Here is a 144,179-nt window from a genome sequence, read left to right on the forward strand (position 1 = left end):
TTCCAAGTATTCATTACTATGACAACTGCAGGAGCTTCAAATCGGCACTAGCAAACAGACTGAGAAAACAGAGTAAGTGTTTCTCCTGCAACCCGTTCTCTTTGTGCAATTTGAACGAACTTCTCTCCACTTACTCAGTTCTGAGGGCTATCTGTGTGTGAATCCGTCCTTCAGCAAACTTTTTGTGAAAGCAAAGTTTGTTTTCATTTGGAAACTACACTTCATACATATATATGGGGTGGTACTAGCTCCAACTCTGTTATAGAGGGAAAACTGCATGAACTTTAAACAAGCCCTAGGAAACAGGGTGATAGAACAGAGTAAATGTTTCCCCTGAAAACCGTTCCCTTTTTGCTAGATGAACGAACGTCTATCCACATGCTCATTTCGGAGTATTAAGTGTGTGTGAATGCCGTCCTGCAGCTAGCTTGATGGGAACACAAAGTTTCTTTTCAGTTGGAATCTACACTACAAACATATATATGAGGAGGTACTAGCTCCAACTCGATTTTACAGTGAAAACTGCAGGCACTTCAAACAGACACAAGGAAACAGACTGAGAAATCACAGTAATTGTTTCCCAGCAACCCGTTCCCTTTGTTCTAGATGAACGAAATTAGATCCACATGCTCATTTCTGAGAGATAATTGTGTATGGAATCAGTCCTTCAACAAACTTTCGGGAACACAAATTTCTTACCCTTTGGAAACTACCAAACATAAATATATACAGGGAGGCACAAGTTCCAACGCAGTTTGACAGGGAAAAGGGCAGGATATTGAAACCTACACTAGGAAACAGAGTGAGAAACGAGAGTAATTGTTTATCCTGCAAAAATTTCCCCTTGTGCTACATGAACGAATGTCTCTCCACATGCTCTGTTATGAGAGATTAGTGTGTGTGAAAGCCGTCCTTCAGATTGCATGTTGGGAACGCAAATATCTTTTCAGTTGGAATCTACTCTTCATACATATATATTGGTGGGTTCAAGCTCCAACTCGGTTTTACAGGGAAAACTGCAGCCATTTCAAACAGGCACTAGGAAACACTATGAGAAAACAGAGTAAGTGATTTCCCTGCAACCCGTTCCCTTTGTGCTAAATGAACGAACGTCTCTCCACGTGCTTTTTTCGGAGAGATAAGTATGTGTAAAAACCTTCCTTCACCTAGCTTGTTAGGAACATAAAGTTTCTTTACATTTGTATACTGCATTTCTTACATGTATTTGGGGAGATAATAGCTCCATTACGGTTTTAAAGTGAAAAATGCAGGAACTTCAAACCGGCACTAGGGAACAGACTGAGAACCGAGATTAAGTGTTTTCCCTGCGGCCGTTCCATTTGTGCTAGTTGAACGACCGTCTCTCCACAAGCTCAGTTCTGAGAGATAATTGTGTGTGAAAACCGAACTTCACAAGGTTTGTTGGGACCACAAATAATCTGTTCAGTTTGAAACTACAGTACATGCTTATATACAGGGAGGTACTATCTTCAACTCGGTTTTAGATTGAAAACTGCAGGCACTTCAAGCAGACACAAGGAAACAGAGTGTGAAAACTGAGTAAGTGATTTTCTTGTAAACGTTCCCTGTGTGCTAAATGAACGAACGTCTCTCCACATGCTCAGATCTGAGAGATAAGTGTGTGTGAAAGCCGTTCTTCACCTAGCTTGTCGGTAACACAAAGGTTCTTTTCAGTTGGAAACTACACTACATACCTCTATAAGGGTGTTTAATAGCTCAAACTCGGATTTACAGTGAAATCAGCAGGAACTTCAATCCGGCACTAGGAACAGTGTGAGAAACCAGAGTAGGTGTTTCTCCTGCAATTCGTCCCCTTTTTTCTAGATGAAAAACTTCTCTCCACATGCTCACTTCTCAGATAATGGTGTATGAAAGCAGTCCTTCCCCTAGCTTGTTGGAAACACAAAGATTGTTTTCAGTTGCAAACTATACTCGATACATATATATGGGGAGGTACTAGCCCGAACTAGATTTTACATTGAAAACCGCATGAACTTCAAACAGGCACTAGGAGACAGACTGAGAAACCAGAATATTTCTTTTACTAGAAACCACTCCCTTTAAGCTAAATGAACGAACGTCTGTCTATATGTTTAATCCTGAGTGTTAAGTGTGTGGGAATTCTTCTATCTTCTATCTTGTTTGGAACACATTTTCTTTTCAGTGGGTAACTACACTGCATACATATATATGTGGAATTACTAGCTCCAACTCGACTTTACAGAGTAAACTTCATGAATTTCTAAAGGGCACTGGCAAAGATTCTGAGAAACCAGTGAAATTTTTTCTACCCCAATCAGTTCCATTTTTGCTAGATGAAACATCGTCTCACCACATGCTCTATTCTGAGAGATAAATGATTTTGCAAGCCATCCTAAACCTTACTTGTTTGAAACACATTTTGTTTTCAGTGGGTAACTACACTACATGAATACATGTGTGGAGGTATAGCTTCAACTCCGTTTTACAGTGAAAACTGCATTAATTTCCAGGCGGCACTAGGAAACATACTGTGTGTCCAGGGTAAGTGTTTCTATTTCAACCCTTTACCTTTGTGTAGATGAACGAATGTCTCTCCACTTGCTCAATTCTGAGAGTTAAGTGTGTGGGAAACCTTCAATCACCTAGCTAGTTGGGATCACACAGTTTCGTTAGAGCCGGGAAATTCACTGCTTACATATATAATGGGAAGTACTATCTCCAATTCGGTGTTACAGTGAAAACTTCATGAACTTCAATCTGGCAAGAGGAAAACATACTGAAAACCCAGTAGAAGTCTTTCTAGTAGAAACCATTCCATTTAAGCTAGATGAACGAACTTCTCTCCACATGCTCATTTATGAGATTTAATTGTGAAGCCATCAATCTCCTTGCTTGTTGGGAACACACAGTTTCTTTTATGTGGGGACTACACTTCTTATATATGTATATGGATGTACTAGCTCAAACTCGGTTTTATCGTGAAAACATCATGAACATCAAACCGGCAGTAGAAAACATACTGAGAAACCCGAGTACGTGTTTCTACAAACCCATTCCCTTTATGCTAGATTATCGAACGTCTATTCACATTTTCAATTCTGACTTTTAAATGAGTATGAAAGCCGTCAATCACGTAGCTTGTTGGGAACACACAGTTTCTTTTGTGTGGAAAATTAAGCTAAATAAATATATTTTGGGAGGTACAAGCTCCAACTCGATTTTTAAGTGAGAACTGCATGAATCTCCAACCGGCACTAGGAAAACATACTGAGAAACCAGAGCAAGTGTTTCGACTGCAACCCATTATTTCATGCTAGATGAATGAACGTCTCTCCACTTGCACAATTCTGAGAGTTAAGTTGTGTGAAAGTCTTCAATCAGCTAGCTTGTTGGGAACACAGTTTCTTATGAGTGGGTAAATTCACTACATTTGTGTAAATGTGAAGGTACTAGTTCCAACTGGGATTTACAATGAAAACTGCATGAAATTCAAACCAGCACTAGGAAGCTTACTGAGAATCCAGTGTAGGTGTTTCTACTGCAAACCATTCCCTTTATTATAGACAAATGAATGTCTCTCCACATTCTCAATATTCAGAACTGAATGAGTGTTGAAGCCATCCTTCACCTACCTTGTTGGAAACCCAGAGTTTCAGTCCAATGGAAACTACCCTTCTTTCATATATATGGCGACTTTCTAGCACGGACTCGGTTTTACACTGCAAACCGCTTTTATTTGAAACCGGCTTTGAGAAACATGCTGACAACTCAGAAAATGTGTTTCTGTATATCACTTAACCTTCAATGCTGGATGAAAAAACGCCTCTCCACAGTCTTACTTCTGACATCTGAATTTGTTTTGGAGACGTCCTACACCTATCTTTTTGGAAAACCAGATTTTCTGGTATAGGGGAACTACGCAACTTACATATCTAAGGGGAGGCACTTGCTCCAACGTGGTTTTCCACACTAAATCGCTTTTACATTGAAAACGGTGTTAGGAAACATGCTGAAATTTTAGAGAATGTGTGTCTATAATACCTCTGCATTTTATGCTGCATGAAGGAACTCCTCTCAACATGCTCAATTTTCATAACTGTATGAGTGTGGAAACCGTATTTCACCCAGCTTGTTGGAAACCCAGAGTTCCAGTCCAAGGTAAACTACGCTCCTTCCATATATATCGGGACGTACTAGTACGAACTCGATTTTACAGTGCAAACCGCCTTTACTTGAAACCGGCTATGAGAAACATGCATAGAAATCAGAGTATTTCTTTCTGTAAGTCCCTTAACCTTCAATGCTGGATGAAGGAACGCCACTCCACAAGCTCACTTCGGATATCTGAATGTGTCTTGGAGCCATTCTTCAACTAACTTGTTGGAAACGCAGAGTTTGTGGTATAGAGGAATTAAGCTGCTTACATATCTAAGGGGAGGCACTTGCTCCAACTTGGTTTTCCACAGCAAACCGGTTTTACATTGAAAACGGCGGTAGGAAACCTGCTGAGATATCAGAGAGTGTGTGTGAAGAATACCTCTGCATTTTATGCTGCATGAAAGAACGTCTCTCCACATGCTCAATTTTCAGAGCTGTATGATTTTGGAAGCCGTACTTCACCTAGGTTGTTGGAAATCCTGAGTTACAGTTAAGGTAAACTAAGCTGCTTTCATATATATAGGGACGAACAAGCACGAACTCGGTTTTACACAGCAAACGGCTTTTAGTTGAAACCGGCCTTGAGAAGCATGCTGAGAAATCAGAGTAAATGTTTATGTATGTCACGTAACCTTTAATGCTGGATAAAAGAACGCCTCTTCACAAGATCACTTCTGACATCTGTATTTGTGTTGGAGCCGTCCTTCACCTAACTAGTTGGAAACCCAAAGTTTCTTGTATAGGGGTACTACGCTTCTTACATATGGAAGGGTATGCACTCGCTCTAAAGCGGTTTTCCACAGCAAACCGCTTTTACATTGAAAACGGTGTTAGGAAACATGGTGAGACATCACAGATTGTGTGTGTAGACTATCTCTGCCTTTTATGCTGCATGAAGGAACGCCTCTCAACATGCTCAGTTTTCAGAAATGTATGAGTATGGAAGCCGTACTTCAACTAGCTTGTTGGAAACCCAGAGTTTCAGTCCAAGGTAAACTACGCTGCTTTCATATATATGGGGACGTACTGGCACCAACAAGATTTTTCACTGTAAACCACTTTTATTTCAAACCGACTTTGAGAAATATGCTGAGAAATCAGAGTAATTATTTCTGTCACTTAACCTTCAATGCTGGATGAAAGAACGCCTCCCCACAAGCTCACTTCTGACATCTGAGTTTGTGTTGGAGCCGTCCTTCAGCTAACTTGTTGGAAACCCAGAGTTTCTGGTATAGGGGAACTACGCCACTTACATATCTAAGGGGAGGCACTCGCTCCTAAGTGGTTTTCCACAGCAAACTGGATTTACATTGAAAAAGGCGTTAGGAAACATGTTTAGAAATCAGAGAATTTGTGTCTCGAATACCTCTGCCTTTTATGCTGCATGAAGGAACGCGTCTCAACATAATCAATTATCAGATCTGTATGAGTGTGAAAGCCGTTCTTCACCTAGCTTTTTGGAAACCCAGTGTTTCAGTCCAAGGTAAACTACGCTGCTTTCCAATATATGGGGATGTACTAGCACGAACTAGATTTTTTCACTGCAAACCGCTTTTACTTGAAAACGGCTTTGAGAAACATGCTGAGAAATCAGAGTACTTGTTTCTGTATGTAACTTAACCTTCAAGGCTTGATGAAAGAAGCCTCTCCACAAGCTCACTTTTGACATCTGAATTTCTAGTGGAGCCGTCCTTCACCTAACTTGTTGGAACCCCTGAGTTTCTTGTATAGAGGAACTATGCTACTTACATATGTAAGGGGGGGCCCTCGCTCCAACTTCGTTTTCCAGATCAAACCACTTTTACATTGAAACCGGCGTAAAAACACGGTCAGAAATCAGAGAATGTGTGTCTAGAAGTCCCTCTGCCTTTTATGCTGAAGGAACGCCTCTCCACATGCTCAATTTTCAGGAATGTAGGATTGTGGAAGCGCATTTCACCTAGCTTGTTGGAAACCCAGATTTTCAGTCCAATGTAAACTTCGCTGCTTTCATATATATGGGGATGTACTAGCACGAACTCAGTTTTTCACTGCAAACCGCTTTTACTTGAAACCGGGTTTAAGAAACATACTGAGAAATCAGAGAACGTGTTTGTACATCTCACTCTGCCTTTTATGTTTACTGTGAAATGATGGTTTCAAAAAAAATTACTTTGCTTTGGTAAACTGTTTTGAATCGTGTTCCTCTGCTTTGATATGTAAATTGGGTAGTTCCCGCATTCCAGAAACTCTGGTTTTCCAACATGTTAGGAGAAGGACGTCTCCAACACAAATTCAAATGTCAGAAGTGATCTTGTGGAGAGGCGTTCTTTCATCCAGCATTGAAGGTTAAGTGGCATACAGAAATACTTATTCTGAATTCTCAACATGTTTCCTAATGCCAGTTTCTAAGGAAGAGTGGTTTGCTGTGGAAAACCGCTTTGGAGCGAGAGCCTCTGCTTAGATATGTAAGCAGCGTAGTTCCCCTAGACCAGAAACCCTTGTTCTCGAAGAAGTAATGTGAAGAATGGCTTCAACTCACATTTAGATGTCAGAAGTGAGCATGTTGGGAGGCGTTCCTTCTTCCACCATTGAAGGTTAAGTGACATACTGAAACACTCACTCTGATTTATTAGCATGTTTCTGAAATCCGTTTCAAGTAAAAACGTTTTGCAGTGGAAATGCGAGTTGGTGCTAGGACGTCCCCAAATATAAGAAAGCAGCGTAGTTCCCCTAGTCCTGAAACTATGGTTCCCAAAAAGTTAGGTGAAAGACGGCTTCCGTACATATACAGATTTGAAAATAGAGCATGTGGAGTGGCGTTCTTTCACCCATCATAAAAGGCAGAGTGACATGTAGAAACACATTCTCTGATTTCTCAGCGTGTTTACTAACGCTGGTTTCAAAGTAAAAGTGGTTTGCTTAGGAAAACCGCGTTGGAGCGAGTGCCTCCGGTTAGATATGTAAGTAGCGTAGTTCCCCTAGACCAGAAACTCTGGGTGTCCAACAAGTTAGGTGAAGGACAGCTCCAACACACATTCAAATGTCAGAAGTATTCATGTGGAGAGGCGTTCTTTCATCCAGCATTGAAGGTTAAGTGACATACAGAAACACTTACTCTGATTTCTCAGTATGTTTTTTCAGAGCCGGTTGCAAGTAAACGCGGTTTGCAGTGTAAAACCTTTTTGGTACTAGTGCATCCCAATAGATATGTATGTAGCGTAGTTTCCCTATCCCAAAAATTGTGGGTTCCCAATTAGCTAGTTGAAGGATGGCTTCCAAACTCATACATATCTAAAAATTGAGCATGTGGTGTGGAGTTCTTTCATACAGCATAAAAGATGGAGTGACATATAGAAACACTAACTCTGATTTCTCAGCATGATTCTGAAAGCCGGTTTCAAGTGAAAGCTCTTTGGAATGGAAAAGCCTCCTGGAGATTGTGCCTCACCTTATATATGAAAGTACCGTAATTCCCCGAGGCCAGAAACTCTGGGTTCTCAAAAACCTTGGTGAAGTTTGGCTTCTACTCACATATGTTTCCAAAATGGAACAAGTGTAGAAGCATTCCTTTATCTTACGTAAACAGCAAGGCTTCATCTCAAGCACTTACCATGATTTCTCTGCATGTTTACTTGAGTAGATTTAAAGCTAAAAGCATTTTTCGCTCAGAAACCTAGTTAGAGCTTATTCCTGCTGTTATATATATCGGTCGGGCAGTGCCCCAACACCACAGTTCTGTGCTTCCAGCAGTGTTGGTGAAGGATGGCTTCCACACAATTTCGGTTTCCTCTCCTCCTCACTCTTCTGCTTAGACATCAATGCAGGTTGTGTATTGTGGAAGCCAAGGATTTATTTTTCATTTAGGATCATCCTCGGAGAAAACTGAGACCGGTTTCTGCTTCTTTTCCCTGCTAGATTTCCCCTTGGTGCATTTCAAATCCTCAACAGTGAGTTCCTTTAACCAAGTAATTATTTCAGAAAAATGAGCAGGTTTCCATAGGGCCATTTCTTCTTTTATATTCTTGCTTTTTAATACCTCCCTTCCATCTCTTTATCTCCAGTTGTCTTATTTCTATGTCCTTTGGTTTGGGCTGATGGCTAATCAGCATTAGTGTAGAAATTGTTGCTTGATATTACTGATCTATATTCTTTCCATGGATATTTGATTTATCATTGGATTTTAGGGAAGATAGTTTCTTTAAAAAAATTCTGGTAAGTAACTTGTGAGGGATACTGATTCTCTTGGCCTAGAATTATAATGCTTAATTTCTGAATAAGTGATACTTTCATAGAGCTCAAAATTCCAAAGGTTTGAGTGTCACCACTGTCCTGAAGCCTTTTATACTTTTCTTTGGGGGCACTCAGAACTGAGTGTGTGTGTGTGTGTGAGTGTGGCCTTCTGAACTTAGTTTAGCCTGAAATGAGCAAAGACAAGTACCCCCCATTTTACACAGATGACTTTCACAAATTGATACCTTTTAAAAATATATGAACTGTAATGTAGAATTTTACAAGAGGCAGTGACCTTCAGGGCTGTCAGCAATGGAGGCAGAACAGTTGGAGGGACAGCAGGTGCTCGTGCTCAGTGGCTGAAGTCACACAACATCCACGGCCACCTCTGGTTAATCTTATAGAGTTGTTGCTGTCTGCAGGCATTCAGGGCTGTGCCCCCCTCCCCACCAAACATATATATTAGGAAAAGTGTTGAGACTCAGTATAAGAAACAATAAAGAATGAGTAAGGGGAATTGAGTTTATTGTTTTTAAAAAGAAAAATTAGCATCCAGGTAGTTTAATTTCAGCTCCTAATAGACTGATGTGTTGACATTCACAAGGATGCATAAACACCTGCAAGATCTTGGGTCAGCACCGGAGACTCTGAAGCAGCAATCACCACACACAAAGTTCACTGCTGCCCTTGACAGCCTTATAGAATTACTTGATTAAGAAAAGGCCATAGATGTTAAATATCATCATTTTGAGAAACCAGTTCTTTTGAAATCTTATATACAAATGTAACTGAATTGGATAAAGAAATGCTAAATGTGTAATAAAGTATCCAAAGAGGTAATGATTACTGAAAACACCACAAATTGAAGAGGACCACAGCATAATGTGCATATATATTTTAAAGATCTGGAAGAATCAGCTCAGCAGTATATTCAAGACATCTAGAGATGATGTCAAAAGGGGGTGTCTTTGGATAGCTTTTTGTGAATGTTAGAGTGAAGTCAGGGTCAGGTACAAAAATTAGGTTTAAAAGCAAAAGGTGAAACAGATTTCTTTTCAAAAATCTATTGTGTCTGTTTAGAAATCATCAAATCCATGGGTAAAGGTAAGAAAAGAAAAAAAAAAACTAGTGACCACGTGACTGTTTCAGGAGCTGGTAATAAAATGACAGTTGACAATTGTGTAAATTAGATATGTTCTTGGTGCCCAACTGACCCAAATATTTTTAGTCCATGTGCCAAAAATATATCAAGGAATAAATAGTGATCTATGTTTTGTCAGATCTTTTATCCCCCCTTCAAGCCTGCATTGTGATTGGGAAACTAAGAACTTCTACTGCAGGGAGGGGGATTTTCAGAAATGGAATGTCCCCCAACCGAGAAAATAAAGAAAATGTAGCCGTACACTGTAGAGACACAGGGAGATCTGTTGAGCCAGATGACACTTGCTTTACTGTCAACTAGTAGGAGGTGCAGATTTTGATGAATTGGGTACCATGTTGCTGCCTTTCTCAAGGTATTGCCCAAGGCTCTTGAGAAGCGATGAATTGGGGCCAAGGAATTAGCCTCCGATTGCCCTTTGCCATAGATGTTGTCTGTATTCTCCAATTTTAAGCTTTAGCTTAGACAAGTTGTAGCGTCTTGCCAAGTTAGCTACAGACAGGAAGTGAGTCTTGAAGCATACGGCTCTTTCTTCCTCACTGCAGCAGAAAACCACTGCATTGGAGCATCCTGAGATGTCATCGATGGTCATTTTTCATGTTAGGAATCAGTAAGAATGCTATGTCCACATGGATGAGGAGGGTAAGATTTCAGTCTCTAAAGTGGTAATGATGGGTTGACCTTTTCACTTAAAGAGTCTCACATCAACAAATGCGTGTCTGTTCTGGACCAAGAAGAAGCAAGTGTTTGAAAAAGAATAGCTTGAAAGGTCAGTGGGACATGTTAGGCATCTATTTCATGTCTTCAAGTTCGGGTATCAAAAATGCTTTTCCTATCCTGAGTGATACTGACAATTTGCCGTGTTCTGTGCCTCATGAATACCAAAGGCTTTCCTAAATAATATATCTAGAAATGGTAACATTCTTGATATGTGTTAAACCGGGGGAGATGAAGTAATTAAAATTAGTTCCAAATACTGATTTTTTTAAGGACATCAATTTTATAGAAACTTTTGAAGAATTAAAGTGACAGAAAATTTCAAAGCACTTTTCCTTCTGGTAAGAAAGGGTTCTGTATTCCTTTACTGATGAATGTAACATAGAATCAGTACTAATATTGTTTGTATTGTACTTAGTGTTTACAGAGTGATTCACAGATATTCTCCTATTTCATCTGTGCAATGACCTCTGGAAGGTAAGATTTCCTAGTTATGCTTTTTAATGTCTATTTTTAGCTCTGTCTAAAAGCAGATTGATTGAGCTCCATTTGCTCAGTTTAGAAGGCTGGACTGATTAATTGTGTCAGAACATTCCAGGAGGCAGAGGAAAGGAAGATACATGGGTTCTACATGATGGAAACTGCTCCTGAAATGATTTGACCAGCAGCCTTATCCATTTTTCCCAAGGCTGGAAACAGAACACAACCCAAGACATGGAAAACAGGGAGCCCATGTGATCACAGCCTTGGCATGTATAGTCACGGCTGTACTCCTGTGCCTTAGAGAGGAGGATGATTTGGTCTCTGTTCTACAAACTCTGTTTTGCTTCATCTCCACAGTGTCTTGTTTTATTGGCATATGCTGAAACTTGATTTACATTTCATAGCATTAAAACAAAAATCAAGATCTCTTTATCATTTATTAACTATTTGGTAAATAGTTTTTGGTGAATATTGAACTTTATTATTAGGTCTTACCATGGCAATGTACAACACCTAGTTCCCCAGATAACAGCAGTGGCTTAAACATGCTAAAATTGTATTTCCCTCTTACATAAAGAAGTCAAGCAATCGGTAGCCCAGGGCTGGTTTGCATGATGGCCCCTGGGTCAGAGAACAAGATGCCTGTTATCTTCAGCCCATCAACATGATGGCCCAAATTGGCTGCCTGAGTGTCAACCATCAGGTCCACATTCCAGGAGCAGAAAGGAGGGAAGAAATGCGCTTCAGTTCCCTTTTGGGATGGTTCTGTAAAGTCCCTTGTAGCTTTCCTGCTTTTATTTTGCTTTAGACAGAGGGCTGAGAGACAGCTTTCTATGAGGTAAGCTCAATTCAGGACCAGCCATCTCCCTGGAGGGGAGGGGAGGGAGTGGGCGGGAAGGAACCGATCATCCTGCACATGGTGTAAGACACCACGATGAGCCGCCGGGGGCATCTGCAGTCCGTCCATTGCTTCGGGCTGCACTGAGCAGTTGGTAACGCTTGAGATTTTCACGTAGAGGTGCGTGTATGCTGGACCAATTTCTCGGTTCATTTAAACAAGTGGCGACCAGAGCACGTTGGAAAACACATTTGTTCTCACCTTCTAGCCAGTGACCCTCCCGCCAGGTTTCTGTCCTGCTGTTCATTTCCACGTTATTTTCCAAGACTTCCAGAGGAAATGTAAGCAGCCTGATGCTCAAATGTTTTTCTGTGTGATTCCCCCCTTGTTCTTTGCAGGAACAATAAATTGCCTAGAGAAGAGTGGACGAAATTCCAACCCTCCATTTCTCTAAAGCTCTGAGATTTGGTGTTAGGAAATAGAAGAAAATTCCAGAAACACCCTTAAGAAACATTATTCTTTCAAATGTGATTTGGAACAGCAAAGGACAATATATTTTATAGAACAATTTTTAAGACAACTGAATTGGCAGTAAGTTCACATAATGAAACTTCCAAAAATTCTTTATATTTCTCCTGGAAATTCCTTGGTTCTTGGTGTAAATTATTAGTAATTAATATCAGCTTTCTATTCTTTCTCTTCCTGTAGTTGTAGAGTTAACATGAAAATAGCTACTTGTGTAACTGAGAAAGCCTCCTGGTCAGCCTTCTAGTTAAACAGCATGTGTGCATTTCGGTGGCAGGTGTGCTAAATAGTAGTTTTCAGGCCCTTGAGGGATGCCCATCACACCAGCACTGCGGGAGCCTATTTCTCACCCACGACCAGGTAAGACCCTCCTTCCTTCCGCTGCCTTGCCCAGGCCCCAGCATTCTGGTTCTTTCTCATGACCCATTTTCATAAAGTTCAGCCCTGCACCAGCCGAGCAAGCCTTGGTTTCTCAAAGACCAGGGTCTTAGTTCTAGGCTTTCTGTTAAAGGACAGTGTATAAAATCAGGAAACTTTATATGTCTTTTGAGGCCTCAGGATCTCTGCAATTAAAACAAGAACTTGAGTTACAATACTATTCTTTTCCACTTCTGAATTTCTAAAACTCCACACAATAGCTTTTTTATTAATTAGTTAAAAATTTTTCCAGAATATATTTTTCGAAGGTTCACAAATATCTGTTAATTTATATTTAAAGATGCTCTATTTAAGAAATGGAATAATTATTTACTTTTAAAAAGTAATTTAAGTCAAGAAATGTTTGATACTGAATGTTTACTATGAGTTCAAGTATGTAAGCTTAATTTTGTGGTACTGTCAATCAACCACACAATGTGAGAGTTCTGGGTTAAGTTTTATCTGGGGCAAAATGAGGACCAGAACCCAGGTGACAGCATCTCAGAGAGCTCGGAGGAACTGCTCTGACGATGAGGGGGAGCTCAGCATTATATGAGATTTCATTGAAGTGGGACGTGCCGTCAACTATACATTAGGTCAGAGGCTGCTGCTAGTCGAGGAACAGGTGTCTCTGTTAATGATTTTAGTGCTTTTCTAGATAGGAGGAGATACAAGAATTTGGGCTCATAAAATTTCCTGAAAATGTCTAAATATCTGAAAGATTTTCTGCCCATTTTCCCAGAGCACAGAGCGCCCCATTCCTGATCTCCACACAGAACTACTTTCAGAGGGTGTTGAAGGTCAGCAGCTGCAGTGGCTCATGACTTAATCAAATCAGAGGCAGATGACACGTGCCAATTTTTAGTTGACAATATGTATATATTGTAGGAAAAAATTTACTTTTCAACCCTACTCCTGTTTTACTTTTAGTTAGAGATCACCTGATAACTGTTAGATGACTTAAGTCAGACGAGGGGTTGAAGGAGTCGTCTCTTGAGCCAGCCAGTGCTCTATGTCAGCCTCCTTGATCACATTCAATTTTCTTTCCCTTCAAACAGCATGCATCTGATTTTATGAAGTTTGGAGCCTGTCCTGAGCACATGGGGTCTGGAAGTGGCCCTGTTCCTGTGGTCTTTGTTTATTCTGTGAATTATGGTGTGAATCTTTATGTGCCCAAGCTTCATCATAATTTCAAACTTAAAGGATTTAAATATGGGAGATGGATGCCAAGTTCTGGGAATAGATTTTCAGGATAACAGCCAGGATTGGTAAAAAGTAGGGAGAATGGATACAGCCTTTAAAAAGAAATGTTATTTTACAATTTCTGGCAGATAAATTAAAGTGCTTGTTGGGATTCTGTCAGGAATGTTTAATTGGGAGACCTATCTCCCATTTTTATGAAATAAAATAATTTTATTATTTGTTTAGTGCCTACTGCTTAACAAATAAGTATCCCCTATGCATATAGTTTTATCGTTTAATCTCTACAAAGATTCCCTGGAGAACACACGTGTCACAGGTGATTGAACCAAGATCATCCAGGGTATGTGGCTGGAAGGCAGATGGGCTGGATGGCTTACCCTCCTTCAGGCTGAGACAGAGACACCAAGGTTTATTGACAAGCTTGTTGTTGAAGTTGTTTATTTAATACTTTGCTTCCTTGATGAAGTGGATCTCTTGAAATTGTTTATGTCTGGACTATCTTCCCCTCTCTCCTCTGCCTCAGGACTTCTCCTCATAAGTAGTATGAATTCAGCCTGAACTGATTCAGGAAAATCAGAAAATAAAAAATTAGCCCACACAAATGTCTGATAAGTCTTTGTATTTCAGTACTTCCTAAAACTCTTAGAAACACAAGGAAGGTGTGTTACCTCGGGGACTGAGTGCATTTGAAGTGTGAGAAATGTAAGTGTGATCTGGTAAAGGCACAGGCTCTATAGACAGTGATCCGGGTTTGGATCCTGGCTCCCCTAAGTACTGGAAACATGACCACCCAGAGCCTCAGTTTCTTCATGTGTTAAGTGGGCTGATGGAGCTCACCTCCAAGTGGCCAGGTCAAAATGAGATGGTACGAGTGACTCTCAGGCAGAATGCTTGTCAAAATGCTAGTTGCTCTTGCTGCATTATAATGTCTCCTTAGGTAATTCCGTTGTCCATTGGCTTGCGAATACCTCCTCATTTGATTTAAAAAAAATAGCATGCCCTAAAAATTTTAAAAATAAGGAATGAAGATTTACTGATTAATGCTGGTTGTATTTTTATAGGTCATTTATTAAAAAAAAGTGTACGAGTTCTCTAAAGAGAATTTATTCTGTGTGCCTAGAATAAGATTCAGTTAAAAATGGTTTTCCTTTAAATGCTTTTCAGAAATTTTCTGTGATATTTCTCTTGAATAGTAGTTGAAGATTTCTGAGGAGGTTTTACATTTAGAAAAGTTTATTCTTGTAATAATTGACACGTTAAATAAATGATTCAAACCCTGGACAGCATAAAGCCCTGGCTTTTTTTTTTTTTAATATATATAATTTTGGTGGTTAGTGCTATGACATATTATTATTTATTAACGGTTTTGATTTTGCTTCTAGGTTGTCCTAGGTTTCGGCGCATGTGCCTTGGAAGGTTTCTCGGGCAAAGATGCTTATTTAAGAAGGTTGTCATTGTAAATGCTCTCAAGAGGCTTAAACAAATTCCACAGCAAATAAATGAACATGTTTGGAAGTTTTCCACCCTCATGTAATTTCCAGAAAACAGACATGAATCACTTGCTAAGCCAAATACACAGGTACAGTAATGAGCCTGGCTCACATGACTGGACAGCACGGAGGGAGCCTCATCTATTGGCGTGGGTTACGCTGCAGGAAGCGCAACTGAAATTTTAATTAGAATTTATTTCCAGCGAGTGCTGCTTCCGCGTTTTTCTCCCCAAATTAAGGAAGCGCCCTCTTTGCCTGGCCATCAGTCTGCAAAGCCACACGGCTTACACACTCCCCTGTTCATCAGAAGGCTGGTGGAGTCAGTTTGCTTGGACACACTTAGCTACACTCGCAGCGGGGATCATCAGTCTCTTCTGTGTGTTCACCTCCACGTGCAGGGGAGAAAATCGACTTTTGCTGCCGACAAACGCTAATTGACTACCAGTTGTTTCAGAGGGACTGTGATGTTGAAAACTGGTATCCCTTTCATTTTTATATGTTGGATGCTGACAAATTGCACGGCCACACCCCCACTGTAAGTACACCCACCAGGGAGGGTGTCGGAGTTTGAATCTGTGTGTTTTAGTATTCATATCCTGGCACTGGTCAGCTTTCAGTGTTCTCGTTAGGTTTGGGAGACTATTTCTCAAGCGATTTCTTTGGCTACCAATAAATTTGCAAAGCCGTCTCCTTCAGTGGAGTTCCGATGAGTTGAGTTGGGAGGGGCATGTGAAATTGAGGAGGGCAGAGATGTGCAATGAAAACTAGCCACCATCTGGTTACCTCTCATTTTTTATGGGCCAAAGATGCTTGTCTTCTTTTCTTTCCTCCTCCATCCATCCCTTCAGGTCAGGGAGTCGTCTTCAAGAATTTCATCCTAAAATGTAAAGTAATGATGAAGGCAGTGTGTTTCTTTGGTTGATTTCATTTGATTTGCGTTCATTGTTAAAGATTTTCTGGTGAGGTTCTTATGAGCTCTTAAAAGCTGGAAGAGCAGCACAACCAAGGAGAGAAAGTCAGAGGAACGAGTCAGCGGCCCATGTGAGGTCTGCGGGACGAAGGCAGGAGGTGGGGCAGAGGCAGCACCGTGGCCTCCACTGCAACCCTGAGGGCAACCTGCGCATGTGAAGCCAGCGTCTCTTGTCACCATGTGTTCTAACAGGACTCCCACTTAAGGAATGCGAGATTTGGGGAGGCCTTACCTTTTACCCTCTGGTCAAACATCTTTAATGCTGACTGTATTTATTCAAGATGACACAGAGGTCACCTGCAGAGAGTGAGGGAGTGGTGCTTGCTTCCTGTCTTGCCCGCCCTAGGCTCACTCATCAGATACCTGATTCTCGCAGGCACTGCAGTGCCCGTTGGGGGAGCTCTGCTCCTGGGGGTTTCTGCTCCTGTGGGGGAAGCTCTGCTCCTCGGGGAGCTGGGCACTGGAGTGCGCACATTGGAGGCGGTCACACCAGCGCTGATACCTCTCTACGTGTTGTGCCTTTTGTGTAAGTAGTAGAGGTGGGATCCAGAGTCTTCCTGTGTCTACGGAGCTCTCCAGCAAACCAACTTGGAGGAAAGAAAGAAAATGCCTACTGTTCCATGACTGTGTCCTAAGGGTTTAAAGCTCATGCGGAGCACACGTGAGATCTCATTCAGTAAATACTCTGGGGTCTTTTCTCTGACTTGTCATGAATTTGGCATTCTCTTAATGTTATTTCTCTTAAAACATGTCTAAGCAACCATTTTTGTGTGATGGTTATTGTGCGTAAGTGTCCTGAAGAAACTGTTGTGGATGGAAGTGTGGGCATCAGTGGTACAAGAATGTCTGGTGGCCCTGGGGGCTGCCCGAGCTCCACACCATTTGTTACCAGCAGTCTTTCAGATTGCATCTTATTCCAGAGCTCACTGGGGCTCCCATCTCTCACTACGTATCTTGAGAGAATATTTGTTCAGAGGGGAGGGGACAGGATGCTTCCAAGTCTGGGTTCTGGGGTTCCCTGTCTAAAGGTGGCACTGGCACAAATCCTTTATTCATGGAGTAATGAAGCCCCCCAGTCTCGTGGCTAATTGGGACTCCCTGTCCTTCTTCATGTTAGGAGCCAGAGGGCTTGGGTTAGGCCCCCAAACCTGTTTTGGTGAGCTTTCAGCCCTATCACACCACCTGTGTTGTCCCGTTTCAGTCACATGACTTTGATTTTTGCTGGTAGGTGTGACTCCTGGACAGTGCCTGGGACTTCCAGGTTCCCCCTACAGTAGGGACACTGAAGAAAGTTCACCCCATATGGTGTGTTCGGGGGCTTCGAGGACAAGTAGGGACCCACAGACACATATCTGGATGGGTGGTGATCAGGCCAGAGTCTTGGAAGAACAGAGATTCCATTACTGTTTTAACAGTGAAATTGAGGGAGTAATTCTGGAAGGTCTGATGCAACTGAGATTAAAATTATTATATGGTTTTTATTGTTAGCAGGAGTGGTTTTTAACTCTTAGACCCAGTCCCCCCTATTTATAATAAATATTTTGTAACCTTTCTTTTCTGGTGCCCGGAAGTGAACGTCATAGAAAATGTAACTTAACTATAAATATGATAAACAAATAGGTAGATGGAAAGATGTGGTGCCTAAATTCTTATATTATGGGGTATTTTATATTCTATGCTAATTAGTGACCTCTCAGGACAAAAGGCACATACAAAGAGAGTCACTTCTAATAAACTATTTTTTCAAGCCTTACCTAAATGGGAAACAAGTGGCTTCAGAATGTTAGAGCACCTCCATGTCCCCGGGGAAATCTCCTTGTCAGAGTTACAATTGCTGATGGTGTCCTGTGCCAAGTGCAAGCAAATGCGGTTCGGAAGCTGCCCGGAGGCTGACTCCGGGGATTCCTTCTCCGTCGCAGCAGTGAGGGAGCCTTGCCTTTCCTGACCTCAACCACAGAGGCGATTTTGAATCTCTGAAAACTGCCATACCAGTGTTTATCACAACCCTCACAAGATACATTGAATAAAGTAGAAAACTTTAAGTGTCTCCTTTAGGATAGAAATAGGGTATAAAAGAAATAAATTAAAAATTCTAGTGCCCGAATAAGTGCTACATTACACTGGCTGCATCGTAAGGTTAGAAAACTTCATTACCGCTTTACATACCACATCTTGCAGTTAGATTTTATTTATTTTTTTTTTCCCTAAAGAAAAAACAATCATTTGATGAGTTCTTGTGTCAGAGGTGACGAGCAGAAAGCAAGTGTAAAACCAGGAATCGTGGTGCTGGTTAGTCTAAGACCATCTCCGTCACTGTGCAGATCATCTTTACTCATTTTACTGCACTTTTTGGAATCACCTTCTCACTTGGAAATACCCCTGTGTCAGTTGGATTTGTTAGTAAAACAATTCTTTTTCTTACCTAGAACATCAGTGATGTTTTCAAGATGATAAAAAAAATTTGCCCATGGCATTTAAACAGTTGCTTGTTCTCGTAACTCATGGCTCACGGTCTAGTATTTGTCACAATTGGAGAACTGTGTTTTCTTTGTGCAAATTCTCATTGCTTTGGTGACGCAGGGATACTTGTCCTTACTGGATGGAGTATGATAGTAGTTTTTTGCATTCTCTCCCTAAATCTGGAGTCCTGTGTTATGTTTCCTGTTAACTTAAAAAATAGGAATATTGTTATTTACCTAAATATCTAACCTCACACCAGTGGTGCATATCAAATTGGTCCAAATAGGAATTCCAATATCAAATGAGAGAGTAATTTCACAACCCACTTTTCCAAAAATTTGGATTGATGGTTCAATTATACCAGGGACATTAGCTGTTTTAATTGAATCAATCATTGCTTTCTTCAATAAAATTTTCCATTCCATCTGCTCTTTTGGTTTATTGTTCTTCAGTGTTTCATTTGCTTTCTTTCCCCAAAATATATGATTTTGGCTTTTGTCATTGAAAATCCTTTCTGGTTTTGCTACCTCATGCTGGAGAGGAAGGCTTGTGACTGTTTTATAGTCACTGGTTTCATGGTTTTATGAGTGCTTAATGCCACGTTGCAGGGGTGTGGAGACCTAATGAATTGTGTACATAAAAGGCTTATTATACACTGAGTGCAGGGTTAGTGTTCGCAGCCCATGTCATCAGTATCATAATTAATCCATTACAATCATCCTCTATTAATCAGTGTTATCCTTCTAACGTCTCCAGGAGAGGAAATGTAGTAGTCTAAATGCAAATCTTTGCCAAAATTTGTCAATTCAAAACATTTAAAACTTTGCTGTCAATAGGACTGTGTGCTTTCTGTCCCTAATTCTGCTTCTCCTGACCCAGGACGCGGTCTCCACAGCTGATGATACGTGAGACACTGGATTCTTGAACCCATGGCTCTGTGTGTTCTGAGACATCTGGGGACTTCAACACTGTTTTAGGGGCTTTGGTTCCCACCTCTTCATAGCATTGCTGAGATGAGATCTGTGGGTTCACCCTCATTCTTGAGTGTATTGTGCATTTTTTCTAGAACCAACACACGCCACCGTGGCAGCACTGCTTTGACCACGTGCTGGGGCAGCGTGTGCTTCAGTTCTTGGGTTTAAATTTTCTGTTCAAATTTCTAAAATGGGGTATATTGACAGATACACTCCATGTAAACAGAAGCTCTGTGGGGTTTTCAGCAACTTCTAAGAGCATAAATATTCCTGAAGCAGCTAATCTTCCTCCCAACAAGTGAGGAGCTAGCCGGCAAGTCCTGGGTGCCTGTGGCGGCCAAGCTGTGCAGCCCAGGCTGCTCACTGAGGAACAAGGAGAAAATTTTAAAAACCTACTTCCATGCTGTCTTTCACAGAATCCCAGAAATGAACGTTTTAATATGTAAAGAGGGGTGATTTTTTAAAATAAATTTTTTATTTTTTTTCTTTTTCAATTTTATTAGGTAGAATTTTTACAGTTCAACTTCACATACACATATTGCATGCAAATACATATATAGAGCATACTGCATTTTTTGTTTAAATATATGTACTAATTATTGTTTCTAAGAACAGATTAGAGCTTTAGAATTTTAAAATTAATTACCAGAGGAATAAGGACATCTACAAAAGAATAAACAGAATATGGTAATCCAATCACAAAGGACAGTCAGATGTGCTTGCATATATTCAAAAAATCAAAACAATATTTAGTTCATTTGTGGTCTTATTATTATTGCTATTAATTTTAGATTCCCCATAAATTAAGTCATATGGCATTTTTCTTTCTCTTTCCACCCCACTTCACTTAGAATGACAGTCTTCAGGTCCATCCATATTGCTGCAAATGGCATCTTTTATGGCTGAGTAGTATTCCATTGTATATATGTATCACCTCGTCTTTATCCAGTCATGTGCTGATGGACATTTGTGTTGTTTACATGTTCCTTGTTCTATGTCCCTTCTGGCAACAATTACGGATTTTAAATATTTTCCACCTTAAAATCCTTCCTGAAGGAGATGTGGTAACTGGAATCAAAAACAGTTACAGCACAGGGTTGTGTGTGATGGGCCCTGGGGGCTTGGTAGAAAGGTTGGCAGAAAGGATTTCAGATTCTGATCAAATGAGTCCTCCTCTTGTAGCCCTGCTGACCGCCTCTCTCACGGCCTGCCCTACAAGTCTGACCAGTCCCTTCTGTGAATCCTACTGTATTGTGCACAAATTTTGTCCAATTGGTGTCATCCAGTAGGGACCTTAAGTGAGGCACCCAAGCTCCTGTGTTGATTTCTTCCATCAGCCCTTAAATTCCTTGGGAGCCAGGACTGTCTCATTGCCCCAAGGATCCCTAATTCCTAGTGAGATGCCTGATAAAGCTGATACTTAACAAGCACATGTGTCAAATGGAAAATCCTGATCAAAAATAGGCCCTCATTTTTCAGACATGCCTACTTGAACACATAGTGTAAAATGACATGTCTTCTTGGATTTGCTGTCAAATACTTCAACAAAGGACAAATAAAAGAACAAAGGTCTGAATAAAGGAAATATGGAAAAGTCTGTGAATTCCTTAATCTGGGTGATGGGCTGATTGTACTATACTTAGTGATGTATACATAAGTTAGTTTATAATTTTACTGTCATTAGCTGAATGGCAAGTATTAATACATATTAATTGAAATCCTTAGAACTGAATAAACTTACCCCACACAAAATCCTTAATATCCTAGTAGTTTGTCTTTCAGAAATCTTTTCCCACAAATACAGGAAAAAAGGGAAAGGCAGATCCGTGGAGTATTTCGACGTTGTCAAAAGACCAAAGGCCGATACAAAAGAAGAGATTGTAAAAAAGATAAAGAGGCTGAAATTAATGTCCGGAAAACCTAGCTAACAATCCTCAATGGCCCAACATAACTAACCTCAGCACTGCTGCATCAAGAAAGGGGCAAATAGCACCTAGTGGATTTTTTTTTTAATAAATAAATAATGATCCAGTTCCTACCACAGGCAATTATGATAAGACTGAGTATAAGTTCTAACAACAACTAGTGTACAAATCATAATTTCTACTTGATTCAAACTGCTTCTTCTATAAAATTTGAATCTTTTTATTCTTAAGACAGATTTGTGGCCTATGACCTAATAAAATTTTCAACTGGCTTGTATTAAAAAAGTTCACCATAGTGAGAGTTTATTACATCAAGTATTCCTTTTTGGGAAACCCATGTGCCTTGTTACCCTCTTTCATAAGATTTCCTGTGGAAAATTCAATGCTTCATTCAGGAAAAGGCTGAGCAATATATCTCATGGAAAACCTTCATAAACTGCAACACAAGAAAATGAAAATGAAAGTGAGCAGCCCGTGAAGCCGGCAGATACACAGCGGACGCCTGTGTTCCCGCCTCGAATTTCTGTAACCAGCAGGGAAAATGTGCATTTCAAGAAATAGACATAAACTCTTTTCAGGACCTGAGCACACAATTTCCCTTTCAGGGTTTAGTGGGCTTCCATTTAATTCTATGAGAAATGTTTAAAACAACAGAACAACACCTGAGATAGGGTTTAAAGTAACTTTTATGTCTTAGTGAAAATAAAGCCAACGGATAGTTATCATTTTTACTTTATTTAATCTCACTCTCTTACTTTACCTCCCCAACCTCCTCCACAAAATGATGGTGAACATCCCCTCCTGGGTCAGAAGGCTAAGTGAAAACTACCAATCAAATGGAGGTGTGCTTTGTTGTTTATTTTTCAAAACAAACAAGTTTCATTCATATGATTTAATAATTAAGATCAGAAACAAAGTCTACTCAATAAATGGAAGCCAACACATGTCATCATAGCTGCTCATCAGGTTTGGCCCCACGTTACACACTTTTACATGGACATGTGCCATGTGCTGTCATGGGAAACGGTGAGTGGGGACAGGGCCTCTGCTCTCACAGGGCACACAGCCTGGTGGGGGAGGTGGTGTTCAATCATTGCCCTTTTATTTAATGTACTTACAAATTATGGGAAATGCTATTTAAAAGGAACAAAATGAGTCAATGAAAGTGAAAAATACAAGGACAGTATTTAGGCTGAGGGAAGACAGGGAACCTCTTTGAAGAGCTGACACTCCACTGAGACCCAAAGGACAACTCCGGTGCTGCAGGTGAAGGGCAGGGACACATTGATAAAGGGCTGATATCCAGAATATACCAAAATCTCTTTAAACTCAACAAGAAGGATGAACAACCTGATTAAAAAATGAGCAAAATTCCTGACACAGATCTCATCAAAGAAAAAATCTAGATGCCAAACAAGTCTATGGAAAGATGCTCCACAGCATCTGTCATCAAGGGGATGCAGACTGAAACAGCGAGGTACCACCGCACACCTGTCAGAACTGCCAAAACGCAGAACACTGACAGCACCGAATGCTGGTGAGGATGTGGAGTGTCAGGAATTCTCATGCATTGCTTGTGGGAATGTAAAATGGCCCAGATATTTTGGAAGACGGTCTGGCAATTTTTTACAAAACTAAACGTACTCCTAACATATGATCCAGCAACTGTGCTCCTTGGTGTTTACTCGATGAAATGGAAACTTATGTCCACACAGAAATCTGCATACAGATGTTAATAGCAGCTTTATTCATAATCACCAGAACTCAGAAACAACTAAGCTGTTCTTCAGTAGGTGAATGGATAAACTGTGGTCCAGCCAGAAAATGGACTATTATTTGGTGCTAAAATGAAATGAGTTATCAAGGCATGGAAATACATGGAGGAACCTTAAATACATATTACTAATTTAAAGAAGCCAATCTGGGAATGTTCCGCAACTGTCTGATTCCAACTGTATGGTGTTCTGGGAAAGGGAAAACCACAGAGACTAAAAGATCAGTGGCTGTCAGAGGCTAGAGGGGAAGGAGCAATGAATGAGGTGCAGCACGGAACATTTTAAGGTCACTAAGACAGACTACTCTGTATGATGCTGTGACGGTGGATACATGTCATTGCACATCTGTCCAAACCCACAGAGTGCACACCACCAAGTGTAAATCCTAGTGTCAAGTCTGGGCTCTGGGTGATAATGACTTGTCAGTGCAGGTTCACCCATTGTCGCAAATGCACGCTCTGGTGCAGGCGTCAATAGTGAGGAGCTCTGGGGACAAACTGCAGTTCATACACCGAATCCAGCCCCAGCCAAAGCTGTTAATAAAACTCTGTGGGTGTGTGGAATGTCCAGCTGCTCTGGCGTCTGAACAGCAGAGCTGAGCAGCTGCACCAGAGATCAGGAGGTTTGCAGACCCTGAAATACTTACTCCCAAGCCCTTGAAAGAATAACTCTGCTGAGCCCTGTTCTAAACGAATCACAATTCACCCTGATGAGACAGGACAGCAGGGCCCAAACCAGGCATGGTTAATGGGACTGAAGCAATGTTTTAGTTCCAAAACCTTTGCTGAATTCCTGCAGATCCAGCGACAGACTGTAGCCAGGAAGCGTCTGCAGAAGGAGTCGGTAGCAGACCTTCCCGCCAAGCTCCGGGATGCCGGGGGCCGGGCGCTGCACGGGGGCCACCCGCTTGAAGAAGGCGGACTTGCAGTGGAAGCCGATCAACTCATAGAGCTCGGAGAGGATGCTGCACTGCTGAATTCTCTCCTAGGAATGCTGAAGCACAGGGAGAAAAGCAACTAGCATCTGAACGAAACATGTAAGTGAAAAAAGACCCTTAGAAAATTTTCCCTTAAAACAGAGACCCAATGACACAGGAAGGAAGAGGAAGGCTGACTTCGTGCACTGCTGGGACCGGATGCAGAAATGCAGGGAAGCAGCGCTGTGCAGACGCTCCAGACCTCCTCTGGGCCCCACCTTTCCACGTTCCGCCTCACCTTTTACTAGAAAGGCACGTATTCCCTGAAACAGAGGAATCTGCTACCTAAACATGGGACACAGAGAAGGGAAAGAGGAAAAGGACGGGAAAGTAAAGGAACAACAGTTCATCTACACCCTAGTGTTTGGGCGGGACTTTCACCAAACACACAACCTCTCAAAGCACAGAACACACAGTGAGAGGTTGACAGAGTGACTGCGACTTCTGCTCCTTAAACACAAGCTACCTGCCAGCACATGGTGTGCCCGTTACTGAATCATTACAATCATTTCAGAAACTATTACTACCCCGGCTAACAGGCAAGGAAATCGGAATCTCGGGGAGGATTTATTATCATCCTGGACAAATTCCCAAGGCCAAGAAGTGTCAGAGCCTCCGGCAGACCCTGGACTAAAATGCTCCTCATCACCACGGGCCCTGAGCCTCAGGCTGAGGCCACGTTAGGTCTGCACGGGCCCAGAGCATGAGTCAGTGGGACAGGGAGTGGTCCCACTTGAAGTGCTAGGCCAAGGCCCTCAGGAACCTATGTAATGAAACCAAATACCCAAACTGATTTCCAACGCACTTCCCAGTCCGGTAGGACTGCTCGGCACATCTGGCTTATCACCTGTGCACAGGCTGTGCAAGGGGCCCAGACAGTGACGTGACGTCCCAATGGAAGTGGCTCAGAGACCGCTTCATCACAGGACAGACTCTCCCGGCTTCCAACGTTAACTCTCCATTCCACTTCCAATTGGAAAGTAAGTTTAGACTTGTTTCCTCTCCAGAAACAAAGACAGTGGTAACATCAGCGGGAAACTCAAGACTGAGGAAGAGTCTCCTGGCCATTTGGAAGGATAGGCTGGGGAGGGAACAGAGATAGGGATCAGAAAGACCAGTGTTCCAGTCCAAAGTCTGCACATCACTCGCTTTGACAGTTTCCTTATTAATACTGGTGATAAAATCTAATTATGATTGTTGGGAAAACTAAATGAAATAACGTATGCCACTAGCATAGGTGTAAAATCCTAAATGAATGTTCCAGAAATGGACGTGACCATGGTTAGATACTGTCTGCCAAATCTTGTGTGCTAAGCTCACATCAGCCAGCCAGAGATGTGCCAGAGAATGCCTCAACAGCCAGCAGCCTTCTCCAACTTGGAAACTCACAGTGTCCGAAGAACAGGCAGTGGTGGATGCTTTGGGACACTCTGGAGGTAGCACTCCAGTGATGACTTTAAAAAGCTGGGGAGAATTTAGGGGACCATACAGTTCAAATACAGTAAACTCATTCCATGTCTACAAATATTCATCTGTAGCCATGATGATTCAGAGAGGAAATACATATTCAAACGTACATCATTTTCCCACATAAGTGCATCAAAACAATTTGGAAAGAATGTAACTTTCTTCTCTAGATCACACAGTGGGGATTACGAGGTTTGTACTGAAAGCCCTACGTGTAAATCATCTGCAAACGTAACTGGGTCCATTATCAGTCATCATCATTTGAAGGGAAGGATGGAAAAGAACAAAGCCAAGCTAATACGCTCCGGTATTTTGTTGGGTTACGATGTCACAGAGGAGACGGACAGGTCATCAAGGAACCACTCTGCCGTGATCACGGAGCCGGAGAGCGGGATGGGCGGCAAGATGTATGGCACAGCCATAGCTGTGCCCGCGCTTCTAGGCAGGTACCCAGTCACTTCGACAAGGTGTCAAAAGTGTATGTCCACGTCCTCATCACCTGTCATGCATTAAAGAGAAATGGAAACCTATAAACGGCCAATAACCTCGGTGGGTACACCGTCCAAAGAGCAAAGTCACAGTTTGACAACTGGCCATCCCGGTTCCCTGGGATTCATTCTTGGAGAACATTAAAAACCACTCCTCTGTCTTCAAGAAGTGCTGCCTACTTGTCCTATCTTTGGCTCAGGGATACAGCACGTTCACTTGGACTTTAATATCTGCACAGATTTGACTGTCTTTCTCCAGGTTCACTTGTCCATTCTGAAGAGGTCTGAGTTAAGTCCAAATTCCATAAGATCAATTCCCTCCAGTGACAACTCAACGAGTCTGCAATTACAAACCAACTGAACAGGACTGTCCTCAGCTAAAAATGTCACCCACCCTTCACTGTTTTCTTAATCTCCTCTCCTGGCTAATTGCAACAGACTAACACCACCCTCCACCAAGTTCCCCAACTATGTCAAATAGAAAGTAAGGTCCATAAAAGATGAGACAACTCCATAGTCACCTCTGAATTCCAAGCATATATTAATGTCAATAAATAGAACTATGATTATGGCTTCTTTCCTTTAAAACCTTTTTGGTTATTTAAATGAGACCATGGAAGGGAGGTGTTTGGGTCAAGTATCTTGATCCAGAAGACTCTGGAGACATTTTTCGGAATGGCTGCCCACTGATTCATTCAAAACACAACTTCTCTTTCCAGGAGGAGCTGTGATTTTCTGCCAGGAGTTTGTTGTCACTCTCATGCCAGAACAGATTTAAACTAAATACTTACATTGGATATGTTATTTTCCCCCCCGCTTCCAAAAAAAATTGACTTTCCTTACTTCCTTGCCTTGAGGAATGCTTTTTTACTTGTCTTTCTAATTCACCCTTTTATACAGCAGGATTCAGGATGTTCTTGGCCTTACATAAGAACAGCCATACAACTCCCAGTGTGAGAGGCCTGGGGCTCACCCCCTGCCCTCCTGTAAATGCAATTGAAACTCAGTTCAGGAGCCAACTGTCCCCCCAGGGCTTCTAAGGCTCGCGTATCTCCCAGAATCCTTGCTTTCTGGTTTGACTTGGCTTCTGAGGTTTTCCCCTCACTTTCTTGACAATTAGCTGTGCAGCTTGAAAGATGAGGAAGGAAGGTCTTATTTCTTAATCAGCATTTTAAGGAACTTATGTAATGAAGGTTTTCAAGAGTTTCTAGAACCCTGCATTGCCGAGACAGAAAACACACTAGATATTTTCTAAATCTAGCTATCATGTGCATTTTTTTCGTTGCTTTTGTTTTCTTAACTGCTAACAGACATTTTTAATTAAAAAATAAAATAAGGCCCCAAATAGGATAGAACATTGAAGAGGAAACAAAATTAAAGGGCAAAGACAGAAAAATTATAATTACTCTACAAAGTTAATAGAAAACATACACTATGGATCAGATCAGCAATTCTCAATAACAGCTAATTGAAACCTGACCATGAGGTAAAATGTCTCTCCTGTCAGGAGACGGCCAACAGAAAAGAGAATTAAATCAACAAACTAAAATTCTAAGTCTGGCGAGGTAGAGAAGTCTACCAGCTAAATGTGTTTTCTTCTGGAAAAGAGGGAGACACACAAGATCTTTTCTGTGGAGCCTGAGCCCAGGTGAGGACGGTGAAGTGAGCTCTGTAAGTACCCAATTAGCAAAGTGAGTGATGAATAAAGAGACGTGAGCTTTGATGACAGAGATGATACTACTATTCACTTGTCCTGTAAGTATGTCTTCACGTTCAATGATCTATACCTCGGCATCCTCAGGGATTGAGATTATAGGAAAATGCACAGCCCGGGCCAAGACCTCCTCTATGATTGTGGCACTGCACTTAGATGATTCAAGGGCACCTACAACTCCACCTGCAAATAGCTGATTTCACGGTGCTCCTCCCATAGCCGTCCTGCCCAGGGCCCCTTGTCGGGGGGCAAGGTCTCTCTGCCTCTCCCAGCTCAGTCCCATCACTCATAGATGTGACTGGGCCCCTCCTTCAGGGCCCAATTTCCTCAGTCAACGAGTCCCACCACCAGCACCTCACCTACCAGATTCTCACTGGCACTCCCTCAGCACTGACTCTGTGCTGGGGACCACGCTGCACATTGAGCACACGTTATCTCACTGGATCTCCACAGAAGTCCTGGGAAGTCGGTATATCACTGCTTCAATTAATAAGATAAATTGTTTCACTTCCTTGAGTGTGTCATCCAAAGTGACACGGCTACTGAGACACAAACATGGGACTGAAAATCACTTGAAAATTGAACACTGCTACACCTCACAGCCACCCTACTCTGACTTATCACATCACCTCCTGCCGAGCCTTCTAAATGTTTCTAAGCATTCTACAAGACAAAAGTGATCTACAAGAGCACCCTTCTCCCCTACTTAAAATCTGACAATGACGTTCCACTTCCTTAGGAGAAAGCCCCACCGGGCCTGAGCAAAGCCCAACAGCCCGGCATCCGCGTTCCCTGCGCGGCCGCGCCGCCTCACCCACCACGCAGCGCTACACGTGCCGTGTCCAGGACAGGGATGCTGACTCCCTACACCCCGGTGATCGTCTCAATCGAACAATGATCACCCTCTTCAGTGGTCACCCTATTCATTGCTGACTCTCAAAAAAATATTTTCTCAGGGTGAATCAATATCTTTTTCCTTACAACTTCCCATCATTGATAATGAGCTCCCCCCAAAAGAGAGAAGACCTAATCCTCAGTCTCCTTATCTGCAATGTATGAATAACAAGGAAATATGAGAGGTTTTAAGCGAAATAATATTGATATGAATCTGAGGGACAATTCCCAACATACAGTAAGCACTCAATATGTGCTTACTTAATATTAATAAAATAGATTCCATTCCAGCAACCTTAAATCAATGTTTTATGGCTTTGTCCAAAAGACTACTGACAAACTATTGGACGAAACCCTTTGAGCAGATCCGCCCAAGCGTACTGGGATAGGTAAGCCTTGACTCCAGTTACAGATGCAGCCAACCAGCACTACGGGGTAGGGGCAGTTTGCTCAAACTCTTACATGCTGTTTGAGCATTTAGTTGTAGTTATTGAATAAAGACAGGTATTATATAGTCAAAGCTCCTGAAACATAAATCTTCAAAGATTGATTCAAATTAGGTTTCAAGTACAACACTCTCACTAGAAATTATTTGAAAATTATAGTCTTAGCTCCTCTGCACATCAAAAGTTCATGTTCTTAATGTATCGGACTATATACACTGAGAGGATTGTTTAAAAGAAATTAAGATGAAGCCATAATGAATAAGCTTTCAGTATAATCTGCACAAAGCCCCACCCAAGGGTCTCACTTCTCACTTCCACATAGGTGTTCAGGTAGCTTAACCTGGGTCTTGGTTTCTTATGACACGGGGGTGGGAAGAATTGTGGATAGATTTATGTAGCAAATATAAATCTAGGGTATTTGCTGTGTAGGAATGCTAGAAATAAATAAATTGATATATAGTCCCACCCTTAGGAAGCTCAGCCTTTCCAATTACAACATCATTAAAAATAAAATGAGAGATACATTTAACAAAATTTTACAAGATTTGCACATTGAACATTTTGAAGTATCACCAAAAAAAATTAAAAGATCTACATATATGGAAGGCATCCCATGTTCATGGAATGGTAGACAATATTGTTAAAAATGTTAAGACTCCCCAAAGTGATCTACAAATTTAATGGAATCCCTATCAAAATTCCAGCTGACTTCTTTGCAAAAATTGAAAAACTGATGCCAAATTTCATATGGAAGTACAAGGAAACCAGGTCAGCCAAAACAATCTTGAAAAAGAAGAGCAAAGTTGGAGGACTCACTCAAATGTTACTACAAATCTATAGTACTCAAGTCATTATGTTACTGGCATAAGTTTGGATGCATAAATCTATGAGACACAATAAAAAATCCAGGGGGGAAAGTTACATTTACAGTCATTTTTCCAGAAATGTGCCAACAACACTCCATTGAAAGAATAGTCTATTCAACAAATGGTGCAGAGACACCTGGGTATCTGAAGGCAAAAGAATGAATCTGGACCCCCGTATTTTATTTAACAAATAAAATATTAATTCCAAATGGATCACAGACGGAAATGTAAAAACTAAATGTATAAACTTTCTAAAAGAAGACACAGTTTAAATCTTTGTGGCCCTAGGATAGGCTATGGCTTCCTAGATACAATACCAAGAGCACAAGTGAAAAAAAAGAAAGATGAAATGGACTTCATCAAAATTAAAACCATTTGTTACAAAGGACATCATCAAGAAAGTTAAATGAAAGGGGAAGGGGGTAGCTCAAGTGATAGAGTGCGTCCTTAGCAAGAAAAATAAAATGAATAAATCTAATTACCTCCCCTAGAAAGAAATTGTTTTAATGTTTAAAAAAACTAAAGTGAAACGACAATCTGCAGAATAGGAGAAAAACTTTGCAAAGCATATATCTAATAAGAGACTAGTATCCAGGATATAAAACAAATGCTTACAACTGACCAATACAAAGAAAATCGACCCAATTTTTAAATATGCCAAGTATTTAAATAGATACACAATTGGCCAATAAGGATATGAAAAGATGCTCAGCATCACTAGCGAAATCAACATCAAAATGAGATCTGATTTTACACTCATTAGGATGGTTATAATCAAAACGTGGACAATAACAAGTGTCGGTCAGGAGGCAGGGAAATGGGAACCCTCAATACGCAGCCGTTGGAAAGGGGCAATGGTACAGCTTCTTTGGAAAAGCCTGGTGTTTCCTCAAAAGTTTAGAATTATATGGCACAGCAATTCCACTCCTACATATAGAGTCATCCCTCAGTATCCTCGGGATTTCGTTTCAGGAAACCCCCACCCTGGATACCATAATCCAAGGATGTTCGAGTCCCTTTACAATCAGCCATCTGGATCCATGAAGCGGAAACTACAGATATGGCGGGCCAACTCTACAGCCAACAGAATGAAAATATATTCTCACAAAACTTGCACATCAATATTCATGGCAGTATCATTCAAAGTAGCCAAAGGTTACAAACAATATCCATCCATCAATGAACGGATAAACAAAATTACCAAGAATAGTCCCACAAACTTTTGGTCATTGAATCTTTGACAAAGGAGGTGAGAACATACAATGGAATAAAGACAGCCTCTTCAGAAAATGGTGTAGGGAAAACTGAACAGCTGCATGTAAATCAATGAAGTTAGGCTACTCCCTCACAGCATACACAAAAATAAATTCAAAATGGCTTAAAGACTTAAACATGTAGACAAGACACTATAAACCTCTTAGAAGAAAACATAGGCAAAACATCTGACATACATGTCAACAATGTTTTCCTAGAGCAGTCTACTCAAGCAATAGAAATACAAGCAAAATAATATAAGTAGGATCTAATTAAACTTACAAGCATTTGCACAGAAAAGGAAACAAAAAGACAATCTATGGAATGAGAGAAAATAGTTGCAATAAATGAAACTGACAAGGGCTTAATTCCCAGAATATGTAAACAGCTTTTACACTTAATAAGGAAGAAAAACAAACAATTCAATTCAAAAATGGGCAGAAGTCCTAAAGAAACTTTTCTCCAATGAAGACATACAAATGGCCAATAGGCACATGAAAAAAATGCTCAATATCATTATCAGAGAAATGCAAATCAAAACTGCAATCAAGACTCACCTCTCACCAGTCCGAATAGCCATCATTCAGAAGTTCACAGACAGTAAATGCTGGAGAGGCTACGGAGAATTGGGAACCCTCCTGCACTGTGGTGGGAATGCAGTTTGGTGGAGCCATTGTGGAAAACTGTATAGAGGTTCCTCAAAAGACAAAAAATTGACTTCCCATATGACCCTGCAATCCCGCTCCTGGACATATATCCAGAAGGAACCCTAACTCAGAAATACACTTTCACCCCAATGTTCACAGCAGCACTATTTACAATAGCAAGATATGGAAACAACCTAAATGTCCACTGAAAGATGACTGGATAAAGAGACTGTAGTATATTTCTCCAATAGACTACTATTCAGCCATAAAATAACAATAGAGTAATGCCATTTGCAGCAACATGAATGGACCTGGAGAATGTCATTCAAAGAAAAGTAAGCCAGAAAGAGAAAGAAAAATACCATATGAGATCGCTCACATGTGGAATCTTAAAAAAAAAAAAAAATCAAAAAACAAAGACACAAAAAGATAAACTTATCTACAGACCAGAAACAGACACAGAGACATAGAAACCAAACTATGGTTACCAGAGGGGAGAGGGTGTGGGAAGGAATATATTGGGAGTTCAAGATTTGCAGATTCTATGTATAGAATAAACCACAAGTTTATACTGTATAGCACAGGAGAATATATTTAATATCTTATAGTAACTTATGTTTAAAAGAATATGAAAATGAATACAGGTATGTTCCTATTTAACTGAATTGTTGTGCTGTACACAAGAAACAGACACAACATTATAAACTGACTAGACTTCAATGAAAATATTTTTAAATAGACCAAAAACGAAAAAAAAGAAAAAGGATATTATGAAACCAAAAGAATAAAGTAGTGACTCAGGCTACAATATGGATGAACCTTGAAACTTTATGCGAAAATAAGCCAGACACAAAAGGACAAATAGTGCCCTTTAAGGTGAACTGTATCTAAGCGTTTACTGTACTACTTCTGTAAATTTTCCGGAGGTTTGAAGTCTATCAATATCAAAATAAAATGTATTATTCATTAAAATCATAAAACGCTTCCTCACAGGAGGGCTTTAATTATTAAATGCAGAAATGCATGTAAAGCCCCTGGAAAAACACTTTGCACGTCCACACACAGACACTGCTGTCACTGCCTCTCAGAGGGTGGCGCCAGCGCTGATGAGGGCTGCCTCCACTCGCTGCCCTGCAGACAGGAGTGAGGGCCTGGGCTCTGACAGGCAGGGTGAGCATGACCCTGGGTCAGACACAGCCATGCACCAGACTCTGTGTTACCCAACTTTCTTATACAAACTGCAACATGTAATGTAAAAACGCTACAGGGATGTATCTTACAACACAGGGAATACAGCCAATGTTTACAGTAACTATAAATGGAGCATCTATTGTACACCTGAAACATACCATTTTAAATCAGCTATATCTTTGTAAAAAATTAAAAAATAATTTAAAAATGTTATCACTTTAATATTCAATTCGGTTTTTAAGTAACTACTAAACAGCTTAGAATGTATAAAAGCATTTAAGTGTGCTGTTTGTTTACATATTTATTTACTTTCAGCCTCCTGCTAAAAGAGAAATTAAACAATTTTTTTAAACACACCTTAACAACCATAACAACAAAAAGGCAAAATTGAGAGTGAAGAGAAATTGGAGATTCAATACTTAAATGAAACCAGGGGGAGGTAAAGTCATAAAAATGGATTCCCTGGAGTCAGGGCAAGTGTTAAAGGCCGACTAGAAATTCAGCTGTAATATTCTTGGCAGCTAAAGCAAAAAGAAAAGATCATGGGGGGGTGGTAGAGGGTGTGCTTAGCGTGCACGGGGTCCCGGGTTCAAGCCCCAGGGCCTCCACTAACAGATAAATACACCTAATTACCTACTCCCCCAAAAGAGTCCCAAAGAAAAGAAAAAGAGAAATTTCTTTCCAAAAAAACCTGATATTAAATTTGGATTAAATACTTAAAAAAAAAATATATATATAGAAAAGATGAATGACACTGTGAAGGAAAAGCCCAGCTGGGCTAACGAGCTATGTCACAAATCTAAGTGTGATAAGTGTCGGTTTACCGATCTAAGTATTGCTGGGCTAACTCGTAAATCTGAAGTTTAGTGTCACTTTACTGGGCTAATAACCTAACTCGTAAATCCAAGGTCAACAATTGTCAGTAACGTGATCTGTTCCAAATTCATAAGCTTCAGTGTACTGATTCCTTGCTTTTTGTTGTTTGAGCCTTATTGGCTAATAGCCCCTTACTTGTAATTAACCCTATAGAACCTCATGTGCAGGTCTTGGAGGTGCTCAGAGCTTCGGAACAGGAGCCCCTCTGAGCCCGCCAGCATAATAAATCTCAGTGCTTGTTTCTTGGCTGGCCTGTTCTTTCCGTAACAACACAAGCGATAATGCCCTTGAGATAAATCTGTGATGGCTGCTGGCAGGTCCCCATGTCTCACGTGGCAAAATCTGAAACATCCTTCTCACCAATCAGAGTCATCATAAGCCCACTCCACACTTCCCGCTGTTAAAAGCAGGAGCACAGGCAGGGCCCGGCCTTTGCTCTCTCTGTGTCATCACAGTGAGACAGGATGGAAGGGGCAGAGCACAGCCATTCAAGGAAGGCCACAGCAATTAACATCAAAATGGTGAAGGATTCAACCCCCAGAAGGCCTTGAGGCTCAGGATGAAGAGATTTAACTTCTAGCAGAGCTTGAGCTTCATTATACACCCATTGTAATAGTAACATGGTGAATATCATGCCCCAAGTTACCATGGCAGTCCCAAGGCTAGCCACAAAATGTCAAAGGGTGGGAAATGGCCAACTCCCTGGGAATCCCAGCCCCTTGCCCTTAGGCTGGTTCTTCTACATATTAGCAAATGAAACCACCAAGCCCAAGAATACGAGCAACACAGCGCCACCTCGCGGTCACCCCTCTCTCTCCCTCTTCGGAGAAAGCCCACACTCTGTGGAGTGTGTACCTACTTTTAATCTGAGCACCCAAACCCCACACCTCGTGGCCTTTCTGTTGCCTTTCAATGTGTCTCTGTGAATAAATCTACCTTTTCTCAACACTGGCTTGCTCTTGAATACTTTACTGCACGAAGCCAAGGAACAAAATCTGGTGGGACACATCCCAGGGGCTCAACCAAAGCCTGGGACACAGCCCTTCTCATGCCTCACGTTTTTTTCCTTGTATCAACAGGACTGGGTTGTGAAGGGAGCTCTGAGGCCCCAGCTAAGGGACAGAAGCCGCCCCCAGGGCTCGAATTGGCGGGCAGCCTCTTCCCCAGCAGGGGCCTTGGGGTCTGCCCGGTTCTCTGTGTTTCTCTGTTGTGCTGACTCCACAGCCACAGAGCGTTCTCCCTAGGCCTGTCCCCAAAAAACCCTTCTCTCCAAAATACAAGCACATCATGTCACAATCCTCTTGTTCAACCAGGAAATGCTTAACCCACTTTTTCCCTCCACAGTAAAGTACCTAACTGTCCTCCCTCCCATCACAACAATTCTTTCTTTGTGAGAACTCTGCACTCCCCACACACCATCCTGAACGCAGGTGCCTTGCTGGCTGGGAACGAGATGTTTCAGTCTCACACAGCCTGCATCCTTTCACTTTCCCCTTGTTACCATAAAAAAGCCTTTCCTGAGTCATCCACAAATCTGATTCTGAACTTCATAAAGTGCTGAGGTTGCAGTCACTGTGTGCATACCTCCCAGGTTTTGACTAAGTTTCCTTCACGAGATCTTCATTAAGGAGCTGCATCAAGAAGTCGAAAGAGGATATTCTTACATCTGAGCGGAGGAGCCTGCAAGAAATTTAAATGGCTTTCAAGAGAGAGTTAACCAGGGACAGAGAGGGCGCAGGTCCTAGTCAACAATGTCATGAGGCAAAATGTTCTTCAAAGACTCAGAGTGGCTTCTGAAAGTGGAGTCGGCAGGGAGGAGGTGACACGCAGTGAGTGGGGTGAGTGAAACAGGGTACGCTCCCCCAGCTGGGGAAGAATTGGATTTTGTTCTAGTTTTCCAAACAATTTCTTAATACCTTTTTCTCCTATTGTCTCATACCATTTCCTATGAATTAAGAATATCAATGTCAGTCATTTGGGCCGCTTGGGAGAGGCAACATGATGCCATTCACAGGGCTGGGACATGACAGCCACACCAGTCTAGGTTGAAAGACCAGTGGGGGTATTTCCATGGTGATCACGGGCATGCAGCAAACTCCCCAGCTTCAATGACCTCATCTCAAAAGTGGGGCAATAAAACTACCAAGAAAAGTGCGTGATGATTATGGAAGACATCTGTTTACTAGGTAAGTGCCCATGACAGCTGCAGCTTAATGGGGAATGAGTATGATTAACAAGGCCCTGTCTACCTGGCCACACGCTCCCTGCCTTCCTGCCTTGGTGCAGCAGCAGAGTTTGTTTAGCTGAGATGAACGCCCCCAGAGCAGACCCGACGGGAAAGCTCGCAGCTCTGCATTGTGAGGCGTGTTCTTTCCTTCTCAGTGCTGATCACAGTTTGCTGTCATCTGTTTTTATGTTTATCCCTTTTGTAACTTCCTCTCCTCTGGAGTTTTTGCTCAAGCAGCGCAGGGCCAGGTGTGTCTTGCGGCCTGCCCGATATTCTGGGCTGGGAAACAGCCGATCCCACATCTGGCTCTGGTGCTGAATGGAGAGGGCAGAAGGCCCTGGGGCCCATGCTGAACCGAGGCCCATGCACCCAAAATTATGGTCTGACTTTGGGCAAATTACACAGTCTTCTTTACCCTGAGATTCCTCATCTGTCCATGAAAATAACTGCCCATGGCACACAGAGTTACCAAGATTAAAGGAAATCACCAAATTCACAACATATTCAAGGGGCTACCAGTGCATCCTCAACAGACAAATGCTGCCTTTACGGCTCTGACACACGCCAAGTGGGGCGGCCACACACAGTGAACACTGCTAAGTGCTTCATGTGTGCTACAATACTCTTTAGAACTTACAACATTCCCAGGAAGAAACGAATATAATTATGCCCATTTCACAGATTCACCAACAGGTTAAGAGAGGTTATATTCTAGTCCAAGGCCGTATGGTGAGGAAATGGTGATTTAAACCGGAATCTGGGCCCAGGCTTAGCCTCCATCTCTCTCCCATCCACCTGACCACTTGCCTATGAATTCCACCTGTCCAATACACAAGTTTGCAGCCGTCCAGCTCTTAAATGCAATGTGTGCCACCATTTGTCAATGTTGGTTAATTACCATAAACTGTTCTCAGAAACCACAACAGAAAAGAAACGTGGACTTAAGGAATTCTGCATTGCGTTCTCCTGTAATGTGCAGTCACCCTTCACTACACCACCAAATCCAAATGTATGCTTCCTCCATGTTTATTTTTGCACACGGCTTATTAAAGTAGAAGGTACCTGCAGTAATTCCATCTCAGTTGCTTTCCAAGGTTGCAGATTATCCATAATCAGTCCGTGAATGAAAATACTACAATGTGAATGAAAATACTGCAACCATGTCAGTAAACAAAGAATGCTGAAACCAAGTCATTAGCGGCTGCTGCCACCCCCCAGCGAGTGCATGCCTGCAGCCCAGCCTCTCAGCCACTCACAGTGGTGCCCTCTGAGTGGATTCAGTGTAAGAAAGGACAGGATACTGGCCCTAGATACCTAGATACCTAGGTACCTGCCAAAGGGATGAATTCTATGACACAAATGTTTGCTTCCTCCCATACATAGAAAAGCACTAAATACTTGATCTTGAGATATCTGGTTTTCTTTAGATAACAAGCAATATTTTATTGTTCCAACTACCTGGTCTTTCTTGTAAAACTTCTATATATCCTAGCTCTTCCCCTACCTCTTGGGAGCAGTCCCTCAGAGTGATCTGAGAGGTTGCCATCCCGGCTCGAGTCCTCCAGCCAAATAAACATAACTCTTAACATTTAGGCTGAACGTTTATTTCAATGAAGTCCCAGAATAGACAGAACTCATCAATTCTGTAATGGAACACACTGGAGCAGGAAACAAAAGCGTGTTTTAGTCTGGAAAAACTACGGTTTCCTCTTTCTTCCTATCATTATACAATCCCACCAGAACTCATTAATTTGCTGTCTGCTCATCTGGCAACCAAACTCAGAGAAGAGTCAACTCAGCAGAGTGCTCTACTCGGGAGAACACCCCGCAGCAGCACTGCAGGCTACCGGTCCTCCCGCACGCTCTGCTGACCCTTGGTGTCCTCCGTGACGACCAGGACAACAGAGCTGTTCCCAACAGCTGTGAAGTCCCACACGTTAAATAAATCATTTTATTTTATACGATATTTTACGTATATACCCATCTCTGAAAACAGCTTTGCTAGTAGCCCAAATCTTCAGCATCAATCTGCAAAGGCAAATCCGGTCCGCAAGGGAAAACAAGACTTAAGAGGAAGCTAAGGATTCCAAAGTACTCTCCACAACCTAAGGCCTCCAAAGTCCCCTGCAGGACCTTCAACCAAACTGCCTGCAGGCGGCAACATATCTGCTTTTAAAGCAACGCCTTCCTGCCCTCGTGCACTAAAACGTCCCTCTAGGCCCTCCCATCTCAGGGTAAGAGCAGCCGCTGCAGAACCTCACAGGGCAGCACTGACAGGACTGGACAAAGAGGATCAGAGCTAAACTAAGCCTTCTGATGACACGAGCTTGTCACTCTGTCACTTTACAGATGAAGATATATATAGAGAGAGGTGGGGTGATCTTGCTCAAAGTCACACAGCTAATAAGTGGCAAAGTCTATAACTCTGCTCCTCCCTCCGGCGTGACGCCCCAGCTGGGACGCCCACAGGGTTCTCTCCTGCCTGCCGGACCAGTCCTTTACTGTCACTCATAAAACACCACAGGGTGTGAACCTAGCCTACATTTTCACCATCTTTTCCCTGCAGTCTCGCAGGAACAAGGCGGTTCGGGCCATTGTATGACTTCTGGCTCCCAGAAGCCTCCGTGCTCAGGCTGGTCTTGCCTGTGCATCCAGCACCCTACTCAGAGGCTCTTCCTCCCCTACAGGAACACGTTCCCACTCTCCGCATGACACCCCCTCAGGAAAGCCCTCTTCTCGCCCTCACCTCAGCAGGTGTCCCAGGCCACATCCCGAGCTGCCCCATTAGGACTGCGGGTGCCCAGGTTTGCTAGTCAGACCAGCAGCCTCAGAGCCAGGGTTTATGCCCGGGTCACCCTGCAAACCTACTGCCCGCCATACAGACCCAGCCAGCAGGTCACCTGAAAGTCGCAGCAAGTGCCCCACTCAATCACGAAGTCTTTTCATTTGCCAGCACCGCTGATGACTGGTCTCCAAATTTTGGTCAGTTTTGCACAAAACAGCAGCTTCCACTGTGAAGCAGGGGGTTTTCTTTTCTGCTCCCCATCCTTACTGGAAACGTCTAGGGAAATGAAAAGGACTTTTCTCAACCCTTTTCTGATGACACCCACCCACCCACAATACTCAAATGCTCAAGAGCTTTGGCTCAACCTGATTTTGTTTCCCTTACGCTAAGGGGCTCAAAACACTGCGGGATTCTTTCTTTTTTGAGGGTATTTTTACTCAGTTTATCGGCTTTAATCTGTTTTTGTCTCTCTCTTCAATATCCCTAGAAGTTGCCGCTTCTTATTCCCTTCAGCAGCCTCCCTCCCAACATCTAGTCTAGGAAATCAGCTGTGATGAAGGGCCCGGGGGCAGTCACAGAAGATGCAACTAAGGCACAGAGAGGTGACATAATTTGCCCGAGAAGATCAGCTTCAAGCCCCAACACTGTGTGTCACTTCCCTCTGTTTAACTCTTATGCTAAGCAAGCGAACTTTTTGTAGATTATGGTTATAAACAGATGAGGTATGAAAATACATACAAGGACACACATCAACTCTAAGATGTTCATTAACTCCACTATTTTGTTTCTATTTATTTTATTTCTATTAAAAAAAATTAAGAACCTCTGCAGTCAATACAGCAAAATGTTACTGGGCTTTAAATACAGAATATAGAGGTTTTAAGTGTGTCATTACTCATCCTTATTTGTATGTTCACAAGACAAACTGATTTGACAGTCTCTCTCCCCTCCCCCTACTCACTACTGGCTCTCACATGAGCTCCCAAACCACACATCCAACAGCCTTTCAGTTTACCCACAGCTGAACTCATCAGTTATCCCCCAGAACTCCCTCTACAGATTTCCCTCCTCAGAGCACAGCAGGACCATCATTTACCTCATTAATCCACCCAGAAACCTGTTCCTTACTCCATCCTACCTTCTCAGAAATCATTCATCCTTTCCTTTTTACCATCTAAACCTGCCTTCAATCTGTTCGCTTTTACCCGCTGACCATCCCACCGCTCAAGTGGAAGCCACCAACACTGCCCACCTGGACTCACGACTCTCCCAAGTGGCCCCAAAGCCACTCTCCCCTACTTGAGACAAATGGGATTGTGTCACTCCCACGCTTTTAGGACTGTTTTCAAACCCACTCTTCTTAGAAGAATCTCCAAGTTCTTAACCTGATGAATGTCTTTGCCATCAAATTGTCAGCTCAGGGAGGGGAGGACACGCCCTCTCCCCTAGGACCTACCCTCTGCCAGAGCATCAGCCTGGGAGGACCTGCTGAGCTACACCAGCCTGTATTCTAACCCTGGTCTTGAGTTCTTAGCAAACTGCTTCACTTATCCATACAAATCCAAGGTAGATTAGAAAGATTTTAGATGTTGAGCTAGACTATTGATTTGGGGATTTTGCACTAGCAACCTGCAAGTACATGTTCTAATGATTCTGTCTTCTTAAAACCACACCCAGATTTAAGTAGTATTTGTGGAATGTCCTCGAAGTAAAAGGGACTGTACTTTTACAGACTTTATGTTTTATAACATGAACTACCTGGACAGGGTCACAAATGGAACCGCCTCACAAGTGACAGAAGACAGGTGACAGGCATATAGCAACAAGTCACAAAGATGGTAAGAGCAAATTTGTTTCTCCAACCCCCCAAAAAATTTTTGAAAGAACTGAAAACTCTGAATTTTGAAAGTAAAATACTATCATATAAAGAAATAAAATAATCCTCTTCATCAGTGTTTCAAGATCTGACTCCAGAATTTTTAGCATGCCATATTGAATCCTAGCACAGAAAAATCAGATGGACTAGTGGTGAGTTAGTTCCAGGAAAACTGCAGTAATTCCTCCACTTGTAAAAGGACATAAACTCACCTGTCGAAGATGAATGTAAACCCCATTCTGGAGAAATTAGGAAGCTCCCAGGCTCTGCTTCTGGATGGCAAGGACACGGACAGCTTTGAAGCATGCTTCTAACTCAGGCACCAGCATTCTTACACTGCAGGGGGAAACGGAGGCCCTCAGTCAAGAGCAGAGGTGTTCCTGTCGTGTCTCGCAGGCCGTGCCTCGGGGACTCAGTGCCCTGCAGCAGCCCGGCCCCAGGCGAGGACACGCAGCATGGCCCATCCAAGCAGCAGGTGCACTGGGCTTGAGAAAGCCCATCCCCGATGGGGGCAAGAGTGGCTGGTGGGTTTGAGTGAACATATAATTGCCCATAGAAATATGCCTGCATTCATTCGATACAAGCAACAGTAGCAGGCTATTTAACAAAATTTCAACTGTCAGTGGAAATTTACCATTCCTTTCTGCTTGTCCCCTGCACTCTGAGACAGGCTTAGGCTCTCTCACACCGGCAGCTCTGATGCAATAGTTGTGAAGTCGTTTTACTTTCATGCAAGTGTCCTCGCTCCCGGTGTGGCTATGACTGTCGTCTCTTAACACAGTCAGATGTCTTACTGGATCTCTCCCTGCGTTCCTTGCTCCTGCTTCTCAGATCCTAAGATAAAGGGCAAGTGAAGACACATGACCAGAAAAGGCACCGTGGACTTGAACTAAGTCCTCAGTGATCCCCTAGGTGAGTGCTGCCCACCCCTTACCTTCGATTCTCAAGGTTTTGCCCAGGGTGACATCCAGACAGGAGAGCGTCCTGGGTCACTTAAAAGCTGTGTGACTTGGGCCCTGGGACAGGGCCAGGAGCTGGTTCCAGAGCCGTGCCCCTCCCCACCTCTGCTCCCCTCTCTCCCAAGGACCCACTGCCAAGCCCCCAGGTTCCCTGATATTCTGTCCTTCTCTTGTAATCTAATCCAAGCCCTTTTCCTCTTCCTTTATTCCCTAATTATCACCAGCTGAAGTGGTTTTTCAGTCACAGTATCTGAAAAAATTTCCGGCAGCTGAAAAAGAGGTCTCCAGAGGTCAATGCCCATATGCTGGTTCCTGAAGAGAGCCCCTGGTTATGGGGTCCCTCACCAACACCCACGGGGCATCAGACATGTTGCAGAGTCGACCACCCCCAACAAGAGTTTGCTGTGACCCCAATGCCCGCACAGCATCCCTGCTCTCATAAATGTATTTGGCCCACTTATCCGTTACTAAGAAGCAAAAGTAAAAAAATTGCTCATGTTTCTTACTAAAATTATTTATGAGGTGGAAAAAGAAATTGTAATAGAAAAGAATAAATTTGACTGCATGTTAGATCTGTTCCTTTGGCTTTAAACCTTTGCTGTTTTCTAGGCTCAGACTTGGTAGCTCTGTACCTTTTGTAAAAGAAAGTTGCCTTTAGCCTGAAATATCCAGGAGAGCCTATTCTCCGGGCTCTGATCTTTCACGATGTTAACTCTTCTGCACTTATATAGAGATGGCAAGTCGCAAAATAGAGAATCAACTTTGATTATTTTTTGAAGGTTTTAGAGGGGCACCATGATTTGACCCACGTGGACAGCTGCAAGAACAAAGAATTCCAAGGAGAAACAATTCGTACCGCAAGAAGTTTGCAACAACCAACCACATCCCCGCCCCTTTTTAGTATAAAAGCGGACTGATTCCTGACTTGGGGGAGACGGTTCTCCAGCATGTCATTCTGCCATCTTCTGGGTCTGCCAGCTTTTCAAATAAAGTCACTATTCCTTGCTCCAACACCTCAATCTCCCAATTTATTGGCCTGTCATGCAGCAAGCAGTACGAGTTTCGACTTGCTAGCAAGATGACTGCATTGGAGGTATTATGTCTCCACTCTTTCCTCGTTTCCAATATGTAACATGCACATCATTTATGATCTAGTGCAAATAATTCATCAAAGACTACCACAAAAAGAAACTACACTCACCTAGCTATCAACACTGAAGACACAACCTATCAATTTTATGTGCTGTTTAACAACACAACTAAAAAACCTAACATAGGGAATTGATTCCACAGAAATAAAATTATTTCTACTCCTTCAAAACCTTTTTTCTTTTCTATTTTATTTTGTTTTGCATATTGAAAAGAAAATAAAAGACAAATCATTTTATTTCACGTATTTTGTTATAGCTACATAATTTAATTACTACAAAGAGATTTAAATTGCAATAAAAAATTGTTCATATATTGTACAAAGATATATACACAATCAATGTGGATAAGGAAAGGAATGGACATTTACTAAAAATCCACTGCACATCCAGTCTTTTACAAGCATATCCTGGAATATAAGCTCTATGATCCAGGGGTCCCCCACCTGCATTCTCACTGCTGAGTCCCTTAGTAATCTTCTACCAAGGCACCAGCATAGAACCAAGCGATCAGTATTTTCGGTATAAATGAGGAAATTAGCTCATTCAATTCTAAAACAAAAACCCTAAAGTAAATACTGAACTTATTTACAGATAAAGAAAATTGGGCACAAACAAGTACAGTTTCTTCCCCAAGTTCACAAAGCTAATAACTGGTAAAGGCAAGATTTGAACTCGTCTGTCTGATTCTAAAAACTAAGGTGGAAATCCCTTATGACTGGGGAGGGTCCAGCAGCACAGCCTATCACCCTATCTTTGTTCACATCTAGCCTTAGACAGCTTGAGACAGCACCCCATTTCTATGGAACTTGAGGGCAAATGATAACAATAAGGATTTTATATCCAGTAGTTTCTTAGGTATCATTTATATAAACTGTCAGCAGGACAGCAGAAAAACTCTGGGAAATATGAGTGGGTCCAGAACTTTTTGCTGATTAGAAACTCAGTCTATCAGGACAGAGTGACATTCCCATGAGAGGCCACACGGACCTAAACTAAAGGCAGCTGAGCAATGAAAACTAGCAAGACCCTGGAAATCAAGCAAGAAGGATCCCTGCCATATCCCGCCCTGTTGCCCCTTCATCCACGTGGACACGAAGACAGAAGACCTAGGTTCTTGTCCAAGTTACACTATCATGAATTCTCACCCATAAAAAGTTATGAATCTATGCTGTCCTAAGTCCTTTCCAACTCAAATATGTTGACACCAATATCTCAGCAGAATATCTATGTCTCCACATCCTCTCTTCTATAAGGAGAATAGTTCTATGGCCACAAAGCAGAAATCCAATTAAAAACACCATGCACTAAGCAAGGTGAAAATCTGCGTAAGAGACTTTGCTCTCAAGCTCAGTGAATGAAAACTCAGAAAAATTGGTCCTTCTCCCTCAGCAAATGGGAGGTAGGCTGATTGTGTGTGTGGGTGGGTGTTCGTGTGTGTGTGTGTAAATCAAATACAATGACGTCTGGGATCTGTACAGATTTTTTTTAAGTTACTGTCATTTCATGAGGATGAGACACCCTTTAAAGTAATTTGAATCTAGTGTTCTGAGAGAGTCTCAGGATCTTTTGGTGGAGGAGGGGAAAGGAAAGGAGGAAAGAAGTAAATGAAGCAAAGGAGTAATAATACTGCAAGGGAAAGGCAAGACATTAATTTTGTTCCTACTTGCATCACAAACAAATTACGGACTGGCATTCCCCCGATGTCCTGTCGAGCACTGAGTTGCAGATGAAGAGGTGACAGCCCATTTCTCACTGAGCTTGTGACTGTAAGTGGCATCTTATAGAAACAAATCATTTATCCTGATCAAACACTCTAGCAGCAGGCCGTAATTCTCCTATTTTGAGAGACAAGAAAATAGGAGTTCAAAGAGGGTAGATAACTTGACAAAAGTCAGAGGACCAGTAAACAAGAGAGGATGAATTCAAACTCAGATCTGAATGCAGAGTCTGATCTTCCCACTCCCAGGACTGGAAAATCCTTAACACACAGACTCCCCAGCTTCCCTGCAGTGTTCCTGGCACCAAGCATTTCCCATGGCGATGGACTCCAGTTCTCACAGACACAGTGCTCTGTGCAGCCAATGAACTTGATCAGACCTTGATCATCTACCTGCCACGCCCACCAGGCTTCACCATAAAGGTAGGAAAGCTGGCTTTCAAGTGCATACAAAGCCACCCCTGGTCTAATGTGGGCTCTTCTGCGGCTTCTCCAGCCTAAATGCAGCCATAAAAGTGCTCAGAGTTTGTACATGAGCCACACTACCTCTCTCCATCTGTCTCCACACCTATACTTCTTAGCTATGACCATTTTGATAATATTGGAAACAAATTTTTAAAAACACAAAAGAAAGGATCCTCGAACAATTACTTAATACTTACAATTTTAAATGATTTGTTACAAAGTGAGTATTTACAAACCGAATCTGCCTTCCTAGGTGTCAGTTTAAACAGTTAAAAAATATAATAGCAAAAAATTCTCCCTTACAAAATTAACAAAAACATCAACAATAATCTGGAATAAACTCACAATTAATGCCCATGTTGCACATGGAGAAAACTTCAGGACTGTACTGAGGGGTAAATAAGAGGTGTGAATGTAGAGACATCAACATATTGCATGGAGGAAAACAGTTTTATAAATATGGAAGTTCTCCTAAAAATAATTCAAAACTTAATAAAAATCCCATGAATACTCTTATCTGATTTTTTTTTAACTTGAACAATATATTTTAGAATTCTTCAGGAATAATAAAGTCATAATAATAGCCAAGAAAGTTTGGGATGGAAGAAAAGAACAAAAAAAAAATCGCACTGTCAGATAATAATTAATTTTTACAATATGTAACATATAGCGCTGGAGTAAGGAAGTAAGATTGACAGAAATAAAGCATGAGCTCAAAAAGAGACTCTAGTGTACATAAGTATTTTATACATGTGGGATTTCAAATCAAAGAGCAAAGTATGAATTCAATAATTGTCCTGGGACAATCAGAGAATCACCTGGAAAGAACAAATTCTATTCCTGTCATAATGACCAAAAAAATAATTACAGATAGTGATGTAAATATTAAAATACTAATAACAGCAAATACAACTCTTTGCTCACATTAATTCAACTTCTCCTCACTATAACAAGTACTATTATCATCTCCATCTTAGACATTAAATAAACCTACATAAGAGATTTATACCATTATAAGAAAGTATTTCTAAGAATAATAACAAAGATAAAACACAAAAGGAAGACATTTACTATCTTAAGAATATTTTGAGCCACAACAAAATAAACCTACTGAACAAAATGAAACGAAAGAAATGACAAGGAAAAACTCTGTGATAGATGTTGATGAAGACAAGGGATTAATGTTCATAACATACAAAGAGCTGTCACAAAGCAAAAAGAAGCTTCCTCACTTAAATTTGTGCAAAGGACAAAATGGATCATTCACTTTTCAAAAGTCAGATGGCTAATCAGTGAAAAATGCTCAATACCTCACCGGTCATCAAATGCAAACTAAAACAATGAAAAAGCACTTTTGCTCATCTTATTGGTAAATATTTTTAAAAGATATTGTAGCTAGTGTCCATCTGTGGGAGAAAAAACTGTGAGCGACCTTTTTGGAGGATGACATGTCAATGGATATGTAAACTCTGAAAAACGTGTGTACACACTGATACAACCCCACTTCTAGGAATCGTTTCGTTTAGAAAAAAAATCAGTTCAAATAGATATACTGTTTACACTGGTGGGAAGAAAACCTGAAGTGAAATCATATCCAGCGATAGAGAATTGGTTACATAAGTAATTCTACATTTCTCATTCCACACTGGAGAAGGAATTTCTAGTCACTTGAAAGTAGCCTGTGATGAAAGTAAATGTCACATCCAGGGACTAAATTTCCAGAAGACTTAACTAAAGGCATGCTCATACAAGATCACAGGAATGTCTGTTAAAGAAAGATGCCAGTCAAACATCCTTTCTGACAGTGGAAAATGGAGAAAAGTTAAGTGTCCACCATCAAGACAATGATGCGGTAAATCACGGCGAGTTGTGGGCACTGAGGGGGCCGGCGTTTCCCCGTGGCCCAGGGCCTTGTCCACAGCACTCTCCCACCAATGGTGTCCTTACACAAGAGACCACACCTGCACATCAGGAGACCCCTCCAGTCTATCTGAAAGGACCGGGTGAGTCTGGAGTGGGAGGACGTCTATGATATACCCCTGAGTGAATAAAGCGAGCTGCAGAAAACATATAGTATGGCCTTATTTTTCAAAAAAGCATATATACACACATATACATAGATTTCTCATATGTATGTATGTATGTATGTATGTATCTATGTATGGGTATATATATATGTCATAGGCATAAAGGTCATGAAATATATACACCACATTGTCAACAGCTTTTACACTCAGGAAATAAGGGGAAGGGATGTAGGGGCCTTTCGGTACCACCACAGTTCTCTTTTCAGTATTTCAGTTAAGTACACTTGGAATTTAAAAGTTTATTTAAGTCCGAAGTAAAATGGACAATGCCTCCACAAGACATAATGCTATACTGGTCATTAAAAATCATGCCAGGGGAGATAGAATATTGTAGAAAAACATGTAATAAGCCGAATGGAAAATGGAGGTCTCCACACAGTAAACAGGCACAGAGTGCTCACTGGTTTTTATGACAGAGCTGATACACACTGATGAAAAGAACAGAAAGTAGATGTTAAAGTGTTCATTATTATTTCTGAGTAGTGGGACATGGATAGCCTCTTTTGTCCCTTTTTTCAGACTTATTATATTAAATATACATTATTTTTCATCTGAAAAAAGCATTTTTAGATGTGTAGTACCACACATTGCAGAATAATACACAAGTACTTACAGAAACAAATAACTAGGAGACACTGCAGCATCACCACACAATGTAGAACGGGCGATCCTGATTAAAACCACGCAGTTACATAAGGACCCACAAAGTGAGAGCACCTGCTGTAACAGGGCGTGGCCCCCTTCTATTTGTCACCTGTGTCTTCAGGGCTGAGGCAGTTCTGAGAATGGCCAGTGTCAGTGTTGGTGTCTGGATGGATGCCACTGGATATGAGGGCACCTGCAAGCCGAGAGGAATAACAGAAATCATCCTCTGCCTTTTCTGTCTTGTTTCTTTGTTACTTTAAAAGAGAGGCATAAATAAGATAAACTGTGTATCTTCCCTACTGAAATTTCAGTAATGAAACCGTTTTCAAAGTGTTCACAACTTATATTCTGCCTATAACCGTCTTTTCATCAAAGCTTCATATTTATTAAATGTTAATTAACTCAGTTAATTAACTCCCTGTTGAAACATTCTACTATAGAACATGAAATGCACTATGTGAAAGGACCACTCCTGCAGTGACTAGCTTGGCTGTCTTGACGGCAGTGCAGTCAGCCCCCAACATCCCGTGGCTCTGAGCTCCTGATGCTGCTAAGAGAGCACGCTGCCGCCTCAGATGGAGAGAAAGTGTGAAAGCATTTCCTGAAATCTACAGCACTGACAAAACATAACTGACAAATCCCAGGCTCCTTTGAAGCTGTCATTTTCAGTTTCTGGCCAACCCCAGTCAATGAGCAGAACCACCTCATTCCTGAGCAATGGCACTACTTGGTAAGGAGTTCTGGAGAAATTTCCAGGTATAGAATGTAACCAACTATACGTAGAACTCTGACAAAAGAAACAATGCAATACCCTGATTTTGGAAGACACTCAAAATATTCTCCTAAGCCTTTGTAGCTGGAAAGGTTGGGCTTCTCCTGAGCCACTTATTTATTTCACAGCCAATGAGCATCTCCCACAAACCCTGTTAACCTGTGTCTGCTGGGAGCCTCAGGCACACTCTTGCTGTCGATCTTATAAGTCAGAGGGCAGAGGTGTGTGTCTCACGGCTGCAACCCTCACACAGGCTCGCCTCCTAGCCTCACAGTTTCAACTTGGCCCCATTTTCTAACCTGTTTATTTGGTATCTGTTCTTCTGTAAGCTGCCTGAAATGCTTTTTGAAACAAGTCAGAAGAATGAGTGGGTAGATAAATGGACAGATGGGCAGGTGAGAGATGGGCAGACCGAAAGAGAGACTCCAAGGAAAGGGGAACAAATAAAATTTCCTGTGCAAAACCCTCTTGTAGTCAGGGAAGAAAACCACCACGGAGAAGAGTGAAGAGGCAGGTAGGTTTGGACTGTTTCCTGGATTCCATGAAAAGTCACACCAAGAGATGAGAGAGTATAACTATAAATAATAAAAGGAAAAAAGCACACATGCTTGAAAAACATATCTACAATATGTACTTTCTAAAGAATAGATTCAAATCAGCAGGGCCCAATACCACAATCCTTGGGTATTTACAGAAATGAGAATCCCATCTCCAAACCACAAGGCATCCCTTTGGAACACTGAGAGTCTACACGGGGCAGTCATAAAGCCATCACCGCAAAATTTATGCTATCCTGCACTTACGAGGAACGAGCAGTTGTGCACGCGTGACAGTTACACCCCACAGCACCTCTAAGGGGGAGGGAAGCCTAGCGAGCCCCATCTCTGCAGGACAGAAAACCAGTCCTGGAGAGCCTAAGCCAACCTACCAGTTCTCCATCTCACAGGACTGGTCACTCCAGAGCAGGACTCGAACTCGGACACACGTCTGTAAGCACGATATTATCATGCTTTGTGTGATTTTTGTGTGTATAATACATTTGTTTCTGGCATGAAAGGATATTTAATAAATAATTGATTGTCTTGTCTATCTCATTAGCTCACAATCAATCTTTATACTGTTGAATTGTACTCTTTTCCTCTGGAGAACAGAACGGAAAGAGCGGGGGTCAGAATGAGGTGGAGCTCCATTCTTTATCTGGTATCTCATCTCATCCAAGTCCCCAACCAGGGAGAAGGAGCCAATGTTCTCTTCATCTTTTAAAGAGATGGCTCCACTGATGATGACTTACTCAACCCAAAAACCAAGGCTGGGGGAAGGGCACATGCAGCAACCAGAGCATTATCAGATGTAGGAAAGTGAAAAGAGCTCACGGGAGGGCTCAGGGGGTCAGCCTGATTTAATTTCAATCGATAAAAAATACCACACTGTAAAAATACTAGCATGCAATAGATTTGTTCTTTCTTGAAAAGTTTCCAAAGCCCACATGTAACATTATCGTGAACCAGTGAAAGGAAGAGTCTACAGATAGGGAAAATCAATGCCACAGGCAGGCTGAAACCCAGGCTGGAGTTTAGGAAGAGAAAGGGCATAGTTAAGAATTGGGGAAAGGCTGGAGGAAAAAATCACAAGGACTCTCAAGCATCATCCTACAATCATATAATCATTCATTCAAAAGAGAGTTACTGAGGTCCTATTTTGTGCAAGGTTGTACACAAGGCAAAGCAAGAGCGCAGCGACCATGTTGCCAGCAACGGGAGGGGCTAAAATACACTTCTGATCCCGGTACCTTGCACACTTGTCCTCAGTATAAAGGCAAAGAAAAAAAGTAAAATAATATTCTGTAAACTCAAAGCATTGCTGAAAAAAAATTAAAGAAGACCTAAATACCTGGACAGACACGCCACGTACATTCCTGGATCAGAAGACAGTGCTCTTGGAATGGCAGTGCTCCCCAGAGTGATCCGTATATTCTACGTGGTCTCGATCACAATCCCAGCGGGCTCCTCTGCAAAAACTGATTAGCTGCTGTTATAATTCATATGGGAATTCGAGGGTCTCAGTAACCAAAACGATCTTGAAAAAGAAGAACAACATGAGAGGACTTGTAATTCTCAATTTGAAATTTTACAACTGTATTTCTAGGTGAGATTAGAGGCCATTTTTAAGTTATTACTGTGTTTATCCTTATTTTCTAAATTCTCTAGAGTGAATATAATTGTTATAATAAGGAAAATAAAAAGTAAGGTATCTTTAAAACATGCACACCGATTCATTCATTGGATAAAATGTATTTTAACTATAAAGAGGTAAACAAATATCTAGTGAAAAAGGACTACTTAAAAACAAGAGTGCATTTACATTTTTAAGAAATTGAAAACTGAAAAGCACAAACACATCAAGTTTCTAGGGAGACAAATACAACATATTAACACTTATTTTCAAAAATTCTAATTGAACAATGAAAACTCAAGAAATGGAAAATCGCGATTGACAGCCAAATGCCAACACATGGAGAGCAAAGGCCTAGAAATCACAGTTCCTTTAACTCTGCTACTACCTCAGTAGGGGAGGAAATTCCTCACTGAGGAGACAGTGGAATCCCATGCATAAGACAGGATACACAGTACAAACTGCGCTAGAATTGGGGGTGACTTTCTTAGAAGAATTCTAAAGTTAGAACGTTGCTGAAAAACTATAAATACACTGACAGACACATTAAAACACACAGTCATATATATTATATAGAAACATATGAAGTCTGCTCCCATGTTACATAGAAATACAAACATATTTGTTCATTTATGGGCACTGATTACTTTTTCCCAGGTAGAATATTTCAACTAATACAAATAATCAATAATACACCCCTCTTGTCAAATCTAGTTGATAAGTTACTCTGCTATGTAATCATAATATGCCTAAGATAGATCTAAAATAAGTGAAAAAGAACTTTGTATGGTTTCTTGAACTCTTCTCAACATTCCAAACTTAATTTTAAAATAGATCTGAGCAGTATTTCTATATTATCTTTTCCCTCGTGAAATGACCAATACAGTATGTTGTCAAAATTCTGTCCTTACAATGATTCACGAACACCGTATCCTCACAAAACTGCTGGACAGCAAGTCACTATCCAGACACTGTGACCAAACAAACGAAACACAAGGAAGACAGTGACCCTATTCTGGAGGGCTTACCGTCTGCGTCAACACCGGGGTTTTTATTTGATTGGTTTGATTGGGTAGCAAAATAAAATCAATCAATTATTTTCTTCTCTGAGCATTCTGTAAGTCATGACTCTTTTCAGTGTCATGAGCAGGAAAGACTTAAACATGACTTGATTAGGTCAAATAGCAACAATCATCACCAGAGAGTGTGTAATAAAGAAGTTAACTGATAGCAATTCTTCTGCCTACATGAGACCTAAAATAAACCTACACTGATATCCGAAAGGAAAATGAGGAGATGAGGTTCCCAATGAGAAAACAAACAAACAAGAAACCAAAACAGGAAAGACTTTTTCATTAACGATTCCAGGCAGTAGTGGAGCATGGTGGTGAAGAGCACAGATGCTTGGGGACAATCATGAGGCTCTGAACTCCCACAGCACTGGGTAGCTTTGACACTCATAAGTCAGTGAAATTTTCTGCATCTCAGCCTCCTATCCATAGACTGGGGATAACAACAGCACCCGTCTCCTAGGACGGTCCTAAAAATTAAGATATTTTATATGTAAATTTTAAATAAAATACCTCAGATTTTAAATATTGCCCCAAAAGCACAAGGAAAAAAGAAAACAGAGATAAATTTGAGTTCATCAAATTTAAAACTTTGCTTCAAAGGACACCATCCAGAAAGTGAAAAAAACAACACTCAGGAGAAAATATTTTCAAATAATTTATCTGATTAGGAATTTGTATCTCCAAATAAAAAAGAGCTCCTACAATTCAACAAAAAAGACAACTAAATTAAAAAATGAATAAAGGATCCGAAACGGTATTTTTCAAGGAAAATATACAAATGGCCAATAAGCACAATGAAATGATGTTCAAAATCATTAGCTGTAAGAGAAATCATGTCAAAACTACTAGGAGAAACCGCTTCACACTCACTACATTAGGTTATAATTAAAAAAAAATAACAAGAACTAATGAGGACACACAGGAATCAGAGATAGCAGCCCTTGCTGGTGAGATGTAATGCTGCGTGGCTACTTTGGAAAACAGCCTGGCAGGACCTCAGAGAGTTGAACTGTTGGTTTCTGAATGACCCAGCAATTCTGCTCTGTGGGCACACACGTAAGAGAACTGAAAACAAATGTCCACATAAAAACTCCTACAGGAATGTTCACGGTGATATTATTCATCACAGCCAAAAGGAAGAAACAACCAAAATGCCTATCACCTGATGAATGGGTAAACAGAGGGGCCCAGCCATACAGTGGAATATTATTCAGCAATAGCAAAGCATGGAGTACTGACCCAGGCAACAACATGGACAAACATTGAAAACGTTACTCAGTGTGAAAGAAGTCAGTCACAATAGACGGTTCCATTTACATGAATTGACTCGATTTACATGAAATGTCCAGCACAGGCAAATCCACAGAGAGAGAAGAGTGGCTCCCTGGGGCTGGGGGACGATGGGGAAGATGGGAATGAGTGCTTATGCATATGGGGTTTCCTGTTAGGAGGATGAAAATATTCTAAGATTGACTGGGATGCACAATTCTTGGCATAGAGTAAAAACCGGTGTAAATATTAATGGGTGAATTGTATTAAAACTGTTAAGAACAAAAGCACCTCGGGCCAGTACCTTCCCACAGTAGATGCAAATTGCTAACTTTTATTACAGGAAGAAGAAACTGCCCTCAGCATGAAAGCAGGAGATCAGCAAATGTGAGTTAACCGAAATTGGACAAGAGCAGTTCACTTGAAACAGTTGCTGAGTGTATGCGAAATATTCAGAATGAAGAAAATCAGTTTGACATCAAGATGAAGCATTCTGCTTCAAACGCAGATCAAGGATTCGGCAAGCCCACCTGCTAGAAATAACCAGAGAAGAAACCTGGTTCTTAAAACAAGCACCACATCCAACAAGGAAATGGTGGTGAGGAAAGCAGTCAGCCAAAAAACTGGAACAGTTTGCTACAAATAATTTCTCCACTGAAATTTCAAAATTAAATGAAAGTGATGCAATGCTGCGCTGCCCTCACGTGAATGGGCTTCCTCCGGTGCTCGACAGTTCTGTAACCCCGAATGAGAGACTCAGGAGAATCAGCATGGCTCCTGGGAGTCCCCAGGTGACTGCCCACCAGCACGCTGACCAACATCACATCTGCCAGGGTTGAATTGCAGAGAAGAGACCAACTTCTGAAAGGCACAGGAAATTTTGGCAAGGGAAAAAATGGCTGCATTCAGTCCTGGGACAGAGGCCCTGACAGCAGAGGCCAGAAGGCTGCAGGTGAACTGGAGGGGCCCTGGGGAAGGAAGGGACCAAAAGGGAGCAGATCTCAATTCTCTTCTCTCTCTCCCTTCGGTAGGAGAGATAAAGCCTGCATCATTCTCACCTGGAACTGTGGGTTATGGCTGGCAGAAGTCGTACCGACACGGAATGATTATTCAAGTCTCTGTGGGAAAAGTCCAGAAAAAGAGAAGGAGTAGGGAGCCAACTCCACGAGCCTCTCAAATGCTCCTATATTTACTGTGTATAACGAAAGGAAAAAGTCATTAACAGTTGTGTGATAGTAAGTAGGATCTTGAGGAAAGACGGGAGGAGACAGAGATTGTAGAATCCACAAAGAGTACAAAGGCTTAGTGTATCTTTAGGGAAGTCATGGGGTGAGGGGAATAAGATACATTCTTTAGATATGTGAATTACAAAGCAGACCACGAGACCAGCCAGGTCCTTGTTTTGGGGATAATAGAATATCTAAAAGCACACAAGCCCAGCTTTTATAGCTGAGGGCCTGGGTCCTTGCTTTGAAATGAGCAGAGTGCTATCTAAAGCATCAATTATGCAAGCAAAGCATTGTCTCTGCTTTTTAAGGCAAGGAGACAGGAGTGAGGATGCACAAGCTCCTGCTTGCAAAGCAGTTACTAAGCACACATTTTTCTTCTGAACATTGACAGGAGGCTGGGGTCTGTTACAATTTGTTAACCTAATCTTGGGCTCCCACATGTAACCATTATGGAACCATTATGGAGGACACCCTAGGATAACAAATCCTAGCCCTGGGTCTTTTCCTGCCACCTTCAGACACTCTAGTAGGATCTAGACAAATCCCTGACTAACGATCCCACAGAACCACCCAGACTCTTAACTCCTGGCGCTTGAAACTCAATTTTAGCTCTACACAACTTAACAAAGAAAAGTTTCAGAAATAGAAGATATTACATTCTTTTATATCTCATCATATGAACTAATTTTTCTGATTGCTCTAAGCTGCTTCTAATTGGCAAAGCACCTAATTCTGCAGGTGAATTCAGTACTTTCCATTGGGCATAACTTGCCAGTTTGAGCTCGCTGAATTCTATTGGTCAAATACTGATACACTTAATTGATTCCATTGTTCATCAGTTTGAGCCGGGACGAGAGGGAGTGTCACTCTGTTCCTCAGCCCACACTCAACTCTTTTCTCATCAGCAACTCAGGCCTCCTGAAAATAAAACAAAGAATTTGTTTTCCTTCTACGCTTTCCACAAACCCAACAGGAAACATCAGCCTGGAGAAAGAATTCAACAAAAATCTTCAAACAAAAATCTATAAAACCTGAAGCAACTCCATCTCCGAATCATGATACACAATGACATGAAAGTAAGTGTGTCAAGCACAAAGCATGCGTGAGCCTGACCACCTCATTTCTATTCTTCAAAGGAAGGAAGGTTTTCATATTTTTTATTATCACTCTTTCTCATTGCTTCTGATCAAGCCAAAAATTAGTTTATGAAATAATTAAGCACTACAATAACAGATTTTTGTTGTATCAATTATAGAAGGCATTCAGAGGGGATAGGAAAACCCACCTTTGTAAAAAATGTAAAATTTCTTCCCCTGTTAAAAACACGTATACAAAATGCAACAGAGAATTCAAATTCTTGCGGAGAGGAGCAAAAGCCACAGAATCAAAGCAAAGTCATTACTATGAGTCAATTCAAAATTCACTAGACAAGCATGCTCAAAGCATTCAAAGAATTTTAAAGGCACACTACAAACCATTCGCTTAATGATCTGCAGGCTAGAGGAAGAATTTCCCTCTTTAACAGACAACAGAAATCAAAAGGGTGCCCCTCCAAACAAAGACGAAAGATCAATCAGGTTTTTAACAGTTCTGATAAATCAGCATGTTCTAAAGAACAAAATTCAGAAATTTTAAACATTCATTCACACCACAATGAAACAAGCACTTAAAAAAAAAGAAAAAAACCCCAAAGAAACTAAGCACATTGATCATGCACTTGGATCAATGAGAACGTCTTTTAACCTTCGAAGAAAGAACAGGCTATAGCCTTTTACTTGAAAATTAACACTACTTTAAAGATAACTCCTAAAACGGATTTCATCATTCATGTTGCCTTGAAAACTCTGAGGCACTTGTATCTGATCAGAAAAGCAATTCTGAGTAATAGTATGTTACAATTCAGCGCCAGTTTCCTTTAGAAGAAAAAAGAAAGCTACTGTTCCTCAAATTCTGCACAGTGTGAAGTGCCTCCCGGCCTCTTTCTCCTCCCGTTTTCTAAGCTCATGCTCCCCAACCCTTCTGAAACAAGTATGACAACCTCTTATTTCCAATATGCCAAATAACAAAAGAATATCAATTTATTTGTGTAAATATATGCCTACATCTTGAACTGGAGGAGGAAGGTATCAGAGGGCTACATGGAACTTATTTCTACCTTCCTGAAATCACACACAAACACGTTCACACAGACACAAACACATACACACTGAATTACTGAGCACTTCACAAGCTTAGGAATTCCAACTTCTAGAAGATAACTTTGCAGTTAGTTTAAAATACAAAACTGTCAAGTTTTGAAAGACTTGATCATCTGCTAAATCATCCAAATATCAACGAGACCCAATTTGCCTTCTCTGTAGAATGTAATTTCCCATGATGTCAAAGCAGACCCTAAGAAGTACTGGATCCAAGACTCGTGTTTATGACTAGCTATTATCGTTTTTAAACAAGTAAACAGTTTCAGAAATGTATGTCCCAACATTTATTCTTATTGAAATAGCATATGTATTCAATTGTCTATACAGAAAATAGGTCCCATGATGGTGTTTAAGAGCTATTTTGTGTATTGCAATATTTATTTTTAAGTGAAGACAAGGAGGGTGGGTATTACTCAGGTGTAGAGCACTTGCTTACCATGCACAATGTGCTGGCTTCAATCCCCAGTAATCCCCCCCCCAAAAAGTGCTTATTTAAAAATAAGAAAAAAGTTATAAAAAAAGCAGACTAAAAACCACTGCAATGTAGAAGCCAGAACTATAAAAAAAACATGTGTTTCTATCAAATACTGACTATATGTCAAACATAGGGACAACCACAAATCACCCCTGACAACCATCACGTGTGGTTCTCAGCAACCCTTCTAAGTAGACACGGATGAGAATCCCAGCACTGCGGATGAGGAGACGGAGCTCGGAGGAGCCGGGGACGCTGGCCGTCCTGCTCCCCGTGACACCACGTCAGCCCAGGACAAGTGCTGACAGAGCTGCAGTGAGGGGACATGCAGCTGCGTGGAAACTTCGGGAGCTGGGAGTCCCAGAAAACACGGAAAATTGTTCAGTGAAAAACCAGCTCAAATATATTACACTGTGTCACATTCTTTAAACAGGGAACATGACTGAGACCTTTTTGATGCCTCCGTGTCCTTTATGCCATCATCAGTTATTTGCCCTCACAGCATGACCAGTGATGATCTGGACCCCTTATGAAGTGCACTCAGATGGCAGAGCTTTTAAAGCTGTTTTATGAAGTTTGTAAGACTCTGTCTATGCCTCACACAGGCGGTCATCCATCACTTCTCACCGGTGTGGACGTACCACCTGAAATCACTCCTTTCTCCTTTTTAAAATCCCTTCATCTAATCCAGACTTTTCAACAGCAAAGAATCAGCTCAACCACAGACAGTGAACAGCTTTTCACCAAATGGACTCGAACAGCACATCGGACTACCTGGAAGCACTTTTCTTTTATTAAACCCACTTCCGGGTACTTCATCATTTTCTGATTGGTGGACTTGGCCGCTGACTGGCCTACTCAGAGAGCTCCCAGCCTCACATCCGGGGATGGGAGAGGGCCCTGCTCTTGGGAGAAATCAGTGAGGAAGGCGGACATCCTCCAGTCAGGACTGCACGTGTAGAAGTTCCACAAAGTGCTCAGAAATTATACCATCAGCACACCTGGGCTCCCATGGCCTGGTTTCTCATTAACCAAACTCACGAGACACTGATGCAAGAAAACCAGAAACTTAACTTATTAATGTAACAGAATATGTGAAACTATGAACCAGACTGAAATATCATAGTTCAACCATGAGTACAATTTCTCCTCCACGGCCTAATCCCGGGCAGGCAGTAACATGGCAACCATGGAAAGAAGCAGAGCAGGAAGGGTTTCTAGATTAACTCAATGGACTAAATTTTTGTTATACCAACAGATCTACTGCCTGGAAAACAATTAACGCTAATCACGGTGCACTCTTCGTGGACAGTGGCTGAGACACGACTGTGAGCACCTGTGTAACTCTCCTTTCCCTGTCCTTATTGGGCAAACTGATGCACAGTGGTACAGAGATCCAGGGATGCAGATACCTCTAAACACCCAAAGCCCATCCCTGGGAGCCTCAAAACCAGACAGCCAGGGTTTAAATACCAGCTCTGCCACTTACTAGCTCTGTGACCTTGGCCAACTTACCCTCTGTGTGCCTCAGATTCCACACTGTAAAACTGGGATAAAAATCAAACATTCCTTACTCGATTGTTGAGAAGATTGAATGATTCATTTCTGTAAAATTCTCAGAAAAGAATGTAGCACATTATTGGTGCTCAACAAATGTCAACTTAATATTAAAGTGATTTACAAGTCTCTTTCTAATCATCTTCTGTGTTTCCTGGCTAGACTAAGTCCCAAAGAAAATCCTTATTTCTCCTTTTATAAACTCTTCGGGAGCACCCTTCTGTTCCATACCACCACCTGTTTAAACTGAGGAGGGGATGCCTCCTCCCCACTCCTCTTGGCCACGGAGAGTGCTTCTACACACCACAGACCCATGGCCCACAGCTAGCCTTTATCACACTAACAGAGTGAGGTGTGAGTCCGGAGAGACAAGCAGGGTATGTGAAAACGTTCCTTTCCTTCCAGTGCTGGCCACACTTGGGAAGCACCCGGGATGCTCAGCTCCATGGCAGGACAGCCCTGTGCATGATGGGGCAGGTCCTCTCAAGGGAAGGCTCGCTGTGGCCCAGAGTTACCTGGGACAGGGTGAGTCTCTACTTCTGGGACACAGTATAATGACACGCATTTTCCCACAGCCCTGAAGTTCATGGAGAACGTGGCTTCATCAGTAAAAATGAAGACATATATCGCCTGCTTACTCTTTTCTGTCATCTCTCAGTTGGCTGCTGGAGACAACATGTGTATAAATATTGGATCCCATTAAGCCCCAACATATTTGAAGTAACAAAAAATTCTGTGGCTTAACGTTGGTTCAGGGCGACTGTGTAACAGTTCTGACTTTGCTGATGCTAAATTATGAGTATAGGAACAATCGAACCTCCTCAAATATCTTTCATCATAAAACCAGCTTTCCTTATTTTCCTGTTTGTTTGTAATTACCAAAGACTATCAAATGATGGCTTCTCACAAAACAGTAGCTAAAGTTTATGAGCCCTCTTGACATACCCACTGTGGTAAACACTTTACATAATTTCTAATTCTCACAATTCTACAAAGCAGATATGAGCATCCCCATCTCACAGACGAGGGAAATCTCAGAACGAACTGACTTAGGCTCACGTGGCTCAGTGGCAGCGTGTGCACGCAAACCCAAGTCAAAAAACTACACCCCTTCCTATATGTACCAAATCTCCTACCACTAATTAACACACAGCGGCGGGGTCAATACTCAGGGAACCCAGTACACTTTTCAGCTTTAAGGTGCTCCAGAGGCCGCTTCTAGCTGTTTTATAAATTCCCGTCTCACTGGTTTCTAGCACTGGAAGAAAAGTCCGATTTTGCCATTGTTTGCACAGCAAGTCTGAGATGTTCACAGCGAGATGACAGAATAAAACTAAGTTATAAGCAGAACAATTTTTACAGGTAGACAGACATAATGTATACTGTGCTATTCTGAAGCATTAAGCAAAGAAATCAAAATAAAAGAACGTTGTTTAAGCTTTCTTTAACAAATAGGAAAATTAAGAAGGTAAGAAAGGGCAACAGCGCCACCTATGGCTAAAAAGACCTTCCAGGTTGCCGGGAAACATGCAACACAAAATTGCCTGTAGGATCAGAAACGAGAATCAGATAACTAAAAGCTCCTGTAGCACATACTGCACTTTGTTTCAGGGTAAGGGAGGGGTATTCAATATTTAATCTGATATTGCTAATACTCCTGAATATAAACAAAAGACATAGGCTTATGGAAACTCATCTTAGAGGAGGAAAGAAACCAGTCCAGCCTCTTCAGTTTACAGGAGGGGAGACTGAGACCTGGGATATGTCCTCCTGGCAATCGGCAGCAAAGCTCTCCTAGGCCTCATGTCTTGCACTGTAGCAAAAACCAACAGATCTTTACTAGGCCTATATTCATAAAAGTAACGTCTGTATTTTTCCAAAAGTAGGTAATCTAAGTATCTTGCAAAATACTTCTCAAAGAGCCAGGAAATCGTAAAAGTTTGTTGAAATACAAAAACATATATTTACATATTAAAACAGCATGAGATTTATTCTATTAAAAAAGTTACATGTCAAATCAATGTTTTGATATTTTAAACCTGTTAAAAGTGCAAGAAAAAAAATCAAAATTTCCTTTAATCACAAAAGAGAGAAGATTATTCCCTGAAAATGATAAATGTGGATTTTTTTAAACTTAATGGATCTGGTCAGAATCCACGAATTTAATTGTCTGAGTGGATGTTACACGGTAACATGAATTCTCAGTTGTAACAATACACATTCTGTGTAAATAATCTTCAAGGTCGTCTGCTTAAGGCAATTTAACTAATCCCTGTCTCAATAGAATGATACAGATTTCATTAAAACTTCATAGTGCACTAAAAAAAATAAATGAATCCTTGTTACTTTAAGCCATATTCATATATATCATATATATACATATTGAATATGCATCAGAAATAAGCCACCCCCTTTAGTATTCAGAGTTGATCCTTCTAAAATACCTGTCATTGTGACAGCACATTTTTATTAAGCACCTTTTGGGTGCTTTGTATACAAGGCGTCTAACTCTCACAGACAAGGAAAACGATATTACTCAAATTTCACAAATGAGGAAATGTACTTAAGCCATAAAAACAACTTACCTATTCATCATCAGGAAAGAAAGAGTAATGATTTTACTTACAATATTCACTGACAATCTTTTCTTCCATACTAAGGCTACATAAAAACAATTCAGTCTTTCTAAGTATTTCTGTCAATAAGGGCCACTAGAGAAAAGCAAGTAACATCACTAGCAATGGTTGGACTTTCAAAGCCCACTTCTCTTTTGCACTATAATCATTTTTAATGTTTTGTTTTTAGTGCTCACAGAGCATTAAATTAAAAAAAAATAACTTTTTAAGTCATTACATGAGAATAAAACTTTTGTAAAAATGTACAATATTAATTTATGCCACTCTGTCTCACATTCTCACTGGTGTCTCTCCTTTGAAGTCCTCATTAGGCTGAGATCACTAAAATTGGCCATTTATGGAGTCACAGGAGTTCGGGAATCCACTCAACGGGAGGCTGATTAGAGGAGCAATTAAAAGTGCATTCTGTGCAGCCAGGGTTCCAGCACTGAGCAAGCCACTGCCAGCTGTGTGTAATTTGGGACAAGGTGCTCCATCTCTCAATCCCTCAGCTGCAAAAAAGGAGACACTGATACCTACCCTCAAACACCTGCTATGAAGTGAAACATGAGGAAAGCATTTTAGCCTTAGGCAGGTGTCCATTCAGAGCGAGTTTGGTCATTATGATGATGAGGATGGGTGTTAATAAATTAAGCTAGACCAGAAAGTAGAAATCAATATAAAGGAGAAACATTTAAATCAATGAGCATTTTCTTTTGGATGGATTGCAGAATATTCTATTCATTTTTTTAATAAACCAAGATTTGTCCATTAATAATAAATTTACAGGTTCATGGACAAGTCTCCAGAAAAAGTATTAGAGGCCTCTAACTTCTGAATACTAAGAAAGTAAAGTTTAAAAAGAATTCTGGGGGAGATTATACCTCATTTGGGAGAGTATGTGCTTAGCATGTATGCGGCCCTCAGTTCAGTCCCCAGTAACTCCATTTAAAAACTTTTTTTAAGAAATGGAGAATTAAAGCAAACAGATGGAGGAATACAGAATTTTATTAGAGACTCAACTCAGACTTCTGATGGGGAATAAAACATCCATTTCTCAGAGGAAATCTTGAAAATTATGTAAACTGGATCTGAGATGTCTAGTCTTTTAACATTATTAAAGAATTCATATTACCAAGTCTTAAAACTACCTGATAACCCACAGTGGTGATAGTGATCATAACAGCTGCCAAGACGGATCGAGCTCTGTCTAGGAATGCTCTGTTCTGACATCTCTGCTCCTGAGGCCTCACCAGGCTGAGAGCACTAACTTAGGACATCCATGAGCATCTCGTGTAAGTCCTCAATTTGTGCTTCTCACTCCCCCCTCACCAGGCCCTCTGAGGGAAGCACTGTTATCATCTTCCCCACCCGCAGTTAAGGCCACTAAGGCACAGAGACTAAACCCGATCCAGGTCACACTGGCATTAAAGGACGTGTGTATTTCTGCTGTTTTACTTTTTACAAAGGAATCTGAGATATCAATTCAAGGGAGACTGTTAAATAATAAAGTCTGTCTGGTCTCCACCTCAAAGAGCACATAATATAGATTCCTGATGTAGGATGAGGCTGCCGCCACAAACTGACTCAGCTTGAAGTTAATATCCAAGATGAAGCAGCGAATACACGTAAATATTCACGATTGTCAACTCTACTCACGGGTCTGGGCCCTTCACTGCCTGAACGGCGGTGAAATCCCCACCCCTGTCAGGGAGGGAAGAGCGGCTCTTCCAGGTCGCACCCAGGATTCACGGGCTGTTTCCCCTCTCAGACTGTCGTCAACGATTAAAAAGCTCTGAAGATTTTTACACCATGCAAAACTGAAAGACATTTCTGCAGATGGAGCACTTTCTCAGGCTTAAACAATTTTTGCCTACACTCAGCAAGGGGGAGAAAAAAACATGACTCTGCAAAGTCTCTGAGCCTCACCACTCACAGGAGTAGAACCGCCTCAGCACAAGATGACAGTTCACATTGCAGGGTGAGAACAAAAAGCCGCCCCAACCACAGGCACTCCCAGAGACAGCGCTCAGCAGTCTTCTGCACACTCACGGTTGTGCAGCCCTCACCACCATCTATTTCCAGAACACTCCATCATCCCAGATGAAACCCCCTGTCACTATCAGTCATTCCCTAATTCCCCTCCACCCAGCCCCTTGCAACCATCACCTGCTCTCTCCCTCTGCATTTGCCTATTCTGCGCATTTCAGATTAATGAATTCAACAATATGTGGCCGTTTATGTCTGGTTCCTTTCACTTAACGTGCTATTATCAAGGCTTTTCCATGTTGAAGTGGTATCAGCATCTCTCTCTTTTTTTTTTGAAAACGTTAGTTTATTAAAAGGTGGTAAGTACTATCAAAAAGAGTAGAGTGGAGCATAAGGGGTGGTGATTCAAAGGGAAAAGGGTGGGTTGAGCAGTCAGGGTGGACTTCCCAGAACAGGTGGCCTTTTTCATCTTCCCCGTTATTTTTTTTTCCTTTTTATTCACCCTTACGTATAAATAATGTTCCACTACACGGAGATACTACATTCAGTTCATCCATTCAGCAGCTATGTATGGACGACATCCAGAAGAATGAGTGTAAGAGGTGACTAGCAGGGATGGCATTTAAGCAAAGGGCAAGATGTGCTTTAAAAAAAAAAAGCCAACAAACAGAGGCACAAGGAAATTCAGTCCGTTTCTGAGCAAAGTGCATGCTTGCTTCGGCAGGACTACCGTGCAGGGCTGGGGAGGATATTGGCAGGAATCACGGGGAGGGAGTCACCTAAGAAGACTCCCCACCGAAATCAGCTCAGCCCATTCTCCTCCCTCATGTTTCTATGCTTCTCTTATTTCATGTAATAGCACTTTAACTACACATCTGATCATGTGCATCAGACCAACTTACCTTGAATCCACAGAAAATAATTCACTGACCGGAGCAGATCCACGACAAAACTGTGATGGACCAGGGAGTACTGCAGCATCCCAGCCTGCAGGCACAAACCGCACATGTGCCTTGGTGATGTCCAGAAAGTAAAATGCACGGAAATATCTCACTGCTGGTGCACAACATCTGCCCCCAAATTGCCCCAAAATCATGCTGGTAAAGCACTACTCAACCCTCTCACTACAAAAAAAAAAAAAAAAAAAAAAAGCTAAGAAGGCAAATTTAGGCTCTGCCATTGAAAACCAGCAACCATCAATGCCAGTATCTGAGCTGGAATGCTCCTGACTTCAAAAACCACTGCGGACTTATTTTTCAAACGGGAAAGCATATATGTATTCCACGTAGATGATATTACAGTAGGATTTTTATTTTCGAAACTTCGAGTTGAAAATTAGCACAAGAAAGATTATGTTTCAGCTTTTAAAAAACTCAATTATCTTCCACTTTCTTAATTTTGAACCTATTATTATTTTATAAATGGAGCAATGCTTCATATTATAAACCAAGTGTTTGGCTTCTGCAAAAAAAACCTTTATGACCTCACTATTTCAGAGCAAACTTTAATGATGTTTTTAGAGGTGGGGCCTGGGGCGCTCACTAACAGCCCTTTAAATACTGACAAGGATGTGCTATTAAGTAATGCAAAGGTACTAAGTCCACATTAACTAGGAAACCAAAGAAACTACACCAAAGCCTTACTTTATCATTTTTAAATATTCCTATTGTTTGAATATTAAAGTTTTTAAAAGATATGATTTTTTTGAGAAAGACAACAGCTGTATTAAATTTCCTCTCACCAAGAAAGCAATCTTTATCAAGAGTAAAAACCCCTATGGAAATTCAAAAGACAGGACGTTTCTAGCTAAGTGAACATGCAGATCTGAACACAAACATAAATCCTAACAGATCTCACTCGAACCAGCTCAACAAAGTCCTGGGCTACCCTGGAACTTAGCTCTTCTCTTCCAAATGTTGGCTGAGCTAACATCATCACACAAGGCAGGGAAGAAGAGAAGAGGAAAGTCCACCTGGCGGCCTCCATCTGTTTTCTTCAAGCCAAAAGGCGCCGCAAGGGCGGCCCAGCTAACAAGCCCTCCCTATAAGGAAATCCGGCATCCACACTGCCCCTGCCGTCCCCAAGCAGCCCCGATGACCCTCTCCCACTTGTGGCCTCCCAGCCTGTGAATAGTCTTCTAATATCACTCCCCAGTTGGTGGCACCCTCCCCCTCTTCCCCGCTACACACAAACACACACACACACACAGACACACACACACACACACACAAACGCGCGGAGCCAAGGCAGCCTTCCCAAAGCATAAATTTGATTACATCACCCCACTTCAAACCCTTCAGAGGCTCCCTGGTAGAGTTCTAGCCCCACCCCCGACCCTGCTCGCCCATCCTCACCTCAGTACCCAGGTCCCCAGTGACCTCAGTGGCCCCCTGACCTGCTCCTACTTCCCACTTGCCTCCCGGGTCATTTTGACTGTTTCTCAAGGAAGCCTTCCCTCCCTCCAACCTCCGCAATTTGTTCCTCTGTTCCTAGAACATTCTAGGCTAAGTCAACTTCTGACACTGCTAAGCTCCCAAGGAGCATTTTGCTCAATAATGTGGGTCCAAACTCTCTCCCCTAGACACTCAGAAGTGTGTGTGTTATGAATAAATGAATGATGGGGTGGGTCTCAAAGGGACAGCCAGACCTGCTCTCGCCCGTCCCGACCTTTCTTACTGTAGAATATCAGAAGCAAAACCAGAAGTACCTTTCCTGAGGGTCACATCCTGCTGACACCCTTCACTGCCTCCTGTATCAGTTCTAGTAAAACCCAAGCTCTTCGAAAGCCCTCCACCCCAGGCCCTCTCCAGTGTCCTCCCCAGCAGGGGCACCCACAACCCTGGACCACACATGGCACTCTCCCCGATTCCCCACTGCACAAGCCTCCAGGCCTCTACCCGGGCTGCTCTGCCACATGAGCCACAGTCTTCATGCTTTCTACTGGCTGACCCTTACTCTGTCTTCACAACTGAATGTAGAGCCCATTTCTTCCAGGAAGTCCTCTCTGATGATATCCTTTAAGTCTTGGCAGGTCTCCCTCTGTAGCAGCACTGCATGGTGACCAACTGGGTGTTTGCTTGCTCCTTTGGAACCACGACCTATTGGGGGCCACGTGGGAAGGAGTGAGAGATTACAAGAGGGGTGGGAGAAGCAAAAAGCAAAAATCACAGCTGAAGTCCCAAATTCAAGGATTCTTTCTCAGAAAAAGAATAAAATATTTCACACGAGTGCAATTTGGTTACTATTTTTGTGGCTTGCGGAAAGCAAGGGCTTGGTGTTCTAGTCCAAAACCCGGGTTACATGCAAAGAAATGTATATATTCATATCCAAAGGAAACCAGAGCTGCTCAACAACAGTTTGCAGTCAGAATTGAAAGGAATTTTGATAAAGGCAATGTCTCTCCATCTCTCTTCTTTCTTTTCTGGCATCATATAATTTTAGAAGTATTTGCGTGACTAAGAGATGGCTACAGCCCGTGATTCTGCACTGGAGAGTTTGGGCTGAGGAAGCCCAGATTACATTCACTGTGTAAATGCAATCACACCAACAAACTGACAAGTTCCCTTGTGGAGGAGCTGATGTTCCAAAGCAGGCAAACTTATGCAGTAAGAAAACTCTAAATAAAAAGTAAGAAATTCAATGTTCTGTACTCAATTTCATTAGCTATATGGGCCATTACCTGATAGTATATCTTGTCTAATGAAACCCAAAAATAAATTGTGAACGTTGATTTTCTTCATCTGACTGTTTTATGCTAAATTTCGATATCAAACCCACAATCCATACGGACAGCTCAGGCCTATGCTGCAGCACAGCTACATCCCGTAGAAGAAAGTCTATCAAGGGAGAACTGGAGAGTTTCCCTTCAGAAGCTGCTAAGTCTGGTTTTGCACCTATACATCATTTGCAACCACTTCATCGTCAAAGGAGTAAGACCTTACCTCTGTGGGGGGTAAAGCACTGCGGTGCTTCAGAACAATCAAAGAAACCTGAGCTTTGTGAATCAGTCCTGAGGCACTTAAATCGTACTTTTTCTGAAAGGCCCCAAAACTGACCCACTTCACCATTTCAAGTACACCAGGGAGGTACCGGAATTAGTAGAGAAAACACGCCCTTGAAGTCTGACAAGACCCTGCTTGAATCCTGTTACAGTATTTACTACCCTCTAAACGGACCAATAACTTAACCCCTCTAAGAATGCTTGCCAATCCGCAAAAGGGGGCTGCCACCGCCCACCTGGGAGGCATGGATGTGAATGCAACACGCAAGTAGGGCGGCCGACTGGTACCTGACACGAGGCCTGGCTAGTTTCCCTCCGCTGCCCTTGTCCCCCTTTAAACTTGTGCTGTTTCCCCGGTACCAAACGCCCGGAATAGACTGCCCGAATATTCTGTGTATCCCTGGATACATGCCTTACCGTTAGGAGGCCAGAAAAACAACTGCCTTCTCCCCAGTCACTATCAATATTCTTAAGATTCTGGATTTTTTTAACTTCTATTTTGCAGGGAGACTATTCCAGAATTTTTCAAGCACCATTCTCCAGGTTGGCTGCCCTCCCAGCGCCCATCCCTTCTCACCTCAGATCCTCTGTCTGCTTTCTGTTCATTGGAAAGCGAGTCAGGAAGAGCGGGGACTCCCTAGGCCTCCTTCCCTCCCTGATATGTTAGTGTGACTACCTTCAACACACACCCCACTCCAACTCCAGCTTCTGAGGAGTCTACCCTCCCGGACCCTGCAGACCCTGCAACTTCCCAAGACACACACGTGGCCACAACCTTCCCTTCAGATTTCTTCCTGGCTGGCCCTGCCCACCCCCTGGCCCCGTAAGGATAAATGACATTGCCCTGAAAATCCTAAACGCCGCTGACTGACACACCAAAGCTGCATGGTCTGGGCTTTCCTCCAACCCAGGCTCAGACCTGCCCCCCCTCAGCCTCAGTCTGCAGCTCTCAAGATGATCTAATTCACATGCGCGGCTGTGAACACCAGCTAAGAATGATGACTCCCAACGTGTATCTCTAGTCCGGCTCCTTCAACTCAGCCCTAGGCTCATAGACCCGAATGCCTCTCTGAAGTCCTAACTTGGATGAAAAATGGCATCTTAAAAATGCCTCATGTCCACCATTTACTCTGGAATTCAATTTCTGGCAGGTACCTCCCATGTTCCCCATTTTAGTAACAGACCCAGAACTCACCAATGTGTTTGAGGTCACATTCAATTTCCCCTGTTCCCTCCCTCCAGCCCTGGCCTGGAATATTAGTCCTGTCATTTCCGTTGCTAAGCCCATCGCAAGTCTGGTTCTGCAGGGACCACGGCCGGATCCCCACAGGTTCACAGCAAGGTGCACTGAGTCACAGTCCTCCGAAGGGTGCTCCCTGGAGTGGGAGGCATCTCCTGCCGCCGGTCACCATAGAAGGCACTGGATTCTCACAAAGGAGACTCTGGAGAAGGGACTCAAGGTTCTCCCGTGATCTGAGCTTTGAAGGTGCCGAGGTCTGGCGGAGCTCCTATTAGCAGACACACTTGCCACTGAGCAGATGAGGATGGAGGAGCCCAAGCAAGGCTGTCCTCACTCCGACCCCTGGGCCCTCGGGAGCCACGGGAAAGGCCTGTGTCCAGGGCACAGCCCAACAATCACAGATCCCAGCCTGCATTTGCCAACCCGGACAGCCTAGACTCCTTCTACTTGCGAGACTTACTTCTGTTCTGTTCCCCCCGAGAATGTGATGGACTCTTTCAGAATATCTGGCCTGTCTCAAGCGAGACAAAGTCAGTGAAGGATGAAGTGTTCACATTTGGACTAGAGCATGAAAGGAGAAACAAGACCTCATGATCAGCATGATGGTGGTGGCCAAACTCTTCCCCTGGGTGAGATGAACAAGGGTGGGGGTGAGAATCCAAGGTCTTAGATTGGCCAAAGCATCTTCCTTCATGGCTGACTGGGGGTTGGAGACTCACTACCGCAAACTAACGACACGGCTGTCAGTGGGGGACGTCAGCAGCAACAAACACGGAGTCAGCTCTTTAATGCCAACATGGGTTAAAAGTAAAGGCCGGTGCAGGGAGGCCTGCACGGCTGCTGAGGCAAACCACAGACCCGGCTCTGAATGCCCACTGGCTGGAGCAGAGAGGAAGCTACGGTCCCTTTAACAGTCCCTGTGTCCACCAGATCCATGTAAGCCAGCTACTTAGGAGAAGTACATGTTGTCCTGATACTCAGAAAAACCAGCCTCGTAATGTGAACAAAAGAGTGGCATGGATTTTAGACCCACTTCTGCCCATTTATGAAGGCAAAATAAAGTAAATGGCACGGGGAAGTTGAATGCAAAAAAAGAAAAAATTAAATAACCAAATGGTGACTGATTCCTCCAACAGTGTCCCCTGCAGCTGCTCACCCCCAATCCTGCCACTTTCTCACCAGTGACCGCAGGTCAGGAAGCGCCTTCACGCACGTCACACAGAGACAGCCAGGAACCGCGTGCTGAGCACGTTTGTGTAAAAGCAGGAATCGAGCAAGATACTGCAGACTTTGACTTGACAAGTTTAAATACTCCATGAAAAGAATCCCTTAACAGCCGCCTAAATCAATTCGCATCTCACTTCTTCAAAACAATTAAACTAATTGAATAAGGGTGCATTTGTCACCAAATATAAGGAGGACCAAACAGGTTCCTCAAAGCAAAGATTTTAACAGATATCAAACACCAGTGGGTGATGTGCTAACAAAGCAAATATTCCAAAAAATTAGAAAATAACAAGATGACTAGGATAATGCATGGATCAAGGCACCTGAAAAGTTTCTGCTTTTTAAAGCAATGGAGACAGCACGGAGGGCGATCTAGCTATTTCCAATGCAGGATATGCACAGCCACCTTTTCAGACGCAACAGCGCGGTACAAGAGAAAAAGGAATAAAGAAAAAGGAAAGGAGGAACAAGCGAAAATTAGAAACACACAAGAACAAAAATGACTTTTACAGCATGTACAAGAATTTACGTGAGTGTGTGAGGCCAGGGACGCAGGGACGGTGAGACCCAACCTCACCTCCTGCTCCAGGGAAGGCAGGGGCCTGAGGGGAGCGACGCTGCTTGGGGACCCCAACGTGGTCAGCGCCCCTAACCAAAACTCCACATACATGCGTCTAGGCAGCTTTTAAGCCACAAAATGTGGTCGCATTACAGGCTGGACAGTTTTACTCACTCCCAACGAGAGTAGCAGGAGAGAATTAGTCTCTGCTCCTGCACCAAAGCATTGTTTTAAAAATTAAAGACTGTGGAATATTAAAAGCAACAATGGAGTAAAAGTGACTGGAGGAGAACGTGCTTGACCCGAGCTCACTGGCCGCGTTATCTCACTGACGTTCAGATGCTGGCTGAGCCCTTATGGTACCAAAACAGACAGACGCACCAGGAGGGAGGTTTAATGCACTGCTATATTTTGATGCCGGGAGCCATGCCTGGTACACGAGGTTCTGGGTAAACAATGGTGACTGTGTCAACCACTATGGGCTAAGCACATATCCAGCTACTCCTCCAAATCCCAAGGACACACTTCAAAAGGCAAAAACAAGCAGGAATTCTCTGGTGGGTCCGCAGACCCAGAGCCAAGCAGTTGCTGAGCAAAAATGTCACCAGTGCCTCCTGTGACAAAAGAGGAGGCACTGGCCTGGGGGCTGGGGCAGGGCTCCAGGCTTCCACTGCTCACCCACCAGTCTGTCCAAGGGGAGAAGGTGGTCCCTGCTTACGTTGCACCAATGCACCTACCTTGACTGACGCCTGGGGGATAAGCAGGAGGTGACATGTGAGGTGAACGGAGCCAGCCTCGGTGTAGCCCGGTGCTGGCAGCTGTGCCCACAGCAATGCCCAGACCCCTAAACCTGCCACCTCATCCCCAAGGAGCAGAAGGGCGTGCGGACGTGTAGGTCACAAGGCCCTGCGAGGACAAATAAAGATCATGGCCACTACATATCTCACCCCTTACTAAAGTCATAGAGGTATGTCCGGGAGGAACAGAAAATTCATCCAGAGCCCACCAGGCACCACACGCAGGTTGGACTCGGGCCCCCTGTGCCTCTCACTCACAGGGCTGGTCTGGACTTTCTTTTTATCAATTCTCTGGCATCTTCTCCTCCAACTTACCAACAACCAGAAAGTAGGATTTGATCTTATGTAAGTTCAAGAATCACATAGCACTGCCTCCACAGCGGGCCTGTGCCAGGTCCTCCGACCGTCACCTGTGGTACCGCCATAAGCGCCCTCCAGACTCAAGGCCCGAGGCCGTAGGCCGTGGGGGCACAGCTTCCCTCAATCTCCCCAGCAAAGGGGGACCACCTCTGGGCAAAGGCATCTCACCTCTTCTGCCCGAGGGAAATCATGATAGATACACGGGGAAACAGAGCATAAGGTGGGGAGGTAGTAAGCCCAAGAGAGCTCGTCTGCACTTCCAAGGCAAAAGTGGGGCCGTTGACTTAATCACAGGGACAAAGTGAGGATGAATCTTTCCCTGCTTTGTCTCTTACTCCGTGATACGCCTTTCCCTGCATAAGGAGTTCATCCGGAATTCCCTGGAGGTGTTTCTGATGTCCTAAATTGGCATGCTGGCTGTCGGGGAGGAAGAGAGGGCCTGAACCCAGCAGGTGCTGGGCCTGGGAGGCAGGAGACACCGGCTCCAGACACAGCTCAACCAGCATCTCGTTCTGCCTCTCTGGATTCAGCATCTCATTTATAAGCAAAGGGATGAGAATGTCCCAGGACAGGCTGCCTAACAAAATTGAAATGAGAGCCATGTAAAGAAAGCTTCCCACTTGCCACATTTAAAACGGTAAACAAAAAAACAATCAAACAAACAAAAAAACAGATACTAGAAACTAATTTAAAAACAGATCTTACTTAATCTGCTGTATGTAAAATACTATCATTTTGATATGTAATCTATATATGAAAGTAACAAGATAGTTTACATAATTTTTACTAGACAAGTCTCAGCGTCTGATGTGCATTTGACCTACAGCACATCTCAGCTCAGACCAGCCTCTTCCCCAGTGCTCATAGCATCAGTGGCTGTGGCTACTCTATAGGACAGCAACTCCAGGGGTCCCACCAGGGGTCTTGGCTGAAAAGCGGGAGGAAGTCTCCACACTGACCCTAAAAGGATCTCTCTGAAAAAAAGGCAGATTCAATTTCAAATGTCTGTAAACCGTCGGGCTGCACCTCCCTCCGCCCTTGGCTACAAGACAGCCCTCTTCCTTGCTGATCCCTTCCTGGATGTAGGGAAGGAACCCGGAACACAGCCAGGGTGGCCGGGCCTCCAGGTAGACTTACCTGCTGTCTGTGTCCAGTCCCATGAAGTTCTCCTTCTCAAACAAGGAGCAGAGGACGGGGATCCTTTCCCCAGACTTGTCAGGGTCCCATCCAGCCACTTGGACTTGAGCAAGATTAACAGTGACTCAGTGAAGTCCTCGATCCTCTTCTCCACCACCCGGCAGTCCTCGTAGTTTGAAGGCCACATTGGTGCGTGGCTGCTCGGCTACCTATCCATGCAGCACAATGACAAAGAGCTGAGAGTCATTAAGCGTGGTGCCATACAGCTCCTCTGTACATGGAGCTTCTCGAAGGCCTTGGCAGAGAGACAGTCGGTCATGGTGACAAGGTCGTGGGACCGTGCGGTGTGTCTGGAAGTCACTCCACGTATTCTCGAACGCATAGTGGTGCCTGTAGTGGATACAGAGTGCCCACTGGGAGCCGCAAGGGCTGATCTGGCTCACCAAGGAGATTCGTTTATAGATGCAAAAGAAATTGTCCTCTGAAATGATCCCCACGGGTTGGACGACCACGGGGAGAGTCTCGTATTCCTCAGCACACTGCACGTAGTCAGGGATGCTCATGTTGCAGGCCCTGCCGAGAGGGGAGAGGAGATCAAGGTAAATATTGTGCTGTGAGCTGCGGGCGCCTCTGGGATGCGGTGACCTGGTGTGTACCAGCCAGAAGGCAAGGGAAGCACAAGCAAAGCCGGGGGTACAGTTTCTCCTCAGAGTCTGTACATGGCTACCGTAGCTCGGATCACATTACCCAGCTTTTTGTCTAGGCTTCCTGCCCCTGCATAGAAGGGTCATTTCTTGTTTTCTGTTTCCAAGCACCTAGCAAGACCCTGATACAAAGTCAGTGCTCAACACTGCTGAATAAAAAATAAACAAAGGAACTGCTTTCCCCACCCCCCTTCAGCAGATTATAAAGAAAAGAACCGCAGTAGGATCAAAAGATCTGGATTTCAACACCAATTTATTTGAACTCCTAAACTGCAGAATAATGGATAAGAAAACTTGCCTTGGGGAAGAGGGTACAGCTCAGTGGTAGAGCACAGACATATCATGTACGAGGTCCTGGGTTCAATCCCCAGTACCTCATTTTAAAAAATGAAACAAATGAATAAACCTAAATACCCTTCTCAAAAAATATTTTTTAATTCAAAACTCAAAAAACACCTTGCAATTGACACAACATTGTAAACTTGACTATACTTCAATTTAAAAAAAAACCTTGCCTTACAAGAATATATCTGGATTATGGAAGTTTGCAAATGTAAAATGCCTAGGGTACCACCTGCATAAAGAGGGGGGACTGTACAAATTTACTATCCCTCCTTTATGAGCTATATTTCCTTTGGTGGGTGTTATAAACTCTCAGAGCTAATTTTCTCAGATTAAAAAAACAAAACAATACTTGATTCTCAGTACTGCTGAAGAATCAGATAAGCCTGTGAAAGCATCTGACACACAGAGGTTACTCAATAAATGTTTGTTGATTGAATGAATAAACAAGCAAAGTGAATGCTGCTCCCTGCCACAGAACATCATAATGGTACTTCCTGGAAATCCCAAGCCCACGTTACACCCGACTACACACTAAACATGTGGGTGACCTGGGCAGGCCTGTGTGTTTCTCTAAGCCCCAGTTTAATCATAGATAGAAATGAGGGCAATAACACAAACCTCAAAGGGTTAGTGAGTCAGTAATGAATTGTACCCCAACTATGCAAGATGGAACCATTAAGGAAAATTGGGAAACGGGTCCATAGGCCCTCCGTATATTATCTCTTCAAGTACAGGGGAACCTACATTACATCTCAAAATAAAATGTCTAATATTTTAAAGAGGCTATTGAGGTTAAATGAGCTCATTGTCTCAAATAAGGAACACACAGTACAAGTACAACAATGCCTAGCCCATGAGATACACTCAGTTAACATTCCCACTGAACCCACTAGTCCCTCCAACTTCAGAGCATGAGGAAGGGTCCTCGTGGCCAAAGGCCACTGCACCTGAAGCTAACAAAGCTAATGGTCCCCACTTCCAAGAGCCCCTGTCACCACCCTTGTTCTAATTTTCTATTTGTAATATTTTTTTATTTAATAGAAACCCCCAATTGCATAGCCTTCAGGTCACCAAAACCTGACCACAGAGATCATGATGGCAGCCCTCCTTGGTGAAACAATAAAATGAAAAGCCATTTCCACAAGACCTTTGTGTAAATCTACTAGGGAACTTCATCTTGGACTGAGGAAGAGGACTGGGGAGGAGGGGGCAATCTGGGGGCACAGAGAACTATGGGCCACCTGTCCCACGATGGACTTTAGACTCAACCCTCACCCTCCAGGTAATTCAAAATACACACCGACAGATTGCTATGGACAAGATTATTTTTAAAAAAATCCCTGAATCCCTAGCAGGTCTTGTTTCTACCGAGACACAGATGGCTTATGTGTATAATGTTTCACAAAAGCCTTAAAATATTATCACCCCAACTTGACACATTAAGAAACTGAGGTAGAGAAGTTTATCATATTGTACAAGATTAGAGAGAGGCCACGTCAGACACCGTATTTAAACCCAAGCCCCTGTTCCAGGGCTCACACTAGAAATTGTGACATGCTGCCCCTTTCCTGCCCTCTCCCTGCAATAAATTTCTGAAGAGTCTTTTCTGTGCCATTTGGAATCACAATAACTTCAATTTTCCACAAAGAGCTATGTCACTCCCTAGAGGACATATCAAAATCTAAAGGGTTGGGATGGGAGGAGAGATTTGCATTTTCTGTTTCTCAAAGGAAACATGGCTTTAAAAGAAACTGAAAAGCACTTATCTAGTCTAAGCCTTCACTGTGCAGAGAAAGAAACGGAAGTTCAGAAGAGATGAGGAAAGGGCCTTATTAACAAATATTGCTTCAGCGCAGCATCATGCCACCCTGGGCACTGCTGGGGGAGGATCTGGGAGGCCCAGGAGAATGAGTGTTAGAAAAAGGAAAGAGAAGAAGCATACAAGGCCCTGTCTCTACACCACCATACCATGAAATTCCACCAAATTACCCAGGATGGGGGCAGCCAATATTAAGGTGGGCTAAACAGTTTATAGAAACCTGGATGTCTCAACCATAGTGCAAATTCCAACATTTACTCTGCTTTTTTCCCCAGTTCAAGCATCAACTAAGTGGGCACTCTGTTCCAGGGACTACACGAGGCCTGGAGTTCTCCCAAGTACAAATCTCTTTTACGTGTGCAAACCACATAAAGGCCCACCAGAAAAAAAGTGCCCACAGATAAGATGGAATTCCTGAAGCTGAAAGCAGTCAACCAGCGTATGTTACTAGGAAAAATGGTGCTGCTACAAAAGGACTCATGGACTTAGAAACAAACTGTGGTTAGTAGGCAGGAAAAGGGGGATTAACAGATACACGTTAATAAATATAAAATAAATGACAAGGACCTACTATATAGCACAGGGAACTATATTCAATTTCTTGTAATGAGTTGTGCTAAAAACAATCTAAAACATATTTATATACATATGTATATGTTTATAACTGAATCTCTGCCGTACACCTGAAACTAACATTGTAAATAGACTACACTTCATTAAAAATAATTTTAAAAAATAAGTACAAATAAAATCAACGCCATTAAGATAAAATAAAAGAACACTCTTATCCCCTTAGCTGTAGGTGGTGGAGAATTCTGGTTACAAGCACCAAGTCCACTGGATCACTCCAGCACTGACTGTCACTCTTTCTGACCATCAGACAGTCACTTGGCTTCACTGAGGTTACTTTTCTCTTCTGTGAAAATCTACAGTGACAACTAATGATGTATAGAATCTCATCATTCACAAGCCCAACAATTAGTGAGGACATCCCATGGGCTAGGATCTGGAGAGATGAAAAGATAGGGTCCCAGATATATTCAAGGGTAGAAGAAGTTTATGCCATAAAGACAATTATTCTTCCTGTTTTGATAGACAGATTCAATGCAATTCTGATTAGAATTCCTACCAGACTTTTCATGGAATGTAACAAGTTAATTTATGGTCAGGAACAGCCAAGAAACTTCTTTAGAACCACCACTGGGGAGGGGTGGATAGGTCATTCATTTCCACTGTTCTTTCTGAAGTGATGAAAACGTTCTGGAATAATAATGGTTGCACCACTGTGAATATGCTAAAAGCTGCTGAATTGTACCATTTAAATGGGTGGAATTCATGGTGTGTGAACAATATCACAATAAAGCTGTTATATGAAAAATTATTCCTTGACAATTATTTTTCCCTCTATACAACTAGTCTACCCCACAATTTAAGAAAAACAAAAAACCAAAACAAACTAAACTGTGCCAGGAGCTTTTTAGGACTGCAATGTCCCTGGGTCTCCAACACCTCTGGTGGTGCTGTTCCTGTTAACACACACTAGATGGGCTGGGCTAGTTAGGGACTGTAACTATGTTTTTAAAATTGACGGTCACACGTTTCACCCTGGGAGAGGGAAGGAAGGAGCATGTCACAGCCTCATGCCTTCAACTCATTTTTAACTGAACCAAGCCCTGCTTTCAACACTGTAATCCCTGGCACTATAAAAACACGTGACATCAACAAGCACCTCCATCATAACACCTGAAAGTGTTCAAGGTACTTACCTGGGGCAGAAACACTGAGGGGGGAGACGGAAACTCCCTCAGCACTGGCGCTCACTTTTCAAGACTCCATCTGGAGAAACTGGGCTTTACAGCTTGAGGCTCTAAGCCCGGGAAGCAGCGCGCATGCCGCTGAGCTGGTCCTCAGGGAGCTGGAAAGGGAGAGGAGGGCAGCCCCGGGGTCGCAGGGCAGGGAAAGCGGGGGTGGGGACGCGGGCTGCAGACCCGCTCTGAGGCCAGACCCAGCCCCAGCCGCCCGCTCCCGATCGGGTCCGCAGAACCCGCCCACCCGGGACACAGCCCTCCCAGGGGCAGGGACGAGCCTTCGGCCAAGGAGAGGAAGCCCGGGAGGAGAGGACTCGTGGGCAGGAGAGGGGAAGGGGTCACCAGCCGCGGACTGAGGGGAGCCCGGCTGGGGCGAGAGGCGGCAGGTGCACACCTGGCCCTGGACAGCTGTGGCCAGGGCGCCGGGGTAGGTGGCGCGGGCAGAGGGGTCTGGCCCGAGAAATTCAGTTGAACACAGGCTGACTCGCGCCCTCGTGGGCTTTGACGCGAGGACCGCCCCCCCGCAGACGCCTGACCCCTTTCCCGGGAGCCCCCCACCTTGCATTTCCACAGCCAGAAGCCCCGGCCCCGGGCAGGAGCTAAAGGCCTACCGGTCGACAGAGCTGAGAAGACTTTGGGGCCGATTCCCAGCTCGGAGATGGGGCTTCCAACCCCCGGTCCAGCTGGCACCGACTGCGCATGCGCAGGAGGGCCAGAGATCCTCTCTTGGTTCTGTGATAGAGGCTGGGGCATCGAGGGAGGGAGAAGATGGGGGGAGGAGGAGAGGAGGGGAAAGTGGAGGGAGACAGATGGACAGGAGGAGCAGAGAGTAGGTAGGGATCTGGAGAGGGGAGGGGTGTAGCGGAGATGTAGAGAAAAAGCTTTACTTCTGGGGCACCCCGAAGGAGGCGGCAGACCTGACTCTGTACCTTTCTGTAACCCTTCAAGGACCGCAGCTCAAGTTTTACCTCCCTGGTCCAGCCCTCCAGGCGATGCCTCTGCTGAACCCCTACGGGGTTCACACCCGTTGTCCCCACGTGGAGCTGGGTTTCCTGTTGCTCTGGGAAACAAGCACCAGCAGGTGTTGTCTCTCAGAACTACCTTGGGATGTGTACATATTCCCCTTTTACAGGCTGGGAAAAAGGCAGGCACGATCTCTGCCTTAGCTCCACTGTCCCAGGTGTTGGCCTTGCGGGGAGCAGGAGGTACAAGATCAGAGCCCCAGTCAGAGCAGACTGCTTGAATGTTGGTGCATAGTCCCATCCCTCCTGGGTAAAACACACCTAACCCAAGTGGAACCATCAAGGGCTCACAGTAGTTTCCTGGGTGTGGGAGAGCTGTCCTCAGTTCCAGTGCCCAGCTTGCTAGGTAGATAGGAGTGTTACCGAGTCCAAATTCATTCTCCTCAGTGAAGAACAGGCCAATAAGTAGGGAGACCGGCTGATGGGGCATGGAAAAGCAAGTTTCTGTAGAGCTAGATGGCAAAATAATGTCCTGGAAAACCATCTCCCCAAGTCAGAATTCAGGCTCTTTCCTACGTGCTTGGTTGTTGCAATCTTCCTGGTGTAGGAATTCCTTGTTAGAATCCTTTGTTCTTGCAGCTATCTGCCTGGGTCAAATCTCTGTAAACCTCCAACAAAACAAACGTTATTTTCTGTTCTGTAATTTGTTATCTTTTTATGAATGAAAAACTGTTAAATATCCTTAAAGGTCAGAGCCTTCAGAATAGGCTCTTCTGTATATTTCAGGCTCTAGGCAACATTGTTTTACAAGCAAGATGAAGCCTAGGAGACAGAGCAAAGGGTTAAAGTCAAAGGAACAGATCTAATATGGAGTCAGTTTTGTTTTTTTCTATTACCGGAGCAGAAGCCACTTGAGGATTTAAATCCCTTTAAGTTAAAAATAACTAAAACTTTAAAGGAATTTACATACATAGGTGGGAATGTGCATAGCATATCTGGAAAAGCACACAAAGGATAGTAAACAGTGGCATCACCAGGGAAGGCTGGAAGAACAGGGGATGAGGGAAAACTTCTTTCACTTGTGTATTTTTGTGCGTTTGAATTGTTTTTAACCATATGCATGTATTTCTTTTTCAGTTTAAAAAAAGTGTAATGGAGCAAAGGAGTAACAAGCTCAGCAAATACAGCAGCCATGGAATCACTGAGCCATCAATTTGATTTCAGCCAGGAAGCATTTATTGACTCTCTCCTATGTGCCCAGTGCTGTTTTAAAGCTTCTTTTATTATTATTAATTTTATAATTATTAATAATATTATTATTGATTTTATTAATAATATTATTGATTTTATTTATTATTCTTATTCTTATTCTTATTCTTATTCTTATTCTTCTTATTTTTATTATTTTATAAAATAGCAACATGCTATCCCTCACCCCTGCCCATGGCTGGTGGAAAACCAACTGAGTTTTTATTGAGTTGTTTTCCAAGGAGTAGAGATGAGTTATAAACCGAACACATCTTCAGGGCAAAACAGTTGGAGTGGTTTTACAGCACGCCAGACAGCTATGAAGAGTTTTCAATAGAGGCACCCAGACGCTGAGAGAGAAATCCTCCAGGACCCTACAAAAAGCTGCCCAAACTTCCTTCTCCATGGCACTACTGAAATAGGAAAGAACAAATCTGACTCCATAGTAGATCTGTTCCTTTGACTTTAAGAAAGCCAAGTTAATACGCTCCGGTCTTTTCATGGGTTATGATGTCACAGAGGAGATGGACAGGTAAACAAGGGACGACTCTGCAGTGATCACGGAGCCGGGGAGCGGGATGGGCAGCAAGATGTTTGACGCAGCCACAGCTGGGACCGCGCTTCTAGGCAGGAACCCAAAGTCACCTCGAAAATGTGTCAAACACGTGTGTCCACATCCTCATCACCTGACATATATTAACGAGAAATGGAAACCCATAAAATGCCAATAACCTTAGTGGATAAACCGTCCAAATTGCAAAGTCACAGTTTGACAACTGGCCATCCCGGTTCCCTGGGATTCATTCTTGGAGAACCTTAAAAACCACTCCTCTGTCCTCAAGAAGTGCTTTCTAGTTGTCCGATCTTTGGCTCAGGGATACAGCACGTTCAAGTGAACTTCAATGTCTGCACAGATTTGACTGTCTTTCTCCAGTTTCACGTGTCCATTCTAAAGAGGCCTGAGCTATGTCCATCCTCCGTAAGATCTATTCCCTCCAGTGACTACTCATTGAGCCTGCAATTAAAAGTCAACTGAACAAGGCTGTCTGTCCTCAGCTAAAAAGTTCACCCACCCTTCACTGCTTTCTTAATCTCCTCTCCTGGCTAATTGCAACAGACTAACACCTCCCTCTACCAAGCTCCCCGACTATGTCAGTTTGTCTCCCCAAAGAGAAAGTAAGGTCCATAAAATAGGAGACAACTCCATAGTTGTTGCCGACGAAATGAATCACAGAGCTGCTGTGGTGCAAAATGTCTCCCGAGATTCTGGTTCCTTTATTTTTTATACCATCTACACAAAGGAGTAACTCTTGCCAAGCACAGAGAGTAAACATTTTTTACGTTGACGCATGTGCACTACATCTAAGGCTTCCTTATCTTAATTACACTGAGACTCTCCTGTTCCCAGGCCTGTTCCTTTTGAAGAACTAATAAACATTCTTGTCTGCAAGCAATGTTTCCCCTGGGAATGGGCAGAGTCCCTTGGCAGGAATTTCTGTTTGCAGATAAGTCCGGTCACTTCTGTGAAATGTCCCGCGTGCAGGCACATCCACAGCTTCTATGCTAAGTTTCCTTCACATAGTTACCTCTGAATTCCTAGCATATAGTAATGTCAATAAATAGAAATATGATTGTGGCTTCTTTCCTTTAAAACATTTCTGGTTATTTAAATGACCCTTGGAAGAGAGGGGTTTGCGGTCCAGTATCTTGATCCACAAGACTCTGGAGGCCTTTTTCGGAATGGCTGTTCACTGATCCATTCAAAACACAACTTCTCATTCCAGGAATAGCTGTGCTTCTCTGCCAGGAGTTTGTGGTCACTCTCATGCCAGAACAGCTTTAAACTATATCCTTACTTTGGATTTGTTATTTTTCCCCTCTTCCAAAAATATTGACATTCCTTACTTTCTTGCCTTGAGGATTTTTTTTCCTAGTTCAACCTTTAGTAAACCAGGCTTCTCGGGATGGGCTTGCCCTTACATATGATCAGCCATCCAACTCCCAGTGTGAGAGGAATCGGGCTCACCTCCTGCCCTCCTGTCAGGGCAACTAAAACTCAGTTCAGGAGCCAACAGGCACCCCAGGGCTTCTAAGGCTCGCTTATCTCCCAGAATCCCTGCTTTCTGGTTTGTCTTGGCTTCTGAGGATTTCCCCTCACTTTCTTGACAATTAGCTGTGCAGCTTGAAAGATGAGGAAGGAAGGTTTTATTTCTTAATCAGAATTTCAAGGAACTTGTGTAATAAAGGTTTTCACGAGATTCTAGAACACTCCATTGCCGAGACAGAAAACACACTAGATATTTTCTAAATTTAGATATCATGTGCATTTTTCTTTGTTTTTGTTTTCTTAACTGCTAACAGACATTTTTTAATTAAAAAAAATAACGCCCCAAATAGGATATAACATTGAAGGGGCATACAAAATTAAAGGACAAAGACAGAAAAATGATAAATACTGTACAAAGTTAATATAATACATACACTATGGATCAGATCAGCAATTCTCAATAACAGCTAATTGAAATATGATCATGAGGTAAAACGTCTCTCCTGTCAGGAGATGGCCAACAGAAAATAGAATTAATACAACAAACTAAAATTCTAAGTCTGGCGAGGTACAGAATGCTACCAGCTAAATGTGTCTTATTCTGGAAAAGAGGGAGGCTCACCAGCTCTTTACTGTGGAGCCTGAACCCAAGTGAGGGCGGTAAAGTGAGCTCTGTAAGTACCCAATAAACAAAGTGAGTGATGAATAAAGAGACGTGAGCTTTGATGACAGAGATGATACTACTATTCACTTGTCATGTAAAGTATGTCTTCACGTTCAGTGATCAAACCTCAGCATCCTCAGGGATTGAGATTATAGGAAAATGCAAGGCCGGGCCCAGACCTCCTCTTTGAGCTCGTGACATTGCACTTAGATGTCTCAAGGGCACCTCAAACTCCACCTGCAAAGAGCGGACTTCATGGTTCTCCTCCAATAGCAGTCCTGCCAAGGGCCCCTGGTCGGGGGATAAGGTCTCCGTCCCTATCCCAGCTCAGGCCCATCACTCACAGATGTGACTGGACCCCTCGTTCAGGGCCCAGATTTCCTCAGTCATGGAGTACCACCAACCACATCTGTCCTACCAGGTACTCAATGGCACTCACTCAGCACTGACTCTGTGCTGGGGACCACGCTGCACACTGCACACACGTAATCTCACTGGATCTCCACAGCAGTCTTGGGAAGTCGGTACATCACTGCTTTAGTTGATTAGAAAAATTGTTTCACTTCCTTGAGTGCGTCATCCAAAGTGCCACGGCTACTGAGCCACAAACCTGGGACTGAAAACCACTTGAAAAGTGAACACTGCTACACCTCGCAGCCACCCTACTCTGACTCATCACATCACCTCCTGCCGAGACTTCTAAATGTTTCTAAGCATTGTACAAGACAAAAGTGATCTACGAGAGCACCCCTCTCCCCTACTAAAAATCTGTCAATGACAGTCCACTGCCCTTAGGAGAAAGCCCCACCGGCCTGAGCACAGCCCAACGGCCCGGCATCCGCGTCCCCTGGGTGGCCTCACCGCCTCATCCACCACACAGCACTACACGTGCCGTGTCCAGGACAGGGATGCTGACTCCGTACAACCCGGGGCTCGTCTCAATCGAACAATGATCACCCTCTTCAGTGGTCACCCTCTTCATTGCTGACTCTCAGAAAAATATTTTCTCAGGATGAATCAATATCTTTTTCCTTACAACTTCCCGTCATTGATAATGAGCTCCCCCCAAAATAGAGAAGACATAATTCTCAGTCTCCTTATCTGTAGAGTGTGAATAACAAGGAAATATGTGAGGTTTTAAGAGACATAATATTCATGTGAGGCTGACGGACAATTCCCAACATACAGTAAGCACTCAATATGTGCTTACTTAATATTAATAAGAATATATTGCATTCCAGCAACCTTAAATCAATGTTTTATGGCTTTCTCCAACAGACTGACAAACTGTTGGACGAACCCCTTTGAGCAGATCAGCACAAGTGTACTAGGAGAGGTAAGTGCTGACTTCAGTTACAGCTGCAGCCAACCAACACTACGGGGAGGGGGCAGTTTGCTCAAACTCTTACATGTTGCTTGAGCATTTAGTTGTCGTTATTGAATAAAGACAGGTGTTCTTTAGTCAAAGCTCCTGAAACATAAATCTTCAAAGACTGATGCAAATTAGATTTAAAGAACAACACTCTCAATCGAAATTATTTGAAAAATATAGTCTTAGCTCCTCTGCACATCAAAAGGCCATGTTCTTAATGTATCTGACTAAATACACCAAAAGGTTTGTTTAAAAGAAATTAAGATGAAGCCATCCTGAATAAGCTCTCAGTATCAACTGCACAAAGCCTCAACCAAGGGTCTCATTTCTCACTTCCAGATAGGTGTTCAGGTAGATTAACGTGAGTCTTGGTTTCTTATAACATGGGGGTCAGAAGAGTTGTGGATAGATTTATGTAGCAAATATAAACCTAGAGTATTTGCTGTGTGGGAATCCTAGAAATAAACAAATTGATATATAGTCCCACCCTTAAGAAGCTCAGCCTTTCCATTTACAACAGCATTAAAAATTAAATGAGAGATACATTTAACAAAAATTTACAAGATTTGTACATTGAACATTTTCAAGTATCACCAAAATAAAATTTACAAGATCTACATATATGGAAGACATCTCATGTTCATGGAATGGTAGACAATATTGTTAAAAATGTTAAGACTCCCCAAAGTGATCTATAAATTCTGTGGAATCCCTATCAAAATTCCAGCTGACTTCTTTGCAAAAATTGAAAAAATTGATCCCAAAATTCATATGGAAGTGCAAGGGTCCCAGGACAGCCAAAACAATCTTGAAAAAGTAGAGCAAAGATGGAGGACTCACTTTAAAGGGTACTAAAAAGCTATAGTACTCAAGTCAGTATTGTACTGTCATAAGTTTGGATTAATAAATCTATGAGACACTATAAAAACCCAGGGGGAAAAAACTTACATTTACATTCAGTTTTCCACATGTGTGCCAACAACACTTCATTGAAAGTAGAGTCTATTCTACAAATGGTGAAGTGACACCTGGGTATCTGCAGGGAAAAGAATGAATCTGGAATCTGGACCCCCATATTTTATATAACAAATAAATTTAATTCAAAATGGATCACAGACAGAAACATAAAAACTAAATGTATAAACTATTTGAAGACACAGTATAAATCTTTGTGGACCTAGGATAGGCTTTGGTTTCCTAGATACAATACCAAGTGCACAAGTGATAGAAGAAAAAAGCAGATAAACTGGACTTAATCTAAATTAAAACATTTTCTTACAAAGGACATCATCAAGAAAGTGAAATGACATTGGAGGGGGTATCTCAAGTGATAGAGTGCGTGCTTAGCAAAAAAAATAAAATAAATCAATACATCTAATTACCTCCCCTATAAAGAATTTTTTTTTAATGTTTAAAAGTCTAAAGTGAAAGGACAATCTGCAGAATAGGAGAAAAAATTTGCAAAGCATGTATCTAATAAGAGAGTTGTATCCAGGATATATAACAAATGCTTACAACTGAACAATACAAGAAAATAGACCCAATTTTTAAATTTGCCAAGGATTTAAATAGATATACAAATGGCCAATAAGCATATGAAAAGATGCTCATCATCACTAGCCAAATCAAAATGAAAATGAGATCGCTTTTTACACCCACTAGGATGGTTATAATCAAAACATGGACAATAATAAGTGTCGTTCAGGAGGCAGAGAAACCTCATATGCAGCCAGTGGAAAGGGACAATGGTGTAGCTTCTTTGGAGAATTATGGTGTTTCCTCAAAAGGTTACCGTTATATGGTTCAGCAATTCCACTCCTACATATAGATTTATCCCTCAGTATCCTCGGGGGGTTGGATCAGGAACCCCCCACCCTGGATAACATAATCCAAGGATGTTCGAGTCCCTTTACAGCCATCTGGATCCATGAAGTGGAAACTACAGATATGGCGGACCAACTGTACAGCCAACAGAATGAAAACATATTCTCATAAAATCTTGCACATCAATATTCATGGCAGTATCATTCAGATTAGCCAAAGTTACAAACAATATCCATCCATAAATGAACGGATAAACAAAATTACCAAGAATAGGCCCACAAACTTTTGGTCATTGAATCTTTGACAAAGGATGTTAGAACATACAATGGAGTAAAGACAGCCTCTTCAGCAAATGGTGTAGGGAAAACTGGACAGCTGCATGTAAATCAATGAAGTTAGACTACTCCCTCACTGCATACACAAAAATAAATTCAAAATGGCTTAAAGACTTAAACATGTCGACAAGATAGTATAAAACCCTTAGAAGAAAACATAGGCAAAACATCTGACATACATCTCAGCAATGTTCTCCTAGAGCAGTCTACTCAAGCAATAGAAATACAAGCAAAAATATACAAGTGGGATGTAATTAAACTTACAAGCTTTTTCACAGCAAAGGAAACATTAAGCAAAACAAAAAGAAAACCTATGGAATGGGAGAATATATTTGCAATAAATGAGACTGACAAGGGCTTAATTCACAGAATATATAAACAGATTTACACGTAATAAGAAAGAAAAACAAACAATTCAATCCAAAAATGGGCAGAAGACCTAAAGAAACATTTCTCCAATGAAGACATACAATTGGCCAATAGGCACATGAAAAAGTGCTCAATATCATTATCAGAGAAATGCAAATCAAAACTGCAATCAAGTCTCACCTCTCACCAGTCAGAATAGCCACCATTCAGAAGTTCACAAACAATAAATGCTGGAGAGGCTGTGGAGAATAGGGAACCCTCCTACACTGTGGTGGGAATGCAGTTTGGTGGAGCCATTGTGGAAAACAGTATAGAAGTTCTTCAAAAGACAAAAAATTGACCTCCCATATGACCCAGCAATCCCACTCCTATGCACATATCCAGAAGGAACCCTAATTCAAAAAGACACCTACACCCCAATGTTCACAGCAGCACTATTTACAATAGCAAGACATGGAAACAACCTAAATATCCACTGACAGATGAATGGATAAAGAGGTTTTAGTATAATTGTAAAATAGACTACTATTCAGCCATAAAAATATAATAAAATAATGCCATTTGCAGCAACATGAATGGACCTGGAGAATGTCATTCTACGTGAAGTAAGCCAGAAAGAGAAAGAAACATATCATATGAGATAGCTCACATGTGGAATCAAAAAAAACCAAAAACCAAAAAACAAAAAAGAAAGAAACAAAAAGATGAAGTTATATACAGAACAGAAACAGACACAGAGACATAGAAAACAAACTATGGTTACCAGAGGGGAGAGGGTGTGGGAAGGAATAATTTGGGATTTCAAGATTTGCAGATACTGACTATGTATAGAATAAACAGCAAGTTTATACTGTATAGCACAGGAAAATATATTTAATATCTTATAGTAACTTATGTTTAAAAAGAATATGAAAATGAATACAGGTATGTTCCTATATAACTGAATTGTTCTGCTGTACCCAAGAAACTGACACAACATTATAAACTGACTAGACTTCAATGAAAATATTTTTAAATAGACCATTAAGGAAAAAAAAGAAAAAGGATATTATCAAACCAAAAGAATAAAGTACTGATTCAGGCTACAATATGGATGAACCTTGAAACTTTATGCGAAAATAAGCCAGACACAAAAGGACAAATAGTGCCCTTTTAGATGAACTGTATCTAAGCGTTTACTGTACTACTCCTGTAAATTTTCCCGAGGTTTGAAATCTATCAATATCAAAATAAAATGTATTATTCATTAAAAACATAAAATGATTCTTTAAAGGAGGGCTTTAATTATTAAATGCAGAAGTGCAAGTAAAGCTCCTGGAACAACACTTTGCACGTCCACAGACAGTCACTGCTTTCACTGCCACTCAGAGGGTGGTGCCAGCGCTGATGAAGGCTGCCTCCACTCGCTCCCCTGCAGAGAGGTGTGAGAGCCTCGGCTCTGACAGGCAGGGTGACGGTGACCCTGGGTCAGACACAGCCATGCCCCAGACTCTGCGATAACCAACTTTCTTATACAAACTGCTCCATGTAACATAAACACGCTACAGGGATGTAACTTACAACACAGGGAATATAGCCAATGTTTTACAATAACTATAAATGGAGCATAACATTAAAAATTGTGCATCTATTGTACACCAGAAACTTATATCATATTGTAAATCAGCTATACCTTTATAAAAAATTAAAAAATAATTTAAAATTGTTATCTCTTTAGTAGGCAATTTGGTTTTTAAGTAAATACTAAACAGCTTAGAATGTATAAAAGCATTAAAGTGTGATGTTTGTTTACATATTTATTTACTTTCAGCCTCCTGCTAAAAGAGAAACTAAACAATTTTTTTAAACACAGCTTAAAAACCATAACAACAAATAGACAAATTGAGAGTGAAGAGAAAATGGAGATTCAATAATTAAATGAAACCAGGGGGAGGTAAAGTCATAAAAATGGATGCCATTAAGCCAGGGTAAGTGTTAAAGGCCTACTAGAAATTCAGCTGTAAGATTCTTGGCAGCTGATGTGAAGGAAAAGCTCAGCTGGGCTAAGGAGCTAAGTCATAAATCTAAGTGTGATAAGTGTCGCTTTAGTGATCTAAGTTCTGGCGGGCTAACTCGTAAATCTGAAGTTTAGTGTTAGTTTACTGGGCTAACAAGCTAACTCGTAAATCCAGTCTCAACATGTGTCAGTAACGTGATCTGTTCCAAATTGATAAGCTCCAGTGTACTGATTACTTGCTTTTTGTTGTTTGAGTCTTATTAGCTAATAGCCCCATACTTGTAATTAAACCTATAAAACCTCATGTGCATATCTTGGAGGTGCTCAGAGCTTCGGAGCAGAAGCCCCTCTGAGCCCGCTGGCAAAATAAATCTGAGTACTCCAACCCTCCGAGTGGTGCTTTTTTCTTCGCTGGCCTGTGGTTTCTGTAACATTAAAGCAAAAAGAAAAAGATGATGGGGCGGGCGGGAGAGCTAAGTGGTAGAGCGTGTTCTTAGCGTGCACGGGGTCCCGGGTTAAAGCCCCAGGGCATCGACTAACAGATAAATATACCTAATTACCTAACCCCCCAAAAGAGACCCAAAGAAAAGAAAACGAGAAATTTCTTTCATAAAAAAACCTGGTATTAAATTTAGATTAAATATTTTAAGAAAAATAGAAAAAGATGAGTGACACAAGCGATAATGCCTGAGAGATAAATCCGCGGTGGCTGCTGGAAGGTCCCCATATCCCACGTGCAAAAATCTGAAACAACCTTCTCACCACTCAGAGTCATCCTCAGCCCACCCCACCCCTCCCCCTGTTAAATGCAGGAGCACAGGCAGGGCCTGGCCTTTGCTCTCTCTGTGTCATCACAGTGAGACAGGATGGAAGGGGGCAGAGCACAGCCATTCAAGGAAGGCCATAGCAATTAACATCAAAATGGTGAAGGATTCAACCTCCAATAGGCCTTGAGGCTCAGGGTGAAGAGATTTAACTTCTAGCAGAGCTTGAGCTTCATTATACACCCATTGTAATAGTAACATGGTTAATAACACGCCCCCAGGCACAATGGCAGTCCCAAGGATAGCCACAAAAAGTCACAGGGTGGGAAATGGCCAACTCCCTGGGAATCCCAGCCCCTTGCCCTTAGGCTGGTCCTTCTACTTATTAGCATATGAAACCACCAAGCCCAAGAAAACAAGCAACACAGCGCCGCCTCGCGGTCAACACTCTCTCTTCCTCTTCGGAGAAAGCCCACACTCTGTCTGTGGAGTGTGTACCTACTTTTAATCTGAGCACCCAACCCCCACACCTCGTGGCGATTCTCTTGGCTTTCAACGTATCTCTCTGAGTAAATCTACCTTTACTCAACAGTTGTTTGCTCTTGAATCATTTCCTACACGAAGCCAAAGACCAACATCTGGAGGGACAAATCCCAGGGGCTCAACTAATGCGTGGGACACAGCCCTTCTCATGCCCCACATCTGTTTTCTTGTATCAACAGGACTGGGCTGTGAAGGGAGTTCTTAGGCCCCAGCTAAGGGACAGAAGCAGCCCTGGCGTCGCCCTGGTTCTCTGTGGTTCTCTGTTGTGCTGACTCCCCAGCCACAGAGCGTTCTTCCTAGGCCTGTCCCCACAAAACCCTTCTCTCCAAAATACAAGAACATCATGTCACAGTCCTCTTGTTCAACCAGGAAATGTTCAGCCCACTTTTTCCTTCCCCAGTAAAAACCTAACTGTTCTCCTTCCCATCCCACCTCTTCTTTCTTTGTGAGAACCCTGCTCTTCACACAGACCATCCTGAACGCAGGTGCCTTGCTGGCTGGGACCGAGATGTTTCAGTCTCACAGCCTGCGTCCTTTCACTTTACCCTTGCTACCTTAAGCCTTTCCTGAGTCTCCCATCCCTCTGATTCTGAACTTCATAAAGTGCTGAGGTTACAGTCACTATGTTCATACCTCCCAGGTTTTAGCTAGTTTTCCTTCGCAATATCTTCACTAAGGAGCTGCATCAAGAAGTTTAAAGAGTCTATTATTACATTTGAACTGAGGAGCCTGCATAAAATTTAAATGGCATTGAAGAGAGGGTTAACCAGGGACAGAGTTGTCGCAGGTCCTAGTCAACAGTGTCACGAGGCAAAATGTTCTTCAAAGGCTCAGAGTGGCTTCTGAACAGGGAGTCGGCAGGGAGGAGATGCCAGGCAGTGAGTGGAGTGAGTGACACTGGGTACCCTTCCCCAGCTGGGGAAGAATTGGATTTTGTTCTAGTTTTCCAAACAATTTCTTACTACCATTTTCTCTTATTGTCACATACCATTTCCTACAAATTAAGAAAATCAATGTCAGTCATTTGGGTCACTTGGGAGAAGCTACGTGATGCCATTCACAGGGCTGGGACATGACAGCCACACCAGTCTAGGTTAAAAGACCAGTGGGGGTAATTTCCGAGGTATAGAAGGGCATGCAGCAAACTCCCCAGTTTCAATGACCTCATCTCAAAGGTGGGGCCAATACAACTACCAAGCAATGCGCGTGATGATTGTGGCCAACATCTGTCTACAAGGTTATGTGCCCGTGACAGCTGTCGCTTAATGGTGAATGAGCGACAGTCTACCTGGCCACACGCGCCCTGCCTTCCTGCCTTGGTGCAGCAGCAGAGCTTGTTTAGCTGAGATGAACGCCCCCAGAGCAGCCCAGACGGGAAAGCTCCCATCTCTGCACAGAGAGGTGTGTTCCTTTCCTTCTCAAAGCTGATCACAGTTTGCTGTCGTCTGTTTTTATGTTTATCCCTTTAGTACCTGCCTCCCCTCCTGGGTTTTGCTCAAAAAGCACAGGGCCAGGTATGTCTTGCTGCCTGCTGGATATTCTGGGCTGGGAGACAGGCGAGCCCACACCTGCTGAACGGAGAGGCCAGAAGGCCCAGGGGCCCATGCTGAACCGAGGACCCTGCACCCAAAATTATGGTCTGAGTTTGGGCAAATTACACAGTCTTATTTACCCTGTGATTCCTCATCTGTCCAAGAAAATAACTGCCCATGGCACATACAGTTACAAGGATTAAAGGAAATCACCAAATTCACAACATATTCAAGGGGCCACCAGTGCGTCCTCAACAGACACATGCTGCCTTTACGGCTCTGACACACGCTAAGTGGGGCGGACGGACGCAGTGAACACTGCTAAGTGCCAGTGTGTTAAGTGCTTCATGTGTGTTATAATATTGTTTACAACTTGCAACAAACTCAGGAAGAAATGAATATTATCATGCCCATTTCACAGATTCACCAACAGGTTAAGGGAAGTTACACTCTAGTCCAAGGCCCTTTGGTGAGGAAATGGCTATTTAAGACTGAATCTGAGCCCAGGCCTAGGCTACGTCTCTCTCCAATCCACCTGACCACTTGCCTATGAAAGCCACCTGTCCAAAACACAAGTTTGCACAGGCCAGCTCTTAAATGCAATGTGTGCCACTGTTTGTCAATGTTGGTTAATTACCATAAACTGCTCTCCGAAACCGCTACAGAAAAGACAGGTAGACCCACATCCCTGCCCACAAAGAAGAGGATTTCTGTCTTTCCTTCTCCTGTAGTGTGCATAACACCTTCCCTACACCACCAAATCTTTTTTATATGCTTCATCCGTGTTTATGTTTGCACACGGCATATTAAACTAGAAGGTAACTGCAGTAATTCCATCTCGGTTGCTTTCCAAGGTTGCAGATTATCCATAATCAGTCCGTGAACGAAAATACTACAATGTGTATGAAAATACTGCAACCATGTCAGTAAACAAAGAATGCTGAAACCAAGTCAACAGCGGCTGCCGCCACCCCCCAGCGAGGACAGGCCTGCAGCCCAGCCTCTGCAGCCGCTCACAATGGTGCCCTCTGAGGGGACTCAGTATAAGAAAGGACAGGATACTGGCCCTAGATAGCTAGGTGCTTGTCAAATGAATGAATTCAGTGAGCCCTAATGTTTGCTTCCTCCCATAAATATAAAAGCACTAAATTCTTTAAATTGAGATATCTGGTTTTCTTTAGATAACAAGCAATCTTTTATTGTTCCAACTACCTGGTCTTTGTTGTAAAGCTCCTATATTTTTTAGCTCCTCCCCTACGTCTTTGGAACAGTCCCTCAGAGAAATCTGAGAGGCTGTCATCCCCGCTGGAGTCCTCTCACCGAATAAAACTTAACTCTTAACTTTTATGCTGAACATTTATTTCAGTCGACACAACTTACAACAAACCCAGGAAGAAGTGAATTTTATCATGCCCATTTTACTGATTCACCAACAGGCTAAGTGAGGTTACATTCTATTCCAAATTCCTATGGTGTGGAAATGCCGATTTAAACCTGAAGCTGGGGTGCCCATGCCTGTGCTCCTTCTCTCTCCCATCTACCTCATCACTTCTCTGTGAAAACCACCTGTCCAATACACAAGTTTGCAGCCGGCCAGCTCTTAAATGCAATGTGTGCCACCATTTGTCAATGCTGGTTAATTACCATAAACTGCTCTCAGAAGCCGTTACAGAAAAAACAGGTGGACCCAATTCCCTGCCCACAAAGAAGAGGAATTCTTCCTTGCCTTCACCTGTAATGTGCAGAAACCCTTCCCTACACCACTAAATTCAAACGTATGCTTCATCCGTGTTTATGTTTGCACAGGACTCATTAAAGAACAAGTTGTCTGCAATAATTCCATCTCGGTTCCTTTCCAAATATACAGATTAGCCCAAATCAGATCCAGAACAGACACAACTCATCAAATCCGCAATGAAACACACTGGATTAAGAACAAAATGCTTGTCCTAGTCCAGAAAACTACGGGTCCCTCTTTCTTCCTGTCATTATACAAACCCACCAGAACTCAATAATTTGCTGTCTGCTCATCCGGAAACCAAACTCAGAGAAGAGTCAACTCAGCAGAGCACCCTACTGGGGAGAACACCCCGCAGCAGCACTGCGAGCTTCTTGCCCTCCCGCATGCTCTGCTGACCCTTAGTGTCCTCCGTGACCAGGCCAAAAGAGCTGTTCCCAACAGCTGCAAAGTCCCACACATTACATAAAAGCATTTTATTTTAGACGATATGTTACATATATACCCATCTCTGAAAGCAGCTTTTCCAGAAGCTCAAATCTTCAACATTAATCTGCAAAGGCAATCCGGGTCCCCAAGGGAAAGCAAGTCTTAAGACAATGCTAAGGCCTCCAAAGTCCTCTCCAGAACCATCAATCAAACTGCCTGCAGGTCTGCAGCTGCAGGCGGCTACATGTCTGTTTTTAAAGCACCCCCCTCCTGCCTTCGTGTGCTACAATGTCCCTCTACGCCCTCCCATCTCAGGGTAAGAGCAGCCGCTGCAGAACCTTGCAGGGCAGCACTGACAGTACTGGACACAGATGATCAGAGCTAAACTAAGCCTTCTGATGACACGAGCTTGTCACTCTGTCACTTTACAGATGAAGATATATATAGAGAGGTGGGGTGATCTTGCTCAAAGTCACACAGCTAATAAGTGGTAAAGTGTATAACTCTGCTCCTCCCTTCAGCGTGACGCCCCATCTGGGATGCTCACAGGGTTCTCTCGTGCCTGCCTGACCAGTCCTTTCCGGTCACTGATAACCCACCACTGGGTCTGTCCGCAGGCTGCCTTTTCAACATCTTTTCCCTCCAGTTTCTCAGGAAAAAGGCTGCTCCTGCCACTGTATGACTTCCGGCTCACCGAACCCTCCGTGCTCAGGCCAGTCATGCCTGTGTATCCGGCACCCTGCTCAGAGGCTCTTCCGTCCCTGCAGGTGGATTTTTCCACTCTCTGCAGGACACCCCCTCAAGGGAGCCTTCCTCTCGCCCTCAGCATGGCAGGTGTCCCAGGCCACATCCCGAGCTGCCCCATTAAGAATGCTTGTGCCCAGTTCTGCTAGTCAGACCAGCAGCTTCAGAGCCCAGGTTTATGCCCGGGTCACCTGGCAGAACTACTGCCCATCTCCCAGCCCCTACCCAGCAGGTCACCAGGAAGTCACAGTAGGTGCCCCACCCAATCCAGAAGGCTGTTCACTTGCCAGCACTGATGATGACTGCTTTCCAACCTTTGGTCAGTTTCACACAAAATAGCAGCTTTCACTTTGAAGCGGGGGGTTTTCCCTTCTGCTGTCCATTCTTACCGGAAACATCAAGGGAAACCAAATCACCTTTTCTCAAATCTATTCGGATGACACATTTCCACCTACAATACTCACATACTCAAGAAGTTTGGGTCCACGTGGTTTTGTTTCCCTTACGCTAAGTGGCTCAAAAGACTTTGGGATTCTTTCTCTTTGGAGGGTATTTGTTTGTACTCAGTTTATCGGCTTTAATCTGTTTTTGTCTCTCTCGTCAGGGTCCGTGGCAGTTGCCACTTCTCTCTCCCTACAGCAGCCTCCCTCCCAACTTCTAATCTAGGAAATCAGCTGTGATGAGGGGCCCGGGGGAAGTCACAGAAGATGGATCTAAGGCACAGAGAGGTGACATAATTTGCCCGAGAAGATCAGCTTCAACCCCCAACAGTGTGTCACGTCCCTCTGTTTAACTCTTATGCTAAACTACTTAACTTTTAATAGATTATGGTTATAAACAGATGAGGTATCAAAATACATACAAGGACACACGTCAACTCTAAGATTTTCATTAACTCCATTATTTTGCTTCTATTTATTTTATTTGTATTAAAAGAATTAAGAACCTCTGCAGTCAATATAGCAAAATGTTAATGGGTTTTAAATCCAGAATATAGAGGCATAAGTGTATTACTCACACTTTTTTGTATATTCACAAGGTAAAATGATTTGAAGGTCTCTCTCCCCTGCCCCCTACCCACTACTGGCTCTCACCTGAACTCCCAGACCACACATCTAACAGCCTTTCATTTTACCCACAGCTGAACTCATCAGTTTTCCCGCAGAACTCCCTCTGCAGCTTCCCCTCCTCAGAGCACAGCAGGACCATCATTTACCGTATTAATCCACCCAAAAACCCTGGCCTTACTCCATCCTACCCACACAGACATCATTCATCCTTTCATTTTACCATCTAACATGACTTCAATCTGTTCGCTTTTTCCCACTGACCGTCCCACTTCTCAGGTGGAAGCCACAAATACTTCCCACATGGAATCATGAGTCTCCCAGTGGCCCCCCAGCCACTTTTCCCTACTTGACACAAATGGGATTCTGTCACTCCCATGCTTTTAAGACTCTTTTCAAACCCACTGTTCTTAGAAGAAACTCCAAGTTCTTCACCTGGTGAAGGTCTTTGCCATGAAACTATCAGCTCAGGGAGGGGAGGACCCGCCCTCTCCCCTCAGCCCCACCCTCTGGCAGAGCATCACCTCTTGAGGACCTGCTGAGCTACACAAGCCTGTATTCTAACCCTGGTCTTGAGTTCTTAGCAAACTGCTTCACTTATCCATACAAATCCAAGGTAGATTAGAAAGATGTTAGATATTTAACTAGACTTTTGATTTGGGGATTTTGCACTAGCAACCTGCAAGTACATGTTCTAATACTTCTGTCTTCTTAAAACCACACCCAGATTTCAGTGGTTTCTGTGGAATGCTTTCAGAATAAAAGGAAATGTACTTTCACAGACTTTTTGTTTTATAATATGAACAACCTGGACAGGGTCACGAATAGAACCGCCTAAAAAGTGACAGAAGACGGGTTAGAGGCATACAGCAACAGGTCGCAAGGACAGTAAGAGCAAAGTTGTTTCTCCAAATCCACCCTAAAAAGTGAAAGAACAGAAAATTCTGAATTTTGAAAGTAAAAGACTATCATATAAAAAATAAAATAATCCTCTTCATCAGGGTTTCAAGATCTGACTGCAGAATTTTTAGCAGGCCATACTGAATCCTAGCACAGAAAAATCAGATGGACTAGTGGTGAGTAAGTTCCAGGAAAACGGCAGTAAAACCTCCACTTGTAAGAGGACACACAACCACTTGTCGAAGGTGATTGTAAACCACATTCTGGAGAAATTCAGAAGATTCAGGTTCCACTTCCAGATGGTGATGACAAGGAAGAACCGCTTGGATGCACGCTTCTAACTGAGTCACCGGCATTCTAACACTGCAGGGGGAAAAGGAGGCCCTCAGTCAACAGCAGAGGTGTTCCTGTCGTGTTTTGCAGGCCGCGCCTCGGGCACTCAGCGCCCTGCAGCAGCCCGGCCCCAGGCGAGGACACGCAGCGTGGCCCCCCAAAGCAGGAAGGGCACTGTGCTTGAGAAAACCCACCCCTGATGTGGGCAAGAGGGGCTGGTGGGGTTGAGTGGACCTATAAATGCCCACAGAAACACACCTGCATTCATTCAAGTGATACAACCAAAAGTAGCAGGCTATTTTGCAAAATTTCAATTGTCAGTGGAAATTTTACCATTCCTTTCTGCTTGTCCCCTCCACTCTGAGACAGGCTCAGGCTCTCTCACACCTGCAGGTCTGATGCAGTAGTTGTGAAGTCATTTTACTTTGCTGCGATTGTCCTCGCTTCCCGTGTCACTCTGTCTGTCCTCTCTTATCACAGTCAGATGTCTCTCCCTGAGTTCCTTGCTCCTGCTCCTCAGATCCTGAGATAAAGGGCAAGTGAAGACACATGACCAGAAAAGGCACTGTGGACTTGAACAAAGTCCTCAGTGACCCCCTAGGTGAGTGCTGCCTACCTGTCAACTTCAGTTCTCAAGGTTCTGCCCAGGGTGACATCCAGCCAGGAGAGTGGCCCAGGCCAATTAAAAGCTGTGTGGCTTGGGTGCGGGGACAGGTGCAGGAGCTGTTTCTGGAGCCGGGCCCCTCCCCACCTCTGCTCCCCTCTCTCCCTAGGCCCAGCTGCCAAGCCCCCAGTCTCCCTGAACTTCTGCATTTCTCTTCTACTCTACTCCAAACAATTTTCCTCTTCCTTTTTTCCCAAATTATCCCCAGCTGGAGTGATTTTTCAATCACAGTATCTGAAAAAATTTCCTGCAGCCGAAAAAGAGGTCTCCAGAGGTCAATGCCCATACGCTGTTTCCTGAATAGAGCCCCAGGCTGGGGGGACCCTCACCAACACTCCTGGGGGCATTAGACATGTTGCGGGGTCAACCACCCTCAACAAGAGTTTGCTGAGACCCCAAGGCCCGCACAGCATCCCTGCTCACAAAAATGTAGTCAGCCCACTTATCAGTTATTAAGAAGCAAAAATACAAAATTGCTTATGTTTCTTACTAAAATTATTTATGAGATGGAAAAAGAAATTGTAATAGGAAAGAAGAAATCTGACTCCGTGTTGGATCTGTTCCTTTGGCTTTAATCCTTTGCCCTGTTTTCTAGGCTCAGACTAGTTAGCTCTACACCTTTTTTGAAAGAAAGTTGACTTTAGCCTAAAATATACAGGAGAGCCTATTCTCTGTGCTCTGATCTTTAAGGATGTTAGCTCTTCTGCACTTATGTAGAGAGTTTCAAGTTGCAAAATAAAGAATAACCTTATTTTTGTTGAAGGTTTTACAGGGGCACCATGATTTGACCCACATGGACAGCTGCAAGGACAAAGGACACCAAGGACAAACAATTCGTACAGCAAGAAGTTTGCAACAACCAACCACACCCCCTCCCCTTTGCAGTATAAAAGGAGCATGAATTCTGACTTGGGGAAGAGGGTTCTCCAGGAAACCAGTCTGACATCTTCTGGGTCTGCCAGCTTTTCAGATAAAGTCACTATTCCTTGCCACAACACCTCATCTCCCAGTTTATTGGCCTGTCATGCGGCAAGTAGAATGAGTTTGGACTCGGTAACAAAATACATTGGAGTTAGTGTGTCTCCACTTCTTCCGCATTTCCAACATGTAGCATGCACATCATTTATGATCTAGTGAAAATAATTCATCAAAGACAACAATAACAAGAAACTCACCTAGCTATCAACACTGAAGTCACAACCTATTAATTTTACATGCCATTTAACAACAAAACCAAAAAACTTAATATAAAGGCTTGATTCCATGGAAATAAAATTATTTCTAGTCCTACAAAACTTTTTCTTTTCTATTTTCTTTTGTTTTCATTATTGAAAGGAAAAAAAAAATCAAATCATTTTATTTCACGTATTTTTGTTATAGCTACATATTTTAAATACTACAAAGAGATTTAAATTGCAACACAAAAAGTTCACATATTAGTATAAATATATATATATACAATCAATGGGGATTAGGAAAAGAATAGACATTTACTAAAAACCCACTGCACATCCAGTCTTTTACAAGCATATCCTGGAATATAAGCTCTATGATCCAGGGGTCCCCCACCCCCATTCTCATTGCCAACTCCCTTAGTAATCAACTACCAAGGCACCAGCATAGAACCACGCAATCAGTATTTTAGGTATAAGTGAGGCAATTAGCTCATTCAATTCTAAAACAAAAACCCTAAAATAAATACTGAACTTATTTACAGATAAAGAAAATTGGACACAAAAAAGTAAACTTTCTTCCTCAAAGTCACGAAGCTATTAACTGGTAAAGGCAAGATTTGAACTCGTCTGCCTGATTCTAAAAACTAAGGTGGAAATCCCATTCCACTTGTAATGGTCCAGCAGCACAAACTATCACCCTATCTTTGTTCAGATCAAGCCTTAGACAGCCTGAGACAGCACCCCTTTCCTATGGAATTCGAGGGCAAATGATAAAATTAAGGGTTTTATATCCAGCAGTTTTCTTAGGTCTCATTTACATAAAGTGTCTGCAGGTCAGCAGAAAAACTCTGGGCAATGTGAGTGGGTCCAGAGCTTTTTGCTGATAAGAAACTCAATCTATCAGGATAGAGTGACATTCCCATGAGAGGCCACATGGACATAAACTAAAGGCAGCTGAGCAATGAAAACTAGCAAGACCCTGGAACTCAAGCAAGAAGGATACCTGCCATCCCACACCCATTTGCCTCTTCATCCATGTGGACACAATGTCAGGAGACCCAGGTTCTTGTCCAAGTTACACCATCATGGATTCTCACCCATAAAAAGTTACGACTCTATGCTGTCTTAAGTCCTTTCCAACTCAAATATGATGACACCAATATCTAAGCAGAATCTCTATGTCTCCACTTCCTCTCTTCTAGTAGGAGAATAATTCTATGGCCACAGAGAAATCCAATATAAAACCATGCATGAAGCCAGGAGAAAGTCTGCTTAAGAGACTGCTCTCACGCTCAGTGAATGAAAACTCAGAAAAAGTGGTCCTTCTCCCTCAGGAATTGAGAGGTAGCCAGATGTGTGTGTTTGTGTGTGTGTGTGTGTGTGTGTGTGTGTGTGTGTGTAAATCAAATACAGTCAAGTCTGGGATGTGAACAGATATTTTATGTCACTGTCATTTCTAGGGAATGAGCCAACTTTTAAAGTAATTTGAATCTAGTGTTCTGAGAGAGTCTCAGGATCTTTTGGTGGAGGAAGGGAAAGGAAAGGAGGAGAGGTAATGAAGCAAAGGAGTAAGTATACTGCTAGGGAAAGGCAAAACATTAATTTTGTTCCTACTGGCATAACATACAAATTAGGAACTGTCTTTCTCCCGATGTCTTGTCGAGCACTGAGTTGCAGAAGAAGCGACAGCCTATTTCTCACTGAGCTTGTGACTATACGTGACATCTAGTAGACACAGATAATTTACCCTGAACAAATGCTAGCAGCAGGTTGTAATTCTCCTGTTTTGAGAGACAAGAAAACAGGAGTTCAAAGCGGGTAGATAACTTGACAAAAGTCAGAGGACCAGTAAACAAGAGAGGATGAATTCAAACTCAGATCTGAATGCAGAGTCTCATCTTCCCACTCCCAGGACTGGAAAATCCTTAACACACAGGCTCCCCAGCTCCCCTGCAGTGTTCCTGGCACCAAGCATTTCCCATGGCAGAGGTCTCCAGTTCTCACAGACACAGCGCTCTGTGCAGCCAATGACCTTCATCGGATCTTGATCACCTACCTGCCACGCCCACCAGGCTTCACCATACAGGCAGGAAAGCTGGCTTTCAAGTGCATACGAAGCCACCCCATGTCTAACCTGGGTTCTTCTGGGGCTTCTCCAGCCTAAAGGCAGCCATGAAACTGCTCACAGTTTGTACATGAGCCACACTACCTCTCTCCATCTGTCTCCCCACCTATACTACTTAGCTATGACCATTTTGAGAATCTTGGAAACAAATTTTTAAAAACACAAAAGAAAGGATTCTGTAACAAGTACTTAATACTTACAATTTTAAATGACAAGTTACAAAGTGAGTATTTACAAACCGAATCTGCCTTCCTAGGTGTCAGTTTGAACAGTTAAAATATATAATAGCAAAAAATTTTCACTTACAAAATTAACAAAAACATCAACAATAATCTGGAATAAACTCTAAAACAATGCCCATGTTTTACATGGAGAAAGTACAGGACTGTACTGAGTGGTAAAGTAAGAGGTGTGAATGTAGAGACATCAACATATTGTATGGAGGAAAGTAGTTTTGTAAAGATGTACGTTCTCATAAATATAATTCAAATTTACTAAAAAATCCCATGACAACTCTTATCTGTTTTTTTTTTTAACTTGAAAAAAGTATTTTAGAATCCTTCAGGAATAATAAAGTCATAATACTAGCCAAGAAAATTAGGGATGGAAAAAAGAATCAAAAAAAATCGCATTGTCAGATATTAAATAAATTTTTACAATATGTTAGATATAGCACTGGAATAAGAATGTAAGATTGACAGAAATAAACCATGAGCTCAAAAAGAGACTCTAGTATACATAAGTATTTTTTACACGTGGGATTTCAAATCAAAGAGCCAAGTATGAATTCAATAATTGTCTTGGGACAATCAGAGAATCACCTGGAAAAAACAAATTCTATTCCACTCATAATGACCACAAGAAAAATTACAGATAGTGATGTAAATATTAGAAAGTACTAATAACAGCAAATATAACTCTTTGCTCATATTAATTCAACTTCTCTCTATAACAAGTACTATTATCATCTCCATCCTAGAGATTAGAAAAACCTACAGAAGAGATATATACCATTATAAGAAAGTATTTCTAAGAATAAAATCAAGGATAAAACCCAAAGAGAAGACATTTACTATCTTAAGATTATTTTGGGCCACAACAAAAATAAACCTACTGAACAAAATGAAAGGCAAGATATGACAAGTAAAAGCTCTGTGATACATGTTGATGAAGACAAGGGGTTAATGTTCATAACATACAAAGAGCTGTCACAAAGCAACAAGAAGCTCCCTCACTTCAATGTGTGCAAAGGACAAAAGGGATCATTCACTTTTTAAATTCAGATGGCTAATGAGTGAAAAATGCTCAATACCTCTCTGGTCATCAAGTGCAAACTAAAACAAAGAAAAAGCACTTTTGCTCATCATATTGGCGAATGTTTTTAAAAGATATTCTAGCTAGTGTCCATCTTTGAGAGAACAAACTGTTAGAGAACTTTTTGGAGGACGACATATCAATGGATATGTAAACTCTGAAAAATGTGTGTACACACACACTGAACTCCACTTTTAGGAATCGTTTCACTTAGAAAAAAAAATCAGTTCAAAAAGATGTACTCATCAGAGCATTTACACAGCACTTTTTACAATGGTGGGAAGAAAAGCTGAAGTGAAATCATATCCAGCGATAGAGAATTGGTTACATAAGTTATTCTACATCTTTTCATTCCCCACAGGAGAAGGAATTTCTAGAGTCACTTGAAAGCAGCCTGTGATGTATGTAATTGTCACATCCAGGGAGTGAATTTCCAGAAACCTTAACTAAAGGAATACTCATTCAAGGTCACAGGAATGTTTGTAAAAGTAGGATGCCAGTCAAACACCATTTCTGACAGTGGAAAATGGAGAAAACTTAAGTATCCACCATCAAGACAATGATGCCGTAAATCAAGGCGAGCTGTAGGCACTAAGGGGCCAGCGTTTCGGCGTGGTCCAAGACCTTGTCCACAGTACTCTCCCACCGAAGGTGTCCTTGCACAAGAGACCAAACCTACATATCAGGAGACACCACTACTCTATCTGAAAGGACCGGGTGAGTCTGGAGTGGGAGGAAGTCTATGATATACCCTTGAGTGAATAAACTGAGCTGCAGAAAACATATAGTATGGCCTTATTTTTCAATAAAGCATATACACACACACATATAGATAGATTTCTGATATACGTGTATGTATGAATGTGTATAAATATATATGACATAGACATAAAGGTCATGACATATATACACCATATTTTCAGCAGTTTTTACTCTCAGGAAAAAAGGGGAATGGATGTAGGGGCTTTTTGGTACCACCACAGTTCTCTTTTCAGTACTTCAGTTAAGTATACTTGGAATTTCAAAGTTTATTTAAGTCCGAACTAAAATGGAAGATGCCTCCACAAGACAGAATGCTATACTGGTCATTAAAAATCATGCTAGGTGGGATAGAATATTGTAGAAAAATGTGAAATAAGCACAATGGAAAATGGAGGTCTCCACACAGAAAAAGGCACAGAGTGCTCGCTGGTTTTTATGACAGAGGAGATACACAATGATGAAAAGAACAGAAAATAGATGTTAAAGTGTTAATAATTATCTCTGAGTAGTGGGGTCAGGATAGACACTTTTGCCCCTTTTTTCAGACTTTTATATTAAATACACATTATTTTTCATCTAAAAAAAGCATTTTTAGATGTCTAGTACCACACATTGAAAAAAATACACGAGTACTTACAGAAACAATAACTAGGAGACACGGCAGCAGCGCCACACAATGTAGAACGGGCGATCCTGATTAAAATCACGCAGTTACATAAGGATCCACAAAGTGAGAGCACCTGCTGTAACAGGGAGTGGCCGCCTTCTATTTGCCAGTTGTGTCTTCAGGGCTGAGGCAGTTCTGAGCACGGCCAGTGTCAGTGCTGGTGTCTGGATGGATGCCACTGTAGGTGAGGGCACCTGCAAGCCGAGAGGAAGAACAGAAATCATCCTCTGCTTTTTCTGTCTTGTTTCTCTGTTACTTTTAAAGAGAGGCATAAATAAGATAAACTAAATCTTCCCTACTGAAATTTCAGTAATGAAACCGTTTTCAAAGTGTTCACAACATATATTCTGACTATAACTGTCTTTTCAACAAAGCATCATATTTATTAAATGTTAATTAACACAGTTAATTAACTACCTGTTAAAACCTATTAAAGAACATGAAATGCACTACGTGAAAGCACCACGCCTGCAGTAACTACCTTAGCTGTCTTCACGGCAGTGCAGTCAGCCCCCACCATCCCGTAGCCCTGAGCTCCTGATGCTGGTAAGAGAACACGCTGCCGCCTCAGATGGAGAGAAACGGTGAAAGTGTTTTCTGAAATCTACAGCACTGACAAAACATAACTGACAAATCCCAGGCTCCTTTGAGGCTGTCATTTTATGTTTCTGACCAACACCCGTCAATGAGCAGAACCACCCCAATTCCGAGCCATGGGACTCACGTGGGAAGCAGTTTTGGAGAAATTTCCAGGTATAGAATGTAACCAACTATACATAGAACTCTGAAAAAATAAAAGATTCAATACCCTGATTTTGGAAGACACTCAAAATATTCTCCTAAGCCTTAGTAGCTGGAAAGGCTGGGCTTCTCCTCAGCCACTTATTTATTTCACGGCCAGTGAGCATCTCCCACAAACCCTGTTTCCTTGTGTTTGCTGGGAGCCTCAGGCACACTCTTGCTGTCGATCATATAAGTCACAGGGCAGACGCGTGTGTCTCACGCCTGCAACCCTAACACAGGCCCACCTCCTAGCCTCACAGTTTGAACTTAGCCCCATTTTCTAACCTGTTTATTTGGTATCTGTTCTTCTGTAAGCTGCCTGAAATGCTTTTTGGAACAAGTCAGAAGAATGAGTGGGTAGAGAAATGGACAGTTGGACAGGTGAGAGGTGGGCAGACAGACAGAGAGACTCCAAGAAAAGGGGAACAAAGAAAATTTCCTATGCAGAACCCTCTTCTAGTCAGGGAAGAAAACCGCCACGGAGACGTGTGAAGAGGCAGGTGGCTTAGGGCTGTTTCCTGGATTCCATGAAAAGTCACACCAAGAGATGAGAGGGTAGAACTATAAATAATAAAAGAAAAAAGCATGCATGCTTGAAAAATATATCTACAATATGTACTTTCTAAAGAATAGTTTCAAATCAGCAGGGCCCAATTACACAATCCTTGGGTATTTACAGAAATGAGAAACCCATCTCCAAACCACAAGGCATCCCTTAGGAGCACTGAGAGTCTTCACGGGGCGGTCATAAAGCCGTAACCGCAAAAGCTATGCTCTCCTGCACTTATGAGGAACGGGCAGCTGTGCTAGGGCTGCCCACGTGTGTCACTTACACCCCCCAGCACCTCTATGGGGGGGACGCCTAGCGAGCCCCGTCTCTGCAGGACAGAAAACTAGTCCGAGAGACGCTAAGCCGGCCTACCAGTTCTCCATCTCACAGGACTGGTCATTCCAGAGCAGGACTCGAACTCGGACCCACGTTTGTTATCACGGTTCTACCGTGCTTTGTGTGCTTATTTTGTGTATAATACATTTGTTTCTGGCATGAAAGGACATTTAATAAATGATCGGTTGTCTTGCCTATCTCTTTAGCTCACAATCTTTATATTTTTGAATTGTACTCTTTTCCCCTGGAGAAAGGAAAGGAAAGAGCAGTGGTCAGAATGAGCTGGGGTTCCATTCTTTATCTGTTACCTCATCTCATCCAAGTCCCCAACCAGGGAGAAGGATCAAATATCCTCTTCATCTTTTAAAGAGAGGTCTCCAGTTATGGTGACTTACTCAACTCCAAAACCAAGTCTGGGGGAAGGGCACATGCAGCAACCAGAGCAGTATCATGTATAGGAAGGTGAAAAGAGCTCAGGGGGTCAGCCTGATTTAATTTCAATCGATAAAAGAATACCACACACTAAAAATACTAGCATGCAATGGATTGGCTCTTTCTTGACATCTAGCAAGTTTCCACAGCCCATAAGTAACATTATCGTGAACTAGTGAAAGGAAGAGTCCACAGATAGGGAAAATCAATGCCACAGGCAGGCTGAAACCCAGGCTGGAGGAAAGGAAGGGAAAGGGCATAGTTAAGAAAAGGGGAAAGTCTGGGAAAAAGATATCATCACAAGGATTCTCAAGCATCATTCAGCAATCATAAAATCATTCATTCAAGAAAGAGTTACTTAGGTTCTATTTTGTGCAAGATTTTACAGAGGGCAAAGAAAGACCGCAGCGTCCATGGTAGCAGCAAGTGGCGGGGCTATAATACAGTTCTCATTCTGGTACCTTGCACATTTTTACTCAGTATAAAGGGAAAAAATAAAGTAAAATAATACTATGTAAACTCTACACATTGTTGAAATAAAATTAAAGAAGACCTAAATACCTGGACAGACACACCACGCACATTCCTGGATCAGATGACAGTGCTCTTGGAATGTCAGTGCTCCACAGAGCGATCCATATATTCAACGTGGTCTCGATCATAATCCCAGTGGGCTCCTCTGCAGAAACTGACTAGCTGCTGCTACAATTCATATGGGAATTCGAGGGTCTCAGTAACCAAAACGTACTTGAAAAAGAAGAACAACGTGAGAGGACTTGTAATTCTCAATTTCAAACCTTACAACTGTATCTCCAGGTGAGATTAGAGGCCATTTTAACTTATTACTGTGTTTATCCTTATTTTCTAAATTCTCTACAACGAATATACCTGTTAGAATAAGAAAAATAAAAAGTAAGGTATCTTTTAAAACATGCACAACGATTCATTCATTGGGAAAAAATTATTTTAACTATAAAGAGATAAACAAATATCTATTGAAAAAGGACTACTTAAAAAAAAGGGTGCATTTACATTTTTCATAAATTGAAAACTGAAAAGCCCAAACACATCAAGTTTCTAGGGAGACAAATAAAACATATCAACACTTATTTTCAAAAATTCTAATGGAACAATGAAAACTCAAGAAAGGGAATATCGTGATTGACAGCCAACTGCAAACACATGGAGAGCAAAGGCCTAGAAATCACAGTTCCTTTAAATCTGCTACTAACTCAATAGGAGAGGAAATTCCTCCCTGAGGGGACAGTGGAATCCCATGCATAAGACAGGATACACAGTACAAACTGCACTAGAATCTGGGGTGATTTTCTTAGAACAATTCTGAAGTTACAACATTGCTGAAAAACTATAAAAACACTGACAGACAGATTAAAACACACAGTCATATATATTATATAGAAACATATGAAGTCTGCTCCCATATTACATAGAAATACAAACATATTTGTGCATTTATAGGCACTGATTACTTTATCTCAGATAGAATATTTCAACTAAAACAAAAAATCAATACACACCTCTTGTCAAATCTAGTTGATAAGTTACTCTTCTATGTAACCATAATGTGTCTAAGATAGATCTAAAATTAGTGAAAAATATCTTTGTATGGTTTCTTGAATTCTTCTCAAAATTCCAAGCTTAATTTTAAAATAGATCTGAGCAGTATTTCTATATTATCTTTTCCCTTGTGAAATGAACAACATAGTCTGTTGTCAAAATTCTGTCCTTACAATGATTCACGAGCACCGTATCCTCACAAAACTGCTGGACAGCAAGGCGCTATCCAGACACTCTGACCAAACAAATGAAACACAAGGAAGACAGTGACACTATTCTGGAGGGCATATAATCTGTGTCAACACTGGGTTTTTATTTGATTGGTTTGATTGGGTAGCAAGATGAAATCAATCAAGTACTTTCTTCTTTGAGCATGCTGTAAGTCATGACTCTTTTCAGTGTCATGAGCAGGAAAGAGTTAAGCATGACTTGATTAGGTCAAATAGCAACAATCATAACCGGAGATTGAGTAATAAAGAAGTTAACTGAAAGCAATACTTCTGCCTACATGAGACCTAAAATAAATCTACACTGATATCCGAAAGGAAAATGAGGAGATGAGGTCCCCAAAGAGAAAACAAACTAACAAGAAATCAAAAACGGAAACAGTTTTTCATTAACGATTCCAGGAAGGAGTGGAGCATGTTGGTGAAAAGCACAGATGTTGGGGACAAACATGAGGGTCTGAACTCCCACAGCACTGGGTAGCTGTGACACTGATATGTCAGTGAAATTTTCTGCATCTCAGTCTCTTATCCATAGACTGGGGACAACAACCGCACCCATCTCCGAGAACGGTCCTACGAATTAAGTTATTTTATATATAAAATTTTAAATAAAATACCTCAGATTTTATATAATACCCCAAAAGCACAAGGAACAAAGAAAACAGAGATAAATTGGAGTTCATCAAAATTTAAAACTTTGCTTCAAAGGGCACCATCCAGAGAGTGAAAAACCAATACACAGGAGAAAATTTTTTCAAATCATTTATCTGATTAGGAATTTGTATCTCCAAATAAAAAAAAAACCCTACAACTCAACAATAAAAAGGCAACTCAATTAAAAGGTGAATAAAGGATCTGAAAAGGTATTTTTCAAGGAAAATATACAAATGGCCAATAAGCACAATGAAACGATGTTCAATATCATTAGCTCTAAGGGAAATCAAGTCAAAACCACTAGAAGAAACCGCTTCACACCCACAACAATAGGTTATAATAAAAAAAAAATAACAAGCACTAATGAGGACACAGAGGAAGCGGAGCAGGCAGCAGTTGCTGGTGAGGACGTAACACAGCGTGGCCACTTTGGTAAACAGGCTGGCAGGTCCTCAGGGAGTTGAACATTTGGTTTCTGAATGACCCAGCAATTCTGCTGTCTGGGCACACACGTTAGAGAACTGAAAACAAATGTCCACATAAAAACTCCTAAAGGAATGTTCGCGGCGACACTACTCATCACAGCCAAAAAGCAGAAACAACCCAAATGCCTATCACCTGATGAATGGGTAAACAGTGGGGCCCAGCCATACAGTGGAATATTATTCAGCAATAGCAAAGCATAGAGTACTGACACAGGCCACAACGTGGACAAACATTGAAAACGTTACTCAGTGTGAAAGAAGTCAGTCACAATAGACGGTTCCACTTACATGAAGTGACTCGATTTAAATGAAATGTCCAGTACAGGCAAATCCACAGAGAGAGAAGAGTGGCTCATTGGGGCTGGGGGACGATGGGGAAGATGGAAATATCTGCTTATGCATACGGGGCTTCCTGTTGGGGGGAAGAAAATGTTCTAAGATTGAATGGGATGCACAATTCTGGGCATAGAGTAAAAACCGCTGTATATTTTAATGGGTGAATTGTATTAAAATTGTTAAGAAGAAAAGCACCTCGGGCCAGTACCTTCCCATAGTAAATGCAAATTGCTAAATTTTATTACAGGAAGAATAAACTACCCTCAGCATGAAAGCAGGAGATCAGCAAATGTGAGTTAACCGAAATTGGACAAGAGCATTTCACTTGAAACAGTTGCTGAGTGTACACGAAATATTCAGAAATAGGAAAATTAATTTCACATCAAAAAGAAGCATTCTGCTTCAAATGCAGATCAAGGATTCGGCAAGCCCAGCTGCTAGAAATGACCAGAGAAGAAACCTGGTCTGTAAAACAGGCACCAGAGCCAGCAAGGAAGTGGTGATGAGGAAAGCAGGCGGCGGAAAATCTGGAACAGTTTGCTACAAATAATTTCTCTACTGAAAATTCAATAATAAAATGAAAGTGATGTAATGCTCTGTTGACCTCACGTGAATGGGCTTCCTTCGGTTCTCGACTGTTCTGTAACCCCGATTGAGAGATTCAGGAGAATCAGCATGGCTCCTGGGAGTCCCCAAATGACTGCCCACCAGCACGCTGACCACCATCACATCCGCCAGGGTGTAATTGCAGAGAAGAGACCAACTTCTGAAAGGAAATGTTGACAAGGGAAGAAAAGGCTGCAGTCAGTCCTGGGACAGAGGCCATCTTAGCAGAGGCCAGAAAGCTTCAGGTGAACTGCAGTTGCTCTGGGGCAAGAAGGGACCACGGGGGAGCATATCTCAATTCTCTCCTCTCTCTCCCTCGGGTAGGAGAGATAAAGCCTGCATACTTCTCACCTGGAACTGTGGCATCTGGCTGGCAGAAGTCTTACCAGCACGGAATGATTATTCAAGACTCTGTGTAAAAAGCCAAGAAATCGAGAGGGAGTAGGGAGCCAACTCCACGAGCCTCTCAAATGCTCCCATATTTATTGTGTATAATCAAAGGAAAAATTCATCAACAGTTGTGAGATAGTAAGGAGGAACTTCGGGAAACACGGGATGAGGCAGAGATTGTAAAATCCACAATGAGTACAAAGGATTAGTGTATCTTTAGGGAAGTCATGGGGTGAGGGGAACAAGATACATTTTTAGATATGTGAATTACAAAGCAGACCACCAGACCAGCCAGGTCCTTGTTTTTGGGATAATAGACTATCTAACAGCACACAAGCCCAGCGTTTATTGCTGAGGGCCACGGTCCTTGCTTTGCAACCAGCAGAGTGCTATCTAAAACCTCAACTATGCAAGGAAAGCATTTTCTCTGCTTTTTAAGGCAAGGAGACTGGTGTGAGGATGCACAGGCACTTGCTTGCAAAGCAGTTTCTAAGCATATATTTTTCTTATCAAAGTTCACAGCAGGCTGGGGTGTGCTACAGTTTGTTAAACCAATCATGGGCTTTCACATGGAACCATTATGGAGGACACCCTAGGATGACAAATCCTGCCTCTGGGTCTTTTCCTGCCATCTTCAGACACTCTAGCAGGGTCTAGGCACATCTGTGAATAACGATCCTAAAGAACCACCCACACTCTTAAATCCTGGTGCTTGAAACTTAATTTAACTCTACACAACTTACCGTAGAAAAGTTTCAGAAATAAAAGATATGATATCCCTTTTATATCTCATCATATTACTGATTTTTCTGATTGCTCTAAGCTGCTTCTACTTGGTAAAGCACATAATTCTACAGGTGAACTCAGTAATTTCCATTGGGCATATCTATCCATTTTGGGCTCGCTAACTACTATTGGTCAAATATCGATAAACTTAATTGATTTATTTGTTTATCAATTTCAGCCGGGAGGAGAGGGAGTGTCACTCTTTTCCTCAGCCCACCCTCAACAATTTTCTCATCAACTCAGGACTCCTGAAAACAAAACAAAGTATCTGTTTCCCTTCTACTCTTTCCACAAACACAACAAGAAACATCAGCCTGGAGAAAGAATTCAACACAAATGTTAAAACAAAAATCTACAAACCTGAAGCAACTCCATCTCCGAATCATGATACACAATGAAATGAGAGTAAGTGTGTCAGGCACAAAGCAGGCGTGAGCCTGACCACCTCATTTCTATTCTTCAAAGGAAGGAAGGTTTTTGTATTTTTTTTTATCATTCTTTGTCATTGTTTCTGATTATGCCAAAAAATAGTTTATGAAATAATTATGCACTGCAATAACAGATTTTTATTGTATCAAGTATAGATGGCATTCAGAGGGGATAGGAAAACCCAGCTCTGTAAAAAATGCAAAATTTTTTCCCCTCTTAATAACACGTATACAAAATGCCACAGAGAATTCAAATACTTGTGGAGAGGAGCAAAAGCCACAAAACAAAAGCAAAGTCATTACAATGAGTCAATTCAAAATTCACTGGACAAACATGCTCAATGCATTCAAAGAATTTTAAAGGCACACTGCAAACCATTCACTTAATGATCTACAGGCTAGAGGAAGCATTTCCCTCTTTAAAAGACAACAGAATTCAATAGGGTGCCCCAACAAACAAGGACCAAAGAACAATCAGGTTTTTAACGGTTCTCATAAATCCGCATGTTCTAAACATCAAAATCCAGAAATTTTAAACATTCATTCAAACCACAATGAAACAAGCATTTCAAAAAAAAAAAAAAAAAAACCAAAGAAACTAAGCACACAGATCATGTACATAGATTAATAAACATGTCTTGTACCGCTGGAAGAAAGAACAGGCTATAGCCTTTTACTTGAAAAATAAAACTACTTTTAAAGATAACTGCTAAAACACATTTCACCATTCATGTTGCCTTCAAAAATCTGAGGCACTTGTATCTGATCAGAAAAGCAATTCTGAGTAATAGTATGTTACAATTCAGCGCCAGTTTGCTTTAGAAGAAAAAAGAAAAGCTACTGTTCCTCAAATCCTGCACAGAGTGTGAAGTGCCTCCCGGCCTCTTTCTCCTCCCGTTTTCTAAGCTCATGCTCCTCAACCCTTCTGAAACAAGTATGACAACCTCTTATTCCCAATATGCCAAATGACAAAAGAATATCAATTTATTTGTGTAAATATATGCCTTCACCTTGAACTTGAGGAGAAATGTATCAGAAGTCTATATGGAACTTATTTCTACCTTCCTGAAATCACACACACAAACGTTCACACAGACACAGACACATACCCCCTGGATTACTGGACACTTCACAAGCTTAGGAATTCCAACTTCTAGAAGATAACTTTGTAGTTAGTTTAAAATACAATTCTGTCAGCTTTTGAAAGCCTTGATCATCTGCTAAACCATCCAAATATCAAAGAGACCCAATTAGCCTTCTCTGTAGAATGTAATTTCCATTGATGGCAAAACAGACCCTAAGAAGTACTGGATCAAAGACTCGTGTTTATCACTACCTATGATCGTTTTTAAGCACATTAACAGATTCAGAAATGTATGTCTCAACAACATATATTCTTATTGAAATAGCATACGTGTTCAATTGTCTATACAGAGACTAGGTCACATGATGGTGTTTAAGATCTATTTTGTGTATTGCAATATTTATTTTCAAGTGCAGACAAGGAGGGTGTGTATTACTCAGTTGTAGAGCACCTACTTAGCATGCACAATGTCCTGGCTTCAATCCCCAGTACCTCCAAAAAAATAAATAAAAATAAGTGCATATTTAAAAATAAGAATAAAGTTATAAAAAAATACAGACTAAAAACCACTGCAATCTAGCTGCTACAATTATACTAAAAAAACAAGGGTTTCTATCAAACACTGACTATATGCCAATCACAGAGACAATCACAAATCACACCTGACAACCATCACGTGTGATTCTCTGCTAACCTACTAAGTAAACACGGATGAGCAACCCGGCACTGCGGATGAGGAGACGGATCTCGGAGGAGCCGTGGACGCTGACCGTCCTGCTCCCCGCGACACCACGTCAGCCCAGGGCAAGCACTGACAGAGCTGCTCTGAGGGGACACTCAGCTGCATGGAGCCTTGGGGCACTGGGGAATCCAAGGAAACACTAAAAATTGTTCAGTGAAAAACCAGCTCAAATATATTACATTGTGCAACATCCTTTAAACAGGGAACATGACTGAGACTTTTTGATGCCTCCGTGTCCTTTCCACCATCATCAATTATTTGCCCTCTCAGCGCGACCAGTGATGAACTGGACCCCATATGAAGTGCACTCAGATGGCAGAGCTATGCCTCACCCAGGCGGTCATCCATCACTTCTCACCGGTGTGGACGTACCACCTGAAATCACTCCTTTCTCCTTTTTAAAATCCCTTCATCTAATCCAGACTTTTCAACAGCAAAGCAGCAGCTCAACCACAGACAGTGGACAGCTTCTCACCAAATGGACTCGAACAGCCCATCGGACTACCTGGAAGCCCTTTTCTTCTATTAAACCCACTTCCGGGTACTTCATCATTTTCTGATTGGTGGACTTGGCCACCGACTGGCCAACTCATAGAGCTCCCAGCCTCACATCCTGGGGTGGGAGAGGACCCTGCTGTTTGGAGAAATCAGTGAGGAAGGCGGACATCCTCCAGCCAGGTCTGCACGGGTAGAAGTGCGACAGTGTGCTCAGAAATTATAGCTTTAGCATCCCTGGGCTCCCATGGACTGGTTTCACATTAACCAAACTCATGACACACTGATGCAAGAAAACCAGAAACTTATTAATGTAACAGAAGAAGTGAAACTATAAACCAGACTGAAATATCAGAGTTCAACCTTGAGTACATTTTCTCCTCCACAGCCCAATCACGGGCAGGCAGTCACATGGCAACCATGGACAGAAGCAGAGCAGGAGGGTTTGTAGATTAACTCAATGGACTAAATTTCTGTTATACGAACAGATCTACTGCCTAGAAAATAATTAACGCTAATCACAGTGCACACTTCGTGGAAAGTGGCTGAGACATGATAGTGAGCACCTGTGTAACTCTACTTTCCCTGTCATTTCTGGGCTAACTGATGCAAAGTGGTACAAAGATTCAGGGATGCAGATACCTCTAAACACCCAAAGCCCATCGCTGGGAGCCTCAAAACCAGACAGCCAGGGTTTAAATACCAGCTCTGCCACTTACTACCTCTGTGACCTTGGCCAACTTACTTACCCTCTCCGTGCCGAAATTTCCACACTGTAAAACTGGGATAACAATCAAACCTTCCTTACTCACTTGTTGAGAAAATTGAAGGATTCATTTCTGTAAAACTCTCAGAAAAGAATGTAGCACATTTTTGGTGTTCAACAAATGTCAACTTAATATAAAAGTGATTTACAAGTCTCCCTTCTAATAATATTATGTGTTTCCTGGCTAGTATAAGTCCCAAAAAAATCCTTATTTCTCCTTTTATAAACTCTTGGGGAGCACCCTCCCATTCCATCCCACCACCTGTTTAAACTAGGGAGGGGATGCCTCCTCCCAACTCCTCTGGGCCATGGAGAATGCTTCTCCCTTCATACCCCTGGCCACTGGATCACAGCTAGCCCTCGTCACACTAAGATTGTGAGGTGTGAGTCCGGGGAGACAAGCAGGGAATGTGAAACCCTACCTTTCCCTCCAGTTTTGGTCACCATTGGGAAGCACCTGGGATGCTCAGCTCCATGTCAGGACAGCCCTGTGCATGAAGGGGCAGGTCCTCTCAAGGGAAGGCTCGTTGTGGCCCAGAGTTACCTGGGACAGGGTGAGTCTCTAATTCTGGGACACAGTATCATGACACACATTTTCCCACAGCCCTCAAGTTCATGGAGAACGTAGCTTCATCAGTAAGAAGACATTTATCGCCTGCCTACTCTTTTGTGTCATCTCTCAGTTGGCTGCTGGAGACAACATGCATATAAGTATTGGATCCCAATAGGCCCCAACATATATGAAATAACAAAAATTCTGTGGCTTAACGTTGGTTCAGGGTGACTGTGTAACAGTTCTGACTCTGCTGATGCTTAATTATGGGTATAGGAACTATGGAACCTCCTCAAATATCTTTCATCATAAAACCAGCTTTTCTTGTTTTCCTGTTTCTTATTAATTGACAAAGACTATAAAATGATGGCTTCACACCAAACAGCAGCTAAGGATTATGAGCCCTCTTGACATACCCACTGTGGTAAACACTTTACATAATTTCTAATTCTCACAATTCTACAAAGCAGATACCAACGTCCCAATCTCTCAGACGAGGGAAAAACTCAGAACGAACTGACTCAGGCTCACATGGCTCAGTGGCAGCACGTGCACGCAAACCCAAGTCAAAAAACTACACCCCTTCTTATATGTACCAAATCTCCTACCACCAATTAACACAGAGCAGCGGGATCAATACTCAGGGAACCCAGCACACTTTTCAGATTTAAGGTGCTCCAGAGGCCGCTACTAGCTGTTTTATAAATTCCCGGCTCACTGGTTTCTAACACTGGAAGAAAAGTCCGATTTTGCCATTGTTTACACAGCAAGTCTGAGATGTTCACAGCGAGATGACAGAATAAAACTAAAATATAAGCAGAACAATTTTTACAGGTAGACAGACATAATGGACATTGTGCTATTCTGAAGCATCAAGCAAAGAAATCAAAACAAAATAACGTTGTTTAAGCCTTCTTTAACAAACAGGAAAATTAAGATGGTAAGAAGGTGCAACAAGCGCCACCTATGTCTAAAAAGACCTTCCAGGTTGCCAGGAAGCATGCAACACAAAAATTGCCTGTAGGATCAGAAACGAGAATCAGATAACTAAAAGCTTCTGTAGCACACACTGCACTTTGCTTCGGGGGAAGCGAGGGTAACTCAGTATTTAATCTGATATTGCTAATACTCCTGAATATAAACAAAAGACACAGGCTCATGGAAACTCATCTTAGAAGAGGAAGAATCCAGTCAAGCCACTTCATTTTACAGGAGGGGAGACTGAGACATGGGATCTGTCCTCCTTGCAATCGGCAGCAAATCTCTCCTAGGCCTCATGTCTTGCACTGTAGCAAAAACGAACAGATCTGTACTAGGCCTATATTCATAAAAGCCGCGTCTGTATATTTCCGAAAGTAGGTTATCTAAGTATCTTGCAACATACTTCTCAAAATCCAGGAAATCATACATTTGTTGAAATACAAAAACATTTATTTACATAATAAAACAGCATGAGCTTTATTGTCTCTATTAAAAAAGTTACATGTCAAATCAATGTTTTGATATTTTAAACCTGTTAAGAGTGCAGGAAAAAAGATCAAAATTTTCTTTAATCACAAAAGAGAGAAGCTTATTCCCTGAAAATGATCAATGTGGATGTCAGAATCCAACGAATTTAAATGTCTGAGTGGATGGTTACACGGCAACATGACATCTGATTTCTAACAATACACATTCTGTGTAAATAATCTTCAAGGTCGTCTGCTTAAGGCAATTTAACTAGTCCCTGTCTCACTAGAATGATACAGATTTCATTAAAACTTCATAGTGCACTAAAAAATAAATGAATCCTTGTTACTTTAAGCCATATTCATATATATCATATATATACATATTAAATATGCATCAGTAATAAGCCACCCTCTTTAGTATTCAGAGTTGATCCTTCTAAAATATCTGTCATTGTGACAGCACATTTTTACTAAGCACCTCTTGAGTTCTTTGTATACAAGGCTACTAACTCTCACAGTCAGACAAGTTAAACGATATTACTCAAATTTCACAAATGAGGAAATGTACTTAAGCCATGAAAACAACTTATATATACATCATCAGGAAAGAAAAGAATAAAGATTTTCTTAAAATATTCACTGACAATTTTTTCTTCCATATTAAGACTACATAAAACCAATTCAGTCTTTGTAAGTATTTCTGTCAATAAGGGCCACTAGAGAAAAGCAAGTAACATCATCAGCAGTGGTTGGACTTTCAAAGCCCCCTTCTCATTTGCACTATAATTATTTTAAATGTTTTGTTTTTAGTGCTTACAGAGCACTAAAATACATAAAAATTAACTTTTTATGCCACTACCTGAGAATTAAACATCTGTGAAAATGTACAATTTTAATTTATGCCACTCTGTCTCACATTCTCACTGGTGTCTCCCCTTTGAAGGCCTCATCAGGCTGAGATCACTAAAATCGGCCATTTATGGAGTCACAGGAGTTCGGGTAACCACTCAACGGGAGGCTGATTAGAGAAGCAATTAAGAATTCATCCTGTGAAGCCTGGGTTCCAGCACCGAGCTAGCCACCGCCAGCTGCGTGTGATTTGGGACAAGCTGCTCCATCTCTCAATCCCTCAGCTGTAAAAAAGGAGACACTGATACCTACGGTCAAACACCTGCTATGAAGTAAAACATGAGGAAAGTATTTTAGCCTTAGGGAGGTGTCCACTCAGAGCGAGTTTGGTCATTATGATGATGAGGATGTCTGTTAATAAATTGAGCTAGACCAAAAAGGAGAAATCACCTTAAAGGAGAAACATTTTAAGCCAATGAACATTTCCTTTTGGATGGATTGCAGAATATTCTATTCATTTTTTTAATAAACCAAGTTTTGTCCATTAATAATAGATTTACAGGTTCATGGACAAGTCTCCAGAAAAAGAATTAGAGGCCTCTAACCTCTGAATACTAAGAAAGTAAATTTTAAAAAAAATCAGGGGGGAGATTATACCTCATTTGGGAGAGTATGTGCTTAGCATGCATGAGGCCCTCAGTTCAGTCCCCACTAACTCAATTTAAAAACTTTTTTTTTTAAGAAATGGAGAATTAATGCAAAAAGATGGAGGAATACAGAAATTTTTTAGAGACTCATCTCAGATTTAAGATGGGGAAAAAACCATCCATTTCTCAGAGGAAATTTTGAGAACTATGTAAACTGAATCTGAGATGTCTAGTCTTCTAACATTATTCATGAATTCATATTACCAAGTCTTAAAACTACCTGATAACCCACAGTTGTGATACTGATCACAACAGCTGCCAACACGGATCTAGCTCTGGCTAGGAATTCTCTGTTCTGACATCTCTGCCCCTGAGGCCTCACCAGGCTGAGAGCACTAAATTCAGTCATTCATGAGCATCTCCTGTAAGTCCTCCCTTTGTGCTCCTCACTCTCCCCTCACCAGCCCCTCTGAGGGAAACACTGTTATCACCATCCCCAACCGCAGATTAGGCCACTGAGGCACAGAGACTAAATCCTTTCCAGGTCATATTGGCATTAAAGGACGTCTGTATTTCTGCTGTTTTGCTTTTGACAAAGGAATCTGAGATATCAATTCAAGGGAGACTGTTAAATAATAAACTCTGTCAGGTCTTCACCTCAAAGAGCAGATACTATAAATTCCTGATGTAGAATGAGGCTGCCGCCACAAACTGACTCAGCTTGAAATTAATATCCAAGATGAAGCAGCGGATACACGTAAATATTCACGATTGTCAACTCCGCTCACGGGTCTGGGCCCTTCACTGCCTGAACTGGGGTGAATACTCCACCCGTGTCAGGGAGGGAAGCGCGGTTTTTCCAGGTCGCCCCAAGGCTTCACGGGCTATTTCCCCCCACAGACTGTCCTCAACAATTAAAAAGCTCTCAAGATTTTTACACCATGCAAAACTGAAATACATTTCTGCAGATGGAGCACTTTCTCAGGCTTAAATTTATTTTGCCTACACTCAGCAGGGGGGGTAAAAGAAACAAGACTCTGCAAAGCCTCTGATTCTCACCACTCACACTAGTAGAAAGGCCACTGCACAAGATGTCTCTTCAGAGTGCAGGGTGAGAAGAAAATAAAGCCGCCCCCAACCGCAGGCACTCCCAGAGACAGAGCTCAGCAGTCTTCTGCACACTCACGGTTGTGCAGCCCTCATCACCATCTATTTCCAGAACACTTCATCACCCCAAAAGAATCCCCCTGTCACTAGCAGTCACTCCCTAACCCCCCTCCACTTAGCCCTTTGCAACCATCACCTGCTCTCCGCCTCTGCATGTGCCTATTCTGGGCATTTCAGATCACTGAAGGCAACAATATGTGGCCGTGTTTGTCTGCTTCCTTTCACTTAACATGCTCTTGTCAAGGCTCGTCCATGTTGAAGTGGTATCAGCATCTATTTTTTTTTTTTTGAAAACGTTAATGTTTATTAGAGGGTTGTAAGTACTATCAAAAAGAGTAGAGTGGAGCATAAGTGATTGTGTTTCAAAGAGAAAAGGGCGGGTTGAGCAGTCAGAGTGGACTTCCCATAAGAGGTGGCCTTTTTCATTTTCCTCTTTTTCTTTTTTATTCACACTTACGTCTGAATAATGTTACACTAAATGGAGATTCTACATTCTGTTCATCCATTCAGCAGCTATGTATGGACGAGGTCCAGAAGGATGAGTGTATGAGGCGACTTGCAGGGATGGCATTTAAGCAAAGGGCAAGATGTGCTTTCAAAAAAAAGCCAACAAACAGAGGCGCAAGGAAATTCAGTGCGTTTCTGAGCAAAGTGCATGCTTGCTTCGGCAGGACTACCGTGCAGGGCTGGGGCGGATATTGGCAGGAATCACGGCGTGGGAGTCACCTGAGAAGACTCCCCACTGCACGCAGCTCAGACAATTCTCCTCCCTCATCCTGTATTGTTAGAGCCATATTTCTAAGTTTCTCTTATTTCAAGTAATAGCACTTTAACTACATATCTGATCATTTGCATCAGACCACTTTACCTCCAAGGTACAGAAAATTATTCACTAACCGGAGCAGCTCCAGGACATAACGGTGATGGGTTAGGGAGTCCTGCAGCATCCCAGCCTGCATGCACAAACCCCACATGTGCCCTGGTGATGTCTGGAAAATTAAACGCATGGAAATATCTCACTGCTGCTACACGACATCTGCCCTCAAATTGCCCCAAACTCATGCTGGCAAAGCACTACTCAGCCCTCTCACTACAAAGAAAAAAAAATGCTAAGAAGGCAAATTTAGGCTCTTCCATTGAAAACCAGCAACCATCAATGCCAGTATCTGAGTTGGAATGCTCCTGACTTCTAAAACCACTGCGCCGTTACTTTTCAAATGTGGAAGTCATATATGTATTCAACTTAGATGATATTACAGTAGGATTTTTCTTTTCAAAATTTCCAGTTGCAACATTAGCACAAGAAAGTTTATGTTTCAGCTTTAAAAAATCAATTATCTTCCACTTTCTTAATTTTGAACCTATTATTATTTTATAAATGGAGCTATGCTGCATAATATAAACAAACTGTTTGAATTCTGCAAACAAGACCTTTATGACCTCACTATTTCAGAGCAAACTTTAATGGTGTTTTGAGAGGTGGGGCCTGGGGTGCTCACTAACAGCTCACTAAGGATGTGCTATTAAGTAATGCAAAGGCTCTAACTCCACATTAGCTCAGAAACCAAAGAAACTACACCAAAGCCTTACTTTATCATTTTTAAATTTTTCTATTCTTTGGAATATTAAATTTCTTTAAAGAGATGATTTTTTTTGAGAAAGACAACAGCTGTATTAAATTTCCTCTCACCAAGAAAGCAATCTTTATCAAGAATAAATACCCCATGGAAATCGAAATGACAGGGGGTTTCTAGCTAAGTGAACATGCAGATCTGAACAGAAATCTAAATCCTATCACATCTCACTCAAACCAGCTCAACAAAGTCCTGGGCTACCCTGGAACTTAGCTCTTCTGTTCCAAAAGTTGGCTGAGCTAAGATCATCACACAAGGCAGGGAAGGAGAGAAGAGGAAAGTCCACCTGGCAGCCTCCATCTCTTTTCTTTCAGCCAAAAGTCGACTCTCGGGCGACCCCGATAACAAGCCCTCCCCATGAGGAAATCCGGCATCCACACTGCCCCAGCCGTCCCCAAGCAGCCCTGACGCCCCTCTCCCAGCCTGTGAATTGTGTTTTAGTGGCCCCCCAGTTGGTGGCACCCTCCCCCTCTTCCCAGCTACACACACACACACACACACACACACACAGAGCAACGGCAGCCTTCCCAAATCACAAAGTTGATTAAATCACCCCACTTCAAACCCTTCAGAGGCTCCCTGGCCCCGTTCTAGCCCCGCCCCCGACACTGCTCTCCCAGCCTCACCCCAGTTCCCAGGTCCCCAGTGACCTCAGGGACCCGCTGTCCTGCTCCTACTACCCACTTAACTCCAGGCTCATTTTGATTGTTTCCCAAGGAAGACTTCCCTCCCTCCAACCTCCGCAACTTGTTCCTCTATTCCTAGAACATTCTAGGCTAAGTCAACTTCTGACACTGCTAAGCTCACAAGAAGCAAATACATTTTGCTTAATAATGTGGGTCCACCCACTCTCCCCTAGACACACAGAAGTGCGCGTGTTATGAATAAATGAATGATGGGGTGGGTCTCAAAGGGACAGACAGACCTGCTCTAGCCCGTCCCGACCCTTCTGTCTGTAGAATATCAGAAGCAAAACCAGAAGTAACTTTCCTGAGGGTCACTTCCTGCTGACACCCTTCACTGCCTCCAGTGTCTGTTCAAATAAAACCCAACGTCTTCCAAAGCCCTTCACCCCAGGCTCTCTCCAGGGTCCTCCCAAGCAGGGGAACACTCCACCCTGGACCACACAGGACACTCTCCCCAGGTCCCCACCCCACAAGCCTCCAGGCCTCTGCCCGGGCTGCACCTGCCACCTGAGCCACACTCTTGACTCCTTCTCCTGGCTGACACTTACTCTGTCCTCACGATTGAATGTAGAGCCCATTTCTTCCAGGAAGTCCTCTCTGATAATGTCCTTTAGGTCTTGGCATGGCTCCATCTATAGCAACAGTACATGGTGACCAACTGGGTGTTTGCCCACTCCTTTGAAACCACGAACTCTTGGGGGCCACGTGGGAAGGAGTGAGAGATTACAAGAGGGGTGGGAGAAGCAAAAAGCAAAAATCACAGCTCAAGTCCCAAATTCAAGGATTCTTTCTCAGAAAAAAGTATAAACTATTTTGCACCTGTGCAATTTGGCTACTATTTTTGTGGCTTGTGGACAGCAAGAGCTTGGTGTTCTAGTCCAAAACCCGGGTTACATGCAAAGAAATGTATATATTCATATCCAAAGGAAACCAGAGCTGTTCAACAACAGTTTGCAGTTAGAATAGAAAGGAACTTTGATAAAGGCAATCTCTCTCTCCCTCTTCTTTCTTTTCTGGCATCATATAATTTTAGAAGTATTTGCGTGACTAAGAGATGGCTACAGCCCGTGATTCTGCACTGGAGTGTTTGGGGCTGAGGAAGCCCAGATTACATTCACTGCATAAATGCAATCACACCAACACACTGATAGGTGCCGTGGTGGTGGAGCTGATGTTCCAAAGCAGGCAACCTTACTCTGTAAGAGAACTCTAAATAGAAAGTAAGAATTGCAATGTTCTGTACTCAATTTCATTCGATATATGGGTCATTAACTGATAGAATATCTTCACTAATGTAACCCAAAAATAAATTGTCAACGTCGATTTTCTTCATCTGACCGTTTTATGCTAACTTTGGTTAACAAACCCTCACTCCATATGGAAAGCTCAGGCCTATGCTGCAGCAGTTACATCCCGTGGAAGAAAGCCGAACAAGGGAGAACTGGAGAGTTTCCCTTCAGAAGCTCCTAAGTCTGGTTTTGCACCTGTACGTCATTTGCAACCACGTCATCGGCAAGGAGTAAGACCTTACCTCTGTGTGGCGAAAAGCACTGCGGTGCTTCTGAACCATCAAAGAACACTGAGCTTTGTGAAACTGTCCTGAGACACTTAAATCGTATTTTTTGTGAAAGGCTCCAAAACTGACCCAATTCACCAATCCAGGTACAACAGAGAGGTACCGGAATTAGTAGAGAGAACATGCCCTTGAAGTCTGACAAGGCCCTGCTTGAATCCTGCTACAGCATTGACTAGCCGCTAAACAGACCAATTCCTTAACCCCTCTGAGAAGGCTTCCCAATCCGCAAAAGGGAGCTGCCATCGCCCAACTGGGAGGCATGGATGAGAATGCAACACGCAAGAAGGGCTGCCGTCTGGTACCTGACACGGGGACTGACTAGCTTCCCTCCGCTGCCCTTCTCCCCCTTTAAACTTGCACTGTTCCCCCTGGTAAGGATCAAACCCCTGGAAAAGACTGCCCGAATCTTCTGTGTATCCCTGAATACATGCATTACTCTTAGTAGGCCAGAAAAACAACTGCCTCCTCCTCAGTCACTATCAATGTTCTTAAGAGTCTGGGTATTTTTAACTCAAATATTCAGGGAGACTATTCCAGAACTTTGCACGCACCATTCTCCAGGTTTGCTCCCCTCCCAGTGCCCATCTCTTCTCACCTCAGATCCTCTGTCTGATTGCCTTCTGTTCATTGGAAAGCGAGTCCAGTAGGGTGGCGACTCCCAAGGACGCCCTCCCTCCCTCAAAGGTGAGTGTGACTACTTTCTCCCCACTCCAACTCCAGCTTCTTAGAAGTCTACCCTCCCGGACCCTGCAGAATCTGCTTCTTCCCAAGACACACACGTGGCCACGAACCTCCTTTCAGATTTCTTCCAGGCTGGCCCTGCCCAACCCCCGGCCACTTAAGGATAAATGGCATTAGTTTGAAAATCGCAAACGCCGCAGACTGACACACGAAAGCTGCATGGTCTGTGCTTTCCTCCAACCCAGGCACAGCCCTGGCCCCCCTCAGCCTCAGTCTGCAGCTCTCAAGATGATCTAATTCACATGCGCGTCTGTGAACACCAGCTAAGAATGACGACTCCCAACGTGTATCTCTAGTCTGGCTTCTTCACCTGAACCCCAGGGCCTTAGACCCGAGTGCCTCTTTGAAGTCCTAACTTGGATGACAAATGGCATCTTAAAAATGCCTCATGTCCGCCATTTACTCTGGAATTCGATTCCTGGCAGGTACCTCCCTGACACCCCATTTTAGTAACAGCCCCAGCACCCACCTATGTGTTTTAGGTCACATTCAATTTCCACTGTTCCCTCCTCCAAGCCCTGCCCTGGAATCAGTCCTGTTATATCCGTCACTAAGCCCATCTCAAGTCTGGTTCTGCAGGGACCACGGCCGGAACCCCACAAGCTCACAGCATGGTGCACTGACTCACAGTCCTCCAAAGGGTGCTCCCTGGAGGGGGAGGCATCTCCTGCCACTGGTCACCTCAGAAGGCACTGTATTCTCACAAAGGAGGCCCAGGAGAAGGGACTCAATGTTCTCCCGTGGTCTTTTGAAGGGCCCGAGGTGTGGGGGAGCTCCTAATTAGCAGACACAGTTGTCAGTAAGCAGACGAGGATGGAGGAACCCAGGCCAGGCTGTTCTCACTCCGACCCCTGGGCTCTCGGGAGACACGGGAAAGGCCTGTGTCCAGGGCATAGCCCGGCCATCACCGATCCCAGCCTGCATTTGCCAACCCGGACAGACTAGACTCCTTATACTTGCGACATTTACTTCTGATCTGTTCCCCACCCACAATGTGATGGACTCCTTCAGATATTCTCTCCTGTCTGAAGCGAGACAAATTCAGTGAAAAATGAAGTGTCCACATTTGGACCAGAGCATGAAAGGAGAAACAAGGCCTCATGGTCAGCATGATGGTGGTGGCCAAACACTTTCACCGCGTGAGATGAACCATGGTGGGGGTGAGAATCCAAGGTCCTACGTCGGCCAAAGCATCTTCCTTCACAGTTGACTGGGGTGTTGGAGACTCACTACCGCAAACTAACGACAAGGCCGACAGTGGTGGACTTCAGCTGCAACAGACACAGAGTCAACTATTTACTGCCAACATGGGTTAAAAGTAAAGGCCGGTGCAGGGAGGCCTGCACGGCTGCTGAGGCAAACCACAGACCCGGCTCTGAATGCCCACTGGCTGGAGCAGGGTGGAAGCTACGGTCCCCTTTAGCAGTCCCTATGTCCACCAGATCCAGGTGAGCCAGCTACTTAGGGGAAGGACATGTTGTCCTGATACTCAGATAAACCAGCCTCGTAAAGTGAACAAAAGAGTGGCATGGATTTTAGACCAACTTCTGCCTCTTTGTGAAGGCAAAGTAAAGTAAATAGCACGGGAAGAAAAATGCAAAAAAAAAAAAATTAAATAAAAAACGGTGACTGCTTCCTCCAACAGCTGCTCACCCCGAGCCTGCCACTTCCTCACCAGTGACCGCCGGCAAGGCAGCGCTGTCACGCGCGTCACACAGCGACAGCCAGGAACCGAGTGCCAAGCACGTTTGTGTAAAAGAAGGAATGTAGCAAGATGCTGCAGAATTTGACTTTACAAGTTTAAATACTCCATGAAAAACATCCCTCAGCAGCCGCCTAAATGAATTCGCATCTCACTTCTTGAAAACAATCAAACAAATTTAATAAGGGCGCATTTGTCACCAAATATAAGGAGGAACAAACTGGTTCCTTAAAGCAAGGATTTTAAGAGGTATCAAACACCAGTGGGTGATGTGCTAAAAAAAAATTAGAAAATAAAAAGATGACAAGGATAATACATGGATTAAGGCAGCTGTTAAGTTTTTGCTTTTTAAAGCGATGGAGACAGCACGGAGAGCGATCTAGCTATTTCCAATGAAGGGTGTGCACAGCCCACATTTTCAGACGCAACAACATGCTCACAGGGCAGTACAAGAGAAAAAGGAATAAGGAAAAAGGAAAAGAGGAACAAGAGAAAATTAGAAACACACAAGAACAAAAATGACTTTGATAGCACGTACAAGAATTTACGTGAGTGTGTGAGGCCAGGGACGCGGGGATGGTGAGACCCACCCTCACCTCCTGCTCCAGGGAGAGCAGGGGCCTGAGGGGAGCGGCGCTGCCGGGGGACCCCAACGTGGTCAGCGCCCCTAACCAAAACTCCACATACATGGGTCTAGGCAGGTCTTAAGCTACAAATTGTGGTCACATTTCAGGCTGGACAGTTTTACGCACTTCCACCAGGAGTAGCAGGAGAGAATTAGGCTCTGTTCCTGCACCAAAGCATTGTTTAAAAAATTAATTTCTGCGGAATAGTAAAAGCAACAATGGAGTAAAAGTGACTGGAGGAGAACGTGCTTGACCCGAGCTCACTGGCCGCGTTATCTCACTGACGTTAAGATGCTGGCTGAGACCTTACGGTACCAAAACCGACAGACGCACCAGGAGGGAGGTTTAATGCGCTGCTATATTTTGATGCCGGGAGCCATGCCTGGTACACGAGGTTCTGGGTAAACAATGGTGACTGTGTCAACCACTATGGGCTAAGCACATATCCAGCTACTCCTCCAAATCCCAAGGGCAGACTTCAAAAGCAAAAACAAGCAGGAATTCTCTGGTGGGTCCGTAGACCCAGAGCCAAGTAGTTGCTGAGCAAAAATGTCACCAGTGCCTCCTGTGACAAAAGAGGAGGCACTGGCCTGGGGGCTGGGGCAGGGCTCCAGGCTTCCACTGCTCACCCACCAGTCTGTCCAGGGGGAGAAGGTGGTCCCTGCTTACGTTGCACCGATGCACCTACCTTGACTGATGCCTGGGGGATCAGCAGGAGGTGACATGTGAGGTGAACGGAGCCAGCCTCCGTGTAGCACGGTGCTGGCAGCTGTGCCCTCAGCAGTGCCCAGGCTCCTAAACCTGACACCTCATCTCCAAGGAGCAGATGGGTAGTGCGGGCATGTAGATCACAGAGCCCTGTGAGGACAAGAACAGATCATGGCCACGACGTGCCTTGCCCCTTCTTTAAGCATGTCCCGGAGGAACAGGAAATTCATCCAGAGCCCGCTAGGCACCTCACGCAGGTGGGACTCGGGTCCTCTTGCCTATCACTCACAGGGCTGATCTGGATATTCTTTTTATCAATTCTCTGGCATCTTCTCCTCCAACTTACCAACAACCAGAAAGTAGAATCTGATCTTAGCTAAGTTCAAGAATCACAGAGCACCGCCTCCACAGCGGGCACGGCAGCACGTGCCAGGTCGTCTGACCATCACCTGTGGGACCGCCATGAGCGTCTCCAGACTCAAGGACCGAGGCCGTAGGCCGGGGGTACACAGATTCTCTCACTCTCCTCAGCAAAGGGGGTCCACCCCTCGGCAAAGGCATCTCACCCTCTTCTGCCCGAGGGACAGCACAATAGATACATGGGGAAACAGAGCAGAAGTTGGGGGGGTTAGGCAGCCCAGAAGAGCTCGTCTGTGATTCCGAGGCAAAGTGGGGCCGTTGACTTAATCACAGGGACAAAGTGAGGATGAACATTTCTCTGCTCTTTCCCATACACTGTGATACGCCTTTCCCTGCATAAGGAGTTCATTCGGAGGTCCCTGGCGGTGTTTCTGATGTCCTAACATGGCATGCTGCCTGTCGGGCAGGAAGAGAGGGCCTGAGCCGAACAGGTGCTGAGCCTGGGAGGCAGGAGACACTGGCTCCAAGCCAGCTCAACCAGCGCCTCGTTCTGCCTCTCGGGATTCAGCATCTCATCTATAAGCAAAGGGATGAGACTGTCCCAGGAAACGCTGCCCAACAGAAATGAAATGAGAGCCATGTAAAGAAAGTTTCCCAGTTGCCACATTTAAAACGGTAAACAAAGAAACAAACCAACAAACAAAAAACTAGTACTAGAAACTGATTTTAAGAACATATCTTACATAATCTACTGTATGTAAAATACTATCATTTTGACATGTAATCAATAGAGGAATAACAAGATAGTATATATGCTTTTAGTAGACAAGCCTCAGCGTCTCATGTGCATTTGAACTACAGCACATCTCAGCTCAGACCAGCCTCCTCCCCAGTGCTCCTAGCATCAGTGGCTGTGGCCACTCTATTGAACAGCAACTCCAGGGGTCCCACCAGGGTCCTGGCTGAAAAGCAGGAGTAAGTGCTCTAACACTATCACTAAAAGGATCTCTCTGAAACAAAGGCGGATTCACTTTTAAATGTCTGTAAACCGGTGGGCTGCTCCTCCCTCCCCCCTTGGATACAAAAGAGTCCTATTCCGTGCTGATCCCTTTCTGGATGGAGAGAAGAAACCCGGCACACAGCCAGGGTGGACTGGCCTCCAGGTAAACTTACCTGCTGTCTGTGTCCAGTCCCATGAAGTCCTCCTTCTCAAACGGCATGCAGAGGAGTGGGATCTTGTCCCCAGACTTGTCAGGGGCCCCATCCAGCCACTTGGACTTGAGCAAGATGAACAGTGACTCAGTGAAGTCCTCGATCCTCTTCTCCACCACTCTGCAGTCCTCATAGATTGAAGGCCACGTCGGTGCGCGGCTGCTTGGCTTACCTCCCCATGCAGCACAAAGACAAAGAGCTGAGAGTCATTAAGCGTGATGCCATACAGCTCCTCTGCACGTGGAGCTTCTCGAAGGCCTTGGCCGAGAGGCAGTCGGTAATGGTGACAAGGCCCACAACCATGCGGTGGGTCTGGAAGACGCTCCATCCATTCTTGGGTGCATAGTGGTGCCTGTAGTGCGTAGAGAGTGCGCCCTGGGAGCTGCACGGGCTGATCTGGCTCACCAAGGAGGTTCGCTTATAGATGCAAAAGAAATTCTTCTCTGAGATGATCCCCACTGGTTTGACCACCACGGGAAGAGTCTCATAGTCCTCAGCAAACTGCACGTAGTCAGGGATGCTCATGTTGCAGGCCCTGCCGAGAGGGGAGAGGAGATCGAGGTAAATATTGTGCTGTGGGCTGTGGGCGCCTCTGGGTTGCGGTGACCTGGTGTGTACCAGCCAGAAGGCAGGGGAAGCCCAAGCAAATCCAGGGGTACAGTTTGACCTTCAGAGCCTGCACATGGCTACCGTAGCTCGGATCACTTTACCCAGCTTTTTGTCTATACTTCCTGCCCCTGCAGAGAAGGGTCATTTCTTGTTTTCTGTTTCCAAGCACCTAACAAGGCCCTGATGCAAAGTCACTGCTCAAAAATGCGGAATAAAGAAATGAAAAAAGGAACTGCTTTCCGCAACCCCCTTCAGCAGAATATAAAGAAAAGGACAACAGTAGGAACAAAAGATCTGGATTTCAATTCCAATTTAATTGAAACCCTAAGCTGCAGAATAATGGATAAGAAAACTTGCCTTGGGGAGGAGGGTACAGTTCAGTGGTAGAGCACATGCTTATCATGTACGAGGCCCCAGTACCTCATTTTAATAAATGAAACAAATAAGTAAACCTAATTACCCTCCTCAAAAAATACTTTTTAATTCAAAATTCAAAAAACACCTTGCAATTGACACAACATTGTAATCTTGACTATACTTAAATTAAAAAAAAAAAAAAACCTTGCCTTACAAGAATTTATCTGGATTACGGAAGTTTGCAAATGTAAAATGACTAGGGTACCACCTGCATAAAAAGGGGTGACTACAAATTTACTATCCCTCCTTTATGAGCTATATTTCCTTCGGGGTGGTAATAACCTCTCAGAGCTAATTTTCTCAGATTTAAAAAAAAGTAAATATTACCTGATTCTCAGTACTGCTGAAGAATCAGATAACCCTATGAAAGCATCTGACCCACAGAGGTTACTCAATAAATGTTTGTTGAATGAATGAATAAACAAGCAAAATGAATGCTGCTCCCTGCCACAGACCATCATAATGGTACTGCTTGGAAATCCCAAGCCCACGTTCCACCCGTCTCTACACTAACCATGTGGGTGACCTGGGCAGGCGTGTGTGCTTCTCTAAGCCCCAGTTTAATCGTGAATAGAAATGATGGCAATAACACAAACCTCAAATTGTTAGTGAGTCAGTAATGAATTGTACCCCAACTTTGCAAGATGGAACCATTAAGGAAAACTGGGAAAAGGGTCCATAGGCCCTCTCCATATTATCTCTTACAACTACATGGGAATCTACATTATATCTCAAAATAAAATTTCTACTTTTTTAAAGAAGCTATTGAGGTTAAATGCGCTCACTGTCTCAAAAAAGGAACACACAGAAAAAATAGGACAATGCCCAGCACATGAGATACACTCAGTTAACATTCCCACTGAACCCACAGGTACCTCCAAATTCAGAGCAAGAGGATGGGTCCTCGTGGCAAGAGGCCACTGCACCTGAAGCTAACAAAGCTAAAGGTGCTCACTTCCAAGAGTCCCTGTCACCACCCTTGTTCTAATTTTCTATTTGTAATTTTTTTCCTTTTTATTACATAGAAACTCCCAATTGCATAGCCTTCACCTGACTAGACATCAAGATGCAGCCCTTCAAAACCTGACCACAGAGATCATGATGGCAGCCCTTCTTGGTGAAACAATAAAATGAAAAGCCTTTTCCACAAGACCTCTGTGTAAATCTACTAGGGAACTTCATCCTGTACTGAGGAAGAGGACTGGGTAGGAGGGGGCAAACTGGGACATAGAGAACTATGGGCCACCTGACCCACGATGGACTTTAGACTCAACCATCACCCTCCAGGAAATTTAAAATACACAGCGACATAGTGCTATGGGCAAGAATTTTTTTTTTTAAATCCCTGAATCCCTTGCAGGTCTTGTTTCTAATGAGACACAAATAGATTATGTGTATATTGTTTCACAAAAGCCTTAAAATATTATCACCCCAACTTGACACATCAAGAAACTGAGGTAGAGAGGTTTGTCACATTGTGCAAGATTAAAGTGAGGCCACGACAGACATCATATTTAAATCCAAGCCCCTGCTCCAGTGCTCACACTAGAAAGAGTGACATACTGCCCCTTTTCTGCCCTCTCCCTGCAATAAATCTCTGAAGAGTATTTTCTGTGCCACCTGGAATCACAATCACATCAATTTTCCACAAAGAGCTATGTGACTCCTTGCAGGAAGTAACAAAATCTAAAGTGTTGGGATGGGAGGAGAGATTTGCATTTTCTTTTTCTCAAAGGAAATATGGCTTTAAAAGAAACTGAAAAGCACTTATCTAGTCTAAGCCCTCATTGTGCAGAGAAAGAAACGGAGGGTCAGAAAAGATGAGGAAAGGGCCTTATTAACAAATATTGCCTCAGCACAGCACCAAGCCAGCCCTGGGCACTACTGGGGGAGGATCTGGGAGGACCAGGAGATTGAGTGTTAGAAAACGGAAAGAGAAGAAGCATACAAGGCCCTGTCTCTACACCACCATATCATGAAATTCCACCAAATTACCCAGGATGGGGGCAGCCAATAATAAGGTGGGGTAAACAGGTTACAGAAACCTGGAAGTCTCAACCATAGTGGAAATTCCAACATTTACTATGTTTTTTTTCCCAGTTCAAGCATCAACTCAGTGGGCACTCTGTACCAGGGACTACACGAGGCCTGGAGTTCTCCCAAATACAGATCTCTATTACCACGTGTGCAAACCACATAAAGGCCACCAGAAGAAAAGCGCTCACAGATAACATGGAATTACTGAAACTGAAAGCAGCCAAAGAGCATATATAACTAGGAAAAATGGTGCTGCTACAAATGGACTCATGGACATAGAAAGCAAACTGTGCTTAGCAGGCAGGAAAGGGGAGATTAACAGATACACGTTAATAAATATAAAATAAATGACAAGGGCCTAGTATATAGCACAGGGAACTATATTCAATTTCTTGTAATGAGTTCTACTAAAAACAATATAATACATATGTATATACATATGCATATGTTTATAACTGAATCTCTGCTGTACACCTGAAATTAACACTGTAAATTGACTACACTTCAATAAAAAATAAATTAAAAAAATAAGTAAAAATAAAAGCAACGCCATTAAGAAAAAAAAAAGAATACTGTAATCCCCTTAGCTGTAGGTGCTGGAGAATCCTGGTTGCAAGCACCAAGTCCACTGGATCACTCCAGCACTGGCTGTCACTCTTTCTGACCATTAGAGTGTCACTTGGCTTCACGGAGGTTATTTTTCTCTTCTGTGAAAGGCTACAGTAGCAACTAACGATGTATAGAATCTCATCATTCACAAGCCCAACAATTAGTGAGGACTTCTCAATCGCCAGGCTCTGGAGAGATGAAAAGATACAGTCCCAGATATATTCATGGGTAGAAGAAATTTATGCCATAAAGACATTAATTCTTCCTGTTTTGATACACAGATTCATTGCAATTCTGTTTAGAATTCCTACCAGATATTTCTTGGAATGTAACAAGTTATTTTATGGTCAGGAATAGGCATGAAACTTCTTTAGAAACACCACTGAGGAGGGGTGGGTATGTCACTGATTTTCACTGGTCTTTCTGATGTGATGAAAACGTTCTGGAATAATAATTGTTGCACCACTGTGAATATGCTAAAAGTTGCTGAATTGTACCATTTAAATGCATGGACTTCATGGTGTGTGAACAATATCACAATAAAGCTGTTATATGAAAAATTATTTCTTGACAATTATTTTTCCCTCTATACTACTAGTCTGCCCCACGATTTAAGAAAAACAAAAAACCAAAACAAACCAAACTGTGCCAGGAGCTCTTTAGGACTGCAATGTCCCTGGGTCTCCAACGCCTCTGGTGGTGCTGTTCCTGTTAACGCACCCTAGCTGGGCTGGGCTAGTTAGGGACTGTAACTATCTTTTTAAAATCGACGGTTACACGTTTCACACTGGGAGTGGGAAGGAAGGAGCATGTCACAACCTCATGCCTTCAGCTCATTTTTAAATGAACCAAGCCCTGCTTTCAACACTGTAATCCCTGGCACTATAAAAACACGTGACATCAACAAGCACCGCCATCATAACACCTGAAAGTGTTCAAGGTAATTACCTGGGGCAGAAACACTGAGGGAGGAGACAGAAGCTCGCTCAGCACTGAGGATCCACTTTCCCGACTCCACCAGAAGCTGGGCTTTACAGCCGGAGGCTCTCAGCCCAGGGAGCAGCGCCCACGCCGCTGAGGTTGTCCTCAGGGAGCAGGAAAGGAAGAGCAGGGCAGCCCCGGGGTCGCGGGGCAGGGAAAGCGGGCGGGGGGTTGGTGGAAACGCGGGCTGCAGCCCTGCTCGGAGGCCAGCCCCAGCCCCAGCCGCCTGCCCCCGTTCGGGTCCGCAGACCCCGCCCGCCCGGGACACAGCCCGCCCAGGGGCGGGGATGTGCCGGCGGCCGAGGAGAGGCAGCCCGGGAGGAGAGGACTCTCGGGCGGGAGAGGACTCGCGGGCGGGAGAGGGGAAGGGGACGCCAGCAACGGACTGAGGGGGGCCCGGCTGGGTGAGAGGCTGCAGGTGCACACCTGGCCATGGACAGGTGTGGCCGGGGCGCCGGGGTAGGTGGCGCGGGCAGAGGGGTCTGGCCAGAGCAATTCAGCTGAACACAGGCTGACTGGCGCCCTGGGGGGCTGTGACATGCCGACCGCCCTCCCTCAGCCGCCTGACCCCTTTCCCGGGAGCCCCCTTCCTTGCAATTCCACAGCCAGAGGCCCCGGCACCGGGCAGGAGCTAAAGGCCTACCGGTCGACAGAGCTAAGAAGACTTTGGGGCCGATCCCCGGCTCGGTGCTGGAGCTTCCAACCCGCGGTCCAGCTGGCACCGACTGCCCATGCGCAGGAGGGCCAGCGATCCACTCTGGGTTCTGCGAGAGAAGGTGGGGCAGTGAGGGAGGAAGAAGATGGGAGGGGGAGGAGAGGAGGGGAAAAGTGGAGGGAGACAGATGGACCGGAAGAGCAGAGAAAAGGGATGGATCTGGAGAGGGGAGGGTCGTAGCGGAGATGGAGAGAAAAAGCTTTACCTCTGGGGGCACCCCGAAAGAGGCTGCAGTCCTGACTCTGTACCATTCTGTTACCCTTCAAGGCCCGCAGCTCTTGTTTTACCTCTCTGATAAAGCCCTCCATCCGATGCTTCTGCAGAACCCCTATGGGTATCACACCCATTGCCCCCACACGGAGCTGGGTTTTCTGTTGCTCTGGGAACCAAGCACCCGCAGGTGTTGTCGCTCATAACTACCTTGGGAAGAGTACCTATTCCCCTTTTACACGCTGGGAAACAGGCAGGCATGATCTCTGCCTTAGTTCCACTCTCCCAGGTGTTGGGCTGGTGGGGAGCGGGGTGGTACAAGATCAGAGCCCCAGACAGAGCAGACTGCCTGAGTGTTGGTGCACAGTCCCCATCCCTCCTGGGTAAACCACACCCCACCCTAGTGGAACCATCAAGGGCTCACAGTAGTTCCCTGAGTGTGGGAGAGCTATCCTCATGTAAAGGAACAGCCCAGCTGGGCTAACAAGCTAAGTCACAAATCTAAGTGTGATAAGTGTCGGTTTACTGATCTAAATTCTGCTGGGCTAACTCGGTAAATCTGAAGTTTAGTGTCAGTTTACTGGGCTAACAAGCTAACTCGTAAATCCAACCTCAACAGGTGTCAGTAACGTGATCTATTACAAGTTGATAAGCTCCAGTGTACTGATTCCTTGCTTTTTGTTGTTTGAGCCTTATTGGCTAATACCCCTTACTTGTAATTAACCCTTTAAAACCTCATGTGCATGTCTTGGAGTTGCTCAGAACTTCGGAGCAGAAGCCCCTCTGAGCCCGCCGGCATAATAAATCTGAGTACTCCAACCCTCCCAGTGGTGCTTGTTTCTTGCCTGGCCTGTTGTTTCCATAACACTCAGTTCCAGTGCCCTGCTTGCTAGGTAGATAGGAGTGTTACCGAGTCCAAATTCATTCTCCTCAGTGCAGGACAGGCCAATAAGTTGGGAGACCAGGTGTTGGGGCAAGGAATAGCAAGTCTCTTTAGACCTAGATGGCAAACTAATGTCCTGGAAAACCATCTCCCCAAGTCAGAATTCAGGCTCCTTTCCTACGTGCTTGGTTGTTGCAATCTTCCTAGTGTAGGAATTCCTTGTTGTTAGAATCCTTTGTTCTTGCAGCTATCTGCCTGGGTCAAATCTCTGTAAACCTCCAACAAAACAAACATTATTATTTATTCTGTAATTTGTTATCATTTTATGAATGAAAAAGTGTTAAATATCCTTAAAAGTCAGAGCCTTCAGAATAGGCTCTTCTGTATATTTCAGGCTCTAAGCAACATTGTTTTACAAGCAAGATGAAGACTAGGAGACAGAGGATAGGGTTAAAGTAACAGATCTAATATGGAGTCAGATTTGTTCTGTTCTATTACCCGGGCAGAAGCCACTTGAGGATTTAAATCCCTTTAAGTTAAAAATAACTAAAACTGTAAAGGAATTTACATACATAGTTGGGAATGTGCATACCATATCTGGGAAAGCATCCAAAGGATATTAAACAGTGGCATCTCCAGGGAGGGCTGGAAGAAGAGAGGATGAGGGTAAACTTCTTTCACTTGTGTATTTTTGTGCTCTGTTTGAATTTTTTTTAACCATTTGCATGTATTTCTTTTTTAGTTAAAAAAAAATGTGTAATGGAGCAAAGGAGTAATTAGCTCAGGAAATACAGCAGCCATGGAATCACTGAGTCATCACTTTTGACTTAAGCCAGGAAGCATTTATTGACTCTCTCCAATGTGCCCAGTGCTGTTTTAAGACTTCTTTTACTATTATTATTTATTAATATTATTACTATTATTATTATTATTATTATTATTTTTATTTTATGAAATAATAACAAGGTATCCCCCACCCCTGCCCATGGCTGGTGGGTAACCAACTGAGTTTTTATTGAGTTGTTTTCCAAGGAGTAGAGATGAGTTATAAACTGAACACTTCTTCAGGGCAAAACAGGCGGAGTGGTTTTACAGCACTCCAGACAGCTATGAAGGGTTTTCAATAAAGGTGCCCAGAGGCTGAGAGAGAAAGCCTCCAGGGCCCTACAAAAAGCTGCCCAAACTGCCTTCTCCATGGCACTACTGAAGTAGGAAAGAACAAATCTGACTCCATATTTGATCTCTTCCTTTGACTTTAAGAAAACCACGTTAATACGCTCCGGTCTTTTCATGGGTTATGATGTCACAGAGGAGACGGACAGGTCAACAAGGGACCACTCTGCCGTGATCAATGAGCCGGGGAACGGGATGGGCGGCAAGATGTATGACGCAGCCATAGCAGTGCCCGTGCTTCTAGGCAGTTAACCAATGTCGCCTCGACAAGGTGTCAAATACTTGTGCCCACGTCCTAATCACCTGACGTGTATTAAAGAGAAATGGAAATCTATAAAAGTCCAATACCCTTGGTGGGTACACCGTCCAAAGAGCAAAGTCACAGTTTGACAACTGGCCATCCCGGCTCCCTGGGATTCATTCTTGGAGAACCTTAGAAACCACTCCTCTGTCCTTAAGAAGTGCTGCATATTTGTCCTATCTTTGGCTCAGGGATGGAGCATGTTCAAATGAACTTTAATGTCTGCACAGATTTGACTGTCTTTGTCCAGGTTCACTTGTCCATTCTAAAGAGGCCTGAGCTAAGTCCATCCTCCGTAAGATCTATTCCCTCCAGTGACAGCTCATTGAGCCTGCAATTAAAAGCCAACTGAACAAGACTGTCTGTCCTCAGCTAAAAAGTTCACCCACCCTTCACTGCTTTCTTAATCTCCTCTCCTGGCTAATTGCAACAGACTAACACCTCCCTCTACCAAGCTCCCCAACTACGTCAGTTTTTCTCCCCAAAGAGAAAGTAAGGTCCATAAATGAGGAGTCAACTCCATAGTCACCTCTGAATTCCTAGCATATAGTAATGTTAATAAATAGAACTATGATTATGGCTTCTTTCCTTTAAAACATTTCCAGTTATTTGAATGAGACCTTGGAAGAGAGGTGTTTGCCGTCCAGTATCTTGATCCACAAGATTCTGGAGGCCTTTTTCGGAATGGCTGCTCACTGATTCATTCAAACCACAGCTTCTCATTCCAGGAGTAGCTGTGCTTCTCTGCCAGGAGTTTGTGGTCACTCTCATGCCAGAAGAGCTTTAAACTATATCCTTACTTTGGATTTGTAATTTTTCCTTTCTTCCAACAAAATTGACTTTCCTTACTGTCTTGCCTTGAGGAATTTTTTTTCCTAGTTCACCCTTTAGTAAACCATGCTTCTCGGAATGGGCTTGGCCTTACATATGATCAGTCATCCAACTCCCAGTGTGAGAGGCTTCGAGCTCACCTGCTACCCTACTGTCAAGGCAACTGAAACTCAGTACAGGAGCCAACAGGCACCCCAGGGCTTCTAAGGCTCATGTAACACCCAGAATCTCTGCTTTCTGGTTTGTCTTGGCTTCTGAGGATTTCCCCTGACTTTCTTGACAATTAGCTGTGCAGCTTGAAAGATGAGGAAGGAAGGTTTTATTTCTTAATCCGCATTTTAAGAAACTTGTGTAATGAAGGTTTTCATAAGTTTCTAAAACCCTCCATTGCCAAGACAGAAAACACACTAGATATTTTCTAAATTTAGATATCATGTGCATTTTTCCTTTTGTTTTCTTAACTGCAAACAGACATCTTTTAATTAAAAAAAATTAAGGCCCCAAATAGGAAAGAGAAAGGGCATATAAAATTAAAGGGCAAAGACAGAAAAATGATAAGTACTCTAAAAGGTTAATATAATACTTACTCTATGGATCAGATCAGCAATTCTCAGTAACAGCTAATTGAAATATGACCATGAGGTAAAAGGTCTCTCTTGTCAGGATATGGCTAATAGAAATTAGAATTAAATCAACAAACTAAAATTCTAAGTCTGGCAAGGTACAGAAGGCTACCAGCAAAATGTGTCATCTTCTGGAAAGGAGGGAGGCTCAACAGCTCTTTACAGTGGAGCCTGAGCCCATGGGAGGTCGGTGAAGTGAGCTCTGTAAGTACCCAATCAGCAAAGTGGGTGATGAATAAAGAGACGTGAGCTTTGATGACAGAGATGATACTACTATTCACTTGTCCTGTAAAGTATGTCTTCACGTTCAGTGATCACTACCTCAGTGTCCTCAGGGATTAAGATTATAGGAAAATTCACAGCCTGGGCCCAGACCTCCTCTTTGAGCTCGTGACACTGCACTTAGATGTCGCAAGGGCAACTCCAACTCCATCTGCAAAGAGCTGACTTCATGGTGCTCCTCCATAGCCGTCCTGCCCAGGGCCCCTGGTCGGGGGGCAAGGTCTCTCTGCCTCTCCCAGCTCAGGCCCATCACTCACAGATGTGACTGGACCCCTCCTTCAGGGCCCAGATTTCCTCAGTCACCGAGTCCCACCACCCACACCTGTCCTACCAGATACTCACTGGCACTCACTCAGCACTGACTCTGTGCTGGGTACCATGCTGCACACTGTGCACACGTTATCTCACTGGATCTCCACAGCAGTCCTGGGAGGTCGGTACATCACTGCATTTATTGAATAGATAAATTGTTTCACTTCCTTGAGTGCATCATCCAAAGTGACACGGCTACTGAGCCACAAAACTGGGACTGAAAACCACTTGAAAATTCTACACTCCTACACCTGGCAGCCACCCTAATCTGACTCATCACATCACCTCCTGCTGAGCCTTCTAAATGTTTCTAAGCATTCTACAAGACAAAAGGGATCTACGAGAGCACCCCACTCCCCTACTTAAAATCTGTCAATGACTGTCCACTGCCCTTAGGAGAAAGCCCCACCGGGCCTGAGAACAGCCCAATGGCCCGGCATCTGCGTTCCCTGCGCGGCATCGCCGCCTCACCCACCACGCAGCTCTACACTGGCTGTGTCCAGGACAGGGATGCTGACTCCGTACAACCCGGGGCTCGTCTCAATCGAACAATGATCACCTTCTTCAGTGTCCACCTTCTTCACTGCTGACTCTCAGAAAAATGTTTTCTCAGGATGAATCAATATCTTTTTCCTTACAACTTCCCGTCATTGATAATGAGCTCCACCCAAAAGAGAGAAGACTTAATTCTCAGTCTCCTTATCTGTAAAGTGAGAATAACAAGAAAATATGTGAGGTTTTAAGAGAAATAATATTCATGTGAGGCTGAGGGACAATTCCCAACATACAGTAAGTACTCAATATGTGCTTACTTATTATTAATAAGAATATAATGCATTCCAGCAACCTTAACTCAATGTTTTATGGCTATGTCCAACAGACTACAGACACACTGTTGGACGAACCACTTTGCGCGGATCAGCACAAGCATACTGGGAAAGGTAAGCGCTGACTCCGGTTACAGCTGCAGCCACCCAGCACTACGGGGCGGGGGCGGTTTCTCAGACTATTACATGTTGCTTGAGCATTTAATTGTCACTAATGAATAAAGACAGGTGTTCTTTAGTCAAAGCTCCTGAAACATAAATCTTCAAAGATTGATGCAAATTAGATTTCAAGTACAACACTCTCTCTAGAAATTATTTGATAATATTCTTAGCTCCTCTGCACATCAAAAGGGGATGTTCTTAATATATCTGACTACACCGAAAGTGTTGTTTAAAAGAAATTAAGATGAAGCCATCCTAAATAAGCTCTCATTATCATCTTCACAAAGCCCCACCCAAGGGTCTCATTTCTCACTTCCACATAGGTGTTCAGGTAGCTTAACCTGGGTCTTGGTTTCTTATAACATGGGGGTGGGAAAAGTTGTGGATAGATTTATGTTGCAAATATAAACCTAGGGTAGTTGCTGCGTAGAAATCCTAGAAATAAACAAATTGATATATAGTCCTACCTCAAGAAGCTCAGACTTTCCATTTACAACAGCATTAAAAATTAAAAGAGAGATACATTTAATAAAAATTTACAAGATTTGTACATTGAATATTTTGAAGTATCACCAAAATATTTTAAAAGATCTACATATATGGAAGACATCTCACTTTGATGGAATGGTAGACAATATTGTTAAAAATGTTAAGACTCCCCAAAGTGATTTACAAATTCAGTGGAATCCCTATCAAAATTCCAGCTGACTTCTTTGCAAAAATTGAAAAACTTATCCCAAAATTCATATGGAAGTGCAAGGGGCACAGGACAGCCAAAGCAATCTTGAAGAAGCAGAGCAAAGTGGGATGACTCACTTTAAAGTGTACTAAAAAGCTATAGTAATAAGTCAGTATGGTACTGGCATAAGTTTGGATAAATAAATCTATGAGACACAATAAATTCCCAGGGGGAAAAGCTTACATTTACAGTCAGTTTTCCACAAGGGTGCCAACAACACCCCATGGAAAGAATAGTCTATTCAACAAATGGTGCAGGGAAAGCTGGGTATCTGCAGGCAAAAGAATAAATCTGGAATCTGGACCCCCATATTTTATATAACAAATAAAAATTAATTCAAAATGGATCAGAGACAGAAACGTAAAAACTAAACCTATAAACTTCCTAAAAGAAGACACAGTATAAATCTTTGAGGTCCTAGGATAGGCTTTGGTTTCCTAGATACAATACGAAGAGCACAAGTGATAGAAGAAAAAAGCAGATAAACTGGACTTCATCAAAATTAAAACCTTTTTGTTACAGAGGACATCATCAAGAAAGTGAAATGACAGTGGAAGGGGGTATCTCAACTGATAGAGGGCGTGCTTAGCAAGAAAAATAAAATAAATCAATACATCTAATTACCTCACCTGTAAAGAAATTGTTTTAATGTTTAAAAGAACTAAAGTGAAAGCACAATCTGCAGAATAGGAGAAAAATTTTACAAAGCATGTATCTAATAAGAGACTAGCATTCAGGATATATAACAAATGCTTACACCTGAACAATACAAAGAAAATCGACCCAATATTTAAAATTTCCAAGGATTTAAAAAAATACACAAATGGCCATTACGCATATGAAAAGAAGCTCAGCATCAGTAGCCAAATCAAAATGAAAATGAGATCTTATTTTACAACCACCAGGATGGTTATAATCAAAACATGCACAATAACAAGTGTTGTTCAGGAGGCAGAGATACCTCATATGCGGCCAGTGGAAAGGGACAATGGTGCAGCTTCTTTGGAGAAGTCTGTTGTTTCCTCAAAAGGTTAGAGTTATATGGCTCAGCAATTTCACTCCTACATGTAGAGTCATCCCTTAGTATCCTCGAGGGGTTGGTTTCAGGAACCCCCCATCCTGGATTCCATAATCCAAGGATGTTCGAGTCCCTTTACAATCAGCCATCTGGATCCATGAAGTGGAAACTACAGATATGGCGAGCCAACTGTACAGCCAACAGAATGAAAATATATTCTCACCAAAACTTGCACATCAATATTCATGGCAGTATCATTCAGAGTAGCCAAAGGTTACAAACAATATCCATCCATCAATGAACGGATAAACAAAATTACCAAGAATAGTCCCACAAACTTTTGGTCATTGAATCTTTGACAAAGGAGGTGAGAACATACAATGGAATAAAGACAGCCTCTTCAGAAAATGGTGTAGGGAAAACTGGACAGCTGCATGTAAATCAATGAAGTTAGACTACTCCCTCACAGCATACACAAAAATAAATTCAAAATGGCTTAAAGACTTAAACATGTAGACTAGACACTATAAACCTCTTAGAAGAAAACATAGGGAAAACATCTGGCATACATCTCAGCAATGTTCTCCTTGAGCAGTCTACTCAAGCAATAGAAATACAAGCAAAAATATACAAGTGGGATGTAATTAAACTTACAAGCTTCTTCACAGCAAAGGAAACAGTAAGCAAAACAAAAAGACAACCTATGGAATGAGAGAAAATATTTGCAATAAATGAGACTGACAAGGGCTTAATTCCCAGAATATATAAACAGCTTTTACACTTCATAAGAAAGAAAAACAAACAACTCAATCCAAAAATGGGCAGAAGACCTAAAGAGACTTTTCTCCAATGAAGACATACAAATGGCCGATAGGCACATGAAAAAATGCTCAATATCATTATCAGAGAAATGCAAATCAAAACTGCAATCAAATATCACATCTCGCCAGTCCGAATAGCCATCATTCAGTAGTTCACAAACAATAAATGCTGGAGAGTCTGTGGAGAATAGGGAACCCTCCTACACTGTGGTGGGAATGCAGTTTGGTGGAGCCATTGTGGAAAACAGTATAGAGGTTCCTCAAAAGACAAAAAATTGACCTCCCATATGACCCAGCAATCCCACTCCTAAGCACATATCCAGAAGGAACCCTAATTCAAAAAGACACCTACACCCCAATGTTCACAGCAGCACTATTTACAATAGCAAGACATGGAAACAACCTAAATGTCCACTGACAGATGACTGGATAAAGAGGTTGTAGAATATATTTACAATAGACTACTATTCACCATAAAAAATAATAAAATAATGCCATTTGTAGCAACATGAATGGACCTGGAGAATGTCATTCTAAGTGAAGTAACCCAGAAAGAGAGAGAAAAATACCATATGAGATCGCTCAAATGTGGAATCTAAAAAAAAAAACAAAAAAAGGAAAAACAACCAAACAAAAAGTTAAACTTATCTACAGAACAGAAACAGACACAGAGACATAGAAACCAAACTATGGTTACCAGAGGGGAGAGGGTGTGGGAAGGAATAAATTGGGAGTTCAAGATTTGCAGATAGTATGTATAGAGTAAACAGCAAGTTTATACTGTATAGCACAGGAGAATATATTTAGTATCTTATACTAACATGTTGAAAAAGAATATGAAAATGGATACAGGTATGTTTCTATATAAATGAAGTTTTGTGCTGTACACAAGAAACTGATGCAACATTATAAACTGACTAGAATTCAATGAAAATATTTTTAAATAGAGAAAAAACGAAAAAAAGAAAAAAGATATTATCAAATCAAAGAATAAATTAATGATTGAGGCTACAACATGGATGGACCTTGAAAGTTTATACTAAAATAAGCCACACACAAAAGGGCAAATAGTGCCCTTTTAGGTGAAATGCTCTAAGCGTTTATTGTACTATTCCAGTACATTTTCTGGAGTTTTGAAGTCTATCAAAATCAAAATAAAATGTATTATTCATTAAAAACATAAAATGATTCCTCACAGGGGGCTTTAATTATTAAATGCAGAAATGCATGTAAAGCTCCTGGAACAACAATTTGCATGTCCACAGAGAGTCACTTTTGTCACTGCCACTCAGAGGGTGGTGCCAGCGCTGATGAGGGCTGCCTCCACTCGCTCCCCTGCAGAGAGGAGTGAGGGCCTGGGCTCTGACAGGAAGGGTGACCATGAACATGGTTTAGACAGAGCCACTCCCGAGACTCTGCGTTACCCAGCTTTCTTAAACAAACTGCTTCATCTAACATAAACACGCTACAGGGATGGATCTTACAACACAGGGTATATAGCCAATGTTTTACAATAACTATAAATGGAACATAAAAATAAAAATTGTGCAACTATTGTACACCTGAAACTTATATCATATTGTAAATCAGCTATACCTTTATAAAAAATTAAAAAATAATTTAAAAATTTTATCACTTTATTATTCAATTCGGTTTTTAAGTAACTACTAAACAGCTTAGAAAGTATAAAATATTTAAGTGTGATAAGTTTATTTACATATTTATTTACTTTCAGCCTCCTGCTAAAAGAGAAATTAAACAATTTTTTTAAACACAACTTAACAACCATAACAACAAAAAGACAAAAGTGAGAGTGAAGACAAAATGGAGATTTAATACTTAAATGAAACCAGGGGAAGGTAAAGTCATAAGAATGAATGCCATGAAGTTAGGGTAAGTGTTAAAGGCCGACTAGAAATTCAGCTGTAAGATTCTTGGCAGCTAAAGCAAAAAGTAAAAGATGATGTGATGGGTGGTAGATCTCAGTGGTAGAGCGTGTGCTTAGCGTGCACGGGGTCCTGGGTTCAAGTGCCAGGGCCTCCACGAACAGATAAATACACCTAATTACCTACCCCCTAAAGAGACCCAAAGAAAAGAAAAAGAGAAATTTGTTTCCTAAAAAAACCTGATATTAAATTTAGATTAAATACTTGAAAAAAAAAAAAAGTAAAATAGAAAAGATGAGTGACACAAGCGATAATGCCCGTGAGATCAATCTGCAGTGGCTGCTGGCACGTCCCCATGTCGAACGTGGGAAAATCTGAAACATCCTTCTCACCACTCAGAGTCATCCTCAGCCCACAACACCCCTCCCCCTGTTAAATGCAGGAGCACGGGTAGGGCCCGGCCTTTGCTCTCTCTGTGTCATCACAGTGAGACAGGATGGAAGGGGGCAGAGCACAGCCATTCAAGGAAGGCCACAACAATTAACATCAAAATGGTGAAGGATTCAATCCCCAATAGGCCTTGAGGCTCAAGATGAAGAGATATAACTTCTAGCAGAGCTTGAGATTCATTATACACCCATTGTAATAGTAACATGGTGAATAACATGCCCCAAGGCACCATGGCCATCCCAAGGCTAGCCACAAAAGGTCACAGTGTGGGAAATGGCCAACTCCCTGGGAATCCCAGCCCCTTTCCCTTAGGCTGCTCAGTCTACTTATTAGCATATGAAACAACCAAGCCCAAGAAAACGAGCAACACAGCGCCACCTCGCGGTCACCAGTCTCTCTCCCTCTTCCGAGAAGGCCCACACTCTGTCTGTGGAGTGTGTACCTACTTTTAATCTGAGCACCCGAACCCCACAACTCGTGGCCTTTCTCTTGCCTTTCAATGTGTCTCTGTGAATAAATCTACCATTACTCAACAGTGGCTTGCTTTGAAATCTATCCTGCATGAAGCCAAGGACCCACGTCTGGTGGGGCACTTTCCAGGGGCTCAACCAAAGCCTGGGACACAGCCCTTCTCATGCCCCACATCTGTATTCTTGTATCAACAGGACTGGGATATGAAGGGAGTTCTGAGGCCCCAGCTAAGGGACAGAAGCAGCCCCCAGGGCTCAAAATGGCGGGCAGCCC

The 144,179-nt window shown here is 42.7% G+C and overlaps 3 long non-coding RNA genes across 6 annotated transcripts in view; all 3 read right to left on the reverse strand.

Moving 5' to 3' along the window:
• Window positions 1–12,244: 12,244 nt before the first annotated feature.
• LOC141574165 (uncharacterized) lies at window positions 12,245–18,837 on the reverse strand. Its single transcript, XR_012500843.1, has 5 exons — window positions 18,598–18,837; window positions 15,989–16,082; window positions 14,553–14,715; window positions 14,093–14,274; window positions 12,245–12,658 (listed from the first exon to the last, which is right to left on the reverse strand). It is a non-coding gene; the product is annotated as an uncharacterized LOC141574165 (long non-coding RNA).
• A 1,940-nt stretch (window positions 18,838–20,777) lies between these two features.
• LOC141574274 (uncharacterized) lies at window positions 20,778–109,071 on the reverse strand. 3 transcript variants are annotated; one of them, XR_012501188.1, is made up of 13 exons: window positions 108,945–109,071; window positions 108,293–108,416; window positions 105,622–105,807; window positions 102,930–103,153; window positions 72,710–73,282; window positions 50,703–50,888; window positions 48,009–48,233; window positions 41,651–41,850; window positions 41,229–41,352; window positions 39,256–39,416; window positions 35,713–35,808; window positions 25,133–26,251; window positions 20,778–24,302 (listed from the first exon to the last, which is right to left on the reverse strand). It is a non-coding gene; the product is annotated as an uncharacterized LOC141574274 (long non-coding RNA). The 3 variants fall into 3 exon arrangements; XR_012501189.1 differs by lacking the exons at window positions 25,133–26,251; window positions 35,713–35,808; window positions 39,256–39,416; ... (2 more) ...; window positions 108,293–108,416; window positions 108,945–109,071 and adding an exon at window positions 77,344–79,127; XR_012501187.1 differs by lacking the exons at window positions 25,133–26,251; window positions 35,713–35,808; window positions 39,256–39,416; ... (3 more) ...; window positions 108,293–108,416; window positions 108,945–109,071 and adding exons at window positions 54,385–54,518; window positions 55,282–55,714.
• An 18,444-nt stretch (window positions 109,072–127,515) lies between these two features.
• The window catches only part of LOC141574275 (uncharacterized), a 70,738-nt gene continuing 54,074 nt past the window's right edge, over window positions 127,516–144,179 (reverse strand). Inside the window, exons 7-10 of one of the 2 annotated variants that reach the window (XR_012501190.1) lie at window positions 138,092–138,235; window positions 132,846–132,966; window positions 132,170–132,306; window positions 127,516–128,084 (exon numbers count right to left, since the gene is read on the reverse strand). This is a non-coding gene — a long non-coding RNA (uncharacterized LOC141574275). Of the gene's footprint in view, window positions 128,085–132,169; window positions 132,307–132,845; window positions 133,077–138,091; window positions 138,236–144,179 lie in introns of both variants that reach the window. The other variant, XR_012501191.1, reaches the window with a different exon arrangement.

Source organism: Camelus bactrianus, chromosome 20 (genome assembly GCF_048773025.1).
Source record: "Camelus bactrianus isolate YW-2024 breed Bactrian camel chromosome 20, ASM4877302v1, whole genome shotgun sequence".
Classification (NCBI taxonomy): domain Eukaryota; kingdom Metazoa; phylum Chordata; class Mammalia; order Artiodactyla; family Camelidae; genus Camelus; species Camelus bactrianus.